Here is a 144,179-nt window from a genome sequence, read left to right on the forward strand (position 1 = left end):
TCGTGGTTAATGATTGAGCCTGGAAAGGCCTTTTTAAAAAGTGCTGGACTTCTATCATACTACCTTAGAGAAAAAGTATTATAGAGGTACAGCACCATAATGAAGGTACAGCAATAACGCTTAATTAAAGAAGGCTTTCTGTTACCTCCTTCCATTAACCACCTCTGTGATACTATAATGCAAGAGGGGTTACTAGGCACTTAAAAGATTTGGTGGCTTAAACCCATATGATACACACACACACACACACAGACTTGGAAAAAGTTACAAGGATTTATTAAAATTTCACAGGAGGTAAAGCCAGATAATTTTATTATATTCTTGTATCAAATGAGTGTGCTTTGTGTTCGTTCTGTGATGGCCATTGGCTATAAACAATAAAATCTTGAGATTCTGAGATAATTAATGTCTGATACTAATTATGCCAAATAAAAAAAATTGTTCAATTAATTTGCACCTTCATCCAAATGATCCCAAACCAATTTGAACTATGCAGGGAACATTTAGGAAGGTTGTTGGGGGGGGGGAGGATGACTGCAGCAGGTGGGAATAGTTAACTCTTCCCTTCCCAGCTGAAATCCCCTTTGCAAACTGCCAGCAGCGAAGCTGAGAAAAACCCTCAACGAATACTCAAAGGCCCTGTGGAAGAGATCCGGGGCCAGGCATTGATCGCCACGCTCTCTGGATGGAAGCAGCCCCCAGGAACCGCTTGAAGTCGGGCGGAGAATTCGAATTTGTGCCGAGCGGCTCTCGAGAGTGCGGAAACAGGAAGCGAAGCGGCTATTCCGGATTGGCTGGCAAGTGTAAGAGGAGCGCCGTTTCAAACGAAACTACTGATCGACGCGTTTTAAAATACGGACGGGTGCGTGGGTGGGTCTGTCGTCCCGAGCCGGACCTGCCTTTTGGGGCAACGGGAGCGGGGGCTGCTGCGCCTTACCTGCTCGGGCACCTGTTGCCACCCTCTCGCTCCCTTCTCCCGAGCGCAGTTTCCCCGCCCTCGGGAGCCCAGCGGGGCCATGTAAGGCAGCAGCGGCGGCGGCGCTCGGCTCGGCCCGATGGCGCGCGCGCTCCTCCGGCCTCGCAGGGGAGGAGCCCGCGCTGCGGGCCCCGGCGCTTGAGGAGGTGGGCAGCGCGGGGTGGGCGGGCACCACCAGCGGCGCTTCACCAATGCCAGGCGGCCAGGGCGGGGCCGGCTCGCCCGCCTCAGAGCTGCCCGCTTGCCTTAGCCGCAGCCGCTGCTGCGCTTCGACGTTGCCCCAGTTGGGCTCGATCGCCCTCGGCGGGTGTGAGAATTGGCAGCGGAGGCCGGGACCTGCGCCGACCCCTACCCGTGGCCCCCTTCTCTTCTCATTCGGGAGCTCGGAGGTAAGCGAGCGGTGCGCGCCTGGAGGTGCCCCGCGCGTGTAGGTATCGGTGGGGATCCGGCGCGGAACTGGATTCGAGGTCCGGGTCCGTCCGTCCGTCCGTCCGTCCTTCTCCGCCTCCCAAGTGATTTGGGCTGCCGGGAGTCGCCTTGCCTAGCAGAGTTGACGCTTCGTCTTGCGCCTCTCGGGCCGCCGGCTGGAGTTCGATCAACCGCTGCAAGCGAAAGCTATGGCCGGAGGGCGGACAGGCGGCGCAGGAGAGCTGCCAGGAGCGCGCGTGGTTGTGTTTGCTTCTGTGATGGCATCATCCCGGCCGCAGCGTGCAAAGGACGGCGAGCCTGGTGTGAGCCTGGCATTAGGATCCGACTCAAGGCGGAATTGATTGTATGCTCCTCGCCAAGATGGTTTTTGTAAGATCGTGCTTGATGAAGAGATCTGCAGATCTCGAAAGCTTGCACTTGGGGAGGGTGATACTTGAGCTGTTCGATAAATGTATTTCACTACATGAAGTTTGCAAAAAGGATGCATGGTGCAGTGAAGAGGGAGAAAGTTGTCCTCCACCCCGCCGCAACCGCTCTGCTGCAATTGTTTATCCCATATTCAAAACCCAACGTTGTAAACATTGCATTATGTTGGACTTTTAGACCTTGCTATCCTAAATCTCACTCTTCTAAGAGAGGTTTCAGCTGTCTTTGCTGTTGTTTCTGTATTATTATCCCAGACAGTTTTTCTTTATTATTAACTTTCTATCCCACCCTTTTCCCTCCAAGCTTACGTTATCCTTCTTCTCCTCTCCATTTTACCTTCACAACAGCCTTGTGAGGTAGGTTAAGCTGAGAGTCAGTGACTGGCTCAAAGGCACCCAGTGAGCTTCAGGGCTGAGTGGGACTAGAACCCCAATCTCTGGATTCCCAGCCCTACACTTTGACCACTACGCCACATTGGCTCTCTATTTTGCCCTTTCACACAAGGCTATTAAGGCAGTTTACAGTCAAAACAGAAATCTGAAATACAAAGCTCACAAAAACGAAAACATCAGGAACATATAATCAGCAAGGCAACTAAATACAGAGAGACAGCAGAGGGTTTGGAATTTACGAGTAGGTGGCACTTACATTGCATGCCGATATCTGACAGGGTGTCACATCCCAGTTCGAGGGGTACCATTCTCCTCCACCTGCTTGTTCTGAAGTATACAACGTTTAGCTCTAATGGCTTTTTTAATGACTTAATTCCTTCTCTCCCTCACCTTTACAAAAAACCTGCCATATTGTTGACAAATAAACAACATCCATCTGTAGTCTATTTGGGGCCATTCTTATATCTGACTTTATGTGACTATTGTGGCATTAGAAGATGCGGGGATGCATGTAACAATGAGCATGGTCTATTTAAATGGTGGAATTTGGTGGAACAATACATGTATGTGGGGAAAGGCTTTAGGTTCTATGTAATTATGACTTCAAGATTTTTCTATGGTTGAGATTCTGGTGTGCTTCTAGGTGTTTCAGCATTATGTAATTATGTAAAACTGGAAGCAGTGTGTTGCATCTAATCTTAGTCTAATTTAAATCCCATTCATTCCAGTGGGCTTATTCTAAGTAGGACAAACATTGGATACAACCCAGTAATCTATTTGTGCCAATATCACTTAGGGTTTTCTTTTCTTTCCCCTTTGATTATGGTTTGGGTCTTCCTCTCCTTTTCTCCTGGGTGTTTGGGAACAAGGATCCTGAGAAGCTGTTTGGCAGCTCCAGAGGTTTTGAGTCTGTTTCTCCATTTGACTTAGCAAGTTGGAACCTATGAGTGCGCAATGGACGGCTGGATCCTTCCGTGGGATTCCCTCTTTTCTCGCCTCCCCCCATTCCATTCCCCTATTTAGAATAAATGCAACAGCACCTGCCCTAGAGCATTGGCGGTTATTTGCAATGGATTCCTCAATGGATGGCTTCAGTTTCACTTGCTGCTTTCATTCCAACCAGAGAGAGCGTGCTCAGTGTTTACACATTTCCTCCATGCTCTGCTGTTTGTACGCTGCACGTGATCTGGGTTGCAATCCTTCCTTGACCCATTCGTTCCACACCAAGTTGCTTCAGCCGGTGAGCTTGCGGAGAGGCTGCCGCGGGGTAGCTGGAGGACTGGGACAAACATGGAATGTTGATGTTGAAATTGGTGTAGCTCTTGATTTCCAAGATGAAAAGCCCAGGGGCAGAGGAGGGTGCAAACGTTCCGGAGATGCATATCCTGGGTGGTGGGCAAAATCTGCAGGTGTACGATTTCCTCAGGGATGATCCGGGCACATTCACTGAATGTTCAGTTTTCAATATATTCTAGTCCTTTTATTTACCCAGGTATGAGAGAAAGCATTCAGGCAGAATTCTACCCCATTGCCCCAAAAGACACACATATCTGCTTCTGCTTACCACTGTGTTCTGACCAGTGAATACAAAGGATTAATCTGGACAAATGCTTGAGCACTTGCCTTTTATTTCAATTATCTAGTGTTGTATCCAGTGTTGGTCCTACTTAGAATACACCCATTGAAATGACAGGGGCATAAGTTAAACTAACATTGAACACAACCCATTGGCTATATCTTCAAATAAATAACTTTAAATAATAAACAGCTACCTACATTTTGTGTGTGGGGTGTGTGTGTGTTTGCCATTTCACATTGACCCTTTGTGTCTCATTAGACCACATTCCTCCTTAACACATTTCTGGTGCTGAGTTTGACTGTGAAGACTTTTTTTTCCAAATAAGATATAAGGTTGTTGTGGTTTTTGAGTATCTAGAGGGAGCCACTTTGCTCATGCTCAGATGCATTGTTTTCTTACTTCATGTCTGAGGGTGCAGTTGCAGCACTCAGAAAAAGCGTTCATGGATTAAGAACTGGTGAAGAAGGGTCTTTTTAACAGCATCTCCTTAAACTGCAGTTCTGTTGCTTGTTACAGTTCTGACCTAGTTCTCACTGAGATGGAAAACCTGTGCCTGGGCTGTACCATTTCAGATTGTAGGTGGGGGCTCATGACAAGGAATGCTACTTCATACACAGACATTCTCTGCACTTGGAGAAGTGGATGACAGGGAGAAAACTAGATGAGAATGCTTCTCTCACACTCATGCTATTTTTCTGTGTGGAGAGAATGGCTATGTATTTGAGGAGCATTCTTCGCTTATGAAGTGGTTCAGCCCAAACCTAGGGTGATCTCTGTGGTGAGCACTATGCCCCTCTTTTAGCTGCCTGCGTACTTTGTTCCTAGGTAAACAAGAGTGATATCTTAGTGCCATGCGCAATTAAACACTTCGTAATGTATTTAAAAAATCTGTTTTATAGGGAAATCTAGTAACCAACAACCTCTGTTTCATATGACCTCAATACAATGTTTATATGTCCTTAATACAAATTAGTTTTTGTCCACATGGACAAAATGGTTTCCCCACTCTTCCAAATAACACTAACATGTGTTAATTCTAACATACATTGTCTTTTGTCTTTGATAACAGTAGCTCTTTCAGAGAGCTGAAGAGTGAGATGACAGAGGCATAGTTGCTCATGGTATGCACGCTTATCCCACTGTCATCTCTATTTACAGGTTCTTAAGCTTCTATAGTGATTTAAAACCTGGAAACTCTCTTTGTCCAGAGACAGTGTGCCAAAAGCAATGACTGTGTAGTCTACAGGGAACTCAGGCTGAAGACATATGTAATATTTTAAGTGGTGGAAGCATATAAATTCATATTTGCTGATTCTTGGGCATTTGTTTTCAGGGCTGTGAAGGTGAGTTCGAGCCACTTTCACACTTTAAATGATATTGTATGATTCTGCCTTAGTGCCTTCAATTTGTTTTAAAATTCTTGCCTACTTCCAAATCAGTTAATGAGGATGAAGAAACAAATCCATCTAAGATTAGAGGTATATTTCCACAAACTTACATTAAAGATCATAAGACTTCTCATACTTTTATCTTTCAGGATTATCGCAAAGGGATGATTAGCAGTGCAGACCCATTGAGTCCAATGAGTTCCCACAAAGATCCGTATTACCACAGGATCTATATTGGAACCTGAACTTTTTAACGTTCATAAATGATCTGGAGTTAGGAGTGAGCAGTGAAGTGGCCATGTTTGCAGATGGCACCAAATTGTTTGAGGTGTTTAAAACAAAAAGGGATTGCGGAGAGCTCCAAAAGGATCTCTCCAAATCCAGGGGATAGGGATTACAATGGCAAATGTGGTTCAATGTAAGGAAGTGTACAGTGATGCACATTGGGGCAAAACCCCTAACTTCATGTATGTCCTGATAGGATCTGAGTGGGTTGTGATTGACCAAGAAAGAGATCTTGGAGTTGTGGTGGATAGCTGGATGGAAATGTAGACCATTCAAGAAGATCAAACCAGTCCATATTCCAGGAAATAAAGCCAGACTGCTCACTTGAGGGAATGATACTAAAGGCAAAACTGAAGTACTTTGGCCACATAATGAGGACACCCTGGAGAAGATGCTGATGCTAGGGAAAGTGGAAGGCAAAAGGAAGAGGGGCCGACCTAGGGCAAGATGGATGGATGATATTCTGGAGGTGACAGACTTGACCTTGGGGGAGCTAGGGGTGGCGACAGACGACAGAAAGCTCTGGCATGGGCTGTTCCATGAAGTCACGAAGAGTCGGAAGCGACTGAACGAATAAACAAACATGAAAAGGTCAATACTGCCAATACTGTAATGCCAATATCTTAACTGCTAATATCTTAATGACTTTATCCAAATGTATGGTTTGGGTTTGGCCTTTATCCAATCCGTAGATTTGGAAGTGACCAGAAATGTGTGCTGTTCTGGTCACTGCACCTCAAAACGGCAATTGTAAAGTTGGAAAAGGTGCAGCAAAGGGCAGTTGAAATGATCAGGGGGTTGGAGCAACTCCCCTTTGGGGAAAGGTTACAATGCCTCTTTAGCTTAGGAAAAAGTGAGTAAGAAGGGGATATGAAAGAGGTGTATAAAATTATGCACAGAACGTAGATAGGGTTATGTTTTTATTTCTCCCTCTCTCGTAATACTAGAACTTATGGCCATCTGATGAAGCTGAATGGTGGGAGATTCAGAGCGAATAAAAGGAAGTACTTCTTCACACAGCGCATTGTTCAACTACGAAATTCACTACTGCAAGATGTAGCAATGGACACCAAGTGGGATAGCTTTAAAAAAGGATTAGATAAATTAATGGAGGAGAAAGCTATCAATAGCTACTAGTCGTGATGGCTACATATTATCTCCAGTATCGTGGGCAATGTGCCACTTGGAGCACACAAGCAAGAAGGTGCTATTGCCGTCGCTTCGTGCTACCCATAGCCTTCTGGTTTGGCTGCCGTGGGAACAGAATGCTGGACTAGGTAGGCCTTTAGTCTGATCCAGCATGGCTCTTCATATGTTCTGAACAGGACTTAGTCCTAGGTATGTGTGTATAGGATTGCAGCCTATACTGTGTTAATTAATACATGGTATGGATTGGTTATAGTCCCTGAAATAGTGTTAATGATGGAGGTTCCAGCCAGAATGTGTTATATATTCTTGAATAAAAGTGATATTTTGTGAAGGCTCTTTACAAATCCAGGTTTATAAAAATCCAGTAGGTTTAAAAAAGAAAGCCAACTGTAGCCTATAGTCGAAAAATTATAATTCACATGTAATTTTTAAAGTAGTGCAGTTAAATGAATAGAATGTAAGGTTTGGACCAGAAGACCTGATCTATGACCCTTCATGAATAGTCTTGGTCCAGTCACTATCCAACAGTGTAACTCTTAGAATCTGTTCAGATGTAAGAGTAAGCTGTGGCTTTCTGCTGTGTAAATTAGTCTTGAGTTTAAACAGTCCCCTCCCCTTCTCCTTTGCATCCCGGAGGAGGAAAGTGAAAACTTCTACTTTCAATTTTGAATGAACCACAGTTCGCTGTGATGATGCCCGAAGTTGTGGAACTGTGATTTCTTTGAACTATTTTTTTGAGAACAAACCAGCATCTGCAACCATAGTTTGATCCTGGCTTGTTCTCACTAACTAACGTTTAAGCAAACCACAGTTCCCTGTGTTTGGATATTACGGGGAACTGTGGTTAATCTGAGCCTCATGTGGCGCAGAGCGGTAAAGCAGCAGTTCCTGCAGCTGAAACTCTCCCCAGAGTTCGATCCCAGCAGAAGCTGGTTTTAGGCAGCCGGCTCAGGTTGACTCAGCTTTCCATCCTCCTGAGGTCGGTAAAATGAGTACCCAGTTAGCTGGGGGAAAGGTAATAATGGCCGGGGAAGGCAACGGCAAACCACCCCGCTATAAGGCCTGCCAAGAAAATGACAGCGAAAGCTGACGTCCCTCCAAGAGTCAGTAATGGCTCAGTGCTTGCATGAGAGGGTGGTTAATCTAAAAGTGGGAACCTTCAATCTCCTCTGGCATACAAAAAAAGGAGAGTGGAGGGGTGAGCATGTAAGCCTGAGGCTCATGCAGGATTGGTCTATAGTAGAAAACATGGCTTCCCATTACACCTGAGCTGATTCATAGTTTTGTTATGATGATAAGAGAGGATAACTCCATTTAGGCTGCTTTGAGCATTATGTTGGATTGCTTGGAATGTCATTCCTTGCTTGCTATGAATAAAAGAAGATATCTAGACCTGCTTGTTTTTAAATACTTAAAAATGGATTGTGTTGTGGAATTAAGAGTTGGATGGGGGAGGTAGGTTAAAATTAGTTGAACTCAAGCAGGAATTAGTAGCTATGTACCTGGACAGAAGTTTTCATATATTCAGTGCTCTGTTATCTCAGCCTTGTAAAAGGCACACAGATGGAAAGGGAGGTTGTGTAGGAAGGGAGAAGATAAAAATAAATTTGAGCAATTGACATAACCTATGAGCATGAGTGGTTTTGGAAGTGTTTCCATCAGAGAATCAAACAGGTTTTTTTTTAAGATTTCATGATGAACTCTGTCGAGAGAATCCACTATCATATGATCATTTCCCCTCTTCTGTGTTATGTGTGCATTTTGAAAATGTTGTTCATTGCTTGCTTTGATGCTGAGATTTGTTAGTTTTCTAGAGTGTGGGTAGATGACTGAGCCTTCTTTTTTCTTGGAGTGGGTTAGGGAGATAATCCGGTATAACAAGGCAGTTTTGCACCACCTTCCTTTTGGGTGTGTGTGGGTGGGGGGTACTTGTTTTGCCTTCTGGCACAGGTTAGGATGCCCATACATCTGATCAAATACGTGGGAAATAGTGTGTGTGAGAGAGGAAGGGGGAAGGGAGGATGGGAGAGAGAAATAGAGAGCACTTGTGCAGAGCAACTTAATTTTTTTTCTTAAGAAAAGTTCTAGGATGTTAGATCTGGCACCTTAATTAAGGTGGCAACCATATGTATGTACACTTAACTGGGGAGTAAGTCTTATTGAGTCTGTGACAGTGAATTCTGATTTGCGGTGCATAGGATTTAGTGCACAGTCCTTAGTGTACATAAATGGGCTGAGGTCTTGAACTGCATATTTATTTGCAAATGGTTCATCCTAGTTCAGCTTTTCATTTCTATGCCCTGAAAGATGTAATACCATCCTGTATTAGAGTACTCCCAATAAGCCGTGTGAAGATTGCGTCTCTGAGGTCCTGTTGACCCCTCATGCTCCTCAGTTACCTTTATGTCAGGCTTATAAATAACTACTTGTCTGGCTGTCTGCGAAGTGTAAGAAGCTTGTGTAAATGGAAGGACAGTTGGTGGTTCTTTTTCTTTCAGGCTATCAAAATGGCCTAAGATTGGCATGTGTGAGCTGATGGACTAGTAAACTTTTCTTTGAGGACTAGTAAACTCTGTTTCTCCCCCCCTCCCCACTAGTTTGTAAGCCTGCCTTGTGCCACTGCAGACTTTCCCCATGTTTCCCCCTACCCTTTTCTGGCCATTAGTATTGCATATGAGCATTATAAGTTGCCCTATTTTCATTCCTCCCAATGCTTTTGGATGGGCTGGCCAGAATATATAAAGCTCTTTGGGCCTCTTCTCCATTGCTTAAGAAGAATTCAGAAATGTTGCAAGCTGTTATTTGACCGTTTCAGCTGATATTGCTAGTACGCTTTTTAAAATGTGCCCAGAGCTCTATAAATCTTGACCTTCTTCTATCTAACTAGGGTTTCTGACCTACCTTATTGCAATGACTCTCTTGTGTGCTTGCGTGGCCCCTTATGTTCCTATAGTAAGAGGCCTCCATCATACTTTCTCCTCCCCTATTGGGTGTCCTCTGCACATCTCCCTTTCACTGAAATGGAGTGTACACAGGACAGCTCTGGGCAGACTGTGCCCTTAGTATGCTATAACATGGCCTCCAAGAGCCTCACATGGAGCATATTTCCAGCAGCTTGTACAGAAAGAGATGAGAGGGAATGCAGGGCCATTCCACCAGCCCTTCTTCACTCCCCATCCCTTTTTGGCTGAGGAGTGGGAGAAATAATCTACACTATCAATTTATATTGATTTTATAGCAGTTTTATTGTCATAGTTTTCCCCAAAGAATTCAGGGGATTCTAGTATGATGAATAATATGAACATTTTTGCTAGAGATTTATCTGCCTCCTTCTTACCAAATAGTTTCTCCACTGAAAAAAATAAAAATGGAAAGTTATTTTTGAATAGCCTCATGCTGTGTCTGAAGTGATGCACAGATGCATTTAAGATTCTCTTCCTGTACTCTCCCTCCTAGCACTAGTAACACACTCATTGCTAGCCTTCAGCATTAACCCTGAACTATCTCCCCATCTTCTCCTGAATTTGTTACTTGTAAGGAGGAAAAGGGGGGAAATGAAAATGTGGATACGAAAGTATGGTCAGGAGGATTTTTGATGCTGAAAGGCTGTGGTTATGCAGAATCAGTTCCTGATTTTTGAATTTGTACCCATCATCAAATAGAGAAAATCTATAGAGCCAGGTCCTGGTTCATACATGCATTTATTTATATCACTTGATGACTCTACACTTGATTGCTGGAAGATGGGTGTGGGAATGGATGCCACTGAAACACATTGTATTTGAAGTTGATGTGAAGAAATATGATGATTCTGTCTGAGATGTTCATATCTGTGATGGCCCCTGTTGGACCAGCCCTGAGAGCCATCTGATGAATACATAGGCAGATTAGGTAGGTTAGCTGGTCAAAATCCTTATTCTACTTCCAGACAGGTCATGAACTGCAGGATATCTTATCAGAGATATAGAAAAACGCTATACTCTACAGTAAAGGTGAGGACCACTTCACACCATATAGTTTTCTAGCAGTAGTCCGAAGATGTTCTAAGTGTACATCTAGAATGTAATGTGTGATTATGACAAACATGTTTGCAAAGATGTGCATCTTAGAGCTATGTTGGTCAGATTGCAGCTCCCTTTTGATTGTGAACTCACTTGCAAATCCAGGTTTGTTGCGGTGCAACATGTGAAATGGCCTTGAATTCCACATGTTGCACAGGGAGTTTGTAGACACAAGAATTCTTAAAGTTAGCAATTTAACTAGATGGATTCTGACGACCAGTGTTCCCGTCGTGTGGTAACACCAAATTTGCCAAACTTTCATAATCTAGTATTGTCCTGAAATTGGTGGCTCTACAAAGGAGACATCTCAGTTGGAAAACTCATCCTTTGAAGTCGCCCTTAAATCTAATCTTGTCAAAATTCAGAAAAAGTTTAAATTTGGACATTAGCACTTTTTGATTTCCATCACCCCCACATTAGAGTTGTTTGCAAATAGCCACTTGTCACCTGTAGCAAATAAGACTCATTTAGGTGACCAAACAGGGAGGTTCTGCAAAGATTGATTTTTTTTCTTCTCCTAGAATATCAGATGAAGGGTCAAAACAGACATAGCTTAAATCCATATCTAATAGCTTTGACTTTCTTTCATTTTTACTCTGGAGTAGCACAGTCACCTGATCCAGATCTAGTCCTCCAGATTGGGACCCTGCTCTGGCTTCCTGCATCTACTCTACTGTAAAAATTAAAAGAAGATATGGGGTTTTTTTTGGCCCTAACATATATGAGTGGGCAGTCTAAGAAAAGCTTTGGGGCCAGTACCATTTGCAGATTTGTAGAGTACATTCGACGTTTCTCTCAACTTTCCTTTAAGTCAATTAAAGTAATATAGTAAAATGGACACCCTTCAGCTCTGTCCTTGTTTCCATCAAAGTGCTCCATCAGATGGGATAGAGCACAACTGTTTAATCAATATGTAACAATATTCCAAGCAACTGAATTTAACAAGATGGGGATTAAGCTGTCAGGTTGCCTTTAGCAGAAATTTAATAGAGCCAGGAAAGTGAAATAGACACTCTGAGATCTCTCTGATGTCTTCAAGCAGTTGCAACCTCTTCCATTTGCCTCTGACCCCCAAGAGAGAAAGCAGCAGCTGTGTCATACCGGGCAGCTGTTCGGAGCTCACTAAAAGGAACAGTGATCTTTGTCTTGATCAGTTGTAATATTTGCTGAAAGTCCCAAGGAAACCTTTTAGGTCATCCATGCAAATGCTGATTCTTTCTGACACCCTTTCGCTGCAACAGTGGATGGAATGGCTGTTTTTCACTGGGATGGTGCACACGCTACAATCGACTTGCAGCCCTTAGCTTTTTGTGCTGAAATCAAAATGGATCCTGGAGGTCTTTTTGCATTAGGCTTCCCTGTGATGGTGATGTTCTAATAAATGGGCGGTTTTGTCATCTAATCTAACAAAATAAAAACCTGATGATATTCAATCTGCCCCAGTGGCCATTGCCTTAGTCTGGAAGCCGTTTGGGGGCCTATACTCCCACACCACTAATTGCACATGGTGCTCAGATCAGTTTTCTCTCTCAGAGTTGTGCAGGACCTTATTTTTATGTATATATGTGAGTGTGTGTATAAAGCTGGGAGACTGCCATGCTACAAAATGACAGATGAATCTCCAGCACAAATTTTATTTCCAAGAATGAGTCAGGGGCCCCACACGGGCTCAGAGGCATGCATGGGAAATAAAAATGCCAGTGACTGGATCACTATGCCCCCCCCCTTTTACCCAGGCGTTCTCCTATTCTCCTTTTACGCCTAGAATAATAAGTCTAAGGAGTGGGACATCACTGCCAAATCAGCTGCACCCACTGAATTAGCTAACCTTACCCAGCCACAAATAACATCAAATGTGTCGAATTTATCACTGTTACTTCTAATTTGGGGAAGTGGGTGCTGGCTATTATGTGTTCATGTATGAAGTATTTATTTATTTATTACATTTCTATACCGCTCAATAGCCGGAGTTCTCTGGACGGTTCACAAAAATTAAAACCATTCAAAGTATAAAACAGCATTATAAAATACAATATAAAAGCTCAACCAGATAAAAACAGCAGCAATGCAAAATTACAAATTTAAAATACCAAGTTAAAATTTATTTATAGATTGTTAAAATGCTGGGAGAATAAAAAGGTCTTCACCTGGCGTCTAAAGGCATATAATGTAGGTGCCAAGCGAACTTCCTTAGGGAGCTCATTCCGCAGCCAGGGTGCCACAGCAGAGAAGGCCCTCCTCCTGGTAGCCACCTGCCTCACTTCCTTTGGCAGGGGCTCGTGGGGAAGGGCCCCTGAGGATGACCTTCGGGTCTGGGTGGATCCATACGGGAGGAAGCGTTCCTTCAGATAGCCTGGCCCCAAGCTGTTTAGGGCTTTAAATGTTAATATCAGCACTTTGAATCGGGCCCAGACCTGGACTGGCAGCCAATGAAGCTGGAAAAGGATTGGCGTGATGTAGTGTAAATGAAGAACAAGCTGACACATGGATTTAATTCAGAAAATTAAAATGAATTGACAAGATGACATTAATTAGCCTGAGCATACCTCCCTACCTCTCTAAACCCTCCCTCCCCATCCAAGATGGTGTTCTGACAAAACCCAAACCCCGTCTCCCCAAAGCTACCTGTCAAAACTGAAAATAAACCCTTCTGTGACATCACTCCCTCCCTATTCCCCCTAGGCAGAACTAGAACAGCCAATCATACACAAGCCAATCCTTCCCCCAGTTAACCCTTTCTTACCTGTACATACATTTCCTGAAAAACTAAATACACTAATATTAATACAACAAAACAGATTAACATGACAAACAGCTGCTTTGTCACAGTATCGTGAGATGCTTCTTGCATGGTGCCCCATTATGGAAAATTCTCTGGGCAATTTCCCTTGCATGAGGCACATCTGCAGTCTCACTGACAAAGTTTTTAGGGTGTTTTTGGATTGCGGTGTTTACCCAGATGGAGCACTGGGAAAGTGCAGACTCTTGTGTGACATTTTCAGCTTGATCATCTTTTTCCCCCAGTGTAGGTAAAAGTATGCCATTAGTTTGTTCTGTTTTTGATGCTTCTCTGTTAATGTCTTGTAGTGAAAATGCTAATGGTGAGTTTAGTGCAATTCAATAGCCCTGTCCAGAGTACTAGTAGGCACTGTGAAAATGTGGAAAGAGCCGGCATTTTCAACTATAAAACCTCTGATCGAGCTTATGCATAGTCTATCAGCTCCTTGGCTAGCTCCTTCCTTCCCATGCCTACAAAAAATAATTTTGGGTTGGTTTTTTTGGGGGGAAGGGGGTTGTCCAATGGGAGCTGTGAGTAGCCTGAGTGTAGAGAAGAATTCTGGGAGTTGACAATAAGATTTGCTGTCAGTGTAGTGTAGAAATGAGGTCTTAATTCAGCCCTGAGCAGAACTGAGAAACAGGCTGCATTAATGCTCATTCTTACTGATGCCGATAAAAACTGGGCCAAAGAAGCATTTGCGGTGATGGCCTAAAGGGAATCTTCCTCTGAATTAAAATGTGACAGCGATTCTTCCACTGCTCCTCACCCCCTTGGATTTCTTATTCGGAGTGTACTTCATTGGAAGGTGAAATGAAGGTGTCGATATAGGGAATGAATCAATCAGGACGTTCTCCTGTGCAAACCCTTATCTGAAATAAACAGGAGCTGCACGAGGACACACACACTGCTGCCACCAAGCTGCCTGGAGGCTCGAGGCAATTAGTGTTCGTTTCCCCCCCCCCTCTCCCTCCCCCCACCCTGTGAGTGGACACACTTGGATGTAATAAAACCAGTCAGGACTTTGGTATGAGGATCAGGATTCCCACATTTAGCTGCTTCAGGTGGGTTGTCAGAAAGGCATGTTATATTATTCATTTATAAAGTAATGTATAAAGAAACAAAGAAACGGATGTACATGAGAGTGTACGGACATGTTTTGTACTCATTTGCTCCAATCCAGTGAAGGAGACCCATGTACACAGCTGTTGAGAGGTTGTGACTGTAAACTGCCCACTTGCATTTTCCAGTTGAACAGTATACAAATCTATTTAGCAGAAACTGTCCGTTTTGGATTTTTCGCTAAAACCCATATTCCAGACATTCTGCGTATTTCATCACAAATTTGAGGCAAAAATGGCCAAATTTGAATACATGCCATGTTTTATAGAATTCCTCAGCTCTCCTGTCTCTGTAGATATTACAAAAATGGCCCAAAACAGTATGTAGCAAATATTTGATGAGGAATTTTCGATTATCCTGGATTTCCTGTAACATCTTGACTTCACTATTGTAACAAATCTGATGTGAGGCTGCTGTTGAAGACAATTTGGAAACTTCAGTGAATTCTGAATGTAGCAGCATGGTTTTTTTGGCTGGAATTAGCTGCATGAAGTACATGTAGACAAGTACTATTGGTTGCCAGTTCATTTCAGGGCTAATCCCAAGATGTTGTTTTTAACCCTTTTAAAGCTCTAAATGTCTCTTGGGACCAGGACACCATGGAGAGCCCCTTCCTCTATATTCGCTTTCCTCCCTGTGAGTTGTGAATGAGAATATAACTTGGGTGCCAGCATCTCAGGCACAATTGGGGCCTGTTCCAAAAATGGTGTTTATTATGAGGGGGGGGGGGGCTTCTAGGAAATCTCACCCCCACCCCTGAAAGATTTGCTAAAACCACAACTGGAGACTTTTTAGACGGAACTGAAGACATTTCTTTTCTGCCAGGCCTTTGTAGTTTAAACCTCTAAGAGCTGACAGTTTTAAACAAGTGTTATAGTATGATGTACCCCACCCCCCTGCCACAGTTTTCTGTCTCTCCACCCCCAAACTGACACTTGGTCACTGAGCCTGCTCGTTTCTTATTGGGTTGATCCAATTTCCCCCCTTTTCGCTAATTTTTTTTTAAAAAATAAAATAAATACTTTATGTATTTATTTCCACAATCCTCAGAATATCCCTGAGCCTGTTGATACTGCCACATTGCGCATGGATGATGCTGTTTTGCCTAAATAAGAATCCACACTCCAATGAGTTCACTGTTAGTATACAGGATCTTGCCTCCGGCTTTCGTAATGTGCATTGGTCTTGCTGTTGTTTTTAAGTTGTGCATTTTTCTTTTTTATCGCTTTGTATTGCTTTAATGGTTTGTATTTTGATTTTATTATACTGTATTTCTCTTTATGTAACGTTGCAAGGCTTTTGAGAGTCTTGGTTAGTAGAAAAGCAAAAATTAAAACTGGTGCTTTGTCAGTTGGTGAATAGTGGGGGAGAAAATTGTTTGACAGTAAATGACTACACTCTCAGCCTGTTACATTGTGCTTGATGAACCCTGGCTGTAACAAGTATCTGTTGTACAGCTAATAGAATAAGTAGATTGTACCCCTTCCCCTCACCCTCTTTTACTCACTTCCACCCTTATCTGTCCTGACATGATCTCTGTACTTGAGCTGTTGACAGAGTGGATTGTCCTTGAAACCAGTTCATGCTGAAAACAAGACTTCCATTGTAATCCTGACTGTGCAGTGGATGCTCTAAAATGGAAACCTTTCACCTGAGAGGTATCATCTGATGCTTGGACAGAATGCTTTGGAAGGTTTTTAGGTGAGAGGGGACAACAGGAGATTCATACCCTTGTGCATTAGGATGACTTTTGGGCCTGTGATGGGTGGTGTTTGTTTTAGAATATTGACGTTGAAAACATGGTTTACTATAGGAAACCTGGGCTCATTGTTTGGTCATTGAAAGACATTTTTCTCCCTCTCTCAAAATACTAGAACCCGATGGGGTCATCCCATGAAACTGATTGGTGGGAGATTCAGGACAAATAAAAGCCAGGACTTCTTCACACAGCGCATAGTTACATTATGGAATTCACTACCACAAAATGTAGTGACGGCCACCAATTTGGATGGCTTTAAAAGGGGAGTTGGATAAATTCCTGGAGGAGAAGGCTATCCATGGCTACTAGTCCTGATGGCTATGTGCTACCTCCAGGATCCAAGGCAGTAAGCCTGTGAGCACCAGTTGCTGGGGAACATGGGTGGAAGAGTGCTGTTGCACCCTTTGTTGGTCCCTGGTTGACAGCTGGTTGTCCACTGTGAACAGAGTGCGTGATTAGATAGGCCCTTGGTCTGATCCAGCATGGCACTTCTTATTTTATTTATTTATTTATTTAGAGTATTTTTTATCCCGCACCTCAGCCAAAAGGCTCTCGGAGCGGCTTACAATGTATCAATAAAAAGACATGTAACTGTAACTGGCTACCACAGACATTGCCAGGACTCAACAGCCTACCCCCCTTTCAGTGCTAAACTCGGTTCTAAAAATATGTGAAGTAAGAATAAAGAAGAGCATGTCCAGAGGAGAGCCTTTTCCTTGCCACTCAAGGCCAAAATAGATATTACTTTAAATACGTATCTAGCAGCTACAGCTCTTCTTTTTCTTTTCTTTTTTCTTTTTTAACCCTGGGTTCCATCTCTGGCTTGTTAGGGGAAAAGCAAGTCAGAATTCAAGCTCCAGACATCACGCTAATCCTAGGTTGTTTAACTGCTCCTGTTAGCAGCAGGAGCTATCGAGCCATGGTGACTAGCATGCTGTCTTGTTCACGACAACCCTGGGTGTAAAAGCAAAAATCCTAGATTGTCATTGCATGCGACCCAAGCCACTGTAGATGCATCAGGGAAATTGGAAAGGTGAACAAAGTACACTACTTTACAAATACTAAAAAAATTGCATGCAACTTATAAACATAATAAACCAATTTTTAAAAAAACAAACATCAAAACACCCATGTTTTATTGGCAGTGGGCATACAGAAGGAGTTTAGCACAGATGATGGCTTTTATTTTCAAAGAGGCTGGGGATTTGTGGCAGGGTGTTTTTTTAAAAAATAGCTGTTAGAAATGTTGCAATGCTTGCTGTTATAAAGCTGATCCCTACTAAGTATGATGGCTAAATGTATATCAGTGGCTTCCCTGAAGATGATGTAGTTGTTCTTCAGTTCTCCAGTGGCACTGGTTTAGGGCATATCCTTGGAGCCGTAGAACGGTTTCAAGATTCTCACAGAGCAGCCCTAAATACCTTTGCTCAGAAGCAAATCCCTTATCTACCAGGACTTATTCCCTAGTAAGTGTGCTTATGATGGTAGCTGTGAACCCCTTGTTTAGTGTGACATCAGTTCAATGCACTGCTCTGTTTGTCTGCAGCGGAGAAATGGGGCCAGTCTGTGTCTCAGTTTTGTAAGTAGCCACTCGCCTGGATGCTTGTGGTAAGTGAAGATTGCATTCAGGGGATCACGTAGGAGCTTTTAGAGTTTGGTGAAAACTGTTTCTCCTAGCCCCTGAAATCCTCTGCTCTTGGAGAAAAGTGGATCTGCTTGCTGTAGATTCTTTCTCCTCCCTGGAGCTTCATGCCCTATGGGTCTTGAACACCTTCTCCCCCTCCCCTGGGTCATGCACTACAGTTCAAGAACGCCTCTTGTAGGTTTTCAGTGGAGAGATGTCCCACTTTGTGCCGTAAATGTTGTCCATGTGTGGTCGGACGCATATGAAATTGTGGATTTAATTGCAAGGTTGATCTGGCTAGGTAGCTTGGGAGGACATTCAACATTATATTTCTTCAGTATATATTGCTACGAAGGGCACTCTACCTCTTATCCTAAGAATTGAGAGGGAATGTGCAAAGCAACATTCTTTTCAAAGCTGGCCATTCTGATTACTTGAAAAAGAGCAGAGTTTATGCAACTGATATAGTTGCTACCTGCCTATCCAGGAGGGAGGCAGGATCTAGAAGCAAGCCTAAGCTCTGAACTTGTTTGGATGGGGAAATCACTGTATCTATCACAATTGTAACAGACTATTGGGATTCTCCACTAGCAGATTCTCCACTAACAGAGTATTGGGATTCTCCACTAGCATTGCCTCTGTCTTGTCTAGATTCTTCAACGTAGTGCCAAGTCTCAAACTTGAATATTGGTTGCCTTGAATTTAGGCTCAAAGCTCAGCTGATTTACAAGTGAAAAGTTCCAGCTTTGAACCCTGGCAACTCCAGTTAAAAACCTCAGGTGGTGCCAGGATTGGGAAATATCTCTGCCCGAGGTTCTGGAGAGCTACTGCCAGTCAGCAGAGACTATCAAAGGAGGTCTGATTCATGGTTTTTAAAAAAGTTGCCTGCCACCATGACTATCTGTGTTCCTAACCTGCGAATGTGAGATTTGCTGTAAACATTTGCCTCTTCTCTGGTGTTCGCCTTGATTGTCAGGAGAACCTTCCTGTAAATAGCCACTTGGCACGTGAGAACTGCCTCCAGATTTGGAAGCTGTATAGAACCTAGTTGCTCCTTATTAGTCAGATTTAGCCTAAAAGGAATGGAGGTATGTGCCGGTGGGCTAGCTAGGAAGCATTTTCGTAGGCTAGTAATGCTTGTGGATTTATTTGCCAGGCTGTCTTAAAAAAATAAATTACATCAAGCTCACAGATGGTGATCTGAGCATTGCTCAGATACTTGTGGGAATAATTTGATTTAAGAAGTTTTTATTTTCTATATAGCTTGTGAACAGGTTTTGTGGATTTGGATGACTGCCGTGGTCACATCCGCAGATCCAGTCGGTGCCATTGTCAAGTGCAGAGGTGATTCTCACACATCCAACACCGCTGCTGCTGAGGCTACTGCACCTCTTATTGCTGTAGCCCTTGTGTTTGGAGCTCTGTGTGTGTGTGTGGGGGTAGAGAGCGAGAGAGCAAGCAGGGTGAACAACACCCTTGGAGCAAACAGAAATAGAGCAGGGATTCCCCTTCCATTCCTTGGACATGCTTCAGCTGGCTCTGCACAGATCTCTCTCCTGTTCTTTTCCATATGCCACTGCTTGCACTGCCATGCCTGGTTCGCCCCCCTACGTAAGATTGCTTCTGTTCATTGAAAGGGAATACAAATCTATAATTCAGTTTTTAAGAAGATTCCTGTTTTCTAAACTACTACATACATGAGTGAAGCTCAGAATGAACCCTCAACAGCATTCTTAGATCTGATTCACGCATACATTGCTTGGTCTCTTGACATGTTAGGTTCGCCTCCTATCTAGAGGGTCGCTCTTTCAGCGTGTCGGCTAACGGCAGCTCATCCTCCTCTTTTCCCCTTTCAGTTGGGGTTCCGCAAGGCTCGGTGCTTGGCCCGTTGTTGTTCTCTCTATACATGCTGCCCTTGGGCAAGCTTATTCAATCTCACGGCCTCCAATATCACCTGTATGCCGATGATACACAATTATATCTTTCATCTCCGGAACTTTCTCCAGATGTTCACGATTGTATCTCGGCATGTCTTTCAGATATCTCAGCCTGGCTGCTTCATCGTCGTTTGAAACTTAACATGGCAAAGACTGAATTGCTTGTTTTTCCTCCTAAACCTTCTCCTCACCTCTCATTCTCTCTTACTGTCAACGATGTCACGCTTACTCCGGTCAAGGAAGCTCGTAGTCTTGGCTTTATATTTGACTCCTCGCTCTCCTTTACTCCTCACATCGAGGCAGTAGCTAAATCCTGTCGTTTCTTCCTATATAATATTGCCAGGATTCGACCATTTTTGTCTGTCTCTTCTGCCAAGACTCTCGTTCACGCACTGGTTATCTCTCGGCTGGACTACTGCAACCTTCTTCTCTCTGGCCTTCCTTCGTCTCACATCAGTCCGCTGGTCTCTGTCCACCACTCTGCCGCTAAGATCATCTTCCTGGCCCGCCGCTCTGACCATGTCACTCCACTTCTGAAATCTCTTCATTGGCTTCCAATTCACTCCAGAATCCAATATAAACTTCTCCTGCTGACCTTCAAAGCTCTTCACGGTCTAGCTCCTGCCTATCTCTCCTCTCTCATCTCACACTATCACCCCGCTCGGGCTCTCCGCTCCTCTGATGCCATGCTTCTCGCCTGCCCAAGGACCTCCACTTCCCTTACTCGGCTTCGTCCTTTTTCTTCTGCTGCCCCTTACGCCTGGAACGCTCTTCCAGAACACTTGAGAACTACAAACTCAATCACTGCTTTTAAAACTCAGCTAAAAACTTTTCTTTTCCCTATAGCCTTCAAATATTGAGTTTGTTCTGACTCTATACTGTTAGCTTCACCCTACCCGGTGCCTGTTTACACTTCCCTGTGCCTGTTTGCATTCTCCTTCCCTCTTTATTGTTTACTACAACTTATTAGATTGTAAACCTATGCGGCAGGGTCTTGCTATTTACTGTGTTATCTGTACAGCACCATGTACATTGATGGTGCTATATAAATAAATAATAATAATAATAATAATAATAATGTTATGACTGGCAGTTGAATGAGTGATCTTACGCCTCCATTTAAAAGCATTGCATCTGAGTTGATATGAAACTTCTGTCTGTGTTGTGTGACCTGTGATGGCTGAGGCCTGGTTCAGGCAACACGCTAAACTATGCTGCTTAACCACAAAATGGTTAAGGGAATGCCGTAACCTTTTTGTGGTTAAGCAGCATGGTTTAGCGTGTTGTCTGAACCAGGCCATAGGCTTAGTCTACAAGTGCAGCGGAATGAGGTAGGACTGAAGTGGAGTGGGCTGTGCCACTTCATTGGGTGGGGGTGGAATGCATTTTTTTTTTAAAAAAAATCTCTATATTGGGGGGAAATGCCAGAAGTAGAAAAGTAGCACAGCAGGGAGCATTGTGGTCTAGAAAATTTTCTTCCTGATATGCTAGTTTTCTTCTGGCAGGGAATTTTTTGAGCAGTGGAGCACTCAATAATGGTATCATTCACCAGCAATCTGAATTGATGCAGTCCCCTCTACTATGTCATTCTGCTGCATGTGTAGACTAGACCTCATTCACTCCTACGAGTCACTGGGATATTTATAGGCCTGGGCCCATGGAGCTCTACCCCTGAATCTACTGTGAAATTTAAATAAATCAAGATTAATTATTCTTATATTTATATATATAGATATAAGATAATATGCAGATGTTACACGGATTTGTGTCCTGTGAGGCCTGGCTCCTGCAACTTTTAAGTGCTTAGCAATGATGTTGAAAATCTGTGGGAATGAGCACATTTCAGTTTAAAGGACACACAGCTTAACAATTTTTTTTAAAAAAGATGTTGTCTATTTGGTTTATTTTCTTAAAAGACCAAAGTTAGAGCATTGACATTTATGAATACAAACTGAATATTTTTTTAATACAAGCTGTGGCCTACAGAGAATCAATTACCTCTTCTCAATTCTTCTTTTTAGCACAATGGCTGACAACACAAGCAAGCCCAGCAAACATGCGATCAAAACGCCTTCAAAGTCTCCTGCAGATCCCTCAAAAGAAAAAGCTGCCAAAAGGTTGTCCTGTGAGTCAAACAGCTCCCATGAAGGGGCCAGTGGGCATGAGCTAAGCGCTCTAGAAGACGCTTTCAGGAAATTTGCCATCCATGGGGACACACGAGCCACAGGAAAAGAGATGCATGGGAAAAACTGGTCCAAGTTGTGTAAGGACTGTCACGTGATCGATAGCAAGAATGTGACTCTCACGGATGTTGACATTGTCTTCAGCAAAATCAAGTAATGTTTCCATCTGCTCCTTTAGACTTATTGTACATCAGCTTTCTCCAACCTGGAGCCCTTCAGATGTGCTGGACTGCAATTTCCAGCGGCTCCTGACTGAGGAATGCTGGGAATTGTAGCCTAATGCATCTGGAGGGCACCCGGTTAAAGAAGGCTGTTTTACATTTTCTGCCACTGATGTTTGCAATGCTGCAAGTCTCTTTGAGAGAAATAATAGGTACAATATATGATCTACATCCATTCCAGTTCCATCTCTTCATGTTTCCATCATGAACATTGTCCTCATGAACGTAGTTGTTTCAGGCTCAGGAGGGATACATACTAAAGGGAGCAAACAAGGGCTTTTTTTGGAACAAGAGACCATTAAATTGGTTTCTGAGTTTTCCAGGTCTACAATTCAGATGTCAACTTAACATTAGCAAGAGTAAATCATTGTTCTTCAGCTGGTGATTTATGACTTAGAAATGGTTTGTGTCTCGACCTAATTATTATTATTATTATTATTTATTTATTTATTTATTTATATAGCACCAACTCTGTACATGGTGCTGTACAGAGTAAAACAGTAAATAGCAAGACCCTGCCGCATAGGCTTACATTCTAATAAAACCATTGCACCAGCTACACCATGCCCATTTGTAAACTGGAGCCCGATTCCCTTTACTATATGAGTACAGCAAGCACCCCGCTGCAGAAGTTCATCCAAAACATGTGGAAAGCCTCAGGACAGGTTGTCAGATGCATCGGAGGGGGAGGGTCCAATGAGTGTATCCCAGCTTCTCCCAACCCCCTATGATTGGAGTTTTTTTGAAGGGGGGGGAGTGAATAGAGCTAGAGAGAGGTGGGGGAGAAAAGGTTGACATATATGTTAACAAACTTAAAGTGGGCTCTTATATTGCAGATTAGGAATAATTAATATCTACTTCTCAGATCTCAAAAAGTTGAAGACTATTGGGCTAGGTTGTATGAATGTCCAGGTCATTTTTATATCACTTCATTCCTATCCTGAATTAACAACATTCACAAGCAACACTTTTCAGACTAAAATGCATTGTTAGTGTGTCATTTGAGGAAAAACATTACTTTTCCTGTGAGAAGATAACTGTGTAAACTGTGGGAGAAAGACTAGCTTGTTTCAAGGTAGATGTGAATCATCTGGTAACTGTACCCTTCTGTTAATGCCTTAGAGCCTCATTTTTGCAGAATAGTACATATTTGGACCTTTCTCAAAAAGAGAAAGAATGCCAGAGACCAGGCCCCCATCTTTATGGCGGCGCTTTGGCGCCTTGTGCCCGCACTTGTGTTCCTTCCCGACATCTGCATGGGGAGGAACACAAGTGTGAACTTTCCCTGTCTTTAAAAGTAAAAACAAAACAAAAGGGGGGTGGGGAAGGAGAGGAACAGTGCTGTTCCTCCCCCCTTTTTAATTTTTTTAATTATCTGTGTCTCTGCAGCTGCACAGATACTGATAAGAAAAAGAAAAAGAAATGTGGGGGAGGAATGGGCCGCCAGAGGGAGGATGTAAGGAGGGGGGGCAGGGACTCAGGGCAAACCACCTCTCCTCTCCTCCCTCTGGCTGCCTGTTCCTCGCCCTCCCTTTTTTGTTTGTTTTACTTTTGTTTGTTTGTTTTACTTTTACAGGCCCAGGGTCGCCCATGGCGACCAATCAGGGGGTGCCATGGGCTTCACTGCCCAAAAAGTTGGGATAAGTGCCTGACTTTTGGGGAGTGGGGTTTCCAGGGTTTGCCCTGGATGGCTTCGCAATGGCCGCTACGTCATGTAGATGATGTGATGCTACTGTGAAACCACCCTGTGGCAAACCCTTCGTGTAGACACGCCTCAGCTTTGCTAACTGATACTTCAAAGATTAAGGGATGCCCAAAAAAACCCTCCTTACCTCATTCTAAATGGGCTATTTGGTACTAAGACCAAAGGATGCAGCAAGGCCAGCCCTACCATTAGATAGAGTGAGTTGATTGCCTCAGGTGAAAGATGCCTGGAGGGCAGCAGTGACTTCCGGCTGTTCCTTCTGGATTCTCCAGCTCTTGTTGGAGACATTGTTGAGTATGCTACACAGCCTATAATGCCTGCCCCCACAACTAGCCTGCTGCGTCAGGTGTGGTGGAATACACCATTCCTCACCAGCAGTGTTTGAACTAAGATTCAACTGCCGGTCCAGTCGGCTTTTGTACATTGGAACAGAGAGGAGGTGCCATCTTGTCTGCCTCAGCCAGCAAAATGGCTTGGGCCAGCCCTGTGATGCAGCAACCTTGCTGAAGATGAGCAGGGCCGGATCTACACTACTGCTTTAAAGCACTTTATAACAGTTTTGACAAGTGTATATGTAATGTGTCCTGGGCCCCAACAGTTGTCAAAACTGTTATAAAGCGCTTTAAAGCAGTAGTGTAGATCCTGCCCAGGCCTCACTTTAGTCAGTGCCCAGATGGGAATGTAACTGATAGAGCTCTTGGTTGCATGCAGAAGGCCTCAGGTTCAATCCCTGGCATCTCCAGTTATAGGATCAGGTAAGCAGGTGAGGTGAAATGACTTCCCAAAGTAAACTTTACTGAGGTAGATGGAGTATAAAGCAGCTTCCTATGAAGCAGAATGAGATGATAGAATGGACTGTACCATTTCAGATCACTGGTTTCTTAATGCTTCCCAAAACAAAACCAAGAATTCTCTGCTAGACTATCATCCAATTGAAGCAATCTTAGTTGGTTAAAGTAAAACAGTAAGAACAGTATGAGTTTTAGTTGATACATTTTCATAAAATTGCGTATGGATAAATCAGTAGGTCTTAAGCAAGAAGCCTGCTTCCATTGTTTTAAGAATGTTGTAGCAGCTATCATAGAAGAGGCATTCCTCCTGCGCCTGGGAGAAGAAAAAATATTTTTAAAGGTGTCTGCCATTCACAATCTTTATATTTACTTGTATTAATTTATGTGTATGCATGTGTATTGCTATCCAATTAATTGGGAGTGCCTTTTTAGTTGTTCAATCCTATTCATGCTTAGTCAGAAAAAAAGTCCTGCAACACCCACGCTCTAAGACTGTAGTCCTATATGCACACTTACCTGACAGTACCAGAAGTGTTTGGAAAGCTATGGGTGTCTTTCCTGTTGTCCAACATGAATATGTCTGAGGTTTAATTTCCTGATAGATGCGCACAGCTAGGTGGGCATGATTTGGCCTATCAATTTACAAACATTTTGTCAGTATGCAGTATAAAGGTGCTGTTTTGGCTGCGTAGAAAATATCCTATGATCCTGAGAATTCATTGACTCATACAAATATGAAGTAATACAGATAATTTACAAAGCATAATTGAATCAACTTTCAAACATTTTCTAATTGTTTCTGCTTCTCCATCCTCATTCACCTTTTCTTAACAGTTACCATTATTATTTTTTGATTGGGAAAGGTTCAGTGAAGGTGAATATATTTCCTTTCATAGCATTGTTCTGTCAAGGTGAATATGTTTCCTTTCATAGCATTATACCATTTTGTTATAACATAGTGTATATTAGTTAGATGTTGAAAACTATGAGTTCACATGCAATGTCCCCTTCCACGATGGTATTTTCTCTTTTTAAAAAATATTCCTCTATGAGAAAAGTCATTAAATTTAGAAAACTAGCAAATTATTCCTTGACATGCTCGTTTTCTATGTGCAGGGCCTTTTTACATGAAGGAGCATTCAAATATGTTATTCTTATTTCCAGTGTGAAGTGGTACAATCCAGTAAGTGCTGCATCAACATGGTTCTTTTAGCTCTCTCTTGTTTTGTTTTTGCTATGTTTTGTTCCTGCCCATCCTCTTGTCACCCAGTGTGTAGTAAGTAGTAGAATTACGTTGCTATCCTTCTCTGGATTGTTTTTGGCAGATGTCAGCAGCCTGGATTAAGCAGTCTCCAGAAACTATTAAAATAACAGACTGTAGAGATCAACAGATTGAGGTTACGTGCTTTAATACTATACCATTTAGTACCCCATTAACTAACTTCCTCCATCCATTGTAAGAAAATGCAGTATAAATTTACATCATTTCCTTTCCCTTAACTAACAATATAGCTAAAACCCAGGAACAGTTTCCTGGGGTTTTTTTGGTGGAAGGAGAAATGGGTGACTAGGATGATGCAAGAGAGAGTAAGCTGGGCAACAGTTGTCAATTTAATAATGATTGGTTCATCCCTGAGATGGAACTAGTTCTATTAGCAGAAATGAAGACAATCATAAAAATGAAGAGGGACCAGTTAACTGTCAACAGTCCTGCTGCTTGGAGCTTCATATATATATTATATCAAGTTGTCTTCTTTCATCCCACTGACTAAAATTCTAGGCAAAGTCCTCCTTGGATATGTCATAGACACCTCTCTCTGTGAAGGATCTCAAGGCATAGCAAGGGCTGGAAGGAGAAGGAGGTTTACAAATGATACTTAGCAGGGAACTGGGGTCAATGATGATACATGACATACAGAATGAAAATACTTGGTGTGTGCAGCAGGGAGAAGAGAGGGCTGGCTGAAAACATTCTAACCCAAAAGTATTTAATTTTTACTCACGTATTTTGTAAATGGGCGTTACATCTGATCTTTTGCTTTCTTACTTGGAAGTACCATTATATACAATTGGAGTTAATCTCTAATAAGTGTGTTTAAGATTGCCTTATTTATATTTTGACTAGTATTCTGCAATTTCCCAGTTGCATCATGCAAACACTAGTTTGTATCTGATGTTAATTTAGTACTAAACACAGAATTCAACATCCTGAAAATCTTAGCTTTCATTAAAGATAACGTAAGTTTCTAGTTCCTAAGGCTGCAAAGGTGGACACAGAATTGTATGGGCTAAAGCAGGGGCAGGCAACTTGTGGCCCTCCAAATGTTTTGGCCTGCAATATTCATCAGCCCTCGCCATTGGCTAAGCTGGCTAGGGCTGAAGGGAGTTGTAGGCAAAAATATTTGGAGGACTACAAGTCACCCACCCATGAACTAAAGTCTCAGAAGCAAGGAAGTGACACAGCATTTCCAGTGGACAATAGCTTCATGGTTGTGCATGTTTCTTTTGCTCCACCCATGATGACCAAAAGATGAATAAATAATACCAAATAAGCATATACATACACAAATATGTTTAATTTGCATAACTCAAGGCAGGTTTCAGAAGTAAGCTTTCCTTGGCCCAGCATTTGGATGACTTGATTGCAAGATTTTGATCAGTTGAATATATGCAACCCTGCATCAAAACATGCTGCCTAGTATTTCCCCCTGTTTAATTCTGAGCGTGGTTGCAAGAAATATCATCTCACTGTTGGGGCTGAAGAACGACTTGTGGTGGTGTTAGTGCATTAAGGGATGCTTTCAACATGTCTTGCATTCACAGCTGCTTTGTATATGTGTGTTTCCAGTGGAGATATTTTGTGGGTGCAGGTGTTTTGTGTTTGACTATTTTCTCCTTTCAACCCGGAGCTTCACATTGCTTGATTGTTTTGTGAGGGGTAAGTGACTTGTTCTCGAAGGGAAAATTAAATGTATTTATTAAATCTTGTGCCCTCTAGAGACAGGAGACTGGAAAGAAAGCAGTCTGGCTGAAATTAGAAAGGGAGAAATAATCCTGCTACAAGAAGCAAAATGTAGCTGTGTATCCTGATAATCCACTGAGCCTGTGTGTGTGTTTTATTGTAATGTGGGAAGGAGCCCCCAACATTTCCTAAGAATAGATGTGAGGGACCTCTGACTAGCATTCTGACATATTTCTTTGGGCATATAAATTTTCATTGTTTATCAGGGTCAGCAACTGCTCTGGGGAATTCGATACTGCAGAAATGCCAGAAGCCATATTGCTGGCTGGATCTAGTAATAGCCACTATATAAAAATACTTGTTTTTTTACAAATCGACAGCCACGGTGGAAGATACTAAAAAATACAGCCACGAAGTTTAGCTACAACAATGTCATTACTTGATTGAAAAATCCAAATATTGCTGCTCATACTGGCATGTTGCTATGGCCACATGAATGACATCATGTCTTGGATCTCTTGTGAGCATTTATTTAGATAGATGTCTCCATAGAAACATTTGTTTGTGTGTATATGAGTTTTTGTGATGTTACTAAGTGTTACATTTTAATGTGGGTTTCTGTACCAGATTGCTATCAAAAACTGCTAACATTAAGAGACACTATAAATATACTTAGGCCTCTCCACACCCAAAATTAGATAATTGAGGGAAAGAATCTATCAAAAGGATAATTACCATTTTATGGGGCCGAGGGAAGTGGTTATTTTCCCAGGGAATGCTCTCACAATATCTACATTGCCTTGATTTCTGAAAGTTCCACCCATGTCATAATCACCATAAGTTCAAATGCCAAGCAGCTGCTGTAGCTTGGTTAATACTGTACAGGTCACACAGGTGTCTTAGAAAACCTCTTACCTGAAGTCAGGTAGATAATCATGCTGTATAGCTACAGTGAATCAGTGGAAAAAGAAATCCAGATGTGGCCATTGTCCCTGACAGCTGTGTAGATGGAACTTTGGCAAGGGTTCCCTCCACCTGTTATATGTGCCAAATAACATTGTTTCAAACTTCAATTACTTGTAAGGAGTGAGCATTTTTCAATTGCCATTCATTTTAGTCCAATAAAAATAGCAAAAATTGCATGCAAGCTTTAAAATAATTGCAAAAGAAAGTGTTAACCTTTTTACAAAGCACTTGGGGTGAGCATTCAGCATTGGGACAGATGCGACCCTGTGCCAGAAGATCATAATAGTGACTATTAACATCAACAGGTGTTAATGCTAATATATAGCAAAGGAAATGGAAAAGAATGGATTTTGATGTATTGGAGAGAGGTTTTTTATTCACAATTAATAAACTAACAAAGAGATTCAAATTCCCTTAATATATGTTGGAATATTGAAAAACTAGGTGTTTTTTTCAAGGGACCCATTTGACCCCATGGGAGCAGATATATTACAATGTCAAATGACTGCTACTTTTTGACATTTCCAATGACATTGGGAAAGGCATTTCAATTTTTAGTGTGTTATTTCTTATGTTATTTATTTATTTATTACATTTATATATCACCCCATAGCCGAAGCTCTCTGGGCGGTTTACAAAAGTCTGATTGCTCTCTTAAAACCTAATTTCTTTTGCAATTTATAATTCAACCTCTGATTTACTGGTCTGAAATACGTTGGTGTTTTTTTTTTTAACACTTTACATAATCTATGGAGGTTTTAGAAATATTTTATTATTTGTTAGGTTGTTATATATTTGTTGGTGTTTGGGAATTTGAGGATGTTTCCAAACTATACAGTTTAGTAATTTTACATGATCCCTTAGGATCAAAGCCATTGCTTTAATTTAGTTTCTCTTTCTTTCTGTTAGTTAATTGCATTTATTCCCATGCAGGAACTGGGAGAAGTTTTGCCTTCACTCTGTTCTCTGTTCCATTTCTGTTGAATTTTTGTGCAACTACTACACTTGTTGTAGCTAAATGATAACACATTGGCTGCATTCGGATGACACAATAGTTAACCCTGTGTTAATAGTCCACTCCATGGATGACAATTAGCATGTTGCGTTGGGGTAACATGTGACACGCTAATAATCCATCAAGTAGACTCTTAACATGGGGTTGACTATTGTGTCATCTGAATGCAGCCAGTGTGCTTTCATTTAGCTACAACAAGTGTAATAGTTGTACAGAAATTCAATAGAATGGTGTGTTATCATTCTGTGTGAGATTCTGTGTGATTGCATGCCATCTAGAAATAGTTACCACAAGCACAGCGTGAGAAGTTACTTTAACGTGCTAGCCTTGGACTACACAGTTAATAGATAAATGAAAGAACACAGGGTGTCTCTTGAGAGAGTTTGGCTTTTGTGCCAGACGCTAAGTGGACTGCCTTTTGGAGAGTCTGTATTCTCTTCTGGCCTGTGTCTGGGATATTTAGGCATGCTGACCTGAGTCAGGCAAAGGCTCTTGTGCAGTTGTTCATGTTATCCAAAGCTGTTTCATGTGCATATAAATCAGGCCTGAATGAGCTGCATGCCTGAGGACAGGAAGCAGACAGCTGGTTAATTTGTGATCAGTTTTCCCAGCTGAAACTGGGCACTATGAAATGCCAGTCTGATACCTGTTGTTTTTTCTTCTTAATGCTCTGTCCCCAAGCCCAATGTGAGACTGCTACAATTTATTATTTTTCTCATATTACTATTGTTACTGGATGGAATGTTTGTGATTAGTGTAATTAATACATAAATATGCTTGTGAAATATATTACTGCTTTTATATTCTGAAGTTACCTTGGGAGGGTTCACCCTAGAACAGGTGTGGAGAACCTCAGGCCCAGGGGTCTCAATCTGGCTCTCTGGAATTCCCCAGATGTCATGCTCTCACTCAAAGAATCATAGAATAGTGGAGGCCATCGAGTCCAACCCTATGCTCAATGCAGGAATCCACCTTAAAGCATCCCTGACAGATGACTGTCCAGCTGCATCTTGAATGCCTTTAGTGTGGGAGAGCCCACTACCTGCCTAGGTAATTGATTCCATTATTGTACTGCTCTAACAGTCTGGAAGTTTTTCCTGATGTTTAGCTGGAATCTGTCTTCCTGTAACTTCAGCCCATTGTTCCGTGTCCTGCACTCTGGGATGTTAGAAAAGAGATCCTGGCCCTCCTCTGTTTTGACAGCCTTTCAAGTACTTGAAGAATGCTCCCATGTCTCTCCTCAGTCTTCTCTTCTCCAGGCTAAACAGGCCCAGTTCTTTCAGTCTCTCCTCATAGGGCTTTGTTTCCAGACCCCTGATCATCCTCGTTGCCCTCCTCTGAACCCCCTCCAGCTTGTCTGCATCCTTCTTGAAATGTGGTGCCCAGAACTGCACACAATACTCAAGATGAGGCCTAACCAGTGCTGAATAGAGGAGAACCAATACCTTACATGATTTGGAAGCTATAGATCTATTTATGCAGCCCCAAATAGCATTTGCTTTTTTGCAGCCACATCAAACTGTTGGCTCATACTCAGTTTGATCCACAACAATTCCAAAATCATTCTCGCTTGTAGTATTGTTGAGCCAAGTATGCCCCATCTTGTAACTGTACATTAGGTTTCTTTTTCCTAGGTGTAGAACTTGGCATTTATCCCTATTTAATTTCATTTCCATGGCCTCTTCCCCCCAACCACTTGGTAATTTCCTGGCTTTTGTGCACCTTTTCCCCATTCAAAGAGGCTGAAATGTCTTTCCTAAGGCTTAGTTATTGGCTTTAAGGTACAATATGCCAGTACTTTTGTTTTATTTTTGGTCCTTCCCTGTTGCCTTTGGCCCTGCTTTTTTTGCCTTTGGCCTCACCAGCCACTAGAGTGCAGCCCCTGAGAGCTTCTCCAAAATTGCCTTAAAAGATGGTCTATGGATGAATAAATAAATAGATCCTAACCATGGATAGTCCCAAGGAAAAGCCTCCCTGACTACCATTCTGCCAGCCGCAATTTAATTGGCACTCTGTTTTAAAAGGAATAATTATAATATTTTGTTTTATTGTTTTTATCTTTGTATCATTTTATCTTTCATTGTTCACCGTTCCGGAATCTGGTTAGAGATGGAGCGGTATACAAATGTTGTAAATAAATAAATACATTTTAGGGACATACAGCATTGCTCAGAATATCAGGTGGGGGCTTCATATTATACTGTACCTCTGTAGCAATGATTGCCAGTTTCACACCTTCTTTATACCACTGTTGTTGCCTTGTGGTTAAGCCAGCACAAATAGATGAAATGAAGCTATGGCTGGCTTCTTCTTTTCAAATACATTTCAGGCTCAAAGCAAGGATAAGGGAGTAGAGATGACTGGTGTGGATCAAAATGGCTTCCATTGTTGTAACTCTTGCTCAGAAAATGTGATCTTGTGGATCCAAGTTGACGAGAAACTACTTTCAACCGCAGAGAGGCTCCATTAATCATGATACTAGATTGCAGCAGCTACATACCAGGCAAGCAGAAATTCTGGGAGTAGAGTTACAGCGCAGGAATGGAAATGTTTGCTTGTTAAAATGCTAACCAAGCAACAGATCAGCAGCACCCTTGGAGCTGTTTGGGACATGATTACAAGAAAGTAGCGAGGAACCTCTGCCAAAAGAGTACAGTGTAACTTATTAATTGCATCTTGTTACAGGATGGACACCATCAAGGAAACAGTCTTTGCATACTTCAGCACAGACACTAATTGGTGAAGAGTTTAAATACTATATATAGATAAGGCAGACTTGTGTTGTTGAAAGACACCGAGTTAATGTTACATGAAACCATTCCTCTTTGAGATTTCATATTGACTTCAATGAGGTAGATAATATGATTCTAGGAATATATTTTTTAAGGAAGGAATGGGGGGAAAAACACCCAGATGCCAGGTTAAAAAAATGTGTGTGTTCTTGTTGGCTCTTTTCATCTCTTGGTATTTATATTATCTATTTTTTCACATTTGGGAGTGGTGGTGGAGGATGTTTTAATTTCTAAACGTTTGTATGTAGCACAGATTATGGATTTGAGCCTTTTATTAGAAAGCAGAATGCTAATGAAGTTAGTTATAATAAATAGAGCATCTCTATAAAATTATCCAATGTTGGCTGCCTCTTTTTCTTGTGCAGCTTTCCTGTGACATTCAGCCCCTCATCTATAAGATTATGTGCAGCTACTATAGGAAATTACCATTTGTCATTCTTCTCAGACCTATACTATTGTCTTGACCGAGTGCAAAATTGGTGCTTGCTTAAATATGGTACTACTTAAGATCCCTGAGTTGCATTTCTGTATTTTGAGTATAGTAGTTTGATCTAGAGATACTCTACTGTGTTGTCACATAGCCCATAATGTGGTGCAGTAGCGATGATGTTGGACTAGAACTGGGAATACCCAGGTTCAGATCCCCATTCAGCCATGGAGTTTCTTGGATGACTCTGGGCCAGTGGCTCCCTCTTGACCTAGCCTACCTCATAGGGTAGTTGTGAGGAAACAATGGAGAGAGTGATAGAGAAAAATGCATGCCACTCTGAGCTCCTTGGAGGAAGGGTGGGACAACTGTAATAATGAAATATAGTTCAGTGAGGGGACTTGCTTGCATTATTAAATATAGAATCACCAGAATCCTCCACAGCTAAGGCTAACCCTCTTCACTCAGTTTTGCAAACTTCTGCACAATCTCTCCCTTCCACATTGTTGTCATTTGGAAAGCTGCTTGATTTATTGAAATATGGAACGTCTCTTAAGATGATGAGAGCTGCTTCAGATGAGCCAAATCCAGCTCATGTGAAGGCAAAGTTCATCTCTAGCTAGCAAGAATGGGTCTTCTTGTTGCTCAGACCAGTGAGCAAACCTGACCTTTGAGCAAGCTGTTATAGCAGTAAGGGAATATCTTCTAGCCTGCTTTGGCCCTTTGCTTTAAGAAGCAACCCTGGCTAATTTCCCTGCACTTTCCTTCTTTTGGCCAGAACGGGGTGCTGGGATTTAGTGGTAGCCTGTGTGGTCTTCACTTATTTTATTTTTTTCATATCCTACTTTCTTGACCTCCAGCTATGGACACCTGTGAATGCTGCCAATCAAGCCGCCTTTGTTTTGGTCTTTGTTTCGATTTCCCATAGAATAACTATGTGGGGTGGGGTAGGATGAGGTTCACAAGTACACTTTTCTATTTAGAACTCTTGAACTATAGTCATGTTTGCTGCGAAACACTCCCCCAAACACCACAACTGTAGAAGAATCTCCATAGCAACCAGTGCTGAGATGAATTATAGCATCTGTTTACATTTTTAGATTGTTAAACAGGAGATTAAGAGAGGAAGTGAAGGAAACACAGTTGAACTTTTCCTCAGTGGGAAAATTGGGGGTAGTGATGAGCACAACAGTGGCAGAAATTGAATTTAGCCAGGGCACCTGAGTTAACATCCCTATTTCCATCCTTATTCTCCGGGAAACAAAAGCTTGAGGTTTTAAAAATAACTCTTGCTGCTTAACTTTTAGGGGCAAGGTACTTCCCTCACCATGCTTATACTAGTGATATCTGAGAGTTTATTAATGTTAGTGATGTTGTTTTTTAAATCCACAATTTTCAGTATTGTGGCATCTTGAAAATTAATAAATTTATTGTAGCATAAGTTTTTATGGCCAATGGCCACTTCATCAGATGGACAGTGTCCATGAAAACTTAGGCCATAATACACGTGTTAATTTTAACATGTTACAAGAGTCTTTGGTTGTGTTTGGACATCACTTTAAGCCACGATGGGTTAATAAGGTAATCATAGTAGTTTTGTTATAAAAATAAGCTACTGTTATCCCCCATGCGATCAGACAACTAAACTACTGTAGGTAGCTTATTAAATTATTGTGTGTATTCTGAGTCATCCATCCTCCTTCTGTCCTGCTGCATTCCTCCCAACTGAGCAATAGCACTGGTTCACACATTGACAACATCACAGCAGCCTGTTGTAATCTCCTACAATATCCCAATGAGAGGGTGGGGTGTGGGGTAAAATACAGGGGCTTAATACAGCATCACACCAACAAGGGGTTGGTGGCTCTAAAACGCTAGATATTTGCAGGATTGGGACAAAATTTCACGCTCACTCTCCTAGTTGGGACACACCTGATGCACCATGAAAACCCTGTGCAATGCACACAAAGGAACAACCCCCCTGTGTGCACTAGAAAGGGGGTGGCACAAATAAACCCTTGGAAGTTTACAGGAACAGTACAAAAACTCACACAGAGATGCCTCTCATAGGGAGGTACCCAGTGCACCCTCAAAACCCTCATTTGCACATTTCTCCCCATAGCCATTGCTGTCATGCAAGCCTTTAAGTGTTCTCAATATCGCTGTTGCCCCACATAAACACTGCTGAAATGGATGCTTTAAGGTGTTCCCAATTGTGTATTTCCCTGTGTGTTTCCATTGCACAGAGAATGCCTGTGGGGAGCACAGCAGCAGCGATCTGAACTGTTCTTGCTGCATAACTCTGTACGTGACCACAATTGGCCAATAGATGACATAACCAGCAATGGGTTAAATAAGCCCAACTACAGATCATTGGTTATCAGAGTGGGTTATTTTGAGTAAATAAGCTATTTTTTAAAAAAACAACAACAACCAGACAGAAAACACTATAACCTACGGTGGCTTAAATAATCCATTCATGGTTATTGTGTCATCTGAAACCTGTCACAATTTAACATGGCGACCCTTCTAGAAAAACACTTCAGTGTTGCAGTTTTTCGCCAGATAAACCATGTGAAGCCTATGTTGTTTCACATTTCCTGCAGGTATAGGAAGTTCCATCAAAGCCATTTTACAAGCTGAGTTTCCTTATGAGGAGAGACTATTGGGTCTCACACTGCTTTTTGTTAATAAACTGCTTATTTACAAAATGTATGATTTGAGCATATGGGACGCTCACATCGCTAATGTTTTTTCTGCCCACCACAAAAATCTCTTAGCAACTTGATCAAAAAGCTTCAAACTGGGGTTGTGTTTTGCTCGTTTCTGCCCAGTGGGATATAAGTGTAATGAGAAATTATTACAGAAACAAGGGAGAAAAAAGGTACCATGTTGATCAGAAGAACTCTCCTCAGAAATAATACTCACCAACAACTGTTTTTAGGTACGTTCCCTCCAGTAGACCATATACTTCACAAAAAGTATTACTGTCTGCACATTACCCACTTCAAACTACAGGTGGGGCCTATTTTTTAATGCTACCCCACCCCACCCCTGAAACATGAAAAAGGCAAAAACTTTCATGTAGCAATTTAGTGGACCAGGGAGAAACATTTTTGTAGGCCTTTCCTTGTGAGCTATATTTTCCTGTGCAGAAGCATTCAAAACTGTGACAACCGTCCACCACCCTCACAAGTCTGAACGGGTACTGACAAAATTCTACCACCTTCTGTGTAATGCAGGAGTGGGGAACCTCTTTCACCCCAAGAGCTGAATTCAGTTTCAAAGAAGCTCTTGGAGGCCACATTCTGGTGGTTGGCAGGACTGAAGACAAAAGTGGTGGGACCAAAAATACAGAAAGTAACAATATGTCGTAGGTTAAAACCTCTATTGCGAGTAACTAAGCCTTAGTAGAGGCATCTCAACATTTTTAGAATGGGGAAAAAACTGCACAAAAGTTGAGAAACCACTCAACGAGCAGTTGTTGGGGAGCAGGGACAGGAGCCATGGCTATCTGGAGAACCCAGGCCTGAGGTTTCCCACCCCATCATAGTGTGTAGAATGGCTCTTAAATACTATTCCTGTATTGGCAAGGGCCTTTGTGATCTATCAGCCTGCTATCACAGAGTGAATCTGGTTCACTGGGGTAGTTATTGTTCTAAAGAATGTGGGTGGGTGTGGGATGGAGTCTCTGCCAGCCTTGTCCTTCTGTGGCTCAGATAATGAAGATGATTATGGCATTCTGGAAATGGGTGGGGACAGGCACTGAGTCCAAGCTACAGTAGCTGCCATACAAACGGTGTGCGGGAGAGAGGCAAAGGGGGAGGCTGTGAAGAGAAAGAGCAAGTTGTGAGAAATGACAAGGACCAAGACATGCTTTGTATACTGGGGTTTGAGGGAGGATGCAGAACTGTTGTCTGAGCTAAGGAGGTTTTAAAAATAATAATTGCAACTTAGATTTAAGGCGTAGGGATGGGCTACTTTTTTTCTATTGCGGGTTGCATTCTGTTGGGGAATTGTGTGTGGGCAGTGTGAAGGGCTGAAGCCAGTGGTGGCCAGGACCAAGGCCAAAAGAGGGCTGCAAGGGAAAGGAAAAATTGCTCGTACCAGAGGTCTGAACTGAGATCCATGTGACCCTAGAGCCATGAGTTGCCCACCCCTAACAAAACATCTTAGTTGTGTACAACTAAAAATGTACTGCATTAAATGGCCTTTGTTTGCAAGATTGGTGGAGAGGCTTAGGAACAATAATTAGTGAGCCTAAGTCAAGTACTAAGGGCTTTTCTCAATGAGCAATTTATAGCACGCTTGTGACTGGCCACTCACGGAAGTTTGCAGGACTTTTATATGATGTTGTGAACAACCAGGACATCTCCTGCAGCAACTGTTGGAAATTCTGCTGTGTAAAGAATCATTTTTAAAGTGGTAACATCTTAAAAAAGCAGGATCTTCTGCCATGATGGCACTGTCTCAGTTGAAGTGAACAGAGGGCAAGTATTCAGTTCAAACCATGTGGTTGCCCCTCTCTGACTGTGTAATTAAGCCCTAGCAATCGCTCCAAAAAGCAGGAAGCACCAGTACCCAGCAACGTGATCTCCCCTTAATGTAAAGCTGTCCTAACATGCTGATCTTGAGCAACATATTAGAACTGCATTTATTTTATTTATTTGTACCCTGCTTTTCATTGTCATCATGAAATGACTTGCAGGGGTGGGGGGAACATAGAACAATAAAAACTCAATATTATAGAATGCAACTGCAAAGTTTTACAACCAGTAATTATTTTTTTAAAAAAATTCACAGCACAGCAAATTTGTTCAACATGGACTAGAATAAAAATATTTTCAAAGCTGTATTAAAAACCAGTAGTGATGAGGCTACATGAATCTCCCTGGGAATACACATCTCCCTGGCAAAGATGTGAAGCCAGGTTTGAGCAAGGCTTCTCAGAGCTGCTGTTGCAGCTGTCCGCAACCTTGTGCCCTCCTGATGTGCTAGACTACAATTCCCATCAACGACAGCCAGCAGATAACTGGCCATGCTGTCAAAGGATGATGGTATTTGTAGTCCAACATAGCTGGATGGCACCAGGTGGGGAAGGCTGTGTTATTGCAAGTCTGAGAGGTTCAAGAAGGTAACTTGGAAAGTTCAAGGCTGTCATTTAAGCACGATCAAGGGCTTGCCATGTCTTTTTCCTCCTCTGGGCTGAGCTTAGCTTCCTCCTGTCTTTGCAGTGCATATGACAGACATACCAGCAGTTTGAATGCTAATTTTAGTTGTCTTTAGGCAAGCTTCCTAATTTATAAAGTGCTCCATGCGTATATGTATAATAAAATGTACAGTTGCTCTCTTAATTTCTTTTTTTAAAAGCATATTTTTAAAAACTTGAACTGCTACGAAGTGCTAGTGGCAGCAGGGGTGGGGAATGTAGGAGTTAGGTTAATGATGGCACAGGTTTCAGCCAATCAGTACTGTCTATAATTGGCTTCTGTTGTAAATGTGCAGATCTGATTCTCCTGAGCTTCGTCCTGGAAAGGAGATTGCATGTTTGCACACACACACACACACACACACGCACACACACACACAAAAAAAACCCCCAGTAAGCATAATTTCATTGTAGTCTCACAATCCAAATTAATTTATGTGTTTATTTATTTCAAGGATTTATATCCTTAAAAAGCTTTCCCTAAGCTGCTTACACTTTGTAGCAAGAATGATAGTATAATAAAAACACAGATAAAGAGTTGGATCCAGGTTTACTCTGGATCAACTGTGCAGGTAGAAGTACACTTCCCTGCCCCCTCCTTCATAGGGCAGCCCCTCCAGCCCCTTGAAAATGCTACAGAGAGTCAGGAGAAGCTGAAGGGGTGAACGGTGGGGGTGGGGGGTGGAGGTATCTTCCAAAATTGGGCAGAGGGGACTTCTGCAAGCAGAGCCCTTTTAAGGAAGGCAGCTCCTGCATCTAACGCCAAAACAACTTTCCAAAACTAAAGCAATGTCAAAACAGAATAACAACCATCAGAATGGAAGTCTATGTTTTATTGTTTCACTATGTACAGCACCATGTGCATTGATGGTGCTATATAAATAAATAAATAAATAAATAAATGTATGCAACTCAGCTTTGAGGTTCCCACTGTTCCAAGGCATAATTTGCTCTTTGCTCAATTGAAAAGAGTGTCAGTTAGTACCACTTACAGAGGTTACCAGCTTGTCCTGGTTTGACATCTAGCACAGAAGTAAATTGCCTCTCTTATAGCCAAAACTCATAATCATAAATGGAAACATGAAACTGGTGAGTGGTCTTGTAACAAGACAGGAGCTCATTGTGCCGTTGTTAATCTTGTTCAGTGGCTGACATACTCTGTGCTTAATAATAGTGGGAAACTATCTTGTTTAAAGAAATGCTAGATTGTTTGGATATACTTTTCAATAAACACAAGCGGCCATAGGGCAGCAGCCTCGAGCCTTGCCATGGCTGTTTTCAACAGTGGAAATTCTAGCTGATGCCTCTCCCTTGGCCTGCGTTATTGTGTCAGGACAGGAAGAATGGTTGATACCACTTTGATATAACAGCCACCATAAACCCATGTGCACCTGCATATTTTGCTATGGGGTGTGTGACACAGAAATATGAGGGGAGAAGGTGTGGCATGGGAGAGGTCAAACGGACAGGGTGAGGAAGCATGATCATAATGGGCCTGTTCAGACAAGACGCTTAAGCCATGGTTAGGCTGCTAACCCCTTTGCAGTAAATGGTTAGTGAGCGTGTTTAAACCATGGTTAGGAATGGTTCACACAATGGTTAAGCATTTTGAGCTAAACATTATGGCTGAGCGTGCCATCTGAATGTCAGATAGACACTTGCCTATGGCAAGAAAGTAGTGTGAGCGGTGATATGTGTAAGCTGTGAGCCATCAAATCCCCGATTTAAAATATTGCCCCAATTTAATAATACTGGCTTGCCTTATAGGATTCAGTAGAGATTATTATATCTGAAGTGCTTTGGACATTTTAGTCAGAATCTATCTATCTGTGTGTGTGTGTATGTGTGGTGGCAGCAGCTGATTTTTCCGTCCCAGATGCAGCCCCTAGCCCTCCTGTGGTGCTGCGTCAGAGGGACCCAAACCTTTCAGGAGACTCTTTGGGGGTGTCTTGGGGAGCTGCCATTAGAAAAGTGAAGATGAAAAGGCTCTGTGTTTGCAGGGCATCTTGGACCCCAGTCTTTGAATTGTGCAATATAAAGGTTAATTTTATTAAGAGATGGCTAACAAAGAAATGTGTTGGCAGCTTGGCTCCTAAAAGTGTTTATCAGCTAGTAATGATGGTAGATTTATTTCCAAAGTTGCTGAGGGTGCATCAGGGCTTACCCACACTAGGATTTAATCATGCTACAATAAGCAGTTTGAACATGGGTTCTAGTCCCAACTCAGCCATCAAACTCACTGGGTAAAACACAGTGGCACTCAGCCTAACCTCATAGAGTTGTTGTGAGGATAAAATAGAGAAGAGGAAGACCATACACTGCCTTGGGCTCCTTGGAGAAAAGGTGGGATATAAATGTAAAAGAAAGAAAGAAAAAAGTACAAGCTTCTACAGCTTATGACCCAGCTCGACGTAGCCCAACAGCCAAGAATTGTGGCCTGCCATGTACTTGACAGCCCCTGTCCCTCTGTTGTCTAGTCCCAGTCATGCAACCAATCCAGGAGATTTATAGACCCCCTTACGGGAATCACAGATAGCTGGTGGGCTGCATTTGCCTTGATGGGTCACACATTTTGCAGGCATCATGGAATGAACTTCCCCTCCATCAGTTGCTCGGGTAATGCCACCTTTGCATTATTGCTGGGATGCATTTCTTTTGGATTGGGGTTGTTCACTTTGTTTTTCCTTTAGCTGAGAGATCCCAGTGAGGGGGCTTTTTTCCTGGTGTGGAACGTGAGGATTCAGTATTTGTGTCTGATAGCCAGGCATTGCAAGGGGAGAAAATGCTGGCTAGGACAGGTACTCCTTGCTAGGGGACTTCACTTGTATGGCTAGTGTTACAGAAGGTTGCCTTTTAATTGTTAGCCCTAGGAGTCCTCCAACTGGAAGCACCCTTAAAAGCAGCAGCAGCAGCAGCAGCTTGCTTTAATACAAAAAAGCAAAGGAAGCAAATGGGTGGAGAGAAAGGAAGACGAGTAATATGGTCACAACATCAAGCAAAGCAAATCTAATGGGCTAAAGAGATCAAGGCAGAAACAACTGGAACAAGATGAGAAATAGGAAGACTATAAATAAAGTAGTGCAGTAGGTAGTATGGGATAAAATGAGAACGAGAACCGAAGGGAGCAGCAACAGGAGAAGGCTATTGCCTGGTGTCTTGCTTGTGTTCTCCTCAGAGGCATCCAGTCTGCCACTAGAGATCCGGTGCTGGACAAGATAAGCCTTCAGGCTGATCCAGCAGGGCTGCTCTTAAGTCTTTATGCTGAATCAACAGAAAGAAATGGATGGATCTTCACACTGCTGTAGCGATTAAATGACTGGACTTAATTAGAAAAAAATAATATGATGAAGAAATGAAAGAGGCTAATCAAAAGTAACACTCAAGCTACGTGCTTAAAGAAAAGTCTGAAGAGCACAGCATTATCTAAAGAAACAGAAAAAGATGATCAGAGTGAATTTTTAAAAAGTCACTTTTTGTTCATTCAGTTTAAGAAAATGTCCCATTTAGAACTTGCAGTGCTACAGTTAGAAATATCAGAAAGTATTGAAGAGCTGGAACAGAAAGATAAATGTAGATATCTGATAGTCAAGCAATAATTTTACAGAGGGAGAAAGTAAAACATATAAAGAAGAAGACCCTGTAAATCGGGGTGGGGAAACTATTTCAGTCAAGGGCTGAATTCCAATCTGGGAAAGGTCTTTAGCAGGGGTGGGGGAGTGGCTTCCATCTGTGGGCAGAGCCCAAGGCAGAGAGGGTGGGCCCAAAATGGGATTTATTTATTTATTTTACTGCTTTTTAACCTACTCAGAAGAAAGCAAAACAAGGTTCACAAGTAAGCAGGGCTGAAGCACTTTGAAGCACTTCCAGATAGCACCCCAAATATCAAACCTCAGCTTGTCTACTCAGAAGGAAGCATGACCATGTCTACTCACAAGTAAGCAGAATTGAATCACTCAGCAACTTCGTTCCCAGGCCCCACCCCCTCTTCCCTGCAGGAAAAAATCTCTTATCTCTGATAGGAGTTCCTCAGAGAGAACTGAGAAAGGGGTCCTTCTTTCAGTGCCCTGCCAGCCAGCCCCCATGAAAAGGTAGAAAAACTAGGGGAGGGGATGACAGATCAAAGGTAAGGGGGTGGGATTTTAAAAGGGGTGTGTTCACCAGTAAATAGTTCATGGTAACGGTGAGGTCCACACACCAGAGGTTCCCTAGCCCTAAGAAGATGTATCATTAAAAATTGGTTCTGGTGATTGCAGCAACACCCAGATCCCATCTCCATGCTGAAAATATGGCACCTGAACTATTTTAATTGTTCTAGAGTGACAATGATTATGAATTAAAGCTCTCATATTTTGGTTGCAGTTTTTTTTTTTTTAATATTGTGTATGGGCAAATGCTGGACCTTTGAAAAGTTAGAACTTAATCAGTCTTTTTTTCTTCATGCTTTAGTTCTTTTGTAAAAATATACTTCTCATCTGAAGAGAGAGGAAAACCACCCTTTAAACAACTGTGCATGAAAGAGGAGTAGGTGCATTTTGACAGATGTTTACCAATAGACAGCTGTGGTGCCTTAATAGCGGCAAATGTCAAGGCCTTTTTTCCTATTCTGTTCCCTTTTCCTCTTCAGTCCTTTCATGTTCTTTCAGCAAATGATTCCTCATTTTCTTCACAGCAAACAATGTGGTTTCTCAGGGGCTGGAACTGTGTCACTGCCCCTTTTGAAGCTCTTGTGCACCATGGGAACTTGTTATACTCTTCTGATCCCAGACAATAATATATCCAAGTTACAATAAGAGTTGTCTATGGCCTATTTTTGTATAAATTGGGCCTTTAAGATTATGATAATTAACAGAATGAAGTGGCAATGTGTTTCCTAGACTGTACCACTTCAGGCTCCCCTCTCTAGGCTGTATCCTTTTCTCTGGAATGCTGCTTTTCTATGTACAGGGAACTGGGGAACATTTAAATACATAAACCCTGCTTCCTTCAGTCTGAAGTGATACAGAGAAACTAAAGCTGTACCTGTTGATTGTATAAGATGGTCCTTCATCTGTATTGTTTGTATTGCTGATTTGTAAAAACTGAAGCAATTTTACACAACTGCATTTTTTGAATTAAATAGCCATTTGGATTTTGCAGGAGGGGGAAAATCATACAGTTTTAAGAGAGTCCCATGGAATACTGAAGTTAGTCATATTTCAATTTCTTATTCACTAGTTGATAACAATTCTATGGTTAATTGTGGAACTTGAATAGCTGTGGGCTATTGAAAAATTCTGTGGATTATCTTTATTTCACTCCTGCCAACCATCTGTTCTTTTACACATTAAAAATCTATTTAATACAACACCCATTTAAAAGCAGGGTATCAGGAATTAGCATCACTGCCAAGCCTTTTGGGTGTGTGGAGTGTGTGTGTGTTCTACATTTACATAAGACTTGCAAATAACAAAAGTTACTAGCCTGTTTTTTGTTTTGTTTTTACCAGCCTGCTAAGGACTGGCAGAAGAGGGATAAAGAGCTCTGTTTCTCTGTATCATCTCACTGGATTTCTATGTTGGGTGTAGAGGAGGTAGCTTCCTTCCTTGGGCAGGTTCCTTGGTTTCTGTGCTGAGCTCAGAGGAGGAACAGCCCACGCATTCACCTGTATGTAATTCCTTGTCAATTGCGGCTACCAGGAGAGTGCTTAGATACAAGGCAAATTGCTATGTGCAATAATGGCTTACAATCCAATAGACATGACACAGAAAGCGAAAAGGACCTGGGAAGAAAGAGGAAGACAAGGAAGTGTCAGCTCTTCTATAATGTTATGTAATGGTTACTGAATGATCACGTGAAATGGCCACTGGAGGAGATGGTTCTGGAGGGTGAGGGGAACCAAATGCCATTTGACCCCAGCCTAGCTGATGGAGAGAGCCTCACTGTCTCATCTCTCCCTCTGGAGCAGCAGAGCGGAATGACTGCTGATGGTTATAGGCTCTGCCGCGCCCCCCAGCCTGCTTTGGAAAGAGTATAAACCTAAGGCAAGTTGAGAGTGAGTGACTGGGTTGAATGCATATACCTAATACTGCCCTACCTTTCCAGCTCTACAGGCCAAGCCATGTCTTAAATAGCCTGTATGAACAAACAGTATGTTAGTTCACAGAATTTATTTAGTCTGAGTATATTATTAGAACTGCGGGGATCAAAGCAATCTGTTGGTAATCTGGTGTGGTGTTCTGCACTCAGGCAGAATTTAGGTTTCTAGGTGCAGGGTTGCATTTTGGCAATGTTTTGTAGGCTGCTCTGTGCCAGAGATGAGTGACTGGTAAGCCACGGTCTAGATCTGCGGCGTACAGTTAATGTTTTACTGGCCACTGGGCACAGTCATGATATAGAGCAGTGGTTCCCAAACTTTTTCAGGTCACAGCCCCCTTGGTTCCACAAACTCGTGCCCCCTACCCTACACTATAAAAATCATTATTCAGAATAGCGGTTTTCAATGACCCGCTAAGGAAGATAATAACAATAAAATTCAAAACAGTAGCAATTAATTTAATATTTCTTCAAAATCCAATTACATTTTTTTTAGTTTATTCAATTAAACATAATTGATGAACTTGATCCAGTGATATCATCTTGTCAAAGTCTGATAGTCATTTAGCAAGAATATTAGATATCACATTTAGTAACTAGGGTAGAATACCTCACTATTCTGTAAATGCTTAATGTAATGGATGGGCTTGATGAAGTGATACCAGTTTCCCAGTGCCTGGTTTAAAGTCACTTCACATGAGTCTTAAATCAACATGTTTAGTAATCTGGAGTTGATTTCTTTGCTTGGAGAGAAGTAGGCTGACCACACTAAAACTACATTCCACCAAATATTATGTTGGAAATGCAACCAGGAGCTTCTGAACCACTCTCCAAAGTGCAGGATAGCGATCAGAAATTTCCTTCTGTAACCAAAACTCCTGGTACAGAAAAGACCACCTCGAGCGCCCCCCTGCCGCCCCTTTGCCTCTTAACGCCCCCCTATGCAATCCCACTGCCCCCAAGGGGGCAGTACCGCCCACTTTGAGGACCACTGATATAGAGCACAGCAGTTAAGTGCAATGGGCCAGGTTCCAATCTCCCTTCCGACTGCAGTCACAGCTGCTGGATTCTTCATGTGATGTAAATTCTGGTCACTGCCCCACATGTATGTGACGTATGTTGAAAAGCGGGATAGAGGGAAAGTGAAAATAAGGTACCCTGGGAGTGAAGGTACCTATTCTTAAGGTTCATACTACTTCTATATGCTACTCTCTGCTCTCTGTGTTTTGCAAAAGGCATACATGTTGTACGTTCTTGTTACACCAGTCAAATCTCCGTAGAAGATTAGAAGTAGAAGCTCCAGCTGTGGTGTGGTACCAGCTCAGTACTGGCATGGCATTGCCCGCGGAAACCTGAAAGTCACAACACTGGGATCAATGGTTTGAAGCCATTGTCTTGGACCAGCCAATGGCCATGCTAGCTGGGGATTATGGTAGTTGCACTCCAACACATGTGGAGGGCACCAGGTTAGGGAAGGCTGCATTAGACCCTTCTTTAGTCTGTCTTCCATTCCCCTTGGGTGTGTAAAATACACAAGTTGATAAAGCAGCAGAAAATACTGGAAACAGCTGCTGTTAATGCTTTTTAGTTCTGAGAATTTTCTCCTCTTTGTGTTTACTTTTGGGGATGTTTCTGTGATCTGTTTATACTACAGTTCCCTATTGCTTGGGGTGACAACACATTCCTTGCTAGTTGGAGAGCTTCACTTGGTTAGCCTTTCTTGGTGGAGGCTAATGTTACAGATAGATTCCTTCCTGCACTGTTTGGGTTGAACATACCAGTGGGTCAATAGCGCCCCCTTTAAATAAGAACAACCGCAACCACACCTTTTACACTCTGAAGGAAGTGGGTAAATGACTTCTTAGGTTTCATTTTCTCTCTTAAAAACAGTGGTATAGCAGAGCCAAGGCCCGCAGGGTGAAAGCATCAGGGCTTTTTGACTAATTGAGATGATAACAGCATTTGTCATTCCCATCAGGCCTCCCTATTCTCTCTGAGAGGATCATCACATGAGCGTTTTATAGCATGCTCATTACCGGGCACTCACAGATTTTCACAGGTCCTTTTCACAATACCAGTCCTTGGCCCTGGTTAGGCCTCATCTAGAGTATTGTGTCCAGTTCTGGGTTCCACAATTCAAGAAGGACGCAGACAAGCTGGACGCAGAGGAGGGTAACCAGGATGATCAGGGGTCTGGAAACAAAGCCCTATGAAGAGAGACTGAAAGAACTGGGCATGTTTAGCCTGGAGAAGAGAAGATTGAGGGGAGACATGATAGCACTCTTCAAATACTTCAAAGGTTGTCACACAGAGGAGGGCCAGGATCTCTTCTCGATCCTCCCAGAGTGCAGGACACGGAATAACGGGCTCAAGTTTCAGGAAGCCAGATTCCGGCTGGGCATCAGGAAAAACTTCCTGACTGTTAGAGCAGTACGACAATGGAATCAGTTACCTAGGGAGGTTGTGGGCTCTCCCACACTAAAGGCCTTCAAGAGGCAGCTGGACAACCATCTGTCAGGGATGCTTTAGGGTGGATTCCTGCATTGAGCAGGGGGTTGGACTCGATGGCCTTGTAGGCCCCTTCCAACTCTGCTTTTCTATGATTCTATGATACCGTCTGCTTTCCGTGCACCTCCCGCTCCTTCTGGTTGTTTTCCCAGTTTTTTTAAAAAAGACCCTGGAAAAACTGATTTTTCCTCCTACATCAAAATGTGCCACCATTTCCTGCCGTGTGCAGGCAGAGCAGCGTGATAAAAATGGCCACTTCAATGGGCCAAGTGGTCTTTGTTTACCTCCTCTTTCTTCAGGAAGCTGCTCGTCCCTATTGTGGGACAGTGGCACAAGGCAAAGCGACGGGAGGGGAACGTGATTTCCCCCCTTCCAGCTACTACAATCCTTACATTAGCTGGCAAGGGAGAGGGGATGGATTTCTCCACTTGTATCCTTGCTGTAATGCAAAGTATTTTGGAGTGTTTTGGTCTTGAATGAGCAATTAAGACCCATTAGCTTTACAAAAGACCACTTCTAGCAGATTGAAAACCTCTAGAACTGGTTTGTTGATATGGATCAACACCGCTCCTTGCAGTTTTGGACTGTGCTTGATGGTGTGGCTATGGGGTAATTCATAATGGCTGCCGGCACTTCAAAATGTACCATTACGCAACTGAGTAAGAATAGAATTTTTCAACGAAACTGCTTGGATTGAGGGCAGATTGAGCTTAATGTGAACTTCAGTTTACTCCAGAACTGCAGTACTTCTTCACCTTGATTGGCAGACAATATATTTCTTGGTTCTATCGTTTGAGGCAGGGATTTCATGCAGTATAGAAGGAATAAATTTGGTTAGTATCATTAGTCATCATGAACTTTCCAGGTGAAGAAAGAACACTTGATGCAATAATAACCAAACCAATCTCACAAGTTACGAGGAAGGACAGTCCTTAAAAAAGGTAGCGTTTTATGTAAGTAGTGACCCCAGTGAAATACGGTTTCACGTAGACAGCTCACCCATTCAGCTGCAAGCCAACAATAGAGCGTTCATCATGATGTCCCATGATTTAGCACATCTGTGAATGAGTCCTTCATTTTTCAAAAACAGGGAGACAGACCCTATTTGAGGTGGCAGCTTTGGTGGAGCTGTTAAATAGTCATTTTAGCAAATGACTATTTAGCAAATAGTCATTTAGTTGGTAGTTTTTACCGCTGTGGAGGCCACCATTTGGACTTTCTGGCTCCTGAGCTTCAAAATGTATTGGGCTGCCTCTGCATTCACACATGTACATGCATCACTTGACAGTCATAGTTAAATGTGTGAACTGCCCCCTTTAAAAAATACTGTGCTAGACTACAACAGCAATTAATGTAATTTGTCACCCCATTTCCTCTTCTCCTTTGTTGATATATAGTCCATCCAACCTTTCTGAAGTCAACCAGGATAGTTTACAAAATGTTCAGAAAAGAAAAACGATAATCTTTTAAAAATTAGTAAAACATTAAAAACCACCTTAAAGACCATAACAATAAAAAAGACATGGGGCTGTCTAAACATTGTCTTTGCCCAGGGATGACTCCAAATCTGTGCTGCGTCGGTTATGTGATGCAGCCGCCAATTCAGAGCCACAAAGAGCCGAAGACCCACAGCAGAAAAGTTGAGGACTTTTCCAGCCCGAGTGAGGTCAGAACGGAGAAAGACCTTTCCTGAGTGCCTGATATGCCGGTCTCTACAAGCGAGGGTTTCTTCAAAAGGGACTCTCCTGCTGATCTTAATAATAGAGCAGGTTCATGCCAAGATAGGTGGTCCCTCGGATTGCCAGGCTCTAAGACTTTTAGAGGTGAAGGGCGCAATCCTATTTATTTATTTATTTATTTATTTATTACATTTCTATACCGCCCAATAGCCGGAGCTCTCTGGGCGGTTCACAAAAATTAAAACCATTCATAATATAAAACAACAGTATAAAACCATAATATAAAATACAATAAAAAAGCTCAACCAGATAAAAACAGCAGCAATGCAAAATTACAAATTTAAAACACCATGTTAAAATGTATTTATAGAATCCTATGCATGCTGGCTAGGGAATGCTGGGATTTGTAGGACTTTTTTTCTGTCTAAACTTGCACAGGATTGACCCGTTAAAGGTTAAAATCCACACCTTGGATTGAGTCTGGAAAACAATTGGCAACCAGTGCAGAATTTGCAATTTTGGGATGATGTGATCATGCACCAGTTAGCTGCTGCATTTTGCACCAATTGAAGTTTCCTGTCACTCTTCAAGGATAGTCCCATGTAGAGTGCATTGCAGTAGTCTAACTGTAATGTAACCAAAGCATGGATAACTGTTGCCAGATCAGACTTACTCAGGAATAGTTGCAACTGGGCAAATGCCCTCCTCTCCTGAAGATCAAAGGATAGCATATGGGATCCAAGAGCACTCCTGAGCTTTATTTTGCTATTTTTTTTTAAAGTTACAATTATTGTTCTATGTGGATGAATTATTATTATTATTATTATTATTAATTTATTTATTTATTTATATAGCACCATCAATGTACATGGTGCTGTACAGAGTAAAACAGTAAATAGCAAGACCCTGCCGCATAGGCTTACAATCTAATAAAATCATAGTAAAACAATAAGGAGGGGAAGAGAATGCAAACAGGTACAGGGTAGGGTAAGCAGGCACAGGGTAGGGTAAAACTAACAGTAGAAAGTAACAGTAGAAGTCTGCACAACAACAAGTTTTAAAAGCTTTAGGAAAAAGAAAAGTTTTTAGTTGAGCTTTAAAAGCTGCGGTTGAACTTGTAGTTCTCAAATGTTCTGGAAGAGCGTTCCAGGCGTAAGGGGCAGCAGACGAAAATGGACGAAGCCGAGCAAGGGAAGTAGAGGCCCTTGGGCAGGCGAGAAACATGGCATCAGAGGAGCGAAGAGCACGAGCGGGGCAATAGTATGAGATGAGAGAGGAGAGATAGGAAGGAGCTAGACCGTGAAAAGCTTTGAAGGTTAACAGGAGAAGTTTATATTGGATTCTGAAGTGAATTGGAAGCCAATGAAGAGATTTCAGAAGTGGAGTAACATGGTCGGAGCGGCGAGCCAGGAAGATGATCTTAGCGGCAGAGTGGTGAACAGAAACCAACGGACTGATGTGAGAAGAAGGAAGACCAGAGAGAAGAAGGTTGCAGTAGTCCAACCGTGAAATAACCAGTGCATGAACAAGCGTCTTGGCAGAAGAGACAGACAAAAATGATCGAATCCTGGCAATATTATACAGGAAAAATCGACAAGATTTAGCTACTGCCTCAATATGAGGAATAAAGGAGAGCGAGGAGTCGAAGATAAAGCCAAGGCTACGAGCTTCCTTGACCGGAGTAAGCGTAACATCATTGACAGTAAGAGAGAATGAGAGATGAGGAGAAGGTTTAGGAGGAAAAACAAGCAATTCAGTCTTTGCCATGTTATAATGGAAAGCATCCTCAGAAGGGAACTGGGAGGGGTAAGATAAGCTTTAGTTTGTGGTATGAATGGACTATTTTGGTTTTTCATTTTTCTAATCTTGGATTTGTTTCATCCCAAACTTTGAGCATTTTTTTTAAGGTTGCATGAGAATTTGCAAGTATTTTGTGCATATTTCTCCTAATTTATGCATTTTTGGACACAATTTTGCCTAATACATATATTTTTTGCAAGCACTTTCCCATTTTGAACATTATTTTTACTAATATACTCACATTTGTACACATTTTTTATTAGAAAACTCTATTGCAAAAATCCAAGACGTGTAATTTTCAAAGGCTACCCAGTTGTGGTTTGCATATTGAATCAAAGGTGTATAATTAGCTTATTTTGCAAGAAAATGTGAACCAAATGAATTTCTCCCCATCCCTGCTTTATAGGCATTTCTTTCATGCTTCTTCCTACCTCCCCTTGTTTACTGTGGAAGGACAACACACATTTCGCACAATTCAGATCTACCAGACCTTGAAGATACTGTGATGAGCTTCCTCAGATTCTCCAGGGCATTTTGTTTAATTTGAAGCCTGATGCATTCCAGATGACATTTAAAAACAATGCAACCTAAGCCCTTCACAATTGGCATAAAGTCTAAAGGTGTAACTAGAATATGGTGTTTGTAAATCTAAATAAGACCAGGAGGCTTTTAACCTTGTCTCCATAATATGTACGTGACTGAGAAATAATGGAGTTCTATCAGCCACAAAATATCAGCCACAGACCTTCACAGTCTGAAACCCCCTCCCCACATCTGCTCTGCTTAATTACTCTGTGGTTTCTGGCAAACAACAGTTTACTGTTAAATGTTCTCTGGAAAACTGTGGTGTGCACTTGCTTCCAAACTAAGATTGCAAAACATGGTAGGTACCAACCAGAGTGTGCCCATTCACATGTAATGACAAAGTATGATTTCCATGTAAACCTGGCAGTAACTGATTTAATTGGTGCACTTGATGGTAAGAAGCAATCAAAACTTGATGTGTGTGTGTGTGTGTGTGTGCGTGTGATTTTGGGGGACCTTTTTAATATGCAAGTTTTTTTTTTAAAAAAATCTGTTCTTCATGATAGTAAGGAATAATTTTAATTGACTCAATTTCTGAAGAAAAGAGGATTCTAGACAGGGCCTCAGAAACTTTATACACATTGCATGGCTGCAACCACTGGTTTGCCACTGATAGTACATTTGACACAGAACTACAGCCAGTTCTGGCTCTAATGACACATGCACACCCAGACCTGTCTTTCTCTCCTGAACATGCTACATTCTCCCTGTCTTTTTTAAAATTAACCATGGTTAGTGTATAGGTACATCAGTCTTAATGCTAATTATGGTTTAGCTTAAACCAAAATAGGCAAATCAGTTCTAACCATGGCTGGGAATTCTGTTTTGCAGCTGATCTTGGTAAGCATTCATATTAACACATATGCAATGCAAATGATGGCTAGCTTTGACAGGAAAGGGCAAGGAAGAAGTCATTGTGCCCGTGGGACATTCCCAGTCTCCTTACCATGTTTTTTCCTTCCACCATTCCTGTCCTTGACAAAATGGCGTATTCAGTGGTAGCAGGGATGAGAAAACAAATGTCGCTATTGAGTGGAAACTCATGAAATGGGCAAAATGTATTCAGAATTTGGGCTTCTTCATTACATAATTTTAGAACGCTTCATTATTGGTGAGAGTTGCTGCTTGGCTGGTCATCCATCCCTATGGTAGCCTCTCTCCTATATATTACAGGGAATACTGAGGGGACTAATAGAGGAACATGAATATTTATCTTTGGTAAATATTTTCCTTTTTGGTCACCTAACCTTTAACTCTTTAGAGATGCCTGCATTGGAAACCTCTTATTTATGGAGGGCTACTTTTCTGGGCCTCTTAGCCACAGGGAAGGTCACAAGCTACTTGTTCATCCTGGCTGACTTCATTTAGCGTTAAAATCGGTCATGACTGCTGTGCTTCTGGCATCAGCTCTGGATTGTTTGGGATGAGCTGATGTTTCTCTAGCAGCTTCTGTATGTACCAAGCTGGGGCAGTTGTCTGGCTCAGTTGGCTTCCCTCGCTGGCAACCAGATGGGCTTTGCTGCTCTCCCAGAGGCCAGGCATTTCTGGGGATCACAGTTGATGGTTGAACATAATTGGGAAAGGTGGTGAGGTTGGACTGCAGATGGCGGTGCTTGGATGTTTAGACTCTCATTTTGTTTCTCAAATTTCTGTCCTGCCATTTAGCCAATAGGCTCTCGAAGTGGCTTACAGCAAGCAACAATTAGCAGCACAGCCTCGAGTCAATAAAATAACTAAACCATTTTATTAATCAGCTTAATTTTTTTTCTAAAAGCAGTGTCTAAATGAGTTTAGCGGCACAAAAAGGACCAAAGGGATCCTCTTTTAACTTCCATCAAAAACCATGCATCATCATCATCATAACAACAACAACAACCTGTCTCTCCCTCTGGATCGAGGCGGGGAACAACACTAAATAAAATATAATAATACATAAAATTAGTTAAAAGAGCATATAAAACCAATACAATATTAAAATAACACTCACAACATCTTAAAATACTTAGGTTTAAAATTCATCTTGGTAGGCCAGTGACAGTTTCGACCCACTACCTAATAACTATCAAAGAAGATACCCTCTAAAGGGGAAAAAGTGGGGGAAAGATACCCACTAAATCCACACCTGCAGCCACTGGAAACTTTATCCAGCCATCCTTCTAACTAATGAGATTTCAGCAGGTATTGTCCACACATTTTCAAGCATATCTTTGCAGTAATGAGAGCTAGAAATGTGCTCTCATTCTTTTAAGTGAAACCTGAGATTTTCTGAACGCTGGATTCTGGCTATGACCACATTGTATGCTCTGCCTGCCTGCATACCCACAGAGGAAGCGGCTCTCTGCCCCTTGCCCAGCCCACTACTCTGGCCTTGCCTCCTCTCAATTAGCCTCTCTGCTGAAGGGAATAATTCTGCCTCATCCTTTCCCTCCACCTTTGATGGTGAAATCTTGCTTTGTCTTTGAGCTGCTGGTGAACAGGCGAGGCTAGACCCTTTCATGCTGCCCTCCCTCAGAAAGCTGCTTTGCTGAGATATTCTTAGTTCCTAATAAGTAAGCGTAGGAAACTAATTCTAGGCTTCCTTTTATTTTAAAAGCAGCCCACCCTTTTCTGAAACTCACTCTGCTGGGTTCTTACATAAAGATGCTCGACTGGAAAATGGAGTTACGTTCTTTTGCTTAGCCTGAAGTTAGTCTTCCTCATGTGCTGGACTGCTTGACACACACACTAGCCTGTTTTTCTCTGAGATTCAAGGAAGCTCTGGAAAAAGAACCTATCCCCACCCCTCTCTCTATAAAAGTCAGGCTTAGATTTAATAATCCTGTGGGTGGTGGCCGCAACAAAGAATGAGCATGGGTGTCTGGCGGCCTGTCCTATGTCACAGGGGTGGAGGTGCAGACTCTTTCAGAAGCAACAGAAGTAGGTGAGCAAAAGTCAAATAGGTTCTTCGTTGCCCTGATAGATTAACCTTGAGCTCCCAGCTGGTGCCATTAAAGCAAACATCCCTGACACGAGAGAATAAACTTTTCAGATCATGAGTTGCACTGTTTGGTGGCCTGTGTGAAAACATTCTCATAACAAGAAGCTTTCTGTATTACTCTCTGTGCCAACCAGACCAGAATACCTGGCACAGAATACAGGTATTAATGCATCTTGTGTTTACAGAGGGCATCTGTGCCTGACCTTGGCAGTACGCGACCAGAGAATATCTGAGACAGGCAGTTTTGATGAATGAACAAAAGTTCGTTCTTTCCCAGACTGCGAAGTATAGTTGGCCTTCAGAGTTACAGTGAGATTTTTCTCTGTGCCAGTGCTTTGGTTGTGGTTGGAAATTGTATTTCTGCTTCCATAAAATCCTGGATGTGTTTTAGATCTTATGGTGCTTTATTTGGGAGAACTTTAAAGAAGCTGTCAAAACATGTAATGCTTTGTAAACATCCACGAGTCATTTTTATTAGATTTTTTTTGTATACCAGACATGACATCACCCAAACACTGAGCTTTTTCTATTGTATTTCAACATTTCTCCTACCACTGTTTAAACGTGCTGTTAAAAAAAAAGTTTTAAATATGATTAGAAAATGACAAGCTAGAAAAATATTATAAACTCTGTAGTTTGCATTTGTGATAAATAAGTTATTTTATCATATTTACTTTTCAGTAAAATTATGTTAATTACTTTATAAGGATGTTATTTCTGATCTTTTTCTCCGAGTTCCTTCTGGCTCTATGTGATAATGTTATTACAATTGTAATAATGACATTCACCCCAATCAACTCCAGTTGCACTTTAAAATAGTATTTCTAATGTGACTAGTTGTGCCAGAATGTGGACAGAGAGATGCATTGGTCCAAACATTCTATTAAAAGCAATATAGGGCAGAGAGATGGCATCTACACTCAGATTTGCATTGTGAAGTACAACTCCTAAAGTTCTTGCAGTTCCTGATCCAGCGAGTAACGTACATGTAGAAATCTGCTTATGCCATTGACCTCCTTAATTGGATAGCAGTCACTATGTCTAAGCTCCAGCTAAGATTCCTTTTGTGTATCACAATGGAGGTAGCTTCTATTTTCAACTCATTTTTTTATCAATAATAATAATTTCATTTCTATGCCACCCCATAGCCAATGCTCTCTGGGCAGTTTACAACAATTCACACAAGATATAGAAACAATATTACAAAAATATGATATGATAAAAACAGTCTAAACAATTTTAAGACACAAAATTTTAAACAATTTAAACAGCTAAAAACAATTTTGGTAAACAATTGCCCATAATGGTCCTGCTCTGACAGAGATTCCCCATCATATACCATTAAATGCCTGGGAGTAGAGGGCAGGCTTAACCTGGCGCCAAAAAGATGACAGTGTCGGCACCAGGCAGGCCTCAATGGGGAGTTTATCTCATAGTTGAAGGGGGGACACCACGGAGAAGGTTGATGTCACCTTCCGTGTCTCCCTTGGTAGTGGCACTCGGAATAAGGCCCCAGATGTTGATAGTAATGTCTGGGTACGTTCAATTCAGGAGAGGCATTCCATCAGGTATTGCGGTCCCAACCCATATAAGGAATTGTAGATTAAAACCAGCACTTTCAATTGGACTTGGAAACACAAAGGCAACCAATGCAAATAGGCCCGAATTGGTCTTATAGGCTCAGACTTACTTTATCCCATCCACTCCTTTTTTTCGAATGGCAAAAATATATACTTACAGGTAGGTTAAGACTTTTAACACTACACAGTTAAACTGTACACTGTAATCAGGGCTGCACTCTGAGGGCCTAGGAACCCTAGCAGCATCTTCACTCCATCCTCTGTTGGACGAAACCTCTCTTTGCTCAACTAATGGGTTCGATCCAAACTTCATACACATACCATACAGGAGTATTTCATGTGATAAATAACCTATTCCGTGATCTTAAAATGTTTTGGTGTGATTAGTATTGGATATCATCCCTAAATTTACCCTTTTTTCCTGGGGGGGAAACGGGTCAACATACTTCTTTTTTTTTTTTTTTTTTGCCCATGGCTTCGCAATTTCCCCATATAAAGCAGTCTTGCCCAGGAGTATTGCTGTAGGAATTACTTGCCCAGGAGTCTGGTGCCCTCCTGATTATTGGCTATTCTGGCTAAGGTTGATGGGTGTTGCAGTCCAAAGCATCCAGAGAGTACCAGGTTGAGGAAGACTAGCCTAGAGAGTCACAAGTTGTGCAGGCCTGCACTAGTTCTAAGAAAAAAGACTTGTCTGCTGAGCCATCTCCTGAATATGTGTAATATGTAAGGAGAGTATATTTGATATCCCACGTATGAGAGCTGATGGTAATTAAAACAGAACATGCAATACTTTATCCATCAAACTGCTATTTAAGAGGGTCACTTTTCCATCGCCAGTGTAGAAAATGGGCTGTTCAACTGAATTGATATTTTCTCAGTCTGTACTATAGTCTCATCAAAGGTTTTGTCCTTATACAGTCCCTGTGGCAGTAATTCTCCTGTTGATTTCATTCTCCACTGAGTGAGTTTTGATACGTATTTCCACCATCAGACGTTCTCGTTATGTTTATGTCCTCATAATTTGTTTAGATTTTCCTTCCCGTTGTGATTCTCTTCGTTCTCTCTCCTCCTGTATCTCCTCGTCTTACCAAACTTCCATTAACCCTACACAGCAAGGAACCGATGAAAAGAGCCCCAAATATTCTGATTTTATCTTAAAACCAGTTTTTTAAAATAGTGTATATATATATATACACACACACACACACACACATAGACATACATTTTGTGTAAAGTGAGAGAGAGAGATTTAAGCTGATATGTACCCAGCCAGTGGCAGCTTGTTGCTCTGAGTGGGAAGGTCCTCCTCCTTCTCCTGCTGTCCTTGGCCATCCATTAAAAAAGCTCACAGAACACCCCCACCCCACCCCCACTACTTGCAAGTTTGTGCACACGGATTGTAGTCTCTAGTTGCTGTAAGTTTGTGTTATCCTCTGTCTTGATGGCTGGGTTGGTCAGGAGAGTTGTCTTCCACACCTCTGTCTCCTCCCAGATGGACTGGGCATGCTCAGGTTCCTTCCAGTTCCAATGTGTATGTATTGCTGTAGGAATTACTGCAGAGGGCCGGCAGAGCATCCGGGAGGACCACTCTGCCAAATGTCCAGATTTGGTCGTGATTGATTCTCCAGAGCCCACAGAATCCTGCTATTTGTGTCTGAATAGGGCATCCATTGCAGACGGTCACAGCCAATTGGTCTGCTTATGATGCTTCTTGCTTTGTTAGCTGATTTTAAGTGTAACTGCATATGCCTGCACGGATTGGTGTATTAGGGGGAGTCTGGGAACCTCTTGCTTTTCCCCCTCCCACTTTTTTCTTTTTTAAACTGGAGGTGAGGTGACAGGTGAGCAATTGTGAGGTGGGTGGTCTTTGAAATTCCCAAACAGTTATTCCCCCCTTCCCCTGCCGTTTTCCTTCACCGCCCCTTGTTTTTCAATCTGCTTTAGACTCATAACGTTTCTTGCACGATTTGCCTTTTCTGTGCAGCAGTTTACTGGAGGAGCAAAAAAAAAAAAAAGTGAGGTCAGAACTGTTTTTGTGTTGTTATATGAGTCACACCACAACCACCCAACCTGCTTTGCGCTAATGATCTAAAAGTTTCATGCCTCAGTTTGCCCTTTCCATGCGGTGGGCTGCTCTTGTGGAACAGACAAAGTGGATTCCACTCCAAGGACTGTTTTTGTGTTTCCCTATGGATCAAAGAGCCGCCCGCCCTCAAACCTTCTGCTTTGTACTCATGATCTTAAAGTTAACTTGCATGTCTCAGTTTGCCCTTTCTGTGCAATAGGTTGCTGCTGTGGAACAGACAAATGTGAGCACAAAGGAATGTGTTTGTGTGTTCTGGTTGTATTTATTTATTACATTTCTGTACTGCCTAATAGCCGAAGCGCTCTGTAAGGCATGCTGTTGCTGGGGGCCACACACCTTTTTCTCCCAGCAGAGAACCAAGTATGACAGCAGCATACGATCCTTCTGAACCAAACTGAGACACTATTCTTGAGTTTAGTTAGATGCTGAAGGACTGTAGCTTATTGCTTAAGTGTCCTTAAGGTCTTTGCAAGGGGTGGAAAAAGCCTAAATGGAAGTGGCTTTGCCTACTGTGACCCCTGGCTACCAGTAGCTCCCCACCCTTCATCCTACCAGCGTCACTGGTCACTACTGCATGTCCCCATGCTGCGTATCTGTTCCTATCGATTCCTACTAATCCAGGTATTAAGGACATTTTCTCAGACAATTTCTTGATCTCTTTTAGTAAATCTAACCTTTCTCCCCTGCCCCATGGAACCTACTGCACTCCTTAAACTGCTTGCTCCTTAAATGTATGAATGTTGCATTTCAGTCTGTTTCTCTAGTTACCTTCTAAGAGCTAATCCATACATTTTGTAAAAAAAATCCCCTTGAACAACATTTCCGAGATTTCAGAAAGCAGGCGAGGGATGATATATTTGAATGCTCTTGCTCATTTTTAGAACACACACATTCTGTACATTGAAATTTAGCATTTCAGGGTGTTTCATTGACATCCTAGTTTTCCATAGGCAAGGATTTTTGCATGTGTAATAATATTCCAAAACACAATCTCACGTGCGTACTGAAGGCTGAGTCCTAGAAGGAGGGCTGTACTATGTGTTTTTCTGAAACTGTAAATCTCTGTGTGTGTGTGTGTGTGTGTGTGTGTGTGTGTGAGAGAGAGAGAGAGAGAGAGAGAGAGAGAGAGAGAGATCACTAGGAGACACAAATATTTTAGGGGTAAAAGTCACAATTTTCTTTTCCTTCTCTTCTTTTTTCTACAAATTGGGCAGATAAAAAATTATTTCTCTGTCACATTCCTAAACTGAAGCTTACACAAAGGGCTCACTTTTTAGCCTGAAGAGAAATAATGTTAAAGCAGTCTATGTTTGTGCACTACTGACCTCCAGAGGCCTTTGTAGAGCTCTGGTCACATCAGACTGTTCAGATGTAACATTAAGCCTTGCTTTTGTTTTTAATCTGAATGCATTTTCTTAACCTGAGTGTTGTACAGGTAATACAGGTTTCTCCTTACCCAGCAATGCTCTGCCCTTGTTGCTATGTCCTCATTCATCTTACTTCCCCTCCCCAAAGAGTCCGCAGATGCTCTTCCACTCAAGTCTGCCTTCCCAGCTTTAACCAAGGTTATGTCCAACAATTGGATTGGACGTACAAATGAATTGGAATTAGCATCTTCCCTTGACTGAGAACCCACTTCCAGCTTAGGTGCTTCAAACTAGTTTTATTGCCATCAATAAGCCTTGATACTGTTTATGAGGACATAACATTCAACCCCGTTAAAAGAAAATGAATTTGATGGAGATCAGATATTGCTCAGTGTCTCTTAGGATTTCTCTTAGGAGATGACTAATTAGGTCAGGCAGTAACTGCCAGCTGGCTTATGACTGTATTCCAATATGGGCACCGTTTATTTATTTATTTTTTTACATTTTTGTGCCAGCCAATAGTCGAAGCTCTCTGAGTGGGTCACAACAATTTATTGATGGATAAGCCTGAGCCTTGAGCAAATCTTGCCTCTTTCAGAGCTCTGAAACGAAGAATGAAAATGCAGCCTTTGCCTGTCCTCGGTTCACTTCAGATTACACATCCTTTATGAGAGTTGGAGAGGCTTTAGTGCCGCATCATAAGAGCGCCCATGGGCACTGTAGACCCAGAAGCGGTTTATGGATTTCTATGACCGTGTCAGATCCTTGCTGACCAGGATCTTTCTATGAAAGGTGGACGAGGGTGTCCACTTCCATTTCCTCTTTTGGGGTGATATGTATCATCCAAACGACACCAAATTGCATAATATTTGCATGATATTTGCATATGGAGATTTACATGTATAGATGCAAATTTAGAAAAAAACCTGTAACTTAAATAGAAATACAATATATTTCATCATAATGGAGAAACAGGCCAGTGTGTTTTTGTAACCTGAAGGTGCTGGATTTGCATTGTGGACAAAAAACCTGCTATGATTTCTCTTGAAATGCTTTGTCTTCAGCCTGTGTTAAGTATGTAAAAACCGCGTATTATGTCAAAATAGCAATGAAAAAGAAATGAGAGAGTCATCTGTTTCCTTTTTTGGTGCTAAGTACAATTTTGTAGGGCCCAATTTAAACATTGCTAAATCCGTCAGATTTCAGTGGGAAGACTGTGTATGTGCTTGGCTTTTTTTATTTGATGACAAGGACTTTGTTGGAAGTGCTTCTCTTTGGCTGAACCATGTCCATAATAAATAAGGATCTATGGTAGCATAGATGAGGTTTAGGCTCTGTCTGTGAACCAGTTTTTGCCCACTGCAGGGCCAACTTCTCCCCCATTTCCTATTTTTTCTCCTGCCTCCCAGGAAGATTTTCATGGCAAAGATGAGGCAGTGTGCCAGCTTTTCCCAACTTGGTGGCCTTCAGAAGTGTTGAACTACAACTCCCAGCATTCCTGAACATTGGTCATGTTGGCAGGGGCTGATGGAGGTTGTAGCCCAACACATCTTTGGGGAGCATCTGGTTGCAATGAGAAATTACCAACCTCCCCCTGCAATGTACAGTCACAATGGTGTAGTGTGTGCCTTCCAGGGGGGTGTCTTCACGGTGCCGGGTTGGAACTGCGGCCTCGAAAACCCAGCACTGTCCCTCCCCCAGGGTGGCATTGGGAAATCCTGACACCAAGGAGGGAATGCAGGGTTTCTGGGTGGCCATCCAGGGACTGGAGCCCCCCCTCTTCCTGGTGGAAGGCGACCAATCGCAGGTCACCTTCCACCAGGCACCACCCAGCTACACCTCCACTGCAACTCCGGAGCGAGGCTTTGGGGCTGTTTTGATGCCGTCTTGCGCGTCCCTGCCTCGCTCTGGGGGGAAAAGGCGGAGTAAGTCCCAGACTTTTTTTCTCCTCCGCTTTGATGAAAAGCCACAACAGCAGCGTCGTATAATCCTTGCTGCACCACCGCACACTCACTCCAGGCCTTTCCGAGCGTTTAGACAGCCCCCAGGTTACACTCTCAAGTCATGCAGGAATTAATGACTAGTCTGAACAGGACTGACCAGCGCCTTGCATGAACTGTAAAAAGTACCCTAGAATGTGCTCTCAAATCCTCTGCCATTTAGATTTATTTTAAATGTGTACATTTAACAGAGTTCTCTGGGAGGCTTATATGGAGGTTCTCTTGCAGGCAGGCAGAGCTTTTCCCATGGATAAATCAATGCAAACGGGTTCCTGAGAGCAGGAAGGTTGAGAACCTCTGTTTTTATCTTGTAATTTTTAAAACAGCTTTAGAAGCTGAATGCTCCCATGCAGTACTACTCAAGCTGCTGCTGAGCTATCTTTAAATGTTACTTTAAAAGCTGTGTTTAAAGATAGACCCTTTCTATCTCTGGCGTGCAGGTACACACACATACACACACCATTAAAAACAACCCTACACATGAGTAGGCCTGTTTCCCTGGAGAAATTCATCCATTATGCAGGAACTGGGTTGTTTGTTGTGTGACTGTTGAAACTGGGTTATGGCTAACTTGCAGGAGTTGGGGGGAGAGAAAGAATTCTATTTTTAAATAATTGGAACGGATTTTCGCGTTTCAGGAGCACTATCCTTTGTTATATCTAGTCACCCTAGAAATGAGGAATGTTCTATTTACTTATCAATTTAAGTACAGTGGTATTTTTTTCCATTTCTCTCTCTCTTAACAGATTGAAAGAACGAGTAAAAAACCATTAACAAGCACAAAGAAAGAGAAAAAACTAGAGCGCGCGAGAGAAGTTATGGCTTACAAAAAGTACAAAGATATTTAGATAAACCTAAGAGTTTACAGAACACTTGCGTTTTCTGATGATACACCACATGTCTCCTCAAATGAGATGCCAGATCTCCAGCTCTAGATGGGAGACCACCACTTACCTCGTAAATGAGCTTCTGTAAAGTGGCTTTACAAGAAGTCAGACCATTGAGTGTATTTTTTAAAGACCCAAGCAGAGACAAGTTCAGAAATGGTCAGTTGCTTTTAAAATAAAATGAAGCCTATAATTAGCTAAGACTTTACTATCTTGAACCTGAATCCTCAGGAATAACTCACCAAAGCAGTTTTCGAGTGGGTGGGTGGGGGGGAAATCCCTCTATCATCTATGATGCTTCACAAGTGGCTATGCTGGCTAGGTCTGGAGGGAGTCTTCGGCCAAAACATCTAAAGGTCCACAAGTAGCCCACCACAGCTCTACGTGATATAATGTTAAGGGATGAGTCATGCAGGGTGGGTGTTGGAAGTGGGAGAGCTAACCTTGGGCTCATCTACACCAAGCAGGATATTCCACTATGAAAGTGGTATGAAAGTGGTATATAAAAGGCAGGAGCCACACTACTGCTGTATAGCGGTATTGAAGTGCACTGACAACTGTTGGGGCTGATTGACACATACCATATACTGCTTTCATACCACTTAGTGTTATATCCCACTTGGTGTAGATGTGTCATGGGCCCCAACAGTTGTCAGCGCACTTTGGTACCACTATAAAGCAGTAGTGTAGATCCTGCAGTGCACTTCAGTACTGCTTTAAAGCAGTAGTGTGGCGCCTGCGTTTTATATACCGCTTTCATAGTGGAATATCCTGCTTGGTGTAGATGAGCCCCTAGAATGGATAGCAATGCAGACTTGGGTACCTAAAGATGCAGAAACATTTCTAAAAGGGAAGGGCTGGGTACATTACACATGTCATCTACGGTAGTTATTCAGGTTTCAGGCCTCCCCACTGAAGTCCCTACAGATTTTGGGGTGGGAGTTAGAGGCAGGTGCATTGTAAGTAGCATTTAAGTAAACATTCTTTGTCTGCCAACTTCTATGCACACTTAGTTTGGGAGTACGCCCCATTGAATTCAGTGGTATTTACTTCTGAGTTTTAATGAAAGAAGTGGTTATTTGTACGATATGCCTGCTTTGGCATACCACCTCCAAGAGAAGTAAGACAAATGACAACCAGGACTGTAGAAAGAGTACTGAATATTAAAGTAATAGCTTTACTAACTCACCTGCATCGGTAGACAGGATAGGACAGGCTACTGGTGGATAATTCAATACAGCTTGCAGCAGGTAAGGGCAGGCTCGTGCTGTGATCCTTGGTGTTACAAGGAAGAACCTAAGAAGAGCCATGCTGGACCAGACCAAGGGTCTTTTGTTTTCTCTGCAAAATGTTGTAGGGTATGAGGTGCAGCAGCAGAGTTAAGCAAACTGCTCTAGGACCAAGGTCATGGCCTGATTGCTGCTCACAGGTCTCCTGGCATTTTCACAAGAATGGGAATGATACTTAATGAGTTCATGGCTGAATCCCAGAGAATTATTTTACCTGTCAGGCTGCCAAGATGAGTCTAGAACTGCAATTGCCTTTGGTGATGGGGTGGGCGGAGGGGAGAGGGCATCAAGAAGGATTTTCATGTCAGGAAGGGCAATAATGCAGCCAATGTGTTCCTTCCAAACGGTTTTCTTTCTTTCTTTCTCTTGCGTATTTATTTGTTTTTCTGGCATGTACTGCCATGGTCCGGGTGAATGAACTGGCCGTGTTTCCCTGTTGTCATGGTCAAATAATTTCCTGGTGAAGTTTAGACTGGTAGCGGCTTTCCCCCTCTGTACTGGTGGCAGACTTGTTAAGTTGTTTTGCCGTGGAAGACTGCTGGAATCTAATAATAAATAATAATAAATTTATTTCCTACCCGCCTCTCCATTTTGATCAAGGCAGGGAACAACACTAAGTATAAAATACATAAAGTACTGATTAAAAACATAGTATACATTGTTAAAACATCCTTAAAAACATCCTAAAAACATCCTAAAATTCCATTGGATAGGCCTGCTGGAAGAGATCAGACTTTATAGCTTTCTTAAATGCTAAAAGACTGTTAAGTTGACGAATCTTCTCCGGCAGACCATTCCACAGTCTGAGAGCAGCAGAAGAGAAGGGATTCCTGAATGCCCTGGAGGATTTTCTGGTTGACATGAGTGGCCGTGGACTATGGAACAGTGAGTTAGAAAGAGCTGTTGACAGCAGTGCTTCCAAGCATTCTCTCCTGTGCTGTAGACCCCAGGCGGCTTCTTGGTCTACCAGAGATTTGTGCCAATGAAATAAACAGGGCAATGGCTGCAATACAGAGGGCATAAGTCTCATAATGACCACAGCCAGACACAAGAGAACACTATCGTGCCTACCTTGTGGCAGTGAGTGCAGCAAAATGTCCCCATTTCTCTGCCTCCATTGCATCTTCTTGTAGCCACCCAGCAGAGCTTTCTTTGAGCGGTGAAGAGTCTGTTTATGTAACTTCTGGACTCCCAGATGGATATGTCGGAACGCCTGCTGTGACATGTTTGCTAGTCATTTTGAGGATAAAGTGGCTCGTATTTGTTTTGTCTTAGACACCATAATTAATACAATTCAAGAGACGTCTTTCTGCTGTATCATACTGGGGGCCATCTAGCACTGACAAGATGGAAGCACCATGGGTTCTGGATATTAGAAGCTGGTGATCAACCTGTTCTGGATGGGGTTGTACTCCCACTCTAGAGTACAGTGGCATCATGCAGCTTGGGGTGCTCCTGGACCCAGCATACTCACTAGAAACCCCAGCGGCCTCAGCTCGTAGCACCTTTTACTAGCTCTGTCTGGTTCAGTTGCAATCTTTCCTGGATAGGGATAGCCTTACTGTGGTGATTCATGCTGTGCTGACATCCAGGTTGAATTACTGTAATCTGTTATTCATAGGGTTGTCCTTGAAAATGGTACAGAACCTTTGGCTTGTGCAGAATTCAACAGCTAGAATTCTGACTGGATTACCTCGATGGAGCCATGTCACACCAATTCTTAAGCAATTACGTTGACTCCCTGTTTGCTACCAGGCCTGATTCAAGGTGTTGGTTATCACCTTTAAAACTTAAAACAGCTTGGGCCGAAAGACTTGGTGGTCCCATATCATGCTGCCCCTGCATTAAGATCTCCAAAGGAGGCCCATGTCTGTACCATGAGTGGAAGAAAGCAATATGTGTTTTGGAATGACCTGAAAGGGAAATATGATTGGTGACAGCTTTCCTTTCTTTTTTGGTGTGAAATCAAACCGTTCCTTTTCCCCCGGGCATTTGAAATGTTCAGTGTTTCTTTTAATTGATTGTTTTTTGGGGGTTGATTTGCAGATTGTATAGTCTCTTACTTTGTACTTTTATTGTTATAATTTGGTATTTGTTTTTATAGCATCATGTACACCACCCTGGGGTTCCTTGTGGATGAAGGGCAGTGTATGCATTTTTAAAATAATTAATAAATAAATTGAAATATTAATTTGCACTACTTTTATACAGCTCATAAACAATAAGTTCTCTGGGAAGTGACAAAAAATTGAAACCATGAAGTATAAAAATACAAACTAAATAGAAGTTTAAAAACAAGTTAGACCAGCCTTAGCACCAGGGAGTCTTGGAGCACAATGTGGAATAAGAAAAAAAGACGGAAACACTGTTCCATAAACATGGGAGGCTTATATGGCAACAGTGCAAGGCATTGGTATTCCTTGTTCCCTTTGCTTGAATATAACAGTCCTCTACCTTTCCCTAGAAAATTTTGGGAATTCTGGTTCTTTGAGGGACATATTGGAGTTCTTGTATTTTCAGAACTCTCAAACTACCGTTCCCAGGATGCTTTGGGAGAAGCTAATATAAAGTTTGTAGTATAGATGTTCTTTCAGAATTTATTTGAAATTACAAGGAAACAAGAGGCTTTAATGGGCCACATGGTAAATACTGTTCATATTCAAACGTAAGGATCCTGTTGTAACTTCTGCCTTATTTTTGTTTTTGTTTTTTTATGGTCCAGGGGAAAATCCAGGACAATTACTTTCGAACAGTTTAAGGAAGCACTTCAGGAACTCTCCAAGAAACGGTTCAAAGACAAGAGTAACGAAGAAGCCGTCCAAGAAATGCACAAGCTAATTGAAGGGAAAGCCCCAGTCATATCTGGAGTTACGGTATGTTATGGTCACTTGACACAGTAAATCTTGTCCTTCCTCCCAAGGCCTCACTTAGACTGGGTTCACGCTAAACCATGATGTTTTATTTTGTGGAACAACCCATGATGTTGTCTGAGGGATGCTGCCCCCACCCCCGTGGTGGGTTATTTCACCTAAATAAGCCACCCTGAGAACCCATGGTCTGCAGTAAGAGCTATTTTACCTATGGTGGCTTAATGTGTTGTCTGTCACACAGCGTAGGTTACAGAGATTGCCTACAGAGCTGCTCAGCAGCAGTGGTCAAAAATTCGGCCACTGCTCTGCTCCTCCTAAACAATCTCTATTCTTGCCACAAAGGAAACTGGAATACCTGCCCAGCTGGGTGGGGGGTCTACAGGGGGAGGAGGAGCGAGGAGTGTGTGAAATAAACTACTCCCTGTAACTTGTTTGCCTAATCATCTGAAGGGAGCACAGTAGGTTGTGAACCCAGCGTAGCTTGCCACCCGCCATGGGTTAGCATGATGTGCGAACCCAGTCTTAGAATCAGAAACTTCCAGGTCTCTCTCATGGCAGGAGTCCTTGCATTTTGATCAACCCAGGCAGGTGCTCAGCTAGACCCACTTTAGTATCCTGTGGGAGGGCAGGTTTTGCTAAGCAAGAAAACTAAGAGAGGTGGCAAAGGTTCCAAATCCAGTGATGCTTTCTGTTCCTCTGCACCATCCTCCCATGCAGGGGTGTGGAACCTCTGTCAGCCCAGGGGCTGAATTCAGCTTCAGAGAAGGGCTCGGGGGCCGCATTCCCGTGGTGGGCAGGGCATAAAGCTCTTACTGCCAGTAACTGAGTCTTAGGAATAACATTTCAACCTTTCAGTATGGAGGAAAAAACTACAATAGCCAGGAAATCACCGAACAATCTGCCATCAGAGGATAGGGGGTGGGGCCAACAGGAGGGGGCGTGTAGGGAACCCTGGAAGGCCGGATTGGGACCCCAGGCAGGCTGGATTTGGTCCACAGGCTTTTGGTTCCACAACCTCTGCTCTAATGCTTCAACATGCTGACATCTTTTCCTTTTCTAGACTTTTCTATCTTTACTTTTTAAAAAAATTCTTTGCACTAGTGCAATCACTTGTTGGTTTGATTTTGGTTTTATGCTGTTGCTGGCTTTGTTCTGAGCGTATTTTACTACTTCTGAAAATTATTTATTTTCTTGTAAACCACCTAGAGAACCATGGCTATTGGGTGGTATATACCTATTGTTAATAATTTTTTAAAAAAACAAACAAACAAAGCAATTTCTGCAAGAAACATTCATTTTTCAGTTAAAGTTTGCAAAATAACCAAAATCTGACTTTTCTGAATTGTGTAATTCTTATCAGAGAATTTGCTCATCAGACTTGATTATTTCATAATATGCTGCATGTATGTGAGCAAGTGGATGCTTCAGAAAAAAGAATTTGCAGCCTTCTGGCAGCCTTTGACCTACAACATGATATTGTGTGGCTCCCTCAAATGTTCCAGCAGAAATGTCCAAACATTGTACCCCCTCCAGCTTGGAGAGAGGAGTGAATGATGTGAGGATAAAAGAGGAAGCTGATGAAGTCTGCTTCTGGCCAACTCTAGCAAAAGCAAAATTGTCTTGTATTTGTCTTCCATCCTTACATCTTTTCCTGTCTACTTCAGGCTTTCTTTCTTTATTATTTATTGATTACATTTACGTATATCCCGCCTTTTTTCCTCCAAGGAACCCAAGGTGGTGTACATAATCTTCCTCCTCTCCATGTTATCCTCACAACAACAACCCTGTGAGGTAGGTTGGGCTGAGAGTCTGTGACTGGCCCAAAGTCACCCAGTGGGTTTCCATGGTCGAGTGGGGACTAGAACTCAGATCTCCCAACTCCCAGGCCTTAGCTAGACCCAAGGTTTATCCCAGGATCGTCCCAGGGTCATCCCTGCCTGATCCCTAGATCCCCTGTGTGTCATTTACATGAATGGGGATGACCCCGGGATGATTCCAGGATAAACCTTAGGTCTAGCTAAGGCCTCAGTCCAACATCTTACCCACTACACCACACTGGCTCTGTGGAATGCACATATAAGACTTTGTGACTTATATGTGCATTCACCCACTCAATTATGTCAGAACTGAGGATGGTCCAGTTTCCAAATAGCTGATCTAGAAAAGAGTCAAGCAGGATAGTATCCGATGTTAGTTCTATGCAGGGTAGACCTATAGAGTAGACCTATGGGACAAGTAAGTCTTGACTAACTTAAGCCTCATTCATTTTAATGGGTCTGTTCTGCATAGGACTAACATTGGATACTACCCTAGGTATATAGAATGGCTTTCAGCCCGAAGACCGGATTCTATTTTGGAGAAGCTCTTGGGCGCCACCTTCCAGTAGTGGGCAGGGCCAAAGGGATGAGGCCGAAGGCAAGGAGTGGGGCCAAAATACCAGCACAAATTGGCTCAAAGCTCTTGCTGCTACTAACTAAGTTCTTAGCAAAAGCATTTCAGTGTTTTAGAATGGGGTGGTGGTGGAGAAACTGCACAAACGCCAGCTGTGTGGCCATCTGGGGATCTGCACCCCTGGGGTAGAGTATAATATGCTAAGCCATGGGTAGGCCGCTAACCCTTTTGTAGCAAATGGTTAGTGAGCATGTTTAAACTGTGGTTATGTAGCCACCGTGGTTAGGAATCGTTCACACGCCATGCTAAGCCATAACGTTTAGCACAAAATGCTTAACCACCGTGGCTTAGCGTGTCGTCTGAACAGGGTCTATATGAAACTGCAAGGAACTAGCCCTGTGGCTTCCAAATACTGATTCTACTGTGTATCAGCGACCTTTGCTGTTCCTTTCATGCCTTGGTTGATATATATGTAAAGCACGGGACATCTAAATCAAGTCTAGAACAGCTGCCACTGGAAGTCTTCCATCCAAATGATACATTTCACAACACCTGCAACAAATGCTGGGAAACAGAGGACTGGAAACTCTTACAACCTTTGGATCGTTCTTTCTGAGCACATCCAAGAGAGCCATAGATTTGCCCAGCTTGTGTTCCATATTTCTTTTCTTTTGAAGTTCATGTCTCTGGAGGCAGAATGGTCAATCATCCTGTCCCTCAGGACCATTTGTTTTAAAAGATGGCCAGACAGGCTTATAGCTTTGTTGAAGGGTGTGGCGATGTTCCTTCCTGCCTTGTGGTAAACTGGGGAATACCTAGTAATTACTCAGCTAGGAACAATCTGAAGAGAAACCCCAATCTTGTTAAACGTCTCTTACTGGGTTTTGGCATTAACAAAGCCCTGTGGTACACAAACCCAGGTTGGAGTGGTACTGGGCATAAAGGGAGACCTAATCATTGACTGTGTTCTGAAATCTTGCCATTTTAAGAGCGTCTCTCATCTTATGCCCAGTGGGCACTGGGCCAGGTAGATGTTAACATCGTGAAAGTGAATTTTAAAATTACTCTTTCTTGATCAGAACTGAAAAAGTTAAGACGTTAGAAGCCTAGGCTGAAAACTCTGTTGCTTACAACAATGGAGCAGGACATTTTGAACACGGATTGTGGACACTGGGTTATAAAACATAGTCTGGTCTTCACGAGACTTTTAAGTTGTACAAACTCAAACAGGCAAAAGTGAAACAGAACAATGATATACCGTAGGAAATGGGGTGTATGTGTGTAAACCCTGTTCGCATGAAGCCTTTGGGGTAAGAACTCAGGACCCTAGTTTGTAAGTCAGATGGTATCAGGCCTGTCTCTCTTTTTTCATTGATGTGAGCTGCTTTAAGAGATAATAATTGTTTGAAAAGCGGGACAAAAATGTAGTAAATAAATAAACAAATATTTCTGAATATGCTACTGTAATTAATCCAAACTGAAATAATTGCATATTCTCTCTATTCCTCCCTAAGAATATAAGAAGAGCCATGCTGGATCAGACAAAGGGTACATCTTGTCCAGCATTCTGTTCACACAGTGCCCAACCAGCTGTTGACCGGGAATCCACAAGCAGGACACAGTGCAACAGCACCCTCCCACCCATGTTCCCCAGCAATTGGCTTACTGCCTCTACTACTGGAGGTAGCACATAACTATCAGGACTAGTAGCCATTGATAGCTTTGTCCTCCAGGAATTTATCCAACCCTCTTTTAAAGCCATCCAAATTGGTGGTCATCACTACATCTTGTGGTAGCGAATTCCATAATTTAACTATGCGCTGTGTGAAGAAGTCCTTCCTTTTATCTGTCCTCAATCTCCCACCGATCAGCTTCATGGGATGACCCCAGGTTCTATCGGAGAAGGAGAAAAATGTCTCGCTATCCACATTCTCCACACCATGCGTAATTTTGTACACCTCTATCATGTCTCCCCTTAGGCTCTTTTTCCCCAGGCTAAACAATCCCATATATTGTAAATTTCCCTGTTAAGGGAGGTGCTTCAGCCCCTTAATCATTTTAGTTGGCCTTCCTCCCCTCCCCAACACTACAATATATTATATTTAAGGATGGTGATCAGAACTTAGACACAATCCCTTCCATTGTTGTTGTTGTATTTTCCTTAGGTTGGATCCATACTTAGTCATGCTTAGAGTAGACCCATTTGAAATTAATGGGGCCGCATTGATTTCAATGAGTCTACTTTAAGCATGACTAAGCCTTGAGTTTATTTTTAGATGGTTTAGTCCGTTGGGGTATATCTATAATTTAAAAACAACAACATGTAAATGAGCCCCATCCTGCCTTGCTTAGGGTGGCCAAAACTCATGAATCAGCCCATTTGGGGGGGCCTGCAAAGAACAAGCAATCCAGATTAGAAGTCCGTGGTATCATGACATTTTAGAAACATTGTGTTCATGTATTTGTTCAGTCTTTGCAATATTAATGTTCACTTCCTCCTCCTTCTCTTCCTCCACCCCACTACCATTTTTTATTAACAGAAAGCCATTTCATCTCCGACTGTCTCGCGTCTTACAGACACAACCCGTTTCACGGGTTCCCACAAAGAGAGATTTGATCCAACAGGGAAGGGCAAAGGCAAAGCTGGGCGTGAAGATCTGGTTGACACATCTGGTTACGTCTCCGGGTACAAGCACGCTGGCACGTATGATCAGAAAGTGCAAGGTGGCAAGTGAGCTTGAAGACTGGACGGGCAAAGGTGTACCTGCGAGGGGGAGCCAACGGCGCCTCTCCGGTTTTTCCGTTCCTCCAAATGCCTCAAAGACAGTGCCGGCAACCTGGGGGTCGGAATCCGTTTTGACATCGACAGAGACTCCTGCAGCAATGCACCACTTCATTACATTCCTCATGCTTTACGGCAGTGAAAAGGAAGCGGCAAAAAGCGTCCTGAAGCAAGAAGCCACCTCCAAGGGCTCTCTCACCACCCCCTCGTCCATCCTGGTAGCAAATTGCAAGTGTTCCTACGTGTCCAGTTGTCCATCTTGCTCTTTCGGCTGTTGTGGCAAACCTTTTCTCTCAAGAATGGAGGCTTTTCAGGGAGAGCAATGTGTGCCGGTAGCTTTTCTAAGAAGAATCCAGTTGCTAAATTAGATTATTTATTATTGAACAATGTCTTAAAAGGGGACAGACACTCCAACCTTTATTAAATTGCTGTTTACTTCTTCTTTTTGGTAAAGGTGCTATCCTGGAAAAACAAATACATTTATTCCACCCCATTTGTGAACAGCAATTAATTTAAAAGCAACAACTACTATTCCTCACCCCCACCCACCCCTTCAAGTCTCCCACATGCAAACCATGTGTCACTGAAGCTATGGGTAACAAAATACTAACAGAAGGAAATGTGGAAATTATTGTGGAAGACTGGTGGGAAATGTCACTGTTGATTGCAATATTGAAGTTTGCGGTGCCTCAAACTGGAAGTCAGAAGAGCATTTAAGGTTACGTTGGTTTATTCTTAAACAAAGTTACATTTTATAGTAAATGTCACAAACTGGGTTTCCACTTAGTTAGGCTGTACAGTGCAATGTACAAATGGACACTTCTAGAAGATTGCATCGGCTATGAAATATAGCAGTTCAGCATCCCATAACTGATCACTTAAAAATATTATGCACTGAAACGCTCTCCTCTGTTTGCATTATTTGTTTAAACAATATTTTGATTTATAAAATTGATTAAATAATTCTTTCCGTCTTCCAGTTGCAAAATAAAGGAACTCGGTTGTTCTCTCATTCACTGCACTGCAAATTGGGCATCATTTCATCATCAAATTGTACTGGTGGAAAGCAAAGGTAGAAAAGGTCAAATGTAAATTCGTTGGGCAGTATCCAACAGTGACATTCCCCAAACCCCAATAGCATAAACAGAGCTCTGCTGAATCTTTATGGTATGCAAGCAGTTTTGCATTATGCTTGCACAACCTGTTACCAATGGTTTGGGCAGGTCTATGGGTTGCTCAAGGGTGCAAGCAATAGTGCATTACAAGTTGTGCATCCATTTGCCCAACTGCACTGACGTAAACGTAACTATTTGGATTCTCCTCTTGGGCATAGTTCATAACTTCGTTTCCACTAGCACAATATCATTTGTCCTTGAGAGGTGATGCAATTGGATACTGCCCATTGGACTGGATCCATATCTAGCCTCAATGAGACTAAAGTTAGTCATGACTAGTTTAAGCTCCATTGATTTAAATAGTTCATCGAAGTGTGACTAAATCTGGATCTAGCGTATGGTTTTCCAAGTGTAATCAGCTATCATGTTACAATGAACTAAAGTCAAAGTAGTGCTGAAATATCGCTTCATGTAAGGGAGAAAAAGGAAACGCTTGATTTATGTTGCTCAAAAAGGGGCAACAGATCAAATGTACCATCTGTGTATGCTAACTGTCTAGCTCAGTATGTGATCTTTCTGCCTTTGATGTTTCTTATTGAGTAAATGCCACACTGTGTTGAGTTTATAATCCCATAAAATAATGGCTGTAATTTTTACGTGGGTGTTCACCAGCAGTTGAGTGATCAGCCTTGTTCCCCATGGAGTAGAGTTCAGCAGTTCACCCATGCTCTTCCACAGCTCCTCTTTAGAAAAATAGAGATTCACTCACTTTTACTGCCACTTCTTATAGCTATCTCTTTGACAGACCTAATGTACACTAAAGAGCTGGCAGTACCAATTGCTTACAGTAACCCCAGCTGTTTCTTAACACAGGCCTTGAGATTGGCACTTGTCCAGGCTCTGGCCATCTGTCACTTGTAGTTGCTTTTACCCTGCTTATTAAGGAAGGTGATTCTTACAGCTTACAAGCATGGATCCTTCAGCCTGCCCTTTGAAAGTCAATCAATAATAATAATAATAATAATAATAATAATAATAATAATAATAGATTAGATGCAGATTTGGGTGTGTGCAACTGGGCTGGCAGAAGCAGACTTCTCTGCCCCACAGCAGCCCCCTGAAAAAGCTTTACAGATGGTGGGGTGGGGGAGTGAGGGGATTCCTGAAAACCAGGTAGATGCACCTTCTGTGATCAGAGCTCTTCTGTCAACAGAAGGCAGATCCTGGATCCAGCCCAATGTTAAGTTCTGCCTTTGCAGGACTAGAATAGGGATGCACAACCTGCAACCCAGGTCCCAGGGGATCTGTATTTTATTACACTGAACAGACTCCTCAAAACAGCAACAAATCCAGATATGATTTCCACCCCCAAGTTAACACTATGAATGTGAATGACTCCACAATTAGTACGTAAGGGAGATAACCACATCTTTGGAGCAGGTGACATTTGTTGATCTAGTCTTGTAGGGTTCCAGGGTTTTTTGATAACTTAGGAATACTTTTTTTTTTTTGCCTGAAAATTTAGCAGCTGTTAGCTCAGGTGAATTGTCTGTGAACACTGTTTACGCATTGGAGGGAGGAGCTTAGGGTTATTGTCACCATGTTTGGGCCAAGTCTTAGTTTTTCGGTTCTTATAACACCAAAATCAACTGCAAAACTCTCATCGATGTATTTCAGAACTCTACAGATGAGACTTAGGCGGCATTCTAGTGTCCGCACAGGTTACTGTCATTCCCTTCTTTGAAAGGATCAATCTATATTTTTTACTTCTTTTGAAGCAAACTTTAAAAAGATACACACCAAGAGATGCTACCTTTAAAGCAGAGAATGAGCAACTGTGGGAGGTCCAGGTGCTATTTTCTGTACCCCCACATGGATTTTTTTTAAAGATTGGCTACGGAGTACCAAAAGGATCAAAATTAACTTGTTTGCAAGCTATATTTGACACTCTATAGCCACTAGCTTTTGAGCCACTACGCAGGGGTGGGCAGACCGCAGACTTCATGTGGCCCTGCTGCCCCAGAATTTCATTTAAAAAGAGCATGCAGGCTGCCCACCCCTGCTCTAAAGAGTAGTGTAGCGGCTAAAAAGCAAGTACTTTTGCCAGTTCTTTCTCTGAGAACACCACGGCCAATGATGAGGGGACACATGCTTTTTTGTCATCCAGTTTATCCCCTCCAATTCTTCAGTCTGAAGCTCTTGGCCCTCTGTGTCCCTAGCACTGAGTAGTCTGGATCCTGGTGCCACTGGAGAAGCCTGACCCAGAAGAAGCTAAGGGCCTGGGTGTAGGCACCTTAGAGTGCAACTTATGAAAATATAACAGAACAACCTCTGTTGACCCTTGTTGCCATTTGAGTGCCAGTGTTGTACTTGGAATATTCTTCATTCTTCTATTCCTGTATGCTTCTTGTCAAAAGCTGCTGCCTCCTTCCGGATTTCTTCTAACACAAACATGTTGTAAATATTACAGGGATCTGACTTTGTCATCTCTCTTTTCCTGTTACAGTTCTTTATCAGTGGGTCCCTTGAAACTTATATTAAGGGGAGAAAATGTGAAACAGCTCCTCAAATGTGAATATGATATAGTATCTGTAAAAATTTTTTAACAAAAAGCTATTTTACAACAGTAATATGTTTACAACTTCCTTGCTGACTGAGTGCTTAATGTGATTTATTCAATGTTCTTTAATGTGGCCTGGATCCCGGAATTGCAAGGGCTCCAATCATGGAACGTTCCTTCACCTGATTATTGAGAATCCCCCCATCCCTACACACCCATTCAGTAAGGGCTTCTCACTCTGTTGAGCATTTTCAGGGGGCTGGAGGGGTGGCCAATAAGAGGAAGGGGCAGGATATAGCCGAAATCTGGATCCTACCCTGTGTGTGAAATATAAGTTTCTCCTGGGAATGGATATATGAGAATTCCACTTGGGGGGTGAAATCTTGATGGATTTTACCAGTTTGGCCCTGGTGGATTTGTTCCTTTTCCTCCTGCTGGCATTGACCCAATTAGTAGCGAGTCAATCCAATACACAGATCCCAGGTTTTGTTTTGTTTTTAATAATGGCAATTTGCAGAAATTGGATCCTTTTTTTTCTTTTGTCTTTAAATTTGCGCAAATGGGGTCATATTTTTTTTAAAAAAAAATTAAATCCACCTGTCTGATATACAGCCCTGCAGGGGTATATTCCCCTCTTGCAAATATCCTTCAGTTGGATTCTCTGCACGCACTACTTTGTTTAGCCCAGCAGAACCACTTTCCATGCTTGTCAAAGGACTTGTCACTGTCATCCTTTTATTTGGTGCTCCCCCCTCTTGCACGGGACAATTTCATATTGTCAACGCCCCACCCCCGACACATCATAATGCTGCCATTTTTAATTTTCAATTTCTTTTGTGGGGTATTGTTATGAAATTTGGGCCCCTTGTGCCTCAATGCACAATGCCTAGGGTTGAATCCAGATTTAGGTGTGTGCAGCTGAGCTGGTAGATGTCCTCATCTGCTCCTCTTTCTCATGGCACCTCCAACCCTGTGAAAATGCTACGTGGGAGTGGGGGACCCTGCTGAATGGGATAAGCAGTGGTGCAGGGGATCCCTGAAAATCATGCAGAGGCACCTTTTGCAAGCAGATCCCTTCTAACAGTGGAAGGCAGATCCTGGGTCCACACCACTCTGTCTTGTTCCAAATCGACCTAAGCCTTACTGAGATTCATGTGCAGCTACAAAGGACATTTTTCGTGTCTCATTTTTATAATCACATATAAGCATGTTCTGCTTGTGTCGGTATAGTATTAACTGACTTGAACTTCACAATGAGGAAGAAAATATGTAAGCAGTAACCATGGTCATAGATGAACTCCAAAACGAGCCCTTGCATGAGTGCCAAATAGTCACCATTTGATGCACGTTTGGCTTGTAGTGCACACTTCTTATGTTCATTGTTTGTTACCAATTAGTGATAGCCAAGATTATTCTGTTTGTAAATGTGTGGGTGTACGTTCACAAGTAGTGTTACCTTACCTGCATATGGGTGCTAATCCAAAACTACAGCTAGCCTACCTGGAACAAATCGGAGTCAGTGGCTTGCAATGTCTCTGGCCTTCTTTAGGACACCATGTAGCTAGAAGTATGGCACTACCATCTGGTACTGCTGAATTGCTGAAGTCCATGGTTTGTATCCATGGTCAGGGAGTATGGTAGTTGTAGTCTACAACATTTCAAAGGCACTGGGTTGTTTTCACCAGATCTACATGCAACTTACTAAGAACTAGAGATCTGTAAAAACCTGACTCCTTATTTCTGCAGATATTTCCACTTCCCGACATGCTACCACTATGTATCTGGCAGTGCAAACCTATGGACGTTTACTTGGAATCAAGCACCCTCCCCACCAATGGAGCTTACTCTCTAGTAAGTGTGTTTTAGGATTGCAAACTAGGACACTTATTTACCAAAAAAAAGTATATGTGTGTGTTTGAATTCAGATCCAAATCACCATTGTACATTGCATGTGCAAATAGCTTAATCTGGCATCTTTTAAAAGCATTGACATTTAAGATATGTAATGCAGTCTTGAATCATCACATATTAACATCTTCAATTAGCTCACAGGTCTAGTCACCACTTTCATGTTTGTGAGTGACTCAGGTGGTACCTATTCCATGTTCAATGCACTTCTCTCATGTTACATCAGATGCAGGAAATGTTCACAACATCCCTCTTATACACGGAGGGCTAGTGGTGAGATTAAGCAGCAGTGATATTTTTTCTTCATAACCCATTTATAAGACAGTATACTTAACTTAGGAAATTTCATCCTTCCAGCAGTGAATATACAGATTTGTTGACACTAAGATACTTATTGGATGGCAAAGTATATTTTCATTGGGTTGGATCCAAACTTAATCATACTTCGAGCAGACCCATCAAAATTAATGGGACATTTTAGTTATGACTAAGTTAAGTCCCATTGAGTTCAATGGGTCTGTGTTATGTATGACTAAGTCTAGATCCAAGTCTAGATCTCCTATGACATATACTGTTAGAGCTAAGGGAACAATAGTCCAAGGAGGAAGGTAGATCCTGCTAAAAGGGAAATTGTTTCCTGTAGCTATTGCTTTCCTAGTGAACAAGGGTCATGGACTGAAAATAATGCAACTAGGGAACATTAGTGTTTCTTTTATGAGGGTCAATCCACAAGATCACCTTGATGTGTTGATCATTGCAGAACTGGATCAGTGTAGAAATTGGCATAGAATCATAGAGTTGGAAGAGACCTCAAAGGCCATCTACTTCAACAACCTACCGATATAAGAAATCCAGTTAAACACATGTTGTGATGCAATTGTGGGCTAAGTTTTATTTTGTATTTGTGGTAAAACATCAACCAGTCTTCTCAATACATTAGTTTGCTCAGGCCCAGAATATTCTCCTTCTAGCTTTTTCATCTCGACTTCCACCTTGCTCACTGATAGTAACATTGCCTGCATGCTTGCTCATTTGGTGAACTGTATCCATCGATTTCAGTGGGACCGAAGTGCAACAAACTTACTCTGGGGTCCAAGCCACTGTCCTCCAATATCGTTTTCCTGTAATGTGCATTCCACCAGAGCATTTGATGCTCACTCTGCTCATGTTCAACTACAATGGGGCACCTGAGGTTTGGGCAAGGCTGCATGACCTTGGTGCCCCCTAAACATGCCTTGGAAACTTCTGCAATACAGGTGATATGGATGAGTCAATATGGAAACCGTTCTCAGATGATGCTGTGTGAACTGGACAGGGATGAATGCTAGTTTATGTATACTGAAATGTAAACATTTCCTTTGATTTTAAGCAGAAGAGGAGAACTCTGTAATTATAGTGAAAGCTGTTTTTGACTAATATTCTTTGCCCCTTTTTCTCTCTCATACTGTTTGAGAAAACACATCAGATTTTGCTGCCATGTTGTGTACATATAACCATTAGCATATGCAAAGACCTTGTTTGCTTCAGCTTGCTTGCCTTCGGCTACCTAGCGATACAATTGCATCATACGGCAACTTGTAGTGCAGTGGGGATATTTGCTTGGAACACTAGACAGCATAATCAAAATTGACATGAATTCTACCCATTTCTGGCTTCACATCATTAATTAAAAACAAAAAAATAAACTTTATGCCTACTAATAAACCTCATAAATAGGGAAAATTGGTTGCTCTGAGCACAATGAGTACAGTCTAGCATGAGTTATTAATGCTTCAGTGGCAGTTCTTTCAATTTACCAAGCAGTAAGACTCACTGAAGGGGGAAGGGGGGGGACAAACCTCCATAGATTGGGAAACTGGTGAAACATCCTCTCATGGGAACAGCAGTTTTGGAAGAAGAAATTTTTATCAGAATGTGTGTGTGTATAAGATTAAGCCCCCCCTTCCAGCAGCCCCAATCCTGACTGGGCCTCCCATAGATGAGTTGTGCTTTTTTTAAATAGTGGGGGGCATACATGTTAAATACAATCATACTGTGTTTTGTCTAATTTGCCCTAGATTTTGCCAAAATTGGCCTCTTATGCTCACTGAGATTATAACATTGTAAAAGCTCTATATAACCTTGGCCGTTGACCCAAATTTGATCTAAAGCCCTATCTAGAGCTCCGGCTATTGGGCGGTATAGAAATGTAATAGATAAATAAATAAATAAATAAAATATAACCAAAATCCACTGAACATTTCTAAGTTAAATAACTACCAAAGGAAAGATTAGATTTAACAAAATGGTAAAAGAAAATTGAGGTCTAGCATGAGTGTAAATCCTTGATTAAAGAGAACTAGGTATTTGGCTACTGAAAAATAAATTTGCCAATATAATGGTGAAAGGGAACACACACACACCCCGAGGAAGGATTGACCATACATCACCTTGGCCTGTTCTGATCCATGTCTTTATTTTGTATTAATTTAAACTACTAGTATTAAACATTTACACAAATAAATTAAAAGAAACTTGAAAGAGGGTTATATATTACTAGTTTGTACTAGGCTTTTTCAGGAAAACGAAACAAATTTATATAAATCTATATATATATGCAATATATTTTTACACAGTTTATTAATGCTAGAAACTTAAATGTGATATCACTTTATCAGTGTGAATGTTAAAGTAGTGGCAAGTGTTCTGGAGGCTGACATTTTCTGCAAGTTGTCTGGCTAATTTCTAAAAGCCACATTAACCATGGTAAGCTGCTTTTGTCAAGTAAACATTCATCAATTAGAAACGTTCAAGTTCAGCAGTTGTCCAAATAGTGCCATAAAAGCCTGGCTTTAAAGTAGGTTAGTCAGTTTATATATTGTGTATACCATTGTTCTTTAGACTCAAGCTTTCTGTAATGTATATTATTGCTGCTGAGTGTATAGAATTGTATCTTAAGTTGGTAAAGTGATCAATAAATGTGTTTAATATAGATGTCTGATTTGCTTGTGACAACTGAGATTCAACTGTATATGTATATCAAGGTGTTGAACCCCTTCCAGCTGGAGGGCTGAATTCCATTTTGGAGAACATTTTGGGTAGCAGCTTTTCTCATGGTGGGCGAGGCCAAAGGTAAAAGGGGCGGGGCTAAAATAAAAGCATATTAAAGCTCTTCCTGCCAGTAACTGAAACCTAGCAGGAGCATTTCAGCCATTTAGAATGAGGGGGGGAAATGGCCCAAAAGCTGGGGAACCACCAAGAGTCAGTGATGGGGAGGACTGAGGGTGATCTGGGGAATCCTAAAAGGGCTGGATTTTACCCTTGGGCTTGAGTTTCATGCCCTGATGAGGACTTTTGCTTCTTTGCATCACATGCAAAACTAACTGTATAGGGTTACACCTTTAGTCAACTTAGCACATCTTAGAACTGTGGGGTTGTTATGGAAGATGTATTTAACCTGCCTTACTTTGCATTCAACCAATACTTACCCTACTATTTCCACAAGGCAGTTAAGAAATATGTCCTGGCACTTAAACTTACTCACAGTTTGCACCTCATTCAGTTTCCTACTATTTACAATAAAACCAATATAATACACAAAATTGCCTGCAGGGTTAACGCTCAGGTGCTTACAGCAGCTAAATGCAAAAAAGATGTATAGCTGGGTGTGCTGAGAAGATTCTTGGAAGACTGCCAACCAAGTTGTTTTTCTGCAAGCCCCAACAGTGATCCCATAGTCACCCTAGCATGGCACAAGATCCGTATAGCTTCCACCTTATGACTACATCAAGCGCCATGGCTCACACAGAGAACGGTATAGCATCTAGGTTGCCATCAGCCATAAAAAGGGACGCTTTCGCTATTTTACGGAAGACTTTGTGTGAATAGTTAATGTAACCATGGAAACACTTAAGAGTTCATTTCCTGACAAAACAGGCCTTCTGAAATGGTTGTAGGGCACTGACATGACCCTGAAATACTTGCAGGGCACCAGCATGATCCTTTTCACTTCCCAGGTAGGGGACAAGAGGAATCACATTTGATGCTGTTTTCCTTTGCCCTACCAAGTCCTGGCTTAGATTGGAGACCACTACCTTCTTGATCCACTTGCAAAACCAGTGATGGTGAAAATTGTCATCTATACATTTGAAAGGGGAATAGGATTTGCTCTTCCCAGGGCAGGATTTCCTGGTGCCTATGTGGGTTCTCTTTGGCTGGGGCATCACTGGTGTAGGATAGCTGCCATGTCTGGCAGAGTTGTGTCATCAGAGACCTCCCCTCAACTGCTGAGGTTCTTGGCAACTAGGCTAAGGGCAGGCTCTACCTGCTGGGGCCTGGGGAGGAGTCCCGTTCTTGTGGAAGATTGAGCTTTAATCCAGCTTCTCTGGAGAGCAATTGGAGTCTATGAGGAGCATATTTGCTGTGTGGGAGAACAAAATCACTCTTCTTAACTCTCCCCCTCTGGTAGTCACTTGTGATAGTCACAGTACTCTCACTTTATTGCTGACCTGGAAATATGAGGAACAGAGAAGAACCAGCACTGAGGTTAAAAACAGATGACCAGGAGTGGTACCCTGATGAAGCCCTATTGTCTTGGAGCAAGCAGGACCACAATTGAGAGGGCCCTCAACATCATACAGGAAGGGACAAGGCAAAAGCCAATTCCGATAGCTTTATACACTCAAGGTACACACTGAAGAACAATGTACAATTTTAAGTAATAACAACAACAAATTAGGGTGCCTGGGTATCAGGCAGACTGGGTGAAAGATAGAGAGACTTTTATAAGAAGGGATGATCCCCTTTGCTCAAAATATTCCTCCACAAAACCTTGTGCAAAGGAGGATTGTGAATTATTCTTGTTTTACAGTCAGTCACTGATGCACAAAAAATATAAGTATTTTTTCTATTGAACTGGCCAACTCTTGAACAGAATTAACAAAATCTTGGTGTCTACCCCATTACTATATTTCCAAATCTAACTATACTCTATTTATGATCTGAAGAGCTATCAGGAAGTATCACAGCAAGCTGCCTCTGTGGAAACCTGGACCTTCAGCATTAAAAACTTTATGAGACCCAGTAGAAAAAGGTCTTTATTTTAAAACCATGACAGGACATAATTTTCAAATGATCACTTAACTAAAAATCAAATGTTTTACTATAATTAGAATGCTTGACCTGGGAAAACAAGATGAAGAAAAGCCCATGTTTTTTTTAAAAAAAACTGAGCACATTTAAAGAAATTTTTATGTGATCCACTTACATTTCTCAACTAGGAAATGCACATTGATTGTATTATCGCAATGCTTGATTTTAACACACACACAAAATATACACTAGCTTTCTGTGCTGGATTATACTTGTGAAAGGGAAATGTGTTATTCCAGCAGAAACACATTACAATAGCAGATTTTAAAAGTAATAGCAATCAGATTTGCAGATTAATGCTGTGACTACATGCACTGATGTATTCCCACATGGTTCACTTGGCCTTTGAGAGACGCATGGATTGGTGAATTCCTCAATTCCCATTCCATCAGCATATATAGACACTTGAGGGCAATGAAAATGTTTCAATATGTGCCAATATTATGTCCAACAATGTCAAAATAGTTTCATCCCTTACTCAAACAAGGTTTCAATGGTTTTGAAATACAGAAACAATTGTTCAGAATGTCAAAGAAAACAAATGGCCATTTCAGTACCAAATGGTCACTTCGGTACCACTTCACAAACACACACACACACGCTATTTCAAACCAGCTGAAATGTGGCTCTACCAAGATGCTCAGAGGAACTGGATCTTAGTGAGAAATTAACCTAATTGGTACAATTCAGTCAGTATCAATGAAAATGTAGACAATGTTTTGGTGAAACACAACATTCAAAAGCATCATTTTAAATAGAATATGGAAATAGCAGCTGCTGGTCATATAAGCCAAAAGCAAGTTCTTTGTCCATGTGTTCAAGGACAGGATAAATGAAAAAAGAAAGGATTATTTTCAAGCACATGAAAAGGTGCAATACCTCATCCTTTCTAATGGTGCTTTCCTAAACACACCTACTAGAGAGCAAGTCCACTAGACTCAGTGGGACTAGAGAAAACACACATAACATGAGCAGGGAGTGCTCAGTATATAAGCATATCTTAATGCCATAACTCCATTGTAAATTAGCAGAGCTTCAACTTTGCCACAGTAACTTGGTCAAAAGCTGTCATGATCTGTATTTAGAAATGTTTTAATGTGAGGGCAATCTCGCACGAGGAGATGTCACTTTGCTCTCACTTAAAGCCTCGACTTTCCTCATACATTGCCATCATTCAAATCAGCATTGAACTCATTCAATGGTTTAATTCTTTCAATCATACACTCATAAGCCTATGGGGAAAACGTCTTAAAAAAATAATAAAGTACAATAGTATAAGAGACATCGGCCACAGTATTAATGATTGGTTCATGTTGGTAAATAACACCCAGGATTAATCACCTTTTAAATCATTTACAGAGAATTTCCTTTACTACCACCTGTTGTTATTCACATTGCTTGGAGGAGCAGGAGTGAGACTGGGAGCAAGAATAGGAGCAGGAGCAGGAGCAGGTGGTGGTGCATCCATTGTTTTCTTTAATTGATTGTAGTTCCAGTTTAGCTGTTCCACCTCAGTCTTATGTTTTGAACGTGTCTCATCCAGTTCTTTTAAAAGACGCTCATTGGTAGAAACCAACGTCCTGCAAGAAACCATCACACACGTATTGAAACTTATTCCATTAGGAAATAACGTAATGGCACAAAGCCTCCGGGCACGAAGAGTGGGGGCGTCACAATATGGCCAACTGGAGCCCTCCTGCCTTCACCCTCATCTCTGCTGCCCACACCACCTCCAAATCCAAGAAATGACTGGCCGCAGTGTGCGCACACTGCGGAGCAAAGGGGTTTAGTTAGGATTTATGGCAATCCCTCTGCGCGCACACTCCTGCACTCACCCAGAGAGGGACAATCAATGCCTTATGCCGACTAGGTTGAAAGCAGCAACTGAATGCTGCACTTTCAAAAGTGACAGTCACTTCTGGCAAAGATGGATTTGTGCAAAAGCTCTGGGCATATAAGTGGCTTACAGTATGAGCAATGTTGGTTGGGATAGCTATACCCCTAGAAGGAAAGGAAAGGAACCTCTCGTGCAAGCACTGAGTCATTACTGACTCTTGGAGGGACGCCAGCTTTCGCTGACATTTTCTTGGCAGGCCTTATAGCGGGGTGGTTTGCCGTTGCCTTCCCCGGCCATTATTACCTTTCCCCCAGCTAACTGGGTACTCATTTTACCAACCTCGGGAGGATGGAAGGCTGAGTCGACCCGAGCCGGCTGCCTGAAACCAGCTTCCGCTGGGATCGAACTCAGGCCGTGGGGAGAGTTTCAGCTGCAGAAACTGCTGCTTTACCGCTCTGCGCCACACGAGGCTCTATACCCCTAGAAGACAGAAATAAAGTTCAAAGCCATCTTGATAGGCTGGAGATGGCTGAAAACAACAGAATGAAATTTAATAGGAACAAATGCCAAGAAATAAATGCCTAAGAAAAAAAAACCAAATGCACAGTTACAAGATGGGGGATACTTGGCTCAGCAATACTACAAGCGAAGGATCTTGCAATTGTTGTAGACCAGCTGAATATGAGCCAACAGTGTGATGTGGCTGCAAAAAAAGCAAATGCTATTTTGGGCTGCATTAATAGAAGTATAGCTTCCAAATCACATAAGGTACTGGTTCCCCTCTATTTGGCACTGGTTAGGCCTCATCCAGTTCTGGCCACTACACTTTGAGAAGGTTGCAGACAAGCTGGAGGGGGTTCAGAGGAGGGCAACGAGGATGATCAAGGGTCTGGAAAGAAAGCCCTATGAGAAGAGACTGAAAGAACTGGGCATCTTTAGCCTGGAGAAGAGAAGAGGAGACATGATAGCACTCTTCAAGTACTTGAAAGGTTGTCACACAGAGGAGGGCCAGGATCTCTTCTCGATCATCTCAGAGTGCAAGGCATGGAATAATGGGGTAAAGTTACAGGAAGCCAGATTCCATATGGACGTCAAGAAAAACTTCCTGACTGTTAGAGCAGCACGACAATGAAACCAATTCTGTTGGGAGGTCATGGGCTCTCCCACACTAGAGGCATCCCAGAGGCAGCTGGACAACCATCTGTCAGGTATGCTTTAAGGTGGATTCCTGCGTTGAGCAGGGGGTTGGACTCGATGGCCTTATAGGCCCTTTCCAACTCTACTATTCTATGTACTCAAAATAAGCTTACTCCTTCCTTTCCATGAATTGAAAAACAGCAAATGTACATTTAAAAAATATTCAGTGGGGCTAATCACACTTCTCCTACAAGGGAGCTCCACAAATGGGGAGGTGGCGCCGCTGAGAATATCCTATGTGCATTATAACTCCAATTTGCCTTTTCCTTGTTAAGGAGGAGTTGATGCTTATGCGCATGTTTGCATGCGTGCAAAGGTAGGTTATGACATTCATGGGGAAAATAATCCCTCTCCCTCTCTCTCATTATTTGTCCGTTTTGATTTCAATCTATTGGCCCTTCCTCTTCCTCTGGGATTACGGAACAGCTAAAACAGAACTGGTGGAATAAGGAAAAATTAGATTTCCCTTTTTTTGGGGGGTGGGGTGGAGAAAAGAAAAACCTGGAACCATATTTTTGGGATGAAATAGATCTGCTCTGAAATCTAATTTTTGTAAGGAAAAACGATGGAGCGACTCTACCTCTAGTTCAGTTTGTAATTTTGTATCCTTCTAGTCCAGCATTCTGTTTCCATTTCTCCCAGCATCTAGTATTCTACGAAGAGGCATTTGGTTATCGTGACTAAGCAGAAGAGTAGCTTTGTGCAGATGGAGGTGAAAGAAGGTGTGGGACTTGGAAGGCACTAGCCACAACTTTTGGGAGGTACTACCCACCACCAAATATTGAAATACAAGAGTAAATTTTTAAAAAAGTTAAGTATATGAAATCTCAGAGCTCTTGGTTTTCACTTGATTTTCAGTACCAGCTAGCTTGTACCTGTGGCTTTCCTGTAACATCTCTGTGAGCTCCTGCATCTTGTTAAAGTTCTCAAGACGTTGCTTCAAACTAGCATTCTCATCTGTTAACTGCTTGTTCTGCGTTTCAAGCTCTAAAGAAAGAGACACAATACAATTAAGCTACAAACAGGGAACTCGGCCTCCCAGGATAAGCATCACAGCAAGAGGGAGACCAATTTAGCCCCACAAATCATCTAGACAGGAAGCAGCTGCAGGGATTTCACTCCACCCCCATCCTCACCTGTAGGAACATACAGCTTCACCTGACACTTCCCTGGGACTGAAGACTCTGGCCTCATCCATTGACCAGACAACCAAGGGCCACTTGTAGGAAACACAACCCTGCAAGAGGGAGACCAACCTAGCCCCATGCACGGTGAGAAGAGAACCACTGCAAAACTTAGAAACGAAGAACTGGTGCCCTAATTTTGCTCCCCCCCCCCACCGCCCAGCTCGTGCCTCCGAATCCCTTTTCCTTTTGTACTGCATCTTTTAGATTATAAACCTGAGGACAGGACTGTATCATTATTCATCTTTATAAGGCACTCGGAGAGCCTTCACTGGCTGAAGAGTGGGTTAAAAGAAAAGAAAGGTGGTCTCAAGGAATGGCTGCCATGGTGGGTGTGGCCAGATACAAAATATGCATTTCACAGAGACCAACCGCTGAAGCTAAAAGATGAGAATACATAGCCCAAGAATACAGAGCAGAAGTGGGACCTGGGACCTCAAAACACAGACCCACTCCATTGAACCCACAGTTGTCAACTCATTCGGGATCACACCCAATGCTGCCCTCACCCCACTCCAGCCACACCCACACTCCTAAACGTAGTGCTTGCCTTAAGCTGCCCACAATCTTCACTGCCTCAAGATGAGAGCCAGTGTGGTGTGGTGGCTAAGGTGCTGGACTGGGAGTCGGGAGATCCGGGTTCTAGTCCCCACTCGGCCATGGAAACCCACTGGGTAACTTTGGGCCAGTCAGACTCTTTAGCCCAACCCACCTCACTGGGTTGTTGTTGTGAGGATAACATGGAGAGGATGAGGATGATGTACGCTGCCTTGGGTTCCTTGGAGGAAAAAAGGCGGGCTAAATAAATAAATAAATAAATAAATGTCTCTGAGCCCACATCGGGACCAGAGGCATTCAGGGGAATAAGGATGGCAGCCAGCCAGCACTTTGCTTTGAAGCTCTCCCAGCCACAAGGAAAAATGTAATTTTTAAAAATCAGCAAGGCATTTGGGGTGCAGGAGGAGGTGCCTGTCGCTGCAGTGGTGGCCGGGGTGCCCCTTTTGCCTAACCCCAATCTAGCCCACCAAGACTTAAAAGCAAAATTCGGCCAAGCCTGAAATTTCTCAGCCCTACCGTGTGATTTGCAACTTGGAAATTCTGTTTCGAAAACCCAGATAATGCACATCTTTTGAGGAGGAAGAACTTTTTATATCAGAGGTGAGGCTGAGGGGGGAGGGGGCTTCGTAACAGAATGTAACTGCACAAAGACTTATAGCAGGGCAGAGTCAGTCCGCCTTCTTGAGACCGTTCAGTATCTACTCAGTACTTTTCTTCTGGTAAGACAGGAGATCCAAGGGGGGAAACCTCATTGACTACGAAGGCTTTTCTGGACAAAAACAAACAGGCTGCTAAACCAACAAATATGTTTAAATACTAATGTTAAAAAGACTAAAATGTGTGCCAAGTCAATTTGTGCCGACCCAGTTAATAATGTTTAATTGCATAACTAGGTCATCATTAAAAAAAGTGTGCCATATCCTCATGGAGGGACCAGATTGTTGCTCTGCTTGCTCCAAAGAAGGCACTTCTCTTATCTTCCAGAATCATAGAACAGTGGAGTTGGAAGGGACCCACAAGGCCATCGAGTCCAACCCCCTGCTCAATGCAGGAATCCACCTTAAAGCATACCTGACAAATGGCTGTCCAGCTGCCTCTTGAATGCTTCTAGTGTGGGAGAGCCCACAACCCCCCTAGGGAATTGGTTCTATTGTTGCACAGCTCTAACAGGTAGGAAGTTTTTCCTGATGTCCATCTGGAATCTGGCTTCCTGTAACTTGAGCCCGTGTCCTGCATTCTGGGATGATCGAGAAGAGATCCTGGACCTCCTCTGTGTGACAACCTTTCATGTCTCCCCTTCTCTGCTCTAGGCTAAACATGCCCAGTTCTTTCAGTCTCTCCTCATAGGGCTTTGTTTCCAGACCCCTGATTTTGTGAACCGCCCAGAGAGCTCCGGCTATTGGGCGGTATAGAAATGTAATAAATAAATAAATAAATAAATAAATCATCTTCGTTGCCCTCCTCCGAACCCCCTCCAGCTTGTCTGCATCCTTCTTGAAGTGTGGTGCCCAGAACTGGACGTAGTTACAGTCTGAATCTAACCCAATGTCTTAAAACAGCTATTACCACTCTTTGTTGCCTTTATTGCAACAGATTAACACAACCTATCCTCTGGGACTTGGCATTATTCATTTAAGTTCTTCCATAAAATACCTGCCCCTTGAGGGCTTGGGATGTGGGATGTGTAAAGTGGTAGGGAGAAGGAACGGAGGAAGAGTGAGAAGAGTGGAATGAAAGTTTGGAACAATGGATGATGCTAGGAAATGAAGACGGGAAAGGGAGAGACAGTTGGGAAGAAGAAGGGGCAGCAGCAGAGTGAAGTAGTGCAGTTGAGAAGAATATGCAGGAAAGGCAACAGTGTGGTGAAAAAAAGAGGCAAAGAGAGCAGCTCTCCCTCAGTTACAGAGGAAAAATGAACCTCTATAACAGAAGCGGGCAACAACGGACTAGCCTGGTCTGCATGTTACAAGAAGCCATTGTGAGTGAATTCCCCTGAGGGGGCTCTTGCCACAGCAGCGGCTGCCATTTTGAATATTCAAACCCTGGTGGGGGCGCACTGTAGCTTGCTGTTACGTGTGAACCTGGTGAGGATGGGTTGCTGGGGTGGTATAAAAGTCACCCAGCCCACCCCTGCAACGCGAAGCCCTGTGAGGAAATTCAGCCATGGTGGCTTCCCGTTATATGCAAACCAGGTCACTGAAAGAACTGGGACAAGCAATTGTACTCAAACACCTCTAGCAGTCAACTGGGCAGTTATTGAAATTAGCACCTTAACTTATTTCATTTCCAAAGACTTCCCTTGATTTAAAATATATTAAAAGTTGCAATTGTTAATGATCATTGTTTGTACTCTCTGCATTTCAATTCCCCGACAACACAGTTTACACCTTCCCCACCCCCAGCTTCTGTGTGTGTGTGTGTGTGTGTGTGTGTGTGTGTGTGTGTGTGTGTATGTGTGTGTGTGTGTATGTGCCAATTTGAGGTTAACCCGCCATTTATGTGATGAAATGAACAGTGATCACAAAAGCTTATGCCAGAATAAATTTGCCGGTCTCCAAGATGCCACAAGTTTTGCTGGTTTTGCTGCAACTGACTAACACGGCTATACCTCTCATTTTTTAAAAAAATCCATAATTCTTTTACCCTTGACTGTTTCCCATAACATAGATGATAAAACTATAACAACAAAGGAGTGTAGTCTAAACCGAAAGCATTTCTGCATGCACACCAGAGCTCTGCTAGTTTCCCCTCTACGCTTTACCAGATGCTGCTCTGGTTTTTTGTGTGGGTATGAGGGTACGTAGCAATTAATTAAGGGAGGTGGGGGGTTTGAAAAGACCTCAATGCACATGGGCCATATGAAATTCTTTGGATCTCAGACCTAAGTTTTATACTTTCAATTGCTTGAAGCTACAAAAAAGTTCCTAACTGGATTAAAAATGTCTCAATCTGAACACATTCAAACACACCCACGGATTGGCTTATTCATAGAATGTTTTATCCAAAACTCACTGGTGATTTGTAATGGTGCCGTGTTACTCTGGATGTCTTGTTCCAATTTAGAATTCTGCACTCTCAAGGCTGCATTTTCTTCCAATAATTTATCTAATTTCTGCTTCATTGTATCCTAATAAGATGTGGGGGGAAGGAGGAGAAGGAAAAATCAAACATGATTACATGAAAAGAATATTTCAAATTCTGTCAAATTGTGGCTAGTTCCTATGAGCCACTTTGTGGCAAGGCAGCAGTCCACAGAATAAAGCATTTATTCCAGCTCATCACCTGGTCCTGGTGCAGGGAAACAATCCAATTTATGAACAGGTAAGGAAGCTGTGTTTTGGTTAGGGAATTTTTGGCAGGAGGATGGCAGAAAGAGAAGTGGCCAGATGATGGGGCATAGACAAGTGAGACGCTTATAGATATGAGGGTAGGGGTGAGAAATGAATCTTATATGGGTGAGACAGAAGTAGAACAACATGAGAAAAGGGAGATTTGCTGTTACTAACTGGGAGGCCAGGCAAGGTTATGTTTGGCCCAAGCGACTGACCACTAAATCAGTGTAAAATGAAGAACAAGAATTAATTACATGCACGTAATACCAAATATTAGCAGTTTGGAATACTAGCTATGTATAGCAACAATTTCAGTTAAGGGCTATAAACCTCTCAATAATATTCCCTTCAGTATTTCCTCCTTAAGGAGTCAGGAAACCTACATCAGCGAGCAGCCATAATCTCCTCCAGCCTCTAACTGCTCACGGTGAGTGTGAGCTCAAAACGTTCCTACCTTCAGGTTCTTCCCAACAGCGGCTGCAACTGCTATGGGATCCCAGTGATCCTCAGAGCCGGCAGTAATCAGAACAGACCCTGGGGATCAAGCAACAACTGCTGCAGAAGCAACAGCAAAGGAGGACAAAAGCCTGACTTAAACAAAAGACTGTATTTTTTTTTAACGTTGTATTTATAAAGGGTTATAAATGAACTGTTTTACGGTTGAGCATTAAAAGATTAGCTGTGATTTGCAAACAAATTTTGCTTTCTGGAGGAATGTTTATCATGTAAGATTTGCACTTTTCAGACTCTATACTCACAGTTATGGATATGCTGAAATTTCACAGACGCATAGAAAAGAAAAAGCAAAGAGGGTGGCATTGCACAAGGGCAGAAAAGCTTCACTTTCAATTTTTTTTTAAAAAAGGAAAGCAATCTTTTCGTAGGGATGTCCACCAAATGCACAATTCAGTTAAGACCTCGCTTCAGAAAGTTGGTTGTTGTAACGCAGACCACTCTGAGCACTAACTTAAGCCTCACTTACACGGGGAAATAAACAATGGCTATGACACCTTTACATTTTGACAGAACAGAGTGAAATCCGCAGGCATAGTAGGCCTTTCTGAGTGGATGAACGCCTGCCAAATGAATAGATGCTGGAGTTTCTGTGTTAGACACTTTTTTTACAAGATGGCTTTGTTTTTTTTTAAGGGGACGCCTATCATTGTTATTCCTCGACAGAACTGAATGCAATTTGCTAGCATAGTAGTTCTTTCCGAGAGAATGAAGCCTATCACACAATTCAGACAGAAAGATACATGGTGTGTGTGTGTGTGTGTGTGTGTGTGCACAAGGAAAACCTTTACAATTTAGGAGTATTAAAAAAGGTTTCGCTCTTTCCCACTATGGTTTTGTATGAAAACAGCATACATTGTAGACGTACCTCTACATAAGTAACCTGAAAAATGTCAAATAGATAGGTGCAGAGCTTTGGGACGTATAAGGAATGAAAACAGTCTGAGGCATTGTTTGTTGATCAGTTGTTCCCTCTATATCCCTCCCAAAAGCAGTGAGTTTGGAAGTACAAAGGAGAGCCCTTATAAAGTTATTTCCTGACTAGATGCTGGAGTTGTCAGTTACATAACCACACACACACACACACACACACATACACACACTCCCTACCCGCTGCCTGCCATTTTCCTTTTATGGAGCGGTTGGAGGGGAAATGTAACCATTTTTAAATAGACAGTCCGAAACTGTCTGACTGCATCCGCTGAATCTCTGTGGCAGACCTGAGGTTTCAGGAACAGCCTGATTTGTTTTGAGCCATTTCAGGAAAGTTCTGCTTCACCTCACACGAAGCCTGAATTGCTCTGAAGCACCCCATGTTGGTTTTGGATGCAGGTTTCTTCATCTGAAACAGATGCACACCCCTACTCTCTAGCCCCTCTTACTTTCAAAACTGATGTTTAAAGGTACATGGAGGCAATGGAGGTTTTAATCTCAGAAAGCAGAAGGAAAGACATCGGTCACAGGATGGAGTTTTAGTACTCCATGTCTTCCCCAATGACTGACCAAACAGAAAGTTAGACATCCCATGAAGTGTTCTCCTGGTCAATAGAGACTGGACTGAAAGGAAAGAGTTAACTCCTCTCATCCTTGAGAAGGTGCGGACAAAAGAAAAATTCACATTCCACCCAGAGAGAAGGGAACCCCTCAGTCACACGACTTGACTTCAGCATAGTGCCTTTTCACAATAAACCTCATATCACAAACTACCACAGAAGAATAAAAAGAGAAGAAGGAGGGTCATTCCACGAGAGACCCTAACTAACTAGACCAAGTAAGGTAACCAAGCAAACTACTACCCCTCAACCACTTCAATAACATCATCTGAGGTGTGGGAGAACCTTTTATAGGAAGGTTTTATAGGAAGGTTGACCAGGAGAACAATTTATAGGAAGTCCAACATTCTGTTCTTGATCAGTGAAGAAGTGGAGCTGACAGGAAAGGGATGTCCAAAAGCAGTATCCCAGAACAAGGTGAGATGAAACTCTATAGGGCATGTTGCAGGACCCACTGTTGAAAGGATATCTTGGCTGATGCATATTTGCCAATTTACAATGACAAATGAAGGTAGAAGGATTGGCCCAGATGGCCACTCTGCATAGGTCTTAGAGAGGAGCACTGATGCACAAGGCCATGGAAGTAGCTTTGATACCTTGGCGAGGCAGCGACCTTTGGTTTAGCGCAGTGGTTCTCAACCTGGGGCACTCCAGATGTGTTGGACTGCATCTCCCAGAATGCCCCAGCCAGCAGAGCTGGCTGGGGCATTCTGGGAGTTGTAGTCCAACACATCTGGAGCGCCCCAGGTTGAGAAAGGCTGGTTTAGCAGGACCAGGCTATGCTCTCCCTAACCCACATGTTAATTTTGCATAAGAAGATTTTACTTCCTTATGCTCCTACCTTGTAGGACACAAATGCTGCCCTAATACGATGTCCTGGGACCTGTGGAAAGCAGAGTTCACTTTCAGAATGAAAGTCAGGTCCAGACAAAATATCTCCCTGCCGAGTTGGAAGGTGCAGAGTTCCTCTGACTGAAAGGGATCAGATTTCCCCAATCCTCCTGGCCGAAACAAGCATGACCAGGAAACCATCCTTCCAAATGAGTTCCCTAAGGGGATAGAATAAATGGGCTCAAAGGGTATTCCCAAGAGAGCCTGGGGAAACAGAGTGAGATCCCAAGTAGGGAACTTGTGAACAGTGGATGGAGAGATGGAGGCCCCACAAAGAAACCATCTGACTTGAGATGATGAGAGGGGAATTTTTCCCTGTTCCCCAAAACACTGCACAGCATCTCTGTAAGATGTCAGTACCAGGATTAAGGAAGCCAGGTAATTCTGGGAGCCGCGCTTAACCAACTGCTAAGTCATGGCAGGTGCGCCTCTCCAAGGCATGGAGAGCCCTAATAATAAGGTGGCCGCCTCTCAAGAAAATCTCACTCTGAGTTGCCTCAATCCTAAACCATGAGGGAAGAAACCTTGAGAGGAAAGAGGGAATCTTTAGGGCAATTTTAAGGCCTTTGAAGGCCATTACTCCTCAGCAGGTGCTTAAGAGCAGCCAAGCAACCACGCTCTTCCTTTGAAGGCAGAGTGAAGGACTGAAAGTTACCCTCCTTTCTGGGGGTTGATATGAACCTCTCAAGCCTGGCTTCTTAAAGAAAGAAAGAGTTAACCCTTTCCTGTTGGCTCCATTCTGCTACTGACTGAGAAGCAGTATTATGAAAATAATTAAAAACTGTAAAATACATTGACAGAAGAAGAGAAATCATGCAAATATGCAGAATTTCTTACAGTTTCAGGTATCAATTTATATTTTATTAGCTTGGTATTTTGTTTCTCTTGTAAGAGCAGCATGCACACAGCCCTGCCTACAATAATCTAAAATTAACTAATCCGGAACATTCTCAAGTGTACCACGTCCATGCCAAATCAGTTCTTTAAAGGTTCAAAGAGAAGCAGTTTCCGTGGGTTATTCCTCAAAATTGGAATTCTCTTCCCTAGGAACCTCAAACAAAGACAGAGATTGTACCTGTTCTGGAAGTAGTGTAAACTGCTTTTATTCAGACTGGCTTTTGGTGGGAAGGAATAAGAGAAAATAATTAACAAACTGTTGCCCAGCCTAAGTCCTTAAGATGGGATAGACTATATGTCCAAATAAATAAAATAAAATCCAAATGTGTTCAGTTTGCCTCCAATTACATCTTGCTATTTCAGATTAGAACCTTGAGTCTACATATTATATATGTATATTCTCTCTCTCTCTCTCTCTCTCTCTCTCTCTCTCACACACACACACACACACACACACAAAGAGAAACCACTGAAAGAAAACACTACACTCTACTCACCATATCTTTCTTAGTACTATCCAAGTCTGCCTTCAGAAAATTAACCTGGTCATTGTACTGTTGCTTTTGCTCAGAAATACTTGTTTGTAAAGTTTTGTTCTCTAAAAGAAGCTTATTCAGCTCTTGAGTCTCTGAAGGAGAAGGTTTCTGTTGATCTGTTGGCACAGGTTTCTGAATTGCAGACAAAATAGTTTCTGCCTGAGCTAGGAATTAAAAGAGATTCAGCTGAGTCTTTATTTACTGACAACAGGAAAAAACTGCCTTCAAACTACTGGCTCAGTCTTCAGAATGTCACTGGACATGGCCATATTTCACGACTTCACTAAGTAAAATTGATCTGCAAGAGCTACTTTACATAGAGGTGGCTTTCAACAGATACACACTTGTATCATTAAGTTCATTAAAAAAGACTGATGCTAGAACATTCATGCTCTTTCTTGTGAACCTTCGCTCTCATGTACCATCACTTCATTGCAGGGAGATCCCAAACACTAGGTCTAGGCCCCAGTTCTAAGCAAAGTCTCATTTTGGAAGCCTTATGCTGGAGTCAGAACCTGAACCTCAATCCTATCTGCTAGAACATGGGATCACATGAGATGACAAGTTCAAAAACCATTTTTCCCTAGGATTATTTCCAGGGAAAGACTGGCCCTGGGATTTCCCCTCTCCCTCCCTTGAAAGCAGTGTTTGACTGCCTGGAGACATGAATGAGCATGAGATGACATCCAGGCTACAAGAAAAGTCATTGCCAACCAGGGGTACCCAACACCAAACTGAAGCTGTTAATATTCCCTTTCCTCTAATACTTCTCTCATAGCCTCTGGGGTAGTCTCCTGTTTTCCAGCAGAAGGGACACTTGCCAGCTGAGTAAACAGAAACTCCTTCCATACTGCTTCTCACATAAATCCACCCCATCAGGAGATGGCAGGTCACCTCATGAAATGGCACCAACTGGCCAGTGTTTCTCCTCGAGCAAACTCAAAGAATGGCACTGGAACAGCCAAAAACTGCATGTGAGTTGAGATCTTCATCTGCCCCTCCCAATAAGAACAGAACATTAGTCCTCACCATGAAGATTTCTTCTTGTTTGGCATGTGAAGGTACCCAGTATGGGTTACATCTCCTATAGCTTGGAAGGCAGAAATAATATGAACTAGGTTTTTACTATCCAGTCCCCACATTGCCCTCTTTTCAATTCTGTTTCACAGTCCAGCTTGTAGCTTAAAGAATAACTCATGTGGTTAGTTATATATACAAAGAAAATAGAGAGTTGCAAGCAGTTACCTGTTGATGTAGTGCAGAGTGAAGATGTTGGTCTAGTAGGTATGTAAATGTGGATAGCCACCTATCCACATATTAGATGCCTTCACATGCCAAACAAGGAACTTTCATAGTGAGTGTGAAGAACATGTGCTTTTCACACACACACACGGTCTCCCCAGGGGCTTGCCATAAGCCCAGAGACAGTTATAATCACCACGTGGCAGTGTGCTATCTCCAACGCCAGAGCAAGGCCAGAGTTTCAAAGCCATGGCTGCCTCGACTATTTGGAAGAGTGATTACAGCTGGTTCTGGTGGGAAAGCTTGACTCCTGCCAGGATGGGTTGAGCAGCGGGCAGCTCATATGGTGATTGGTTGAAGCAGACTTGCCAAGGTTGCCATGGCCTGAAGAAAAGAGGCTGAGTGATTGATGGGGTCTTTTTTCTCCTGCGTGATCTACCAGGTCCCAGCCAAGGTGCTGCAGCAGTCCGACATCCGTGCACCTTGGCTGGGACCTGGTCTGGGGGGACCCTTTACTATGGTAAAGTATAGTCTAGGCCAGTTAGACTTTGTTAGTTTACTTAGGTGAATTTTGGTGAAAGACTTTTACTGAACTGTTTTACTTCTACTTCTTTTATCCCTTTCAATCTTGTTATTCCGTTTTAACCAACTCCCTTTCCTTTCTCTGTAATTCCTCTCCCTGAATAAACTGCTTAAAAGCTTTAAACTGGCGTGCTTATTTCATAGCAACTCCTTGTGCTAAATCCAGTGTTTGCTGGTTCAAAGAGGGTAGCTGGGTGTTGGGCTGGGTTTAAGCCGGCCTACCCTGCAGGGAGAGTTCAGGTTACTGGACTTTTCCTCCACTGTGAGTACCAATGTTCCACTCTCCTGTTTGGTGTGTGAGGCATCCAGTGTGGGATGTGTAAGTGTTCTGAGTAGTCCTCAGAAGTAGTACTGGGAAGGTTAGGTGGCTGCCTTAAAATAGAGGGAGAATGTGCTATAGCATCCTCCTCAGTGGAGACATGAGTGTTTATCTTGTTATGCATCATAAAAATGCTTGTCAAAGACTATGTGACTGCTCAGATTTCTGACTCCCAATAGCAGCAGCAGTATATTACTTACATGATACTGCTGAAATTGAAAAGTTTGGGTAACCAGGATTGGATTTTTATCTGGAATGACTGGTACCTAGAACTTTTTTCTGGGATACTTCCAGGCATGACTTTATCCTATTTGCCAAACTTCAAGAGGCAGTTGCACTCATCTTCCAGACAGCTAGGTGGAACCATGCTGCGTTTATGTGACAAATTAGGCTGTGTGAGAGCAGGTATTCTTGATTGGTAGGAATCTGGAGGTCAATATTGCATGGTGGAGAATCTCAGAGAGCCACAGTTGCTGTGGTCAGTAGTGCCACTAGAATGACTGAGACCTGCTCCAATCTTATCTTGCACAGAACCACAGAAATTAGCAGAGTCAGATGGAAGGGGTCAGAATGATAGGGTGTTTTATCACTGCCTCTGCCTGATATCTCAATAACTTCGTCCTGTGCTTCGTGGGTGAAACAAACAGATCCACTGTAGGAGGACCAAACCACTCCTGAAGCATGGCAAACATGGTGGGATCTTGATTGCATTCTTCTGGCTTAAAGGAGTCTGAGGCAGACTGCTGTCATGTGATATGGTGTGCAGTGATGGACTGCAGGTTGTTCTCAGCCCACAAGAGTCGAAAGACTCTTCTGGTCGAAAGACTTGGAATTGGTGCCTCCCTATCTGTTCATGGGTGCTCTAACGGTGGTATTGTCAGTCTTTACTAGGCCATGTGACTGGCTGATGATAGGCCTTAAGAGTCAAATGGACAGCATGAAGTTCCAGGCAGTTTATGCTGGGTGCCAGTTCTTGTTCTGAACAAGAGCCCTGTGCCATCCAACGTCAACAATGTACTCCCCAGCCAAGGAGACTGGCATCTATGGTTATTATCCAGGAGTATTTCCTGAGTGGTACTGTCCAGGAACGGTTGTGGGACAATTATCAAGAACACCTGACTGATGATTTTGCAGTGACACCTCTTGGAGAGACCTCGAATGACAGAATCTCAATGCACAAGATCATGATGCTCAAGACATGGATCAAGTCCATCAGGTCCATTTTTCTAAATGGAGGAGCTTGTTGCATCTTTCTGATTTTCTCCGGCGAGGAAGATAAGCCTCAGGAATATGTTGATGGCACGTAGCTGTTGTAGTCAATGTAAAGGCTGCAGATGACTTTTGAGGTCTTTATGAGGAACCATGCCTCTCCAGGCATGCTAGCACAGGGATGAGCAGTCCTCAGGCTTGCATGATCTATTTGTATTTTTACTAGAAGCCCAAGACCCCAACTGGAACCAGCTCCAAGTTAGTGGTTTGTTGGAAGGAGCAGATGTGCACTTAGAATGAAAGCAACCTAGGCATTTGTTTTCAGTACTAATCTCCCATAGAATAGCAGAGTTGGAAGGGGTCTACAAGGCCATCGAGTCCAACCCCCTGCTCAATGCCAGGAACCTCCCAGTTCCTTTACACAAAATCCACCCCTGGTTTCCCTCCAAGCATTCTTTGTTTCAGCATCCTAACCTAGAGCAGTGTGAGTATAACCATTTGTGGTGATGTTTTTGTTAAACATGTGAGAATTTAAAAACCCTTGATGATCCGTTACGAATCACCAAATATCTACCAGTAGATCCCAATCTACCTTCTGCCTGCCCTGTGCAAAGGAAATCTGTAAATCCTGATGGATCTTGTGGGAGGGAGACTTAACTAAGAGGTCATCAAGGAAAGGCTAGATGTAAATTCCCTAAAGCCAGAGGTGCACCATTATTGTGAATATCAATTTTATGAAGATAATGGGGTTGCGGCAAGACCAAAAGGCAGAGTTTTGTACTGAATATGCAGGTGTCTGTAGGTAAAACAAAGAAATCTGTGATCCCTAACAACTGGAATGTTTAGGTATGCTTCCATAAGACCTTTGTGGCCAGGGCCTCTATTTTGTATTTGTGATACCACTTGCAATCTAAAATTTCACACTAACCCCCCCTCCCTTCTTTGGAACCATACTGAACAGAGTTTGTCAAACTTTCTAGTCCCCAGGCTTGAAAGAGCTGGAAATGACTGAGGCCCACCAGTCACAAAATGGTGGCAGATGGAGGCAGAGTTTGCCTTCTGGGAAATTATTGTTTTGTGACTGCCCATGCCTACCATTTTATGAATGAGCAACCCCTACGCCCACGGTAGCCAGTTTTTGAGATTGGCCATGACAATGTCTCAAAATCCCAAATGTGCCCACCGACCCAAGAAGGTTAGGGACCCCTGCTCTAAGTAGAGAAAACGGATTTTATATTCTTTTTACACTCCCCCCCCACATGCCTCTCAAAGCCTTCTTACCTGTCACTTATAATTTCTTCTCCCTGTCTTCTTTCATGCTCCAACTGTCATTTTCTTTCATTCCTCCCTCTTGCTGCTTTTACATTTAGTTCTTCCTAAAACAGCTTCCCTCTCTTATCTCTTTCCTAATTCCCAGTTTTTAAAAGTATTGTTAAAAAACATTAGCCTTGCTCTCTAATCCACTCCTGCTGCCACACCGGCCTAGGCAGTGCACAGGGTGCAGCCATGACACAAAGTCATCAAGCAAAGAGGCACTGAGCAGTCTACAACACTGAGACTCACTTGAAGGTTGGTGGAGACCCACTGGTGGCTCCTGGCCCACAATTTGAACAACACTGTCTTAAAGGTAACGGAGGCAAGGCTGGTCCTAGAAGCGGTGTCCATACTCGTGCTTAAGGTAGAAGCTGCTCCTAGCTATTACATTTGCTGCTATGGACCTGGCAGAAAATTGTACTGAATCTAGAGTGACATCAGCTATGAAAGCCAAGGCCTTGGTTAACTTTTGGAGTGCCTTGTGGAGCCTGGCGCCTGGGTATAGGTTGAGGTTGGGTATAGGTTGAGGTCTTGACTCAGATTTTCCATTTGCAATAAGGAGGCTCTAGCAAAAACTAATAATATAGAAGCTGCTTAGACGTACAATTGCCTCACAGGCTTTTTTTTTCAGAAATAGCTTTTCTCATCTTAGTCCCTCAAAGGTGAATCTCCATTCCTGAATACTATGTCCCCTGACAATAGGGTAGTTATAGAAGCATCCACTAAAAGAAGCTTAAGGTCCTCTATAGCCAGTTGTGTTTTAAGGTAAATACAATTTGTGCAACCCATTCCGATTTTACTACGTCATTAGTAAAATGACTGGAAAAGGCACAACTTTCTCAGGGGTTAATTTTTGGAATGAACAGATGCTCTCTGAGGTGCTGGATCCAAACTGGAAGAACACAAACCTAGAAAAAAACTTGCATAATTAAGGTAGATTGGAGTGGGTGGGTTTTGATTAACTGTCCCACGGTTGCTGTGGAGATGGCCTCTATCTCCAGATTTTGAGAGGGGAGGCCTTTGGATTTAGAAAACGTTTTGCCCCTTGGGTAGAGATGGGCATCTAGGGATTCTAGAGGAGTGGTTCTGAGATGCTGGGAGGCATATGGACTTGAGATTGGGACTTGAGTCCATGCTCTTACCTCAAGGAAACTGGGAGAGGGTTAGGAAGTTAGAGCTGAACCAGTGTTTTCCTGAAAAGCTTTTCTGGAGACTGAAGAGAGCTCAATCAGTCTGGATTGCCCTTTTGCACCATCTGGTGGCTGGAGTGATGAATATGTTCAGTATCTCAGGAAATGGTGCTGTTTTTCAGAGGCCAAAGAGTTTAGGCAGGCTTCAGAAGTGGTGGTTTCTCCAATCAGCGTTAAGCCTCGAGTGCCTCCACTGAGCCGATTAAATTTACGTGAGAGAGCCTTCTCTGCCGTGGCCCCACACCTTTGGAACTAACTCCCATTGGTGGTCTGCCATGCACCATCCTTGAAGGCTTTTAAGGCCTTGAAAACACGTTATTTTCAAGAAACACCTTCTCATCATGAGTACTGTTGTTGCTGTTATATCCATTGTTGTTCTTGCTGGTTTTATTGTTGGCTTTTATGTTTTTATTGCTATTTTATTGGAACCGCAACTTTGACTATTCCCGCCTCATGACTCTGTGGCCGACAAAAATGCCTGCCAGACAACATGATAACCCACGGTGATTTAAATAGTCTACGGTGAATTATTTAAACCACCGTGGGGCTCGTGTCGTCCAAACCCACTCCTTATCTCTCACTCCTTATCTCTCACTTCACAGTGGATCACACCTGACTCACTTAGCAGAGGAGAAATAGCCAAACCATTGTGGAGAAACACCCAATCCTGACACATACCCTTACTTACATAAAAAAATCTCATTCTTATGGAGTGATTTGCTGCCAGTCCAGTGCTTGTCAACCAAATCTAAAAGTTGTTCTATGGGTTTTCCTTCACATAGTACTTTATTTTCCAACTGGATTGCTCCTTGAGGTTTGCCCTTAAATAAATAAATCAGATTTATCTTCAATACAGTAAAAACACTTAACAACAATTTTTAATCCAGACAAAGAATACAATCAAAGCTGTTTTGGAACTAAATGATATAATGCACACTGAAAAATGCTGTGAGCTGCCCCTTCACAATAGTAGAAGGCCCTCATCTAGAGATAAAAGTATGGCCCAACACAGTGGGCAAGGAGTCACACACCACCATCTACCTTGAAAAATATATACCCATCTTAGGTATAATGCATTGTGGGTAGGGACTGTGTACCTATGTTCCACGTAGTTCCCAATTCAGCAAGGGGATCCAAACACACATCTTTTATGGATCAGTATTGTAAGCTCTTCGTCTGCAATTTACACACACTATTTCAGCACTGATAATCATTACAATTAGGCAATGGGGGGGGAGTCTAAATCTCAATGAGATTTAGTTTCACAATCTTCAGGTCATGGCCATGGGTTGTGCAGATTATTTCCTTAAATCAACCTCCCCAACCCGGTACCACCCCAAAGATGTTTTGGACTACAACTCCCATCAGCTCCATCCAGCATGGCCTATGATCATGGATGATGGGAACTGTAGCTCCAAACTCTGGAGGGCACCAGATTGGAAAAGACTGCCTTAGATACATTAATTCTCTCTATAAGCTATTCTTACATATCATTATTAGGGTCCACCACATATTTTTATCTCTCTCTCTCTCTTTTTTAATTTATTTTCCACTTATTTGTATTTTTGATGTGATATTCCTTTTGTCATGGTCTTTGGTTTGTAAAAATAACACTTTATTTTTGAAAATTGTTTTGGTGGTAATTAATATGCCACTATTGTAACTTCGGGAGTGCCTCCATACCTAGAACTCAGGATACAAAATACTCAGGATCTACTGAAATAAAAATCAGACCAGCGCAGCATACGCTAAAAATGTTCACCCAGTTAAGAACTGAACCTTGATCTCTCAAAGCTAGCCCAATACAAAAGTCTTGTAATTTTGGAGAGCTCCATAATTGTGGGGCAAATTACCAAGAATGCTCTATGCACACACACCCCGAACAAATGGAAAGGTCTTCTTGATCATTCTACAAGATCACAGTGGGACACATAACAGAGGTGGTAGCCATCTCTATGGTATGCAGAGCCCAAGTTATTCAAGGCTTCATAGGTAAAAAATAGTGCCTTGACTAATTCTCCCAGAGACAAAGAGCTAGTGCACATTTAGACTAAAATTACTGGCATTCAGACAGAATTCAAATATCACACTGTAACTGAATGCACATGAGGGGAACCAGGCACATCCAGCACAGAGTCCAGCCACATTCTCAGCACACAGGATGCATTCCTAGCCTGCTTGTAGTGCTGTATTTAGAATTGGACATTTGCCCTTCATTCAGGAGAGATTACAAGTGTCCATTTCTAAACGAATGCTAGATGTAGTTTAAGTGCAGCACTGTTCAAGTTAGAATGCATAAAGAACAGAGCACATCTAACCTTGCAGGGCTAGATAGTCACACACCCCCCCCAAACTGTTTCTGCACTAGGAGATAGTCTGCAGGGTTATATACATTAGAACGAATTAGTCCCGTCAGCCAGAGCAAAAAATTAATGGCAGTGTTTGTGTGCATCCTTGTATTCCTATTAATTTCTGCTTTTCAAGAGGTATAAAATTTTTCTAGGCAGTAACCCTGTGAGCCAATAGAGTAGCGTTCCCCAACCTGGTGTCCTCCAGATGTTAAACTGCAATGTCATACACACACATAGTGTGATATCAGATGGAGTGCTAAGATTTTCAAAAGGTCTGGCTGTCTGGCCGAGTGCCCCTCATCAGTTTTTTTTTTTCATTCACTCATTCTGTCCCATTGTTAATCCATGATTTTAGAAAATATCTAGGCCCCATGGTCACTTGTGGAAAGGAAGAATTGCATCCAGCCAATGAGGCAAGAAAGCTTTACAAAAACTGACTAATCAATGTATGCATGAACCAGCAGGCTAGTAAGCTTTTATGGGCTAATTTATGTGGGAATAATTTGCAATGCTTCCCTAATTTTTGCATGGTCCTTGTAAATAATTTTATTTACAGAGCTTGTTCTAGATTTCTTTTTAAATTATGTAGCTAATGTGCACCCATAAGCATTTTAAAAATCAATGCAGTAGAGAAAAATGAGGAGGGGGCCTTCTGTAACACTGCAGTAAGATTACAATGAGCCAGGAATGAAAAATTAAGCAAGATACGGTGTCTATGCCAATCTTTTAAACACGGCTCTACTAACAATGGGGAGCTAAATGACTATGCAGAGAAAGAGCTACATTTTAAAAAGGAACAAGGTTTTGATTATGAAGGTGGGGAAAGATCCAGGAAATAGCAGGGGAAGTTAGCACTTAAAGAGGTTCAAACTTTAATTCCAAGAAACAAGGAAATGGACTGCTGATTCAGGAAGACACTGTGCTAATCCAAACAATTATCAGTGACAGACTGTGCAAACATGAGCTGATGCAGATACATACCTTTAGGAACCTTCAATATACGCAATTTATTTCAACTGAGTCACAAAAAGTCATGCCATATAATGAACTTATACATTGTACATTTTTTCTCCACTATTTAGGTCTGATACCTACATCTTTACTATATATCTTCTTCTGATGAGGTTCCTTCTGAGTAGGTCCTGTTGTCACTTCTGGTGGGCCTATAAAAGGAGAAATACATAACTGAGCCTAAAACCATGGAATTACAGAAGCTCCTTAATATAAATATTATTGTGTGAAAATAAGAGTTAAGGACAGCAACATTCATACTAACCAGATAAACTCTGTGTAACCAAAAGTATTTTCTGTGTGGCAGACTAAACAGAGTTTTCAAAACTGTTTCAAGAAATAATAATTTGTTCTTGTTCAGTTTTCCCAAGACATTTCAGAGATCCCCCCCCACACACACACAACATGTATGTTCTGATAGGATTACGGAACTATAGGGCTTGAAAGAATCTAGAGCTTATCTAGATAATGGATAATTAACTGGTAGCTTGCCGGTCAGAAACCATTAATCTGTTCCCAATCACCTCACTTCATCATGAAAGCATGATGAAAGGCAATTGGCCTCTTCAAGAAGCACATTAATCCCTCAGGAATCCTCCAACAGGTGACTCCGACTTCCATTACTGTATATTTTATCACTTGGTGGAACCAACAGTGTTACAGAGCTTAACTGCCTACAAGACGTTCATATTAGCCCTACGCAGACAAATTATAGTGGTGGCCAAAATTGTGGACACTTTTTGAAATTTTCATGTTTTGCAACTTTGCATGCTTATAGCAAATGTTCTGTTTCACGAAATTCAAATGTTTATATATCAATTGAAAGACCTGATTCACGTAATACAACAATCCTGCTTCTTTTCCTGGGTGTCCAATCAACTCTTTACTTTGGTACCATTGCTCTATTTATGATGTACGTACGTACACTTTTAATTTGAGAAATACTTCAAATATTCACACAATCTCCAATCACACTTCAGTTACAGAACAAACACCAAAATGGACTTTCCCCAACTCGAAACATAATGTATAGCAGCTACTGCGATGTGATTGGTCCCCAGAACAAGGACTGTGATTGGCCAGTAGGGTTTGCAATTCCAATCTGCTTCTTCACTCAATCACACCTGTGTTTGTTTTTAGACTAAAGTAAGCATAACTTTTTTTGTACTGCAGATACTTGCATTCTGTTTTTTGTATTGAATTCATCATTAAATTCTCTTTCAATTGATATATAAACATTTGAATTTCGTGAAACAGAACATTTTCTATAAGCATGCAAAGTTGCAAAACATCAAAAATTCAAAAAGTGTCCACAATTTTGGCCACCACTGTAAAAGTGCAGTAAGGGAAATAATCATGACAGCTCACATCACTATGGACCATCCCAGGTCTGTCTACAAAATAGGCAGGTCATTTGCATGTTGAGACCAACACATGTGAGTGCAAACCATTTATAAAAACTGCAGTGTAGAAATTGGGTGGTTCAAGCTATACACACAGAGGCTCCAATGCAAATATGATGTCCAAATGTTGGAGAAAGTGGGGCAAGTCAATGTAGTTCTGATTCCCCTCCTCCCCATCAAACATCTGCAAAGGTTTCCAGTAAGCAAAGAAACACTTCCAGCCTAAAATACAACACTCTGGAGAATACAATCCCTCCCCCCAATACAAAATCCTCAAAGAATCCCAGCAGCCAGGCACAGTCAAATGCTTATCACAGATTAACCAGGGATCTCTGGCCCATGGCTTGGATGCAGCCCAGAGACTTCCTCCTCCTCACCACCAGCCCCACAACAGTTAGGCTTAGGAAAAAAGGTCCAATTCACATACATGGCCCAATTGTTGCACACATGTATTTTCAGTGGGGAGAGAAGTAAGTGGCCGAGTGGAAAAAGAGTGTGGCTAAGAGTGGAAAGGGGGTGGATAAGAGGAAAAAGGGAGTGGTCCACTGCCATTCCTAGCCCTATCCACTTTTAACTTCTGTGCATTGTCCGGTATGCCCCCGCTACTGCCTGAGAAATTTCTCCCAAGGGAATACAATCCTCAACATAAAAATAGAGTTCCGCACTCCTGGTAGGTATGAATACACAGTTTTCCCAATCACTTGCCTTTGGGAAGGGCTGGAATCAAGGCGGTTGGGGAAAAAGCAGTGGAACAAAAGCAATATAGCAATATGTCTTTTTTGCTAACTAACTGTAAGCTGCTCCAAAAGCCTTTTTTGGTTGAGGAGCGGGGTATAAATATGCTAAATAATAAATAAATAAATAATATAGCCCCCCACTCCATATTTACAGGGAATGACAACTTAAATGTCATTCTCCAGATACACCTTTGGGAAGGGGCCACAGAAGGCCCCAGTCCCAATCTCCGTCATCTCCAGGTAGGGCTGGAAAAACTCCTGCCTGAAACCCGGACAGCCACTGCCAATCAATATCGACAACACTGGAGTAGATGGACCAATGATCTGACTCAGTGTAAGGCAACTTCTATGTTCCTTTGTAATGACAGCTGGCCAGAAAGAGATGCACAGCATGCTGGTCTGGAAATGCAGAGATCTGCAGAAACATGGAATACAGCATGAGGGTTAAAGAAGAAATATTGCCAAAAGTCCCAGCTCTGGGAATAAATGGCCTTAGGCTTAGGAACTTTGGCAAGTGTAATTATAAACAGTTAACTGGAGCGGCTAAGTTAAATCATGCCAAAAATTCCTGGAGGACAAGGAACTAAACTGGTATGTCTAATACAAATAATTCAAAGTGAGTTGGAGAGGGCAAGAAAACTTCCTCTGAACACTCATGTCCAAGATGAATCAGAAGAAGATCATCTGTGGCAGAATTTCAAGTAACATGTTGGATGTGTTGTGATGATGAAGATTTTTAAAATGCCCTTCATTCAGAATATCAGAGCAGTATGCAATGAAAGCCCCCAAAGTTGGTATAGAACTCTAAAATACAATAATAACAGGATATAGACATAAAAAATTAAAAAGCAGAAAAATATAAAAGGACAGGCAAACCAGGAAAAATGGACAGGGAAACAAAGAAATTTTAACCTGGTACCAAAAAGATAGTAAAGTCTTGCTAACTACTTCTGAATTAATGTAATTTGAGTTCAGTATGAAAACTATACACAATTTTCTTTACAGAGAAATGGGGTTGAAAGTTGGTTAAATGAAATACCTAAACAGCAAATAGCTAATTGGAATTATCCACAAGGTGGCATCATTAGCATAAAAACAGACTGGAGAATCTAGTCTGGACAACATTCAGCAAAAACTTTTCCAAATCATTCTAATTACCGCATGTGTTTTGGGCATACAATCCCATAATCTAACAGACTGCCACAGTTTTACATTTAGCAAAGACAACAGCATTAGCCAACACTCTTCACTGAAGAAAGAGAAAAAGTGACTTCTACTTCAAACATCACAGTTCATTAGGAAAAATAACGCATCTTTTTTCAAATTAATAGCAAGAAGGAGCAGAGCCATTACAACTAGAGGTGTGCTCCACTCCGATTAGAATCGGAGAATCAGAAGCGAATTGGCCTGCTCCGCCTTGCCCAGAGGCGGAGTAGAAGCGGACCGCGGACCCTTAGAAGCAAGGCGAAGAGAAGCGTCCATAGGAGAAGCGCTTCTATTTTCGCGGAGCGCTCCGATCGCCATTTTGAAAAATTTCGCCCATAGGATTGCATTGCGGAAAAGAAAAGGGGATAACTGTGTTGTTTTTTAAGCTATCTTTCTGAAACGTCTTGTGCTTAGAGAGTCGTGGCTGGGGGTCATTTTGAGCCTACTCTCAGCTCTCTGCGTGGTGCGGTTCGCTTGCTATATTTTTTTTAAAAATCGGGTAAAAAACCCAGGAGATTTACCTTTTTGAAGTGCTGAGGGGCAGAGTCAACTCCCGGTCATGATCACATGATCCCAAAGTTGGAGGAGGGGATAGGCAAAATGGGATACTTGGGATACTGGGAACTTCTCTTTCTTAGTCTGAATGGACTTTTCCCAGTGTTTTTTAAAACAGTAGCCCCACCAAATGCATAAACACAACCTGAAATCATATACTAAGCAAATAAATAACAGATAGGAAACACAGCACTGCTACCCACCCTAACCTTGGTGAACAACTGAATAGATGTGTTGCAAGGGGATGAGCTCCCCTAGGGCATGTGGACGTGCCCAGTGCACTCCTTGGAGGGTCATCAGAGCCCTCCAAAGGTAAACCAGTGGAGAAGCAATGCCTATCATGAGTTGAAGTGTAAGTTTGCTTCTTAAAGAGTGGTCCCTAGACAGGGACAGTCAAATTGGTATAATTCCCCCTCCCCCTGGGCACGTCCACTTCCCTCTTACTGGTAAAAGACAGATAAAGCCTTTTTTAAAAAAATCTTCCTGTTGTTTATTCAGCAACACTGCTGCTTTTAATTCTACCCCTCCTTTATTTATTTATTTATTTATTTATTTATTTATTCCATTTTATATTTACACCCCATAGCCCAAGCTCTCCTGGCTTTTCCTCTTCAGTGAAGTCAGGCAGGCTTTCATTGTAGTTCAACTCCTTGTTGTTGTTGTTGTTGTTGTTGTTATTATTGCTATTAATATTAATTAGTACTGCTATTATTAACGTTACTGTTGTTGTTGTTTAATAATGGCTGTGATCACAGTGCAGTCAATCAACTCTGAAGCAAGGATCACAAAGCTTTACTCTTATCCTCCTAGCCTCCTAGTTATGGGATGCAAAAGAAAAGGCATCTCTCTGTGCAGCTCCCACCTCACAGGGATGGTTTGCATTACTGGCTTTGAAACTATCCTTGGCTCACTTCCTTGTGCCCCCAGAAATGTCTGCTGCCTACCTGCCTTCCCTCCCTCCTCCCCTGCCCACCTCGCAGGGATGGTTTTTGTGTGTCTTGCTTTGACTCAGGGGATAAGTCCTTCCTGCGCTCACTTAAGACTTTTGGAAGTTCCAAATCAATTTTTCAAGTGTGGAAGAAGATTCATATAGGTTTATCTACTCCCCAATTCATGGCATGTTGGGATTTCCTTTGAAATGGCCCCAGTCTGCAGCTTTAAAATCCCTGAGATACTGGAGTGTCCAATTTTCATAAATTCCCCAAAAATCAGGGGATGATGGGATTTGCTTGAAACTTGGCGTCCATGTGGACACATGGATAAGCTGTCACGGGACCGAACGTGAGGTTTCTGACGTGCAAATTGACATAGTTGTAGCATGGGACTTGATTTGGGGTGAGTTAAAAGGTTTAAGCCCCGCCAAAAATCAGGGGATGATGGGATTTGCTTGAAACTTGGCATGAATGTGGATCTAGATGGCATCTGTGAGGGTGCCTGCTTCAATTTTTTTTATCTGTCAAAATGTCGGAGAACAGTCCATGTCTGAAAATGGGGTGTCCGATTTTCAAAAATTCCCCCAAAATCAGGGGACGCTTGGATTGGCTTGAGTCTTGGCATGCGTGTGTATACACGTCCATGAGGTGTCATGGTGCCAAACTTGAGGTTTCTAACTTTAACAGAAAAAAAGTTGTATACTTTTTTGGATTTCAATGCAAGCCTATGGGGGGGAGCGGAGCGGACTATAGGCGGAGCGGGCGGAGCGAAGCGGCCCGATCCGCAAATTGCGGATCTGGAAGAGAAGCGGATCGGGGGGTCCGTGCACACCCCTAGTTACAACAAGTCATGCCTACAGATTTAATCAGTGCTAGCAACAAAAGTTCCATCGCTGGGACACATCAGACAAAACACTGTGCAGAACCAGATGCAACACTGAAAAGGTGTGCAGCCATCCATCTAGCTTCCCCATTCATCTCCTTAACATCTAGTACAGAGGTAGGCAACCCAGTCTCTTCTAGATGGTTTGGACTACAACTCCCAGCATCCCTTATAATTGGCCAATGGCTGGGGCTAAGGGGAGTTGTAGTCCAAAGCATCTGGAGGGCAACAGGTGGCCTGTCCCTGATCTAGTAGCACTCATCTATATCCTGATATCACAATATTGCTATCGGGGCACAATCTCCCTGACGAGGCCCGCCTGGCGCCGACATGGTAATCTTTTCGGCATCAGGTCAAGACTTTTCTCTTCTCCCAGGCATTTAGCAATATGTAATTAGCCTGGGTTTGTTTTTGTATTTTTTCGTGGTTTTAAATTGTATGTTTTTGTAATTTAAATTTTTGGTATGTTGTTTTTAAGTGTTTTTATCCTATGTAAACCGCCCAGAGAGCCTTGGCTATGGTTATTTATTACATACAAATGTAATAAATAAATAATAATAAACTGCATTTTCTCGGCTGCCTCTAGCGAGAAGCCAGGGGGTAAAAAAACTCAGGACTTACACATCAACATACAGGTCAGTTCTATAAGGGATTATGGAGGAGATAGACAGATGGGTGGCTGCTGTTTTTGGCAGCAGTCACATGTTTAATTTCACTTAATGTGTTTGGCTTAGACCTTAGCAAGGCCTTGACAACGCTTCAAAAACAATTTTACCTGGATGGGGTGTAAAATTAACATGGGTTGCCATTTTTTCAGACCCTTTAGCCTTATCCTGGAACTTCAAATTAGAATGTTTCGTGGGCAGTTCTTTCGATGGAGTGCCTAACAATAAAACTCCACTGTCAATTTTCCTTTTCTCAGGCCCTTGACCAAAGACGCCTTGGGCAATTCTATATTCTAGAAGGGAGAGAAAAATCCCAGATTACTGCAACATATTCAAAAAATTATATTACGTTATTAGCTGGAGTACACAGCAGGGGCATGACATCAAGTAACTATTTACTTCCCTCCATTGTGAGAACTCACCACGTACTCCTACGCTCTACTTTAACCAGTTTCCTATTCATTAAAGCATGGCCATAGCTAGACCTAAGGTTTATCCCTGGATCGTCCAGGAGTCAAACCTGTTCATCTATGTGACACACAGAGGATCCAGTGCTCAAGCAGGGGCGAACCCTGGATGATCCCAGGATAAACCTTAGGTCTAGCTGTGGCCTATGTCTCCTCTTATCCCATGACTGTTAAATTTAATCAAGAGTCTTTGGGAGAGACTTTCTCAGAAGCCTTTTGAAAGTCCAAGTACACAATATCTATGGGATTACCCATTCAATATGCTTGTTGACAACATCACAGATGTAAGGTTGGTGAGACAGGACTACCTTTCCAGAAGTCATGTTAATTCCATAACGCTTGATAATTTTACGTTTAAAATGATCACTTTCACTAGATCTTACCCCAAAGGGTCTCATAACTCACCTGATGTCAGTGACAATACTCATAATAGCCAAATGCTGGAAATCCTTGGATGGAGACTTATTTAAAAGCTGGCTGGCACAGCTTTGAGACATAGCTCTTTTGGACAAATTAACAAATGAAACCCGGAACCGAAGAAGCAACACAACCACTACCACTTTTTATAAAACTTGGTTTAATTTTATTTCTTACGTGGTTACTAAGGAACATGGGTATCGACCTCCTGCAACACATGGTGATCTTTGGAACACTACTTTTATTTAACTGGTGGGAGACTTCCCCATTTTTTGTTACTGTAAACTTTGTTTTGTCTATGCTGTCCATATTTTCCAGGGGTACTCTCATAGGGAGAGGGGGGAGAGGAAACTGTTGTTTCACCTAAAATAATAAAATACAATTAAAACTAATTATCGCTTTCCACTAATTTGCCTTGAATACACCTTAATACACTGTAATTTCCTGAATTTTCCCATTACATTGGTAATTTCCAGTCCTGTGATACAGAGGGAAATCTTAGGAACATGTTACATATTTGTTATATCAGCAACTTAACATTTGCATTCTTTTAAGAACTCTCAGATGGATATCAGTAATTTGTTTGTTTTCCAGTGATTTGTTTGTTTTCAATTTGCCTATAAAGTCTAGAACAGAGGTAGAGAACCATATTGGGTCAGATGACGTCGGGGCTGTATTGTCAGCTTGCATTTCCTTTGTGCAAGGTTGTGTCCCATTTTGTCCTCATTTGAGTAAGATTTCCAGTGCCTGAAGGAAGCCATCTTATCTCTAAGTGATTCCTTGACCTGCTTGTTAATCATGCCGGTGACCTCTTGGAATTTGTGCTGCCTTTCTTGACCTGTGGTTATACATTTTAGCTGAATTCCTGATTGCGGTTTGAGTAATCCCCAAGCATTCGGGAGAGATTTGACCTTCTTGACTTTCCCATTCAACTTCCTTTTTACCAGTTCCTTCATTTTAGCCAAGCGAAGTCAAAATGTGACCGTGTCAAACTTCGTTGACACTTTTCCATTTGCGTATAAATTACATTTGATAGCACCACCATTTCCGGTCAGTTCAACAACACTCATATCTCACACTAGGTCCTGGGGACTGTTTAGGATTGAGTCTAGTGATGCCGCCTTGTGGTAGGTTTCATGACCAACTGTTCTAGAGCACAATTGTTTGGGGTATGGAGAAATTATTTTGGGTATGGAGACATTTTATTTCTTTGTCGTAACTGGTAAACACATTTATCCAGTCTATGTGAAGGTAACTGAAATCACCCATTAATACACTTTCTCCTAATATTTTCCTGATTTGATTCCCCATTCTCAAGACATCCTGAGCATTCTGGTCAGGGTACAATAGCATGTCCACAGTACTAAATTACTTTCGGTTCCTGGTTATTTTCACCCACAGGAAATCTATCGAGGATCCAGATCCTATTAAGGCTTCTAGTTTAACACTATGATCTCTTTGACATCAAGACCAATACCGCCCCAGTATGCCCTACCCTGTCCTTTCTATAGAGTTTGTTTGCAGAGACGACGGTGTCCAGCTGGACGTCTCCATTCCACCAGGTTTCTGGTATGCCCACTATATTCGCCTTTAAAACCAAGCACTCCAACTCTCCCAACTTTGCTCAGGGGTTTCCAGCATTAGCATAAAAACATTTATACATGCTATTCCTCTCTAGTTGTGTTTGGTGTGTGCATTTTACCTTATGGACCTTTAGCCTTTTTGACTATCATGTTTTACTGTATGCTCACGCCTATTTTCATCTCTTTTCCAGAGATGTTTTCACTGTTATCCCTTAGAGCTGATTCAGCCCCTGCTTCTGTCATCTTTCCTCCAGGGTTCAGCTTCCATTTTGGTTCAAGCGGATCCTATTCTTGTTTAAGTGGATGAGCCCCTTGGGAATGGAGTTGTGTGTTGTTGTTTTAAATCAGGGGAGTAGACAATGGCTAGGGAATTAAGGAGAAGGCGTAGTTTCAGGAATGCAAGGGACTGAGTCACTATGAGCCTGGCTCAATGTGCACTTTCTTTACAGTCTGGTTTTTAAAACTGAACTAAAAGTTGAACTCTTAATTTGGACTTAGGGTCTAAACTTAAACTTTAGTTTGAGAGCTAAAGACCTAAAAACGGAGCCTACACTGAAAACTAAGACTACACTTCTTGTTTACAAGCAGAATTTTCCACTAGCAAGGCCTGCACTGTGGCATTTATCAAGATAGAGCTATATAATAGGGTTTTTTAGTTTCTTTTGAGCTGAGGTTTTGTGAAACCACACAGGTGTCTCTGTTACAGCAGGACTGGAAAAACTGTTTCTAACAGATTTTCTCTCTCAGAATTTAGCTGGTAAACTGTACGTTTCTAAAGCAGGGGTTCTAAAGCAGGGAAACGTAGTTTTCCAGACATGACTGGATTGCACACACACCCTTCAGCCCGCATCACTGGCAATGCTGGCTAAGGCTGATGCAGTCCAACCACATCTGGAGAGCCAACCCTGTCCTAAAGGATTAACCTCCTGGCATTTAGTTCCCTTTCGTGTGCCCTTGTTTTGGCTTCAGATGATGATTTATAAGTTAAATGGTTACCTAACTGAATTAAATAAATATGTGCCTAGCACTTACCTGCTCTTCTCATGGGTGCTTAATTCACAAGCCTGAACACACAGGATTTCTAGGCTATAGTATTATATAACTGAACTAAACTCAGATAATGAAATAGGACAGTATTTATTAACTTAGATTTTCAATATAAAATAGCGGGTTTTTTTATAAGAGAAACTCACCAAGCAAATTTGGATCTAACATACCTCTATCCAGTTCTCGTGCTTTCAACACATTTCTATTTTCTGATATAGCATCCTATAAAAAAGAAGATTTTTTTTTATTAACATTCATGTATAGTACTCTAAAAGCTCTCCTACAAATCTACATATTGAAAGGCCAATCTAGGGATTGGAAGTTATGCATTCTTTAGAACAACATTAAGTGATCTTACTGGTGCTCAGTACTGCAACAGAAGTCACCAGTCACCAAACACAATGATTAAATATAGTGTCAAATACACTATATTGTTTGGTGCTCATCAGTCAACCTTCTAAAGCAGGGGTAGGAAAACTTCTGGGGCTGTGGGCACATTTGGCAATTCAAGAAACTGTCCTGGGCACCACCACAAAATGGCTGTTATGGGAAACATGGCAAAGGACAAATAACTGGCCCAAACGACTGAGTGCAAGGCAGACAACTCCTTTAGACCCACAGTTTTCAGCACCAACAGAAACCTATGTCACAACAATCCCAGCTGCCAGTTAGAAACATGTTAATTTAGGGCATTTTGACAGCTGCCAAATAGGGTGTCTTGGGGTGCATTAGTGCCCACAGGAATCACATTGCTTACTCCTTTTCTAAAGTAATCCAGATAAGGCCTCATACACATAGTCTTACAAGTATGCAGGATTCTGTTTATAGGATCCTCCCTGGTAGAAGATAAACAATTCTGGTACAATTTGTCTACATCTACGTGTTCAAATGACCACTTCAGGAAAACATCCCGTGACCACCAAATGTTATATCAGAATAAGCTGAACGAAAGAGAAGCAGTTATCATTAAAAAAAATAAACTAACTTTAAATTACGTGTTTACTTTATCTTACCTATAGAGCTCTGAATGAGTTCATTGATACCTTCTTGGCAAAGCAATTTATACAAGTATGTAACAAAGCTATGCTATAAGAGGAATTTTTAAAAGTTGTTAGTTAATACACCCTGACATCAAATGCTGATTGCTCAAGAATAGAGAGGGTCTAAAAAATACACTACAGGCCATATTTTTGTAGACATTACTTCCCAATAACATCAACAGGCGTGTGCAAGAACTTTTGTAACACACTAAGTTAAGAGAGTACTCTCTCTTTACCCATTTCCTGAAGTTTCTTCAGTTGCCATCCTGGCCCTAATATGCCCAGATTCTTGCATTTTGGTGTTCAAAGTCATCTTAACTTTCCCTGTATCTCTGCTACCACACAGCCCCTTCCTATTAGCTTGCCCCTGAGATTCTCTAGGTTTCCTCATGAGTCCTGTAGAGTACTATACTTAGCGAGAAAGTAACATTTTATTTATTTATTCATTTATTTATTTATTGCATTTCTATACCGCCCAATAGCCGGAGCGCCAAGCCAAAACTAGAAAGTAGTAATGATCTTTTAAGGGTAGTGGTAAACAGCAGATTTGTCAACTTAGAAATCTGGACATTTTCATTGGTTGAACTGAATCAGGAAACATTTCAGAGGTGTGGACAGTTTTACAATACTATGTAAAATGTCAGGAGTTTCTGGTATTAGGAAATGTTAAAGGTAATTGCATTCCTGTCTGATTTGCTTTGCATAATGGCTTAGAGGGAATCTTAGCATAGGAAAAATGCACAATATAGCATTTTATTGTTTATTTTCTTTACCTTGAGCATGTGTTCTTGTGGCTTTTGCATTAAGACGTAATGTGGTGGGGAGACAGAAGACCTCGAGTGCCTCCCTGTATTCTTTTCCATTCTATAAATATCTCAAGAAATAACATGTTTAAATACTAAATCAGTTAAATTTAGTTTAAATACTACATTAAATACTACAGTATCACATGAGACATCAGCTACAGACAAAAAGAGCAAGCATTTCTCACCTCAATTTTTTGCTACTTCCTTTGAAAAAATAAATGTAAAATAACACACACAAAAATACAACCTGACAATGTTTAGTATGCATTGTTTTAAAATTCCTTTTGATTCTCCTGAAAATAAAGGGAAAATAATCTCCCCATTACTCCCCAAAGTCTTTAATTTACCAAAATTCTAAATTACCAAAGTAAAAGAAAACTTCTAAAAGTTCAGCATGAGAAGATTTAGCAAGTATCCCCAAATGTTACTTTCTTTTTCTTAATTCATGCAAAAAAAGTTATAGCCTACCACTCCAGCAACACCCACAAGACTACTCTGGCTAGTTCAATAAAAGGACTGTTGGATAGTGGGGTGGGCAGTACACCAGTAGAATCCCTTCTCTGTCCTGAATACCCACTTTCACTTGCACACACTCAAAACTGGAAGACTGTGGGATAGAGTTAGACCACTGCAGCAATGCCTCTCCACCCTGTAGGTCTTGTTTGAATGGAGAACCCAGGTGGGCAAAGCTTGAAGAGATACAGACACACACCCAGTCTCATTCAACCAGGTTGGCACGCTCACCCAGGATCAAGTCCTGGATGGCTGTTTTCGCATTGACCAATTCAGGAGCAGTACCCTCAACCAAGGAAGACTATCACCCTGCCCACTCAGGCTCTCTGAACTGACAAACAGTCCAGGAGCAACAAACACTCTCCCTTATAATGCACTTCCTTCCCCTATAATGACCTGCCGGTCTCCACCTGCCAAACCTCCCTCTGCCCTTTACTGTTACAATGGCTGATCTCCGTTTCCCTCCATCTCATAAGGCATACACTCTAACATATCTCATGAACAGGTCAGCACTGGAGAGTGCTGAATGACCCAGAAACATAGGGGGCTATATACCTTGATATGGACTAGTCCAGTACTGAAGATAATGAGTGAGATTTCGAAATGCAAGAACTACATACTGTTTAAATCATGAAATTCAACCGCTGGGACTCTTTTAGATGATCCAGTTACTCCTGGAGGCTTACTTAGGTCCCATTCACACTTGGCAACGAGGTTTAGGACTGCTTCATCATCTGCATCCATCAACAAGCACTTTTTTGACATGGTGTTAACATGCACAACTCTTGGATGGACAGATCTGCAATGAAACAATATGGCACCACACAATTTATTTATTTATTTATTTTATTACATTTATATACCGCCCCACAGCCGAAGCTCTCTGGGCGGTTTACAACAATTAAAAATGGTAAACATTAAAAGTATACAAAATTTAAAAACCATCAAAAACATAAAAAACAGTATATATATAAAAAAATCACAATCACACAATCACCTCTGTATGGTACTAACAAAACCATAGCTAACCCCTGCCCCAAATATATGGAGAGAACCCATAAAGCAATTGATGAGGGACATTAGATCTGTTAGTGTTGGAATTAAGACATTAAGGATGGAAAGGAGATCTAACTGCAATGACTTTCAAAAGACTTCCTGAATCATTGGCTCCAAAAATGGTCTTAAAGCAAGCTGTGAATTGTCAGGCTACTTGAATTTATGCCATGTCTGGACAATGCCACTTTGCCTGAAGCAAGATGAACAGAAGCATGAACATTTTTTCCAGGTTTGAACAGAAACCACATGGCCCGTAATGTCTAGCACCAAACAACTCTTAAGTACTCCTGAATATGCTCATACTGTGGCTAGTTTTGTTTACAGCACAGTACAGGTGCTTTCCATAGGGGAGAACACACCTACTGTAGCTCAGGCTGTTTCAATCCTTCTTGTTCTTTGCTTGCAATTTGATTGAAATGCTGGAACAGGGGAAAACCAATACCAAGAGACTGATCCTAGTTTCCCTCCATCAGGTACTGCTATAGGAGTCTGGATAGCTGAAGAGTGGAAAGGCCATGTATCCGCTGTCATGATCACGAAGACCACACACTGAGAATCTTCGCCAGACCACTTCAACACGAGCAAATGCAGAATTTTACGTGCATGCTTGAATCTTTCCATCTCTTTAAGCTGCAACTCCTGTTTCAGAAGCTGCTCTCCATACATCCCTTTTGCTTGAAGGTCAGTTCGTGAAATATGATTGCAGGAGGGATGTAGCTTCCAGAAGAGGGAGTCTCAGAAACCCCCTGTCCATATATCTCCTCTCACATAGAGGAGCCCACTGCTCCCAGCCCACTGCTTTTCAAATTCAAATTATGGGATTTCAACCAGATGACCTCTGATCCCTGCAAATTTGATTTGTGGCATTCCCTATACATAAAGATTCCTGCCTGGAACAATTTTAAAACATAGGCTACTTCACACATATGGCCCATTGTTCCAAACTGACATGGCTGATTATTGGAAGCAACCTAAAAACTCAGGAACAGAACACCTAACTGACTGCCTTTGCCTATATATACCCATTAAACCCTCGAGATTTTCCAAGGAGGCCTTGCTCCACGACCACACGTCAGCTGACCTTCTCAGAAGTAATACCCACCTTCTGGAACACTCTCTCAAGTGCTGTTCGAGAGACAGAAGCTATTGCAAGCTTTAAAGATCTCTTGAAGACATTGTTGCTTACACAGGCTTTTCTTGACTTGTAATGGACTATGACACAGTTCCATTTTATATTCATCTTACAGACTTTGTTAAAATATTTTTAATTATTATTTTAGATTGTTCTTACATGGTTTTTGCTCTGGTTATTATATATGTGCTGTGGTGTGAACTTCTTGGAGATTTTAGGATATTAAGCAGTATAAAAGTAGCATAAATAAATAAATATGTCTATGGCCAAAATCCAAAGATTTAGAGTTGCATCCAATGAAGCACAAAGAGCTGTAGTCAGAAGAGACACTCACAGAAGCCCCAGTGCTCTATTTTGTCTCCCAAATACCTTTAGAAGAAGTCATTACACAGAGTCCTTTAGTTCTTTGATTCATAACCCACCCTTCCTCACAAAGAACCCAGGGCAGCTAATAACCGATATAAAACACTGTGCACCACATAAATATTAAAATCAGGATTCAAAAAACACAAATATTTATAATATAATCAAAAGCAAATACAGTAGTTGCTTGTAACACTAAAGCGTGCACAAATAATTAAGTCTTTAAGTGGTGCCTGAATGACAACAGTGTGGGAATTATTTTTAGGAATGACTGTTCAGCAACTGGGGATGGGGTGGGCAGGAAGATGGAAAACACAGACAAACACTTCATGCAATTCTTCGAATTCCCAACCAGTATTTCCAAAATCACATGACTGCAACTACTTGAACCTTTGTTCTTTTCATACCTTCCTGTTGCCGTCTCTTCTGGTACAACTGAAGGCTTCTTGAATTTATAAGCATGATCTGTAGTGAAATGCAAAAGGGATGCTTTTCGTTCACTGTCTCTCACAGGACGATCATCTAAAAAACATTTCCAAAAGATAACATTAATTAGTATCTGCAAGCTTGACACTAGGATAAATATTCCCAAACACATGAGATGAACCTCAAAAAAGAGGTTTCACTTCTAAGCAATGAGGTCAGTCGTGTGTGTGTGTTAAGGTTAATATCAACGTGATCCTAATCTAGCTTTGTATTTGGCTATCAGGCAAGTGCTTAAAGGTGACAAAAAATTGAATGCAGGTGAGTGAGTGGGATGGCAGAGAAGGGACAGTCTGCTCCATCCTTCCTCTGTGCCTGGCACAGAAAACAAACAGGGTGTCAGAAGAGGGAGGCTCATTTGGCACAGACATATTATGGGCTACTGGAGGAGGAATGAAGCTCTCTGTCCCTCCATTGCAAGCCCACAGCAGGCAAGTAAAAATAAATAAACAAACCACAGCCTAAAAGCTTTAGTGGCTTTATTTATGAGTCTGTCCTAATCTATCATTTTAGAATACAGTTTTGTCTTTTAAACCTGGAAACGTCTCAGAGAAATACATATATAAATGCCTCCAGGAACGGAAGAATCCTCCTTCCCATAACAACAGAGGTTTGAATGCTTGAAGGCACCTACAACCATAAGTGTGAAGGTACTGAAGCATGGGTTAGGTGGAGCTAATCAGAACAGTAGTGGCAGGGGTTACACGTGAGTCAGTGGCTAGCCATGACTACCAGAATCATGCCTTGGCAAATTCCACCAATGTCCTTTCTACTCTCCCTTTACTTTGTCAACATGGACCTAGCTGGGGATTAAAGAAATATAAACTATGTTTGTGTTTTCTCTCTCTCTCTCTCTCTCTCTTGTATTTTGAGGCACAGTCCTATGGACAGAGACTTCGTTGCTCAGAAACACCAGAACTTGGAGGCTTCTGAGACTCCTATGCTCTGGTGGGCTTAAGTCAGCAGGGCAGGAGGTGATCTTTGCCTCCCCTTCTTCCAAACTCCTATATTTCACTAGAAGGTAATAAATGCTTTACATATTATACACACACTCTACATGTATAAATTTCAGAAGTACAAAGCAGAATGACAAAAACATGTTTATCAGCTTGCTGTTGCTTTTAGGCAGCTGACAAATTTGATGCTGTTCAATATGTAATATTGATGCGCATCCAATATCTACAAATTCAGATGTGAGGTTTTCTTGATTCCGTGACTAATCTTTCTGACATCTTTCTGTCATCAGAGTCAGCTGGGGCTGTGAAGGCGCTGGACCAGTGCTTGGAGGCTGTAATGGGCTGGATGAGGGCTAATAAACTGAAGCTGAATCCTGAGTAAGACGGAAGCTCTGTGGATTGGTGGTTCCCGAGTCTGGTAACTGGGAAAGCAACCTGTTCTGGATGGGCTTGGGACCTCGACACTTGAGGGAGCGCCTCTCCCTATATATGCCTGCCCGAGATTTGAGCTCTGTTGGAGGAGCCCTCCTCCGCATCCCACCAACACACTATGGTGGAACGTGGGAGAAGAACGTCTTTATTGTGGCACCTCGGCCATGGAATGCCCTCCCCTTGGAGGCCAGACTGGCACCAGCAGTGGCTTCATTTCAGTGTCAAGACAAGACATAGCTTTTTAACAAAGCCTTTGATGGCTAAATTCACCAAGCCTGTACATAGTTTTATTGTTTTAATTGGTTTTACTGTTTTTAAATTCTATACTGGTTTTAGCTTATTAATGGTTTAATTTGTTTTTAGCTGTGCATATTTATTGTTTTATATTGTTTGTACGATTTTATCTGTACACCCCCCTGAGATCCTTGTGAAATAGGGCGGGATACAAATGTTTTAATAAATAAATAAATACACAAACATAATCTTTCTAACATAATCCATGGAACACAAAAGCAAAACCACAAATCACCAGTCAAATCACCAAATAAACCCACCACAAAGGGCTATAGCAGCCTTCCTCAACCTGGGGCGCTCCAGATGTGTTGGACTACAACTCCCAGAATGCCCCAGCCAGCTGGCTGGGGCATTCTGGGAGATGCAGTCCAACACATCTGGAGCGCCCCAGGTTGAGGAAGGCTGGGCTATAGGGTCATGGGGCCACACTCCTCCTTAAAGAGCAAGTTTGCCACTTAGTGCTCCTAGACCTGGCTTTGCTTTTGGGTCTTCAGGTAATGGAGACAGTGAAGAGTGTGGTTTCTTGTATACTAGAATCCTCTCACACTGCTGAGGCATTACTTTGCCATAATTAGCTGGAAGTGGAATTAAACAGAGGTTGCACATAGTACTTAATATAGTACTATATTACCCAGTAATGTCCTTCACCATAGTGAAAATCCTTCTATAATGTTTACTCACAAGTCAGTCCCATTCATGAAAGGATCCTTGCCAGAGTTAACTTTCAGTTAGCTCTGCCCTTTTTAATGGTTCCTGCTGAACAGGTTTAATTGATTTCCTTTATTAGCACCTCAGATTGCCCCAATGCCAGTTCAGTTCCAGGGTGTGTCTGTGTTACAAATTACTGATTTCCTGATTATAGTTATTTTTGCTATAAAAATTAAAAGAAAAGAATTAAGAAAATGAGTAATGACAGGCTCTTCCCCCATACAGCAACAGAAACTGACATTGGGGCCATCAAAATGCAATTCATCACACCTGGCCCCAATCAACATGAAAAAATTAAACTGGGCAGAACCTGTGAGGAGAACACTGTCGTTTAAAATCATCAGAACCCTTAAAACAATAGTACCCACAATTTATTGCAAAATTATCACAAATCATGTCAAGAATGACCTAGGAATTAAAATTTAAAATAAATATAATACAGTTAATATATAAAATAATTTGGCAGAGTGATATTACACCAAATTTCCCATAGTGCTATTGTTTGAACATGAGACAGCACTCCATTTCAAAATCAAAGATCTAACTCGCTGCAGTAAAGGAAGAGAAGCAAATCAGAGCTATTGCATCAACTCTGCTGAGAGACCAGCTACCTTGAGTTCTCTCTCAAATCTAGCAGTACCCATTCCATCAGATCTACCTGAACTGTTTCCAGCCCATTTGGTCATTGTAAGAACTGGACCTTTAAGAACTGGTATCCAAGTTTGCTTTTTTCTTCATCCCTTTCTCCTTTTTGCCAGTGATGGACCATCTTGTTTTGTATTGATCTCTAAGTCTCTCAGTGACCCTTTTCAGCCAAAACATGAGTTAAAAGTATTTAAATTAAATTAATGTCAACAAACTTACAAAGGCAGCACCAACTTCTGTGTAAATGCGCAGCTGATAAGCGGAGGTTCCTGTATGCTGCCTTTGTGGATCTCTCCTCTGCGTTTGACCTAATAAGTTAGGCTGACTCATATCTTATTTCAAACATTGATAAACCTCTCTTGTTATTAAGGCATTCTGTTCCAGTACTTGCAACCATAACAGAATAGTGTGTCAAGACACATGTCGCTGGGTTAACAAGGACACACTTAATGAGTTGAACATAACAGAATCTGCAGTAACTGTAAATACTGTGTGGGATACTACTAGTACAGGAGCCGCTAAACAGCTAATCCTGCCTGCCTGGAATCAGCATGAGCCATACCTGGCCAGAGAGGTTGTGCAACAGCAACCTTCTCTCCACTGGCCTGACTTCTTCAGATGCTGAGGAAGTGCTTCCAGAGTCACTCTGCCCAACCCGTTGAGATCCACAACTCTGGATGGCCAAGACAAAAAGCCCCTAAAAGTCCATTCGCCACCCATGAGTGGCAAGTCTTAGGAACAGCTCACCTTAAAGGTGCCTCAGAGCATCTCCACCTGTCTTGCTTTTCTCACACAGCCCTGCCACTGTGAGAGCAGGACTTGCCTAAAGAATAGGACACGGAATAACAGGCTCAAGTTAAAGGAAGCCAGATTCCAGCTGGACATCAGGAAAAACTTCCTGACTGTTAGAGCAGTCAGTGTGCCAATTTGGCGTGTGTGCCAATTTGGAGACATGTAAAAAAAATCCTACTGGCCCATAAACAATCTACACGTCCTACACAACAGCTCTAGGATGTGTGTGTGTGGGGGGGGATTCCTGATACAGCAGCAAAAGAAGGTTAACTAGGAGCAAAGCAGGCTTAAATAGCCTACCTTGGGTGATTTAAGATCACAGCTCATATCAGAATGGGCATGCACATGCACTCAACTAGCTACAAAGTCACCCCTGTACAAACCCATTTGGTTCAGGCAGAGGAGTGGACTTGGCTATTGGTGTGACTAAGCTTGAGAAGTAAATAGATTAAATCCCTTCTATTCAAAGAGGTTGGCAGGTGTGCTAGCTTGCCCTTTTCTGTTTAGTTTTGAAATCAACAACATTTTGAAATATTTATATTCCAATCCTACGCAGAGTTGCACCTACTAATTGGCATACCTAATTCTGCAGAGGATCAGACTGTATGGTGACCTTGTGTACAAGAGCTAAGTTTTTAAACTATATGCACTGAAATATTTTATTATTATTATTATTTATTTATATAGCACCATTAATGTACATGGTGCTGTACAGAGTAAAACAATAAATAGCAAGACCCTGCCGCATAGGCTTACATTCTAATAAAATCATAATAAAGCAATAAGGAGGGGAAGAGAATGCACCAAACAGGCAGTATAAAAGTCAGAACAAAATCAAGTTTTAAAAGCTTTAGGAAAAAGAAAAGTTTTTAGCTGAGCTTTAAAAGCTGCGATTGAACTTGTAGTTCTCAAATGCTCTGGAAGAGCGTTCCAGGCGTAAGGGGCAGCCGAAGAAAATGGACGAAGCCGAGCAAGGGAAGTGGAGACCCTTGGGCAGGTGAGAAACATGACATCAGTGGAGCGAAGAGCACGAGCGGGGCAATAGTGTGAGATGAGAGAGGAGAGATAGGAAGGAATTTTGAATTTCATGTATCTAAATTTTGATTTTTGGAGTTCTGACAGGCTTAATTCTGTTTTATAATTCTATTGGTTTAACTACCAAATAGTTCCAAGTTGTCAACCACTGTGTATAAAATATTAATGATTACGATGATGTTGTTGATGATGATGATGATGATGGTGATAAAGACACAAGCATAAGGATACAGATTTGTTGTCTGGGTGGTAAAAGTCTGTATAATTTGAATCTGTCAAAACTATATCAAGGTGCTAATATATGGATCAAAAGTGGGCAACTTCTGAATATGTATCTTCTGCTGTGAAGCAAAACATGCTTCTGTACCCTCCAAGTGTGTTGTTCCAAATGATTGCTTGTCCGAGAGCAAGAGTGGACAACTTGCAGCCCTCATGATGTTGCTTCCCTCCAGATATTTTGGCATACAACTCCCATCAGCTCTCTCCACTATAACCAATGGTGAGTATCGATGGGTGTTGTAGGCCAAAACATCTGTAGAGCCACAAGCTGCCCACCCCTAGTATAGAGAGACTTCACCAAAGAGTAGCTTGACACTCAACCCTCCGCTTATGGCACTATGAACCATGTGAGACTTCTACCATTTCCCCATTTGGGTAATGGTGATGGATGCACTGAAAAGAAAAGTTCCAAGGGGTCAGGGAGCATTTATAAAACTGTGAACCAAAAAAAAAAAAAAGCGGGGATGGAGGAGAGTGAGTGAGTTAGGAAGACTTGGAATATGGTTTTGTTTTTACTTCCACATTATAAAGCAAGTACATAATTTTGCCACTCACCTGGGGTGACTGGCAGTTGTCCTTGGCAAGCATGTAAAAGGGGAAAGAGGACTTATCACCCCCACTTTGAGCTAAGCCTGAGGCTTTGTCTCCTTTTGCTCCGAGGGTTAATAGCCCTTCAAAGGAGCTGGAAGTCAGAGAGCCAGACACAAAACTTGGTAAGTTGGCAATATCACAGCCCCCTTGGCGGTCCCCCAACCCCAAACTGCCTTCTGGGACTAACATGCACAGCTTCAGTGAAATCTATTATTATGCTGGGCTTATAACATCAAGAGAAAGGTAAGCACAGGAATCCGTATCAACTGCCATTTGCCAGGCCTGGGAAATTCTCAAGTCCAAAAGAAAAAAATAATCATTAAAGGCAGTAGGTGATTGGAGAAGGGTGTAGAGGGCACTCTCCATGAGTAATTAGTAGCTAGTTTGCAAAGAACTGCATAGTAGTGTAATAAATTCATTTAAGAGAAGGGAGGGAGAAAACTATTTTCTTATCAACACGTTTATGTACATAGTTACTGTGCAGAGTGTCAACGCATCTAATGAAATTACACTCACAGAAAATGCTGAAATACAACTGTCAAACAGAATAAAGCTCCCTTTCATATGCAAACAGTTATTGTAAAATTGTTCAAAGGATTGTTTTATGGTCAAGGTTTGGCTCTTTAATCATTCACATTCAGACTTTGTAAACTGAATTCACCTTTCTCTAGCCTCCTTGCCTTCCAATCTGTAAAAGTCACCTGCATTAGCCTTTCCACTTTCAAATTAATAACAACTTTTGATAGGAGTGCCACAACCCATAATCCTCCTCCCCAAAGTTAAGAGAAGCGGTTTTGTCAGTATACCACAGAGAACACCAGCGTCAAATTCTTGCTATTTTTTTAAACACTTCATACTGTCTGCAAGGGGAAAGGAACCAAACTTTCTGCTTAGATTCGTCAGCCATCAAAGCTGACTATTGCCACCTGAGGTCAAATTTCTCCTTCTTAGCCACTTCTGCTCTCTATTGTGGCCTGGTCTGTTGGGTTGGGTGCTGTTTTATTCTTTTATTGTTGCATTTTTAATTGTGTTTGCAATTTATTTGTTTAATGATTGGTTTTATTATGCCTTTATCATAAATTTTAGCTTTTATTCTTGCTGGACGCCTTGAACATCATTTCCTGGTAGAAAGGCAGGTTATAAATTAAATAAGCAAATATTCCATGGTTAGCAGTTGCTAAATTCACTTTAAATTTGAAAGTTCAAACTTAAATTTAAATTTTACTGTTCTAATTCTGTATTTTAATCTTACATCAATTTCTGCTGCGTGGTTTTATTCTAGTTGTGCTTTTTATACTGTATTTTGTATTTGTGTTTTTAGACTGTTTGTTTTATTACGTTTTAATTTTTGCGAACCACCCAGAGAGCTTCGGCTATTGGGCGGTATAAAAATGTAATAAATAAATAAATTGACAAATTTCAGTTGGTGCAAAATGTAGCCAACCCAAATACTAGTGGAAGCTGGGTCGTATGCTGATATGATACTGCATTGGTTTCCAAATACAACTTTAAGTGCTGGCTTTAACCTTGAAACCTTAAATGGTTCGGGTCCATGTTACTTGAAGGATCGCCTCCTCCTGTTACAGCTTGGCCACAGTTTGAGGTCATCAACAAAGTCCCTTCTCACCTGCCAGCTGCCAAAGACGGTTGGGTTGGTGAGTACAAGGGCAAGGGCTTTTTCAGCAGTGGCTCCGCAGCTCTGGAATTAACTTCCATTGGGAGTTCATCAGGCCCCTTCTTTGCAGGTCTTCAGGAAGGCCATAAAGACCGATCTGCTTTCAGTAGCTTTCCCATAATCTGTGGGCTGCAGGTTTTACTGGTGTAATTTGTTTTTATTGTTTTATAATATTGCTATTGTATATTCATTGCCTTTTTGTATGTTTTGTATGATTTTTTTTTATTATTATTATTATTATTATTATTTATTTATATAGCACCATCAATGTACATGGTGCTGTACAGAGTATATGTACCTTGAGAGGGTTTTGCCCTTTAAAGCCAGTCTAAAAATAATTTTAAATAAATAAAATTAATGTAGTTTGAATGCTTTAGAGGGATAGGACAAGAGATGACAATAGAGAAAAGATTACGAAACAGGAATAACCCCTTCGAGGGAGTGCAAAAGGGTTCAGATACTATTTCAGAACTGTAAAACCCAAGAATAGTTCAAATGGTTTTGGTGGTAGGTCTATCAGTTTTTCATCAAATATGAAAGAAGGAAAAAAGAGGTTAAGAAGCTAAAAGAATTACAAGGTTTTGTATAAGTTAAACTGAGAAATATTTGGCACATTACACAACAAACCCAGGTTGGCCCCAACGTATACAACTCAACAGGAAGCAGCAGTTGATGCTGGCTGCCAGACAAGTGTATATGTATAATACATGTGCTTTTAAATAAAAGTACACCACATTCACACTCCGCATTTTAAGGTGTATGCATAAGAAGCCATTTGTGGAGCAGTAAATACTTATCATAAATACTTCCTAACTTTGGGCAGAGTGGGCTACAAATCTAACTAATTCAACCACCGAAGGAAAAATTCTTTTGATCACAAAATGTTTGGAATATATACTGATATGGCACTGCTGGGTCATTTTTTTGAGCCTATCATGCTAAAATCCCAGGTTCAAGTCCAAAATCTGGCTTTGTGCCTCACGTCGGCAAAACTGCAAAGCCAGCCTACTTACCCAACTGCCTGAGATTAGGAAGCATGTGTACAACAAAAAGACGATAATCTGATTCATTTTTAACAACAGGATTCAACCGGAGATCCACATCTTTGAGTGCTGTTAAAGCGTGGAGTCGAAACACTTCTGACAATGTGGAAATATAATTGAAGTAGAGATTGAGCTTTTCTAAGTACGTGAGATGTTCAAGACCCTGTTAATAAATAAAAGGTTAGACAGGAGTTGTAAAGTGAGAGTAAACACAACTCCAATAAACCATGTTTATTTTGAATAAGTTATCTTAGATAACTGCTACAGTTTTTACTCCTTGGTGTCTAACCACTTACAGATATTCCAAGCAACAAACCAACAGAGGCTGCTAGCTGAGTTCTGCCTAATCTGAGAGTGGTCCTTTCCTAACCTTTTGTCCTGAAATACTTTTCTCCTGAAATCTTTTAAAAGAAGATGCCATGGGATTGAACCTTCTGAACACAAAGCATGTGCTCTACCACAAAACTATGGTCCCACCTCAAGGAATTTAAATGTACTGGGTGAGACTTTATCTTTTTACAGGCTTTATATTATAGATCTCTATTCTAGGGTATCTACTTTTTTTTAAGAGGTGCAGGTAGAACAGAATAACCAATCCTATGAACAAACAGGTGAACTGTGTCTGAAAAGTAAATTTGCTTTTACATCTGGACAATATCTTATTTCACCAATTCTTTGCCATCTAAACTGGCTTCCGGTCCATTTCCAGGACTGATTCAAAATGCTGGTACTAACTTTTAAAGCCCTAAGTGATGTGGGGACAAATTACTTGAAGAAGTACCACCTCCTATATATACCTCAGAAGATCAACTTCTGAGGCCTTCTTCCACATGCCCTCACCAAAAAAGAAAAGAAAAGGTGAGCCAGGTGACTACTAGAGAGAAGATCTTTCCAATGGTGGTCCCCAGGTACCAGTGTAGGCAACAGGCTTGCCTGGTGCCTACACTGCACTCTTTTTGGTGACTGTTGAAGACATTTTTTTCCTCCCAATTGTTAATCTTTCAGTTACAAAAGTATGCTTTTAGATCTTTGTTGTCTTCCACAGTTGGTTTTACCTTGGTTTTATTTTGGGGGTATTTTAATTTTTAGATTTTACTTTCTGAGAGCGTGCACACATGTATATTTTATGGTCTTAACCTTTATTTTCTGAACTATCCAGAGAGGTTTGGCTATTGAGAAGTATAGAAATGCAATAAATAAATAAAATCAACAGAGGTACAATGAAAAACATTCAAAAACCAAAAGATAACTTACCTCCAAGGAAGTCAATGCATTGCGTGAGAGATCAAGAGATTTCAGGCGAACAAAATTTTTCAAGGAAATTCCTAAATGAGTTATCTTTTCATGATAAGTTCCAGGAAGGGACAATGACCGGACATGAGCTGAAATGGGAACAGTGTTGGGAGTTTTATATGATAGATCCATCTCAAGGCCACTCAAAATATCATGGATTTTATTAAGAAAGGAGCATATGAGCTTTGAAGTTCCATAGAAACTTTCATGGTACCCAAGACCTGGAGTATAGATGCCTCTACCTGGCAACCAATCCTTCTCCCAGCCATAACATACAGATGCACATGAGATGGATTTCCACCTTCATGTAGCAAATCTCCATACTTCTGCTGGCATTCACCAGGTATGTGAAAGGTTGAGATTCACAACACAATGGCAGAGGTGCATAGGGCAACTGCTTCCAGTGCTGCAATCCTATGATATTAAGTTCCAGAGCACAACTTACTTCTGAGTAATCAAATGTAGGCCCAAGCTGTAAACATAATAGTATGAGCAAAAACCACTAATCCCTGGGAAGCTATTTTTGGTACAATTAATAAGTAACTTTAAGGTATGCTTCTGCCCTTATTCTCAATTATACAGCAAGACTGGGAGTGCTTGTAGATGAGACTATTATGGTGCCATCAACAGCCTCATTCACACTAGTGATGTGGGCTTTCTGATGCAAATTTTGAACGGAAAATTTTCCAATGGAAATTAGAGTTATTTGCAGCAGAAAATGTTATGATGCCCTAGAAAGTGAGCAAATTTAGGCTGTAATCCTATGCATGTTTAGACAGAACAAAATCCTATGACTCCCAGCATCCCACAGCCAGCATGGCTGTCTGGGATATTATGCTGGGAGTTGTAGGACTTTTCTCTGCTTCATTTGCATAGGATTTCACCCTTGGCATGTTTATTTTACTCGTATTTAGTCAAAAAAAGGAGCCCATGTTAATTTTTGTCCCAACACCACACAAGTATTTGAAAGGAAAAACTAAAGCACATTCAATGGGGTTTAAATGTCATATTATGTAGGAAAAGGTATTGGAATACTTGTAAAATGTATAGACATTAGCATGTACTGCCTTTTTTAAAAAAGAAAAAAAGATATTGAGAAGAATTGGTGCACTAATGCATTATAGCAATCTGAAAAACTGTTGCCAACCATGCATCTGTTTCAACAGAGTTCAACTCTTGACCACTGAGATTATTGGAGCATCTTCAGTTTTGCTGTCACTACTTATTAGTTCCATCTTGCACTAAGATACATATGTATTCTGATAACATTCTCTCACAAATGTCCTACAGATAAACACCTGAAAAACATTAATTACAACTTTGAAACTGCCAAGCTTCCCTAATATAGCATTTGCAACTGGCATCCATTCATCATTACTAGTGCACTTATGAAATGGAAAATTTTCCAGAGGGAAATCAAGCAGTGATTTTTTTTCCTGTGAAAAATTCCCACCACACATCCCTGAGTCACGGGATTTTGCTGGTTATCCAGACAATGTCATCGTCAGTTCACAACCCTACCATACTTTACCACTTGTTCTGTCTTTTTCGTTACTGCAGAAAACTCATTAAGATAGTACAATACCTTGTCATTGGTAGGTCCTTCTGGAAGTGCCATGGGTATACATTGGCATTATTTTCAGTTCAGAAAGTGGCTTAATACAGAACATTATCTTCAAATAAATTGCAGGAAAACATGTAACTTGTTTTCCTGTACCCTGGAAATGTGATACATTTGTGACTATAAAATGTTTAGAGTTGCTCTGGAGCCAAGTAGCATCAATACACATGTTTTGTATTGGGGGTATGGATGTGGCTTTGGCCCGGCCCACAGCTGTCATGCAACTCTCAGAAGGTTTCCCATGAGGGAATGCGGCCCTCAGGCTAAAAATGTTTCTCCAGCCATGGCTTCGAACAGGGTTAGCCAGGTCTTTGGACTTCAGTTCCCAGTATTTCTGACCATTAGTCATGAGAGCAGGGACTTCTGGGAATTGAAGTTGAACGCATGTGTAGATATACTTTCTGCCCATCCCTTGCCTGAAGCAAGTTTTAAGGCAGACCAGTGTGTGCCACAAGAAACAAACTGCTGCAATAATTAATGGCACCTATAAGAGGTCATTGTTCACTGAATCTCTGCCCTGGACTTGTCTGCTTCCAAATAACCTCGCTGGGGACAGGCAATTCTGGTTATTCTCTGAACAGAGTGTGATTAGAATACTGAATTACTCCCAAAAGAAAAATGCAACAAAACTAACTACCTTCAAAGGAGGCTACAATTGTGTTTTAGACATCCCTTGCTCTGACTTTACCAGACTAGCCACAATAGTGACCAAGGCAGAGTTGGGGAGGGTTTAATTCTTACTGTCACACCCTCTAAAAAAAAGTAATGCATTTACAGTACAAGAGTGAGCCATCTCAAAATGCCTTTTGAGAAGTGTAGTATAAATTTATTTAAAGTGTTCCTCCAATTTAATTCACTAAAGAAAATGTGCCTTGGCTATCAGCAACTTGGGAAACAATTACGTGCATCCTGCCATTCTCCTTTGAAGGAAATGCCTCCCATATTCAAATTTAGCACAACTTTATGACTAAATTCTCCCAATATTTTAACAGTCTATAAATTAATTTTAACTTTGCTGTTTTAAATTTGTATTTTAAATTTGTATTTTTGCATTGCTGCTGTTTTTATCTTGGTTGTGCTTTTATATTGTATTTTATATTATGGTTTTATACTATTGTTTCGTTTTGAATTGTCTTAAATTTGTAAACCGCCCAGAGAGCTTCAGCTATTGGGCGGTATAGAAATGCAATAAATAAATAAATAAATAAGACTACTTTTGTTCAACCTCCGAAGAGCTCCAAAAACAATGGCCAAAATGGCACAAATCATCGCCACAAATGTCATTCACACACCTGTTGCACTCATATTCTACATGGTGGTTGCAAAAGCGATGGATGTCCCATTTGGCCCACATTATGCGATGACTTTTCCTATTAGTAAATTAGCATGGTAGCAGCACGCTTAATAGATGTCTCTTCAGTTCTAACAAAACAGCCCAACTTTCCAACCACTGCAATTCTCAAGCAGGAGACACCAAGATTGTCTCCCACAGCAGCCTTCCCTAATCTGGTGCCCTCCACAAGTGTTGGACCACAACGCCTATAACGTCTCAGACTACATGGTCATTGGCCATTATGGGAGATGTAGTCCAACACATCTGGAGGGCACCAAGTTCTGGAAGGCTGCCCTAAAGCATGGTGGGCGGGATTCTAATCAAGCCCCGCCCATTCCAAGGGTCACAGCGCCCCCTATTGGAAAGAGGCGGCGAAAAAAGAAGAGCGGCCCATCAATCAATCCACTCGCGCCTCTCCGGGAGGATTGCGCGCCTACGTACGAACCAATCCGCTTTCTTTTGCCTGATCAACGGATTTAACAGGTAGCTAGTGACGCTGAGTAAGGTTTGAAAGCGACTTCTGCCTCTCATTCCACCCCCGCCAGCCAGTCACCGAGATTCTGGTGCCTCAGGCTGACTCTCTCTCGAACATCTCCCTCCGTCAGCGGCGCCCCATCCGCGGCCATCGTTTTCAAACAGTGCGCATGCGCTGTGCTTTTGAATTTATAGGACGCGCCCGAGGAGAGGAAAACCAATCGAAACGTCGCTGACTGCTGCTGCCCAAAGTGGAGCAGCGGCGCCCGGCAGAGACGCGGAAGAAGGAGTGCGCGCTGAATCATGCTAATCTTGGGGCCGGAAAAGCCAATCAGAAACTGCCTGAGGCTGAGCCGTCCTCCGGAAATGCTGTAGTTCAGTGTTTAGGACGCCTTAACTCCAGGCGTTAGTTGCTAAGCAACGGCCGCGCTGTCCATAGATCAGTGGGGCTGTAGCCTGTAAACAGTTTGTTCCCCTTTACCGCGTTGCGCGTCTTCTCGGGCAAGGAAGCAGCCGGTGCGGGTCTTCACGGAGCCGGCTAGGCCGAAATGCCTAGGGTGCCCTTCCTCAGAGCCAGGCACAGGCGGGGGTGTTCCATGAGATCGCCCCCCCCATACACACCCGCACCCAAAATGTTTAACTTGTCTAAACAAATCAGTAACGACAACATTACTTCTCCCTCTTCCCTCCCCATCCCCTTTTCCTTGTGTGTCATGTCTTTTTTAGAATGTAAGCCTGAGGGCAGGGACTGTCTTCTTTACCGATCAATTGTAAGCCGCTCCGAGAGCCTTTTTGGCTGAGGTGCGGGATAAAAGTACTCTTAATAAATAAACATCGACCCATAAATAAACTGCAATCCCATACTTTTGAGTAACCCCAAACCTTAACTTCTCAGTAAGCATGCATAAAATGGAGGTGTGAATCCCATTAATTTCAATGGCATAGATTTAAGCATATTCTTAACTCTTGTACTGAAATCAATGCGACGTAAATATGTTTACTTTTGGAAGGAGTGTGACTCAAGGCAGGATTAGTGTGTGTGTATGTGTATATGTGTGTGTGTGTGTGTGTGTGTGTGTGTGTGTGTATATATATATATATATATATATATATATATATATATATATATATAAAGTTCAGAACTAGTTTATTGGTTAGCCCTGTATAATGTAAGAGGTCTGGATGGAATTTTGTTCTTGCGTTCTGGTAAGGTAACAGTTTATGCCTAAAACTTTTGTCTTTTACTCTCTTTGTGATTTATCTATATTGATTATTTATTCAAAATATTTATAATATTTAGGGCTAAACCCTTATTAAAAATATACGATGAAGAAAAATGGCAAATGCAATTAAGGGTGCAATCCTATGCATATTTAGACAGAAAAAAAAAGTCCTGCAACTCCCAGGATTCTGCAGCTAGCCATGCTGGGATTTGTAGGACTTTTTTTCTGTTTAAATATGCAATAGGTTTGTGCACTAAGCATATCAGAAGGGTGTATTTCCAAACCATGTTGCTTTAAAAATGCTCAAAAATGGCGCACTAAACATTAATATGCAAAAATTCAATAAAAATGACAATTAAAGAATCGAAACAGCAAAACAAAACAGATAAACGCCCCAACATAAATCGGAGATACATAACATTTAACAAGTTTGCTAACGTGTATTAGAAAGGTGGGATATAAATCTAATTAAAAAATACATAAATTTAAATATGTTATCTAGCTATGTTGTGTTGTGACTCACTGCCACCGCATGATCCTCTTTTCCCCACCCCTCCACGCAGTCTCATTCCCTCTACATTTTTTTGGGAAAAAATGGTTACCACTCAGTACTGTGTTCTCTTCCGCGCCTCCTTCCTTCCTCCCATCAGGAATTCTCCACCATCACTTTCTTCAGAGGCATTCAGCCAATCAGATGAGCCTCCCTCCCTCACAACAAAAACTGGAACAGCTTGCTCTGTTCTGTCTCCCACTTCTGCACTGACAACCTGTGCTAGCCTGTTGCTAGGGGCAGTCTTAAACACATACCTAGGAGTCTCATTGAACTCAATGGGACATACTTTAAAGCAACATGCAAAGGCTTGTGTTTTGAGTTCATTAGGCACTTTTTAGCCACTATTATCACCTAAACAGTCTCTCAGCAGTCCAGACAACTGACAGGACTGGATGTGTTGTATTTGTCTTTTATTATCTTAAAGTAATAATAATGACTGTTTCCCAATATGATTTTTGGGGAGAAGAAAAGTTAAATGCTATTTTTGGTGACATAGTTAAGCTACAGAATTCTCTGCCACAAAATGTAGCAGTGGCTACTAATTTGGATGTCTTTTAAAGAAGATTAGGCAAATTCATGGAGGATAAAGCTATAACTGGCTACTAGTTGTGATGAATATATATGGAAGAGTGCTGTCTCCAAGCCTGTTGAGACCTTGAGGCTTGAAGACCATAAGAACTGCCCTGCCACGAGGCTGGGAAGACTTCAGGGCTGGTGAGAGAAGAGAACTGGGGGAGAGGACTGCTCTACCATCCACAGCAGCCTGCTGCTTGTGCCACTGCCCCGCCCACCTCCCAGTTCCATTGATTGCTGAGTGGAGCCAACTGCCAAGGTCCTCTCCAGCCAATTGGCAGAAGAGTGCTGTCTCCAAGCCTGTTGAGACCTTGAGGCTTGAAGACCATAAGAACTGCCCTGCCACGAGGTGGCGGGCCGCCCCGGTCAGGGCGTCCCCGAAGGGGGTGAGCCCCTTTGGTTTGCCCCTTCGGGATGCCATGAAGGTGAGGGTGATTCTCTATTTCTCTCTCTTCCCCTGGGCTGTCAACTCGCTGCTTCTTTGAACCATTACCTCAGTTGTATGAGAAGAGTTTCCCTGAGTGAGAGCAGGGATCTCATGGGAAATGATATAATTACTTCTTGTGTCCTCCCCACCCTGAGGCAGAGGTTGGGGGCTTCACCAATTATAGCTGCTTCATCTGCCCAACGTGAGAGGCTGTGGTACTTTGAAGCAGGAGGCTCCCCTGTGTGAGAGAGGGAGGAGTGTGGCCACACATCAGGTAGTAGTAGAATTAGCAGTTACTAAGAGAGGGAGATTGTGTGTGGAGGGGGGAAAGCACTTTATCGCTTAGTTGGTAGTAACCTGATGTCCATCTGTGACCAGTGGCTGGTTACCACAAGTGAGAAATGTGACTGTGTTGTTTGTATGACTGAGTGTGGGTTTGAATGGTAAGTGAGTGCATAGGTGGTGTAGGTAAAGATGTTTTTGGGAAGCCGTGATGCAGGGACACATGGAGGGGGAGCCACTATTCCAGTGATTTGGGGCAGAAGGAGATATGGCAGGAGGAAGGGGTTGCAACATCAGCGTAGAATGGGTTTCAGGTGTCTTCACACTGTTCCCCTTCTACCCTCCTCCTCTAGTTCTCATGTACCTGGTAGCTCATCCACTGAGCCCTCCTTCCTTGTGGTGCTACTCTTTAATGCCAGGTCGGTCCACAATAAGACCTCTCTTATTCATGATTTAATCCTGGATGAGAGGGCTGACCTGGCGTGCATTACTGAGACTTGGGTGGGTGAGCTGGGTGGGGTTGATCTGACTCAGCTCTGCCCATCTGGGTACTCAGTGCAGCACCAACATAGATTGGAGGGACGGGGTGGGGTGGGGTCACCGTGATTCATAGAACTTCCATCTCTATCACCAAGAAACCACTCCATCTTGGAGCAGGCCTTGAAGGTTTGCATCTGGTGTTGGGCCAGAGAGACAGATTGGGGATGCTGCTGCTATACCGCCCACCCTGCTGCCTGGCATCCTCCCTGACTGAGCTGGCGGAGGCAGTCTCGAGTGTGGTGTTGGAGGAACCCAGGACGGTGGTTCTGGGCGACTTCAACTTTCATGCTGAGGCTGTCTCTGGGGCTCCGGCTCGGGACTTAATGGCCTCCATGACAACCATTGGACTGTCTCAGTTTGTCATTGGCCCAACACATAAAGCAGGGCATACCCTTGATTTGGTTTTTGCTCCAAGCTGTGAGATGGGTAATCTGAAGATTGGGGGGGTCCAAGTAACCCCATTGTCATGGTCAGACCATTTCTTGGTGAGATTTGAACTCACGGCGTTACTACCCTCCTGCAAGGGTGAGGGACCCATTCAGATGGTCCGCCCCAGGAGACTGATGGAATCCAATGGATTTCTGAATGCTCTTGGGGATTTTCCAGTGGAGAGAGCTGGTGATCTAGCTGAGGACCTAGCCTCACTGTGGAATGGTGGAGGGCCATCGACTTGATTGCACCTGAGTGTCCTCTCCGGTCCTGTAGAGCCTGCTCTGCTCCTTGGTATACTAAGGAGTTGCGGTCAATGAAACAGGCTGGACGTCGCTGGAGCGCAAATGGCGCAAGACTCGAAGCGAAGATGACCGAGCACGCTATAGAGCGCATAATCGTGCCTATTGCGTGGCAGTGCGGGCAGCAAAGAAGGCTTATTTTGCTACCTCCATTGCGTCCTCGAGTAGCCGTCCAGCGGAGCTCTTCCGGGTGGTCCGGGGGCTGCTAACATCCTCCCCAGCAAATGGGGCCCTGGCTCCGTCAAGGACCCGCTGTGACCTTTTTGCATCACACTTTGAGGACAAGATCGCTTCTCTCCGCAGCGAGCTTGACGTTGTTTTTAGTGCAGCTCCAGTTGAGGTGTCCGATGCCACCATCTGCCCAATTTTGTGGGATCAGTTCCAGTTATTGCGGCCTGATGATGTAGACAAGGTGCTTGCAGCAGTGCTACCGACCACTTGCCCTCTCGATCCCTGTCCTCCTGGCTTATAAAAGCAAGCCGAGGAGGTCTGACTGGGTGGGTCCAGGGGGTGATAAATGCTTCCCTCCGGGAAGGGGTGGTCCCTGCTGTCTTTAAGGAGGCAGTAGTGCGACCACTCCTGAAGAAGCCCACACTGGATCCGATGGTATTAGGCAACTACCGCCCAGTTGCTAACACTCCTTTTTTAGGGAAGGTACTTGAGAGGGTTGTGGCGGAGCAACTGCAGGCACTTGGAGGATACTGATTATCTAGATCCATTCCAGTCTGGGTTCCGACCTGGTTACGGGACTGAATCAGCCTTGGTCGCCCTGATGGATGACCTTTATTGAGAGAGGGACAGGGGGAATGCAACCCTGTTAATCCTGCTCGATCTCTCGGCGGCTTTTGATACCATTGACCATAGTATCCTCCTGGATCGACTCTGTGGGATGGGCATCGGAAGCACTGTTTTACAGTGGTTCCGGTCCTACCTACGGGGTCATTTTCAGAGAGTAGCATTGGGTGACCAGTCCTCGGCCTCCTGGCAATTGAGCTATGGAGTGCCGCAGGGCACCATCTTGTCCCCAATGTTATTTAACATTTATATGAAGCCGTTGGGAGCGGTCATTAGGGGATTTGGAGCTAAATGCCATCAATACGCTGATGACACGCAGCTCTATCTCCCTGTGACAACTGAATCAGGTGAGGCTGTGCAAGTCCTGGACCAGTGCCTAGACTCAGTAATGGGCTGGATGAGGGCCAATAAACTGAGACTAAATCCTGGCAAGACGGAAGCCCTGTGGGTGAGTGGTTCCCGAGTCCAGGAGACCGGCTCATTGCCTGTTCTGGATGGGGTTGCTCTGCCTCTGAAAGAACAGCTTCGTAGTTTGGGGGTACTCTTAGACCCGTTTCTGTCGTTGGAGGCTCAAGTAGCCGCCACGGCTCGGAGTGCCTTTTACCATCTTCGGTTGGTTCGCCAACTACGGCCTCTCCGGGACAGGGATAGCTTGACCACGGTGGTACAGGCATTGGTAACCTCAAGATTGGATTACTGCAATGCGCTCTATGTGGGGCTGCCCTTGAAGCTGCTCCGGAAGCTGGAGCTAGTGCAGAATGCTGCAGCTCGGCTGTTGTCTGGAGCTGCCCCTTTCCAGCATGTAACTCCTCTGCTGAGGGAACTGCACTGGCTGCCTATTCGCTACCGGGCCAGGTTTAAGGTTCTTGTACTTGTGTACAAAGCCCTAAACAACTTGGGACCAGGATACCTGAGAGAGCGCCTTCTCCCTTACCAACCTGCCCGGTCACTGAGGTCATCCGAGGGCCTGCTCCTGGTGGTTCCACCTAGATCCATCCTCCGATTGGAATCCCCCAGGGGAAGAGCCTTCAGCGTGGTGGCGCCCCTCCTGTGGAATTCCCTGCCTCTGGAGGTCAGGCAGGCTCCGACTTTGTACTCCTTTCGGCGCCTCCTGAAAACATCTTTATTCCAAGAAGCCTTTCTTTAACATGCAGCCTTGGATTTCTGTTTTTGCTTCTTTTAAATTTTGTTTTAACTGTTTTATTCTGTTTTTATTTTCATTTTACCTTGTACACCGCTCCAAAAAATTTTCAATGAGGAGCGGTATATAAATATTCTAAATAAATAATAAATAAATAAATATTACCTCCAGTATGAGACACAGTTTTCAGGATTAGGTGCAGGGAAGTAATCTCTGAAGCTAGTCGCTAAATCACGCAGGTGCTCAGTGATGTTATATTTTACTTCTGGTAGGAATTCATCATCAGTGGACTCCAGAAATGAATGGTGAATATGTGAATGGTGCCACAGACCCCCTGGGTGGGTTGCACGGACCCCCAATTGGGAACCACTGTGTTAGAATAATAACAATCAAAACTTCCAGGGAAAGAGGCAATTTGCATCAGGGACTCGGTGTAGGGGCAATACCTCTTGTGCCATGGCCTTGCTCCACATCCAGCCCTCTACAACTGCTTTTAAGAAAAGAAAAAGTTGCCAAGCAATCCAATCACAGATCTCCCTATCACATGTAGTTTGGCCTTGTTGAATTATGAACAGCTGGATTCGTTATACAAGCGTTGTAGAAACACTTTCATAACAATAAGAATAAAACAACTTCAGCAGAGAGCATGATTGTTTCTTTGCCAGAATCTTTTAAGGTGAAAAGCAGGACGTTCGGTTTTTGTTGGAAACAACAAGAGAGAGAAGTTTAGCAATAAGTGTTTTCATTTCAAGGCGTTCCTGTACAAAATTTTGTATTTCGCGAGATATCAAACAACAGGCTCTTCTTCGGTGGAAATGTGATGTCAGAGTTAATGAAACACATTTAACAATTGACAGGTCTGTTGCAACCAAACAGAGGAAGTAAATTGAGCAATGATAAAAGTTTTTAGCACAGGGAGTGGGGAAAGATTTTGTAATGCCTTGAAGATTATAGCTTAAAATGGGTCTCTCTCCCACTAAATGTTAAAAATAAGTAGCATACTGGGAATGATCTGCAAAGGAAACTAGAACCCAGTGGGGACATGAATCTAAGAGCTTGGTCATACATGTGTATATACTGAGCACAGAGCAATCCAATAATCCATGAAGAGCATCCCAGAGTCCATAGGATTTTTTTGAGTCTCCCTCCGGAAGCTGTAGACACGCCTACGATTTCCCCCTGCCCTGCCCACTTGCAGCCACAGCAGAAAGAACCATGCTGGCTGCTTTCTGGGGTCACAAAAGCAGCCACAGAAGACCTTGTAGAAGTCAAAAAGGGGATATTCCAGAGGGGAGAGGAGATGCCAGGATACGAGAAACCCTATGGACTTTACAGCCCTGGCACTGCCCCCTACCAGCATAACTCCTGTAAAGTCTAGACAGACTCAGCAGCCTGTCTGTGGGGGGGGGAACAGGGGGAGTAGGGCAGAGAGGTGAAAATCACTTCCATTGTTCCTCCTGCTCTACCAGCAGTGGCCTAGCAAGGCACTGGGCACCTGGATGGCTTTGCGATGGGGGGGGGCTTCCACCTAGTGGGCTGCCATCCAACAGGATTGCACCCTTAATTATTCATTGGTTGAGGACACTGTAGCCTGATCTCCCCATACAGCAGAGTGGCCTATAACATTTCAGGCTGCAGGTGGCAGTGCCATTTTTTCATGCTTCCCCTATAATATCCTGCAACTAAAAGCTAGTATACCAGGCAGGAAGAAAGGTTCTTGCCCTGTCTATCCCAGGCTCTGAAAGACAAATGACTGCTTCTTTCTAGATGGGACAGACAGACATTTGGTGAGACAGTATTTCCCGCACACTTATTTCCAGATTCAATTTACACAAAAAAAGGAAATAAGAGGATGTCAATTTGCATAATATTTGCATATGTGAAATTATATGTATAGAGGGAAATTTAGAAACAGTATCTTATTTAAATAGAACTACATCAGCTCTTTTATATGTGTGTGTTTTTCACACACATTTAACAACTGACAGGTCTGTTGCAATCAAACAGAGAAAGAAAACTTCACAGAGAATTTTTCTTTCTCTGCCTTTCTATACATTCCATTACACAACTTCTGGGTGGCACTGTGGTATAGTGGAAATGCACAAATACACCAGAGTTTCATGTCACCATTCAAGGAAATGACATATGCTTGCGCTCTAAACATCTCTACCTATAAAGATGAAAGTATGTGTGTGTGGGTGTATGTCCGGAAATGTTTACCCACTTCCAGTTAAGTTAGAAACTTGAAATTTCACACGCTGATACGTCTGGCTGTACAATGTACCAGAAAAATATATATCTAAAAACATGAAAATTTGGGTTTTAAGTATTTTTAAAGAATTTAATAAAAAAAAAACTAGGCTTATGCCTACAACGCCCAGCATGCCTTGGGTGGGAGGCTAGATTTACTGGCCTTTGGCGGCCATTTTGAGTATATGGGTGGTTGGCTACTGCATGCCATTCACAACCCAGACTCCTAAAGCCAGTCTTGAGCAGTCAACCCAATTCTACATAAAAGGAAACAACCCACATAAATGGGGCCATGTCTATTTGCGGTCCCTACTCCTACCCACCGTGCATGGTTTTAAAGTCTTTATTTATTTATTTATTGCATTTTTATACCGCCAAATAGCTGAAGCTCTCTGGCCGGTTCATAAAAATTAAAACCTTTCAAAGTATAAAACAAACAGTATAAAAGCATAACATAAAATACAATATAAAAACACAACCAGGATAAAATCAGTAGCAGTGCAGAAATGCAAATTTAAGATATAAATTTAAAACAGCAAAGTTAAAACAACTTCAGCAGTGTGATTTTGAGAGGCCAAACTCTGAACATGCTCAAAGGCATTCCATCCTGATATCGCTGTTTTCTCATAATCTGGGGGAAGTGCATGCGTGGCCTTCGCCCTTAAGTGGGAGGGAGGGAGGAAGGAGAGGCACCCTGTACATGCCCAGAAACAGGCCCAACAAAGGGGAGCAAGTGCCTGGCCCAGCCCTTCAGTATAGGCTCCTGATGGAGCACTTGGTGGGTGAGAGTGTGGGCTGAGGCAGTCCCAGCAGGGACTGTCCACTGACAGCTGCTTACTTCCCTTCCTCAGCAATGTTACTCCTCAATGCCCTATCAAGGAGGAGCATCAGCAATGAGAGGAGGGAAGTGTCTCTCAGAGGATGCGGGCACCTGTGAGCTGACAAAGGCATGCTGGGAGGTGTAGTACTGGCATGTAGATTGACTGATTTAAAATAAAGCATGGGTTAGCAAACCAGGTCACTATCTCTCAATCCTAACTCAGCTCCCACATTCCTGACCTCTCACTAACTGTCTTTGTTCTCCTTCTACCTGACTTTCTCCAATTGCCACTAACCCTGCCCACCATTGCATTCTAGCCTCAGCTATCAGTCATTCCTCCATTCACTCTTCTGTTTCAATGGTATAGTCAGGCTTTTACATAAAAATCATAAACTTCCTTCAGTAATTGTTGTGTCTCTCAGTTGCTCCTGCTTTCAATGGGAGGAGAAATGAGGAAACTTGCTAAGTGATCCACAAAGCTTTATTTCAAGCAACAAACGTCTCTTTAACCTGTATAGAGGTCACCGCTGTGAAACGACCCCTTAGGCAAAAGTATGCAAATTAAGCAAGACAATTGTCCGTTCAAAAAGAAAAGAAATAGCATCTCAAATGTCCATAACTTCAAAGCAGCTGGTGCGGTAGTAGTTTCTGGCATAATCTCTCCGACTTTCTCATGGCCTCTGTCCGCACTGAGCGTTTTAGCTTCCGGCGGACCCTAGCATCAGCGTAATGCTCGCCCCCGGAAGCTCCCTCCCTTTCCACTGAGCCTGTAGGATTTGGCCTTGAAGAGATAAGCTCTGGAGGGCAGCGACTTCCAGCTGAGGCCTCTCCCATGAGAGCTTCCTCCCCCACTGGCACTGGTTGGCTGGTGTCTGGCACTGCGTCTTCTAGTTCTGAATCTGATTCTGATTGATTACCTGAAACACCTTCTCCCGACACAGGGGCATTAGGGTTAGACATGACAGTAATTCCTGCATCTGTCTTGGAATGTTGTGGCTTAGTTATAACAAAATAAAAAACTCATCAAATTAAAAGGCTTTAGAAAATAAAAACAAATATTCACTTGGCACTTGAAAGCCATTAACGCAGTCACTAGGCAAGCCTGCCTGGGAAAAAGAGATCCCTAAGCAGGGTGCCACAACTAAGAAGTCCTGCTTTCCAGTTGTCTCCCACCACACCTCAGACAGTGGCCGTTTCTACATCTTCCTTTTCCCCAGGATCGTCCCTGGATCATTCCTGTGTATCCAAATGCCACACAGGGGATCCCGGGAGCAGACAGGGACAATCCCTCCATTTTCCTGAGATAACCCTTAGGTGTAGAAAGGGCCAGCATTTAAAGATTAACACGTTATTCCAGACATACATCCCACACACATTCTTCCAGCTTTATAGGTAGAGATTACACAACCTCTGGGTGGCACTGTGGTATAGTGGAATTGCGCAAATACACCAGGGTTTCATGTTGCCATTCAAGGAAATACCAGACTTTCATTGTTTGGGGGGGGATGCTAAAATGGTTGCAAAGAGTGGGAGAGGCCCTGGAGGGTGATGATGTCATGTAAAGCACCCACAAACTATCATGAAAGAGGAATCATGAGTGCCAATACGTGAGGGGGGAGAGATGGATTTTATTCTCCAATTCAAGTTCGATACTCTGATCCTACTGGGAATATACACTTCTGGACTCATATCCCAGGCTTGATGAGGGGCCACATGCAAAGTGGGTGCTGTGTTTACCTTGACACTAAAAAGCAAATGCAAGCAGCTGATCAGATCATTGGCAATAGTGTCAAACATCTGCAAGGGAAACAGGAGGCTAGGTTCAGTCAAATGCAGCACTCCCTCCTCCCAACATATGGGCAGAACTATTGCCCGTGAACTGAGCAGGGTTACACATGTGCATCCTTGACTGTTGGATCAAGTTTTTCAAGTGTCAGGAACTACACAGTTGGAATCTTTCACACAATTAGATTGTATACATTTCACTGAAGTCTGATCAACAAGTTGCCTATAAGGTTGGAAGAGGGAATGGTGTAATTAACTGAATCCACTTGAAGATGTTATTGTTTAAATTGATCAAAATTTGCCATTTTACAGGTAAGAAACTGAAGAGGAGAGCAAATGGATTGCCCAGGTCCACCCCAAGGATTTGTGTCAAGCACTTTAGTAAATGGAAAATTACCCTGCATATCAAGTGCATTTGCCATATCAACAAAACTAAGGCTTGAACATCCTTTGACATCAGAGTTACATTTGCACTCTTAACCAACAAGATTGGTATATTTTTCCATTAAAAAAATGCAAGATGCCATTCCATGTACGAAACAGTTAAGGAAAAAAGCTTTTATCTGAAGTCCGCTCTATGGGTTTTGGCAACAGAGTAATCATGGTTTTAGAATAATGCAGGTTTTGAAAGAATGAGGATGAATCTGTTATTATGTGAAGCAAGCGCAGGATAAAGTATTTGAATGTTCTGCCAATTTTGAGAGAGATCTTCCCTACCTTTAATTTTAACATAATGATAGCATTCATAGGCTGTTTATACTGCTTTTATTAGGATTTTACAGCAAACATGCAAGCCAAAAAGGCAAATCATTAAATTAAAAACAGATACAGTAAGTTCAATAGAGCAGATTTTTCTCTCTCTAATAGTAGTATCATATCACAGAAGTACATGGTAAGTCTATCCAGGACATCGTAAGAACCTTTCATAGCACTGTCCTTACAGCAAAAAATAGTTCCCCACCCCCGCACCCCTACCCCCACAGACTTGTTTTCAATTTTTGCATGCTTTTGCATCAGTGCTTGACAGTTTTAGAAGCAGTTTTACTTATTTATTCATTACATTTATATTCTGCCTTTCTTCCTTCTTAAGGAACCCAAAGCGGCATACATAATCCTCCTCCACT

The 144,179-nt window shown here is 42.3% G+C and overlaps 2 protein-coding genes across 3 annotated transcripts; one reads left to right on the forward strand and one right to left on the reverse strand.

Annotated features, from left to right (window-relative positions):
• The first annotated feature begins 1,233 nt into the window (after positions 1-1,233).
• TPPP (tubulin polymerization promoting protein) lies at positions 1,234-72,222 on the forward strand. 2 transcript variants are annotated; one of them, XM_063116433.1, is made up of 4 exons: positions 1,234-1,365; positions 21,925-22,239; positions 65,727-65,877; positions 70,806-72,222. In XM_063116433.1, the coding sequence occupies exons 2-4, from the start codon at positions 21,929-21,931 to the stop codon at positions 70,998-71,000; spliced, it is 657 nt and encodes a 218-aa protein (XP_062972503.1). In that variant the 5' UTR covers positions 1,234-1,365; positions 21,925-21,928; the 3' UTR covers positions 71,001-72,222. The 2 variants fall into 2 exon arrangements, with proteins under 2 accessions (XP_062972503.1, XP_062972494.1); XM_063116424.1 differs by lacking the exon at positions 1,234-1,365 and adding an exon at positions 16,265-16,284.
• Positions 72,223-82,911: 10,689 nt separating this feature from the next.
• On the reverse strand, positions 82,912-132,096 carry CEP72 (centrosomal protein 72). Its single transcript, XM_063125206.1, has 14 exons — positions 132,015-132,096; positions 128,469-128,596; positions 127,185-127,377; positions 118,689-118,803; positions 116,351-116,529; positions 115,185-115,285; positions 113,542-113,593; positions 109,968-110,150; positions 103,561-103,628; positions 100,803-100,935; positions 94,220-94,422; positions 89,549-89,663; positions 85,670-85,781; positions 82,912-83,340 (listed from the first exon to the last, which is right to left on the reverse strand). The coding sequence occupies exons 1-14, from the start codon at positions 132,085-132,087 to the stop codon at positions 83,133-83,135; spliced, it is 1,863 nt and encodes a 620-aa protein (XP_062981276.1). The 5' UTR covers positions 132,088-132,096; the 3' UTR covers positions 82,912-83,132.
• Positions 132,097-144,179: the final 12,083 nt, after the last annotated feature.

Source organism: Elgaria multicarinata, chromosome 1 (assembly GCF_023053635.1).
Source record: "Elgaria multicarinata webbii isolate HBS135686 ecotype San Diego chromosome 1, rElgMul1.1.pri, whole genome shotgun sequence".
Taxonomy (NCBI): domain Eukaryota; kingdom Metazoa; phylum Chordata; class Lepidosauria; order Squamata; family Anguidae; genus Elgaria; species Elgaria multicarinata.

Coding starts and splice junctions, on each gene's coding strand:
- CEP72 (XM_063125206.1), bottom strand. CDS start 132,087: ATGGCCGCGGATGGGGCGCCGCTGACGGAGGGAGATGTTCGAGAGAGA. Junction 127,378..128,468: donor ATGCATTGACTTCCTTGGAG/GTAAGTTATCTT, acceptor ATTTATTAACAG/GGTCTTGAACATCTCACGTA. Junction 110,151..113,541: donor AGCACGAGAACTGGATAGAG/GTATGTTAGATC, acceptor TCTCCCTTCTAG/AATATAGAATTGCCCAAGGC.
- TPPP (XM_063116424.1), top strand. CDS start 16,265: ATGCTTTGGAAGGTTTTTAG. Junction 16,285..21,924: donor ATGCTTTGGAAGGTTTTTAG/GTGAGAGGGGAC, acceptor TCTTCTTTTTAG/CACAATGGCTGACAACACAA. Junction 65,878..70,805: donor CAGTCATATCTGGAGTTACG/GTATGTTATGGT, acceptor TTTTATTAACAG/AAAGCCATTTCATCTCCGAC.